The sequence below is a fragment of the Anolis sagrei genome, chromosome 3 (assembly GCF_037176765.1).
Source record: "Anolis sagrei isolate rAnoSag1 chromosome 3, rAnoSag1.mat, whole genome shotgun sequence".
In the NCBI taxonomy this organism is placed as follows: domain Eukaryota; kingdom Metazoa; phylum Chordata; class Lepidosauria; order Squamata; family Dactyloidae; genus Anolis; species Anolis sagrei.
The window spans coordinates 175,933,912-176,058,040 of NC_090023.1; the positions used below are offsets into that span (position 1 = coordinate 175,933,912).

At 42.3% G+C, this 124,129-nt stretch overlaps 3 protein-coding genes across 4 annotated transcripts; 2 read left to right on the forward strand and 1 right to left on the reverse strand.

Annotated features, from left to right (window-relative positions):
- Positions 1 to 4,775: 4,775 nt before the first annotated feature.
- On the forward strand, positions 4,776 to 56,151 carry NPFFR1 (neuropeptide FF receptor 1). The gene is made up of 4 exons (XM_060768835.2): positions 4,776 to 5,686; positions 16,248 to 16,559; positions 47,575 to 47,674; positions 53,646 to 56,151. Exons 1-4 carry the CDS (start codon positions 5,671 to 5,673, stop codon positions 54,535 to 54,537), a joined length of 1,320 nt encoding a protein of 439 aa, XP_060624818.2. The 5' UTR covers positions 4,776 to 5,670; the 3' UTR covers positions 54,538 to 56,151.
- An 11,192-nt stretch (positions 56,152 to 67,343) lies between these two features.
- Positions 67,344 to 108,926, forward strand: PPA1 (inorganic pyrophosphatase 1). Of its 2 annotated transcripts, none has more exons than XM_060768834.2 (11): positions 67,344 to 67,525; positions 84,185 to 84,249; positions 89,103 to 89,156; positions 89,889 to 90,008; positions 91,433 to 91,519; positions 95,856 to 95,982; positions 98,474 to 98,601; positions 99,872 to 99,957; positions 101,596 to 101,665; positions 104,472 to 104,511; positions 108,551 to 108,926. In XM_060768834.2, exons 1-11 carry the CDS (start codon positions 67,462 to 67,464, stop codon positions 108,571 to 108,573), a joined length of 864 nt encoding a protein of 287 aa, XP_060624817.1. In that variant the 5' UTR covers positions 67,344 to 67,461; the 3' UTR covers positions 108,574 to 108,926. The 2 variants fall into 2 exon arrangements, with proteins under 2 accessions (XP_060624817.1, XP_067321799.1); XM_067465698.1 differs by lacking the exon at positions 67,344 to 67,525 and adding an exon at positions 80,694 to 80,754.
- Positions 108,927 to 112,005: 3,079 nt separating this feature from the next.
- LOC132771157 (serine/threonine-protein phosphatase PP1-gamma catalytic subunit A-like) lies at positions 112,006 to 113,169 on the reverse strand. Its single transcript, XM_060768833.2, has one exon. The coding sequence runs from the start codon at positions 113,167 to 113,169 to the stop codon at positions 112,198 to 112,200; it is 972 nt and encodes a 323-aa protein (XP_060624816.2). The 3' UTR covers positions 112,006 to 112,197.
- Positions 113,170 to 124,129: the final 10,960 nt, after the last annotated feature.

The window sequence follows — 124,129 nt, forward strand, 5'->3', positions numbered from 1 at the left end:
CTTCTCTACCTCTTTCCTTCCTTCTTTCCTTCTCTCTTTGCTTCCATTCTTCCGTCTCTTTTTTTCCTTCCCTCCTACTTTCTCTCCTTTCCCTCCTTCCTTCGCTCCCTCTTTCCTTCCTTTCCTTTTTTTCTTTCCTTCTCTCCTTCCTCCCTTCTCTACCTATTTCCTTCTCCCCTTTTTCTTTCCCTCCCTCCCTCCCTCCCTCCCTCTTTCTCTTCTTTCTTTCTTTCTTTCTTTCTTTCTTTCTTTCTTTCTTTCTCCCCTTCTTCCCTCCGTCTTCCTTCCCTTTTTTGTCATTTAGCATCATTTAGTTTGGGTTTTAAAGTCCAAATTTGGTGTCAATTCGTCCAGTGGTTTTTGAGTTATGTTAATCCCACAAACAAACATTATATTTTTATTTATATAGATTTTTTGTGGGGACAATAGAAAAAAACTTTTTCTTCATTATGGGGTGAAAGGAGGAAGAACGGAAGTCAACCTTTTTTTCCTCTCTTTTTCTTTATCTTTTTTTTGTCTTTTTTAATCTTGTTTTCTTTTTCGTATGTGTACTCTGCCGCATTGTGATTTTATGTTACTTGTGTAAAATAAATAAAAATTACTTTAAAAAATAATTCAATAATCTAAATGAAGAACAATGTTAACAAATATAAACGTATTAGTATTTCAATGGGAAATGTGGGCCTGCTTTTGGCTGATGAGAAAGGATAGTTGTTGTTGTGTGCTTTCAAATCATTTCAGATTGAGGTTGACCCTGAGCGAAGGCCAGGTAAATGACCTTGGAGGGCCGTATTCGGCCCCTAGGCCTTAGTTTGAGGACCCTTGCTTTAAGGCAGTGTTTCTCAACCTGGGGGTCGGGACCCCTGGAGGGGTCGCCAGGAGGTGCCACAGGGGTCACTAAAGACCATCAGAAAACACAGTATCTTCTGTTTGTTCATGGGGGCTCTGTGTGGGAGGTTTGACCCAATTCTATCATTGGTGGGGTTCAGAATGCTTTTTGATTGTAGGTGAACTATAAATCCCAGCAATTACAATTCCCAAATGCCAAGGCCTATTTTCCCCACACTCCACCAGTGTTCACATTTAGCATACTGAGTATTCGTGCCAAGTTTGGCCCTGATCCATCATTGTTTGAGTCCATAGTGCTCTCTGTAGGTGAACTACAACTCCCAAACTCAAGGTCAATGCCCACCAAACCCTTCCAGTGTTTTCTGTTGGTCATGGGCATTCTGTGTGCCAAGTTTGGTTCATTTCCATTGTTGGTGAAGTTCAGAATACTCTTTGATTGTAGGTCAACCATAAATCCCAACAACTACAACTCCCAAATTGTTTCATAACAGGAGCAAAATTACAGTTATGAAGTAGCAAAAGAATGTTATGGTTGCGGGTCACCACAACATGAGGAACTGTATTAAGGGGTCGTGGCATTAGGAAGGTTGAGAAACTCTGCTTTAAGGAGTTAAATCTCTCTAACAGCTTCTATGGTTACACAGGTATTAAGGGTTAATCTCCTTGAGCATCATGAAATCTCAAAAACCTCAATTACATCATAAGCCTAATGGGCCATATATATCTAGCATAGCATATATCAGCATGTTTAGGCAGTGTGCTGGAACAAATTCAATCTGTTAGGACTTAATCACAGGAAGCATTCGTAAAATGACTAATCCTTGGGACGGTCGTCCTTGCTATCATACGTTTTCATTCTGCCACAATGGCAGTACTTTGCAGCTCTAGGAGTCCTTCATCTGGATTACCTTTTGGGGAGAAAACTCCACCTTCCCGCAATTCTGTAGCTGGATTTTTTTTCAAAATCCTTTTATAGAAGGAACTTAATTTTTTTTCTGTGAAGTTTTGTTTCAGAAAGTATGCTTCTCCAGTCTGTTTTATTTGATGGTAGTCTATTTTGGGTGACTTGTTGGGTCAACAGATCCGTACTCTTTTCCGATCCAATAATTCACTGGTGCTGTCTCTTTCATTTTCCAAAGGCGGGCTATACTTATTCTTGCGGCCGTAGTAAGAGAAAAGAAAATCTTACCATCATTTTTATCTATTTGAAAATCAACGATTCCGAGTAAAAAATATTTGGCTTAAATTCAAATTTAAGGTGTAAATTTTCTCCCATTTTTTAAAATATATTTGATACCAAAGTTTTTAACTACTTTACATTCCCACCACATCATCAAGTTTGCAGACGACACCAAATTGGGAGGGATAGCCAATACTCCAGAGGACAGGAGCAGGATTCAAAATGATCTTGACAGATTAGAGAGATGGGCCAAAACTAACAAAATGAAGTTCAACAGGGACAAATGCAAGATACTCCACTTAGGCAGAAAAAACAAAATGCAAAGATACAGAATGGGGGACGATGCCTGGCTCGAAAGCAGTACGTGTGAAAAAGATCTTGGAGACCTCGTGGACAAGAAGTTAAACATGAGCCAACAATGTGATGTGGTAGCAAAAAAAGCCAATGGGATTTTGGCCTGCATCAATAGGAGCATAGTGTCTAGATCTAGGAAAGTAATGCTACCCCTCTATTCTGCTTTGGTTAGACCACACCTGGAATATTGTGTCCAATTCTGGGCACCACAATTCAAGAGAGATATTGACAAGCTGGAATGTGTCCAGAGGAGGCCGACTCAAATGATCAAGGGTCTGGAGAACAAGCCCTATGAGGAGCGGCTTAAGGAGCTGGGCATGTTCAGCCTGAAGAGGAGAAGGCTGAGAGGAGATATGATAGCCATGTATAAATATGTGAGAGGAAGCCACAGGGAGGAGGGAGAAAGCTTGTTTTCTGCTGCCCTGGAGACTAGGACGCTGAACAATGGCTTCAAACTACGAGGGAGGAGATTCCATCTGAACATGAGGAAGATCTTCCTGACTGTGAGAGCCATTCAGCAGTGGAACTCTCTGCCCTGGAGTGTGGTGGAAACTTCTTCTTTGGAGGCTTTTAAACAGAGGCTGGATGGCCATCTGTCAGGGGTGCTTTGAATGCAATATTCCTGCTTCTTGGCAGGGGGTTTTCTCAGTAATCTTCGTAATCCTATTTGTGTATTTGACATCAAAATCATGTCATCTGCATATAAAAGAGTATTTACATGTCTGTTACCAATTTTTGGCATGTGAACATCCGAGCTGCTTAGGGAATCTGGCAGGTCATTGATATAAATGTTGAAAAGTAAAGGGGCCAATAAGCAGCCTTGTCTTACACCTTTACAGGAATCTTTACAGGAATCACTCACTTCCTAAGAACATCAGGCAGGCCCCAACTCTGGCAGTCTTTAGAAGGAGTTTGAAGACGTGGTTGTTCCAGTGTGCCTTCCCAGAATAATGATCCCATAGCACTTTGTCCTCCAAAGCACTTTACATATTAGGTCTGCTTGTACGTTTTCCACAAACACCACTTTCACCTTTTCGCCCATGTCCCAGCATCATTTCCAATTTTTAACTTTACATTTGGCCTTCCCACTGTTTTTAATTGTGTATTGTCTTACTGTTAATTTTATTGTCTATGTTTTTTTAAATTTTAATTGCTTGTATTGTTATTATTATTGCTTGTATTGTTGTTTTTGGGCTCGGCCTCATGTAAGCGGCACCGAGTCCCTTACATGCGGCCGGATGTAGCGTGGGTCATGGGGGCTCTGTGTGCTAAGTTTGGTCTTGATCAGTCATTAGATTAGGGTCGCAGTGGTTTCAGTAAGTGAGTGAAGGTACTTGAAGTCCCATCATCCATAGTCCACCCTCCTCCAAACTCGAGCAGGATGTAGCGTGGGTCATGGGGGCTCTGTGTGCTACGTTTGGTCTTGATCAGTCATTGGATTAGGGTCGCAGTGGTTTCAGTAAGTGAGTGAAGGTACTTGAAGTCCCATCATCCATAGTCCACCCTCCTCCAAACTACAGCAGGATGTAGTGTGGGTCTTGGGGGCTCTGTGTGCTAAGTTTGGTCTTGATTGGTCATTGGATGAGGGTCACAGTGGTTTCAGTAAGTGTGTAAAGATACTGCAAGTCACATCATCCATGGTCCATCCCCATCAGGATGTAGAGTGGGCCATGAGTACTCTGTGTGCTAAGTTTGGGCCTGGCCTGTGAATTGTAGGGGCTACAATGTTCTGTGGGAACCGCCCTGAGTCCCCCTTGGGGAGATAGAGCGGTATATAAATAAAGTATTATTATTATTATTATTATTATTATTTGTCAGGGCTCCACTGATTCCCATTCTAACCTGAATATGGTTGTTGGGAGTACAGACATTTGATCAGGAGCAGTAATCTGCGATCTGTTCTGTGGACTGTTAATTTTTGCCAGAGGACTTCTCTATTGATGTTGTCAAAAGCTGCTTTTAAGTCGATGAAAGCAACATATAACCTGCTCTTTCTTTTTAGATGTTTGTTAATTAGGTGATTTAATACAAAACGGTTGTCCATGGTGGATCTTCCTGATCTGAAGCCGGATTAAAACCATAACATTAATTATACAGTCATGTAGCCATTTCCATTATCATAACAATCATATGGTCCAGTTCAATGTCCAAAGTGCCGTTCTCTGGGAAATGGATGGAGGGGAACGTTACATAGAATCAGCTATCAAGGATGAATACTGTCTATGAGTAACAAAATATGAGTGCCGGAAATACATATGCAAAGCAAAAGAAACCTTGATTGCATGTTTCGTGTTGTTTGTTATGCTATCCAAAAAACTATTTGATTTTTCCAGCTTGATATAAGCCAGAAATCTGGAAGGTTGGGCAACTCATCATCCGGCTATTTGCCTATGCATCCACCTGCTGCTGCTCCATCTCCTCCTTTCCAAACCATCATCTCCCTCACTTCACCCCCAATAGGGATAAGAAGAGGCTTCTATTTTGCCTTTGGGGCATGTAGGTGTGTGTGCCAAGGCATCTCAGAAGCAGAGAAGGGAAGAGAGAATGCAAAGTCCTGCGTAGAGCAAAGCTAGTGAACACAGCATCTGCTCCAGGCTTAGCAGCTGGATTGAAAACAAGATCTCCAGCTGCCTGCTGCATTGCTGCAGGTGAGCATGGAGATTCAGTTGCTCTTTATAGGAAAGGTCTGGAATACTGGGAAAGGACTTAGCCCTCTCAGCCACTGCTAGAGAAAACTTGTGCTTAGCTGATGCTTTTAGCAAAAAAACACAACATAGAAGGAGCAAAAAAGCATTCTCGGTGGTGATGGTTCCCTCCAATCTGCAGGATGAAAAATGAATAGAGGTAAATGGCATCTTTGCAAAGTCTCTATAACGCTGTTTTGAACCGAAAGCCTCATTGCTGCTTCCCAAGTAGCTGCTCTTGACAACAGGAGGGGGGAATTAAATATTCCCTGCTTTTATCTTTCTCCTTCCGGAGCTGAAGTAGGCAATCTTGGAGGAAAGTGAAAATAAAGCAAGAAGCGGCATCTTTGTAATAGATGGAAGGCTCTCCAAACTCTGTAGGGCGACAGATTTTTAAGTGTGACTCTTAAGACCAGCTGTTCTTCAAGATAGCATTCTTCACTTCAAATAAAACAGTTGCCCTCTCCATCTCTGGAAGAAGAAGAGAAGAAGCCTAGAGAAAAGAAACATTGAGGAGTGGATCTTATTTCACTGCTCCAAAAAGACTAAATTAACCCCTTTTGCTTCTACGGCTGGAGAAGAAACCAGGAGACTGACAGCAACATGGAAGATGAGACAGGTAAAACCCACATTTTTCCCATTCTTTTTTCTTTCATTTCTTTTTGGTCCATTCCAGGCAGATTGGTTAAAAACCAAGTGGATTTTTTTTCTCATGTAACTTATGCAGAGTCTGCAGAACTGAGCCATTGCATAGGATTAACTAACAATTTGCAGGAATGAAACTTTTGGGGTGAATGGTTCTCATATACAGGTGAGGAAAGAAGTAAGAGAAGAGACATTAGTGCTTTTTCGGTTGCTCCTACATCCCATCTGTTTGAATGCCTTCTAGCTATCTCTTTGCATCAAAGCAGTGAGGCCGTATCTGCTACAAATAGCTAAACAGTTGTTTTCACATGTGTGGTTTCTGATGAGTTCGAAAATCCAAGTTTTATTAAGGTAAAGGTTTTCCCCTGACATTAAGTCCAGTTGTGTCTGACTCTAGAAATGAAGATGTATCTGACTCTGACACATCTTCATTTCTAAGCTGAAGAGCGAGCGTTGTCCGTAGACATCTCCAAGGTCATGTGGCCAGCATGACTTCATGGAGTGCTGTTACCTTCCTATTGTTCTAGTCACATTTGCATGTTTGCCTCATGTAAATCACTCTGAGTCCCGTTTGGGGAGATGGTGGCAGCATATAAATAAAGATTTATTATTATTATTATTATTATTATTATTATTATTATTATTAGCTGTCCCCTGCCACATGTTGCTGTGGCCCAATCTGGTTTTCTGGAAAATAAAGTAATGAGAAAGTGTTGGTTTCTAATATATGTAGTTTCTTGATGCTTGTGGGCAAACAGTATTTTTTCTTGTTTCTTTGTCAGTGTTGATGTAGAGATGGTCTGGTTTGCCTACTCTGGAATATGCGACATATCATAGTCCTTCTTTAGGGGTCCCTTTCAGATCTATGATACCATATCTGTCATATACATATATATGTGTGTGTGTGTGTAAATCAAATATATCTATCTATATCTATGGCTGGATGGCTCTTATCAGGAGGGCTTTGGTTATGTTTTCTTACCCTGGTGAAGAGAGTTGGACTGGATGGCCTTAAGGCAGCATTTCTCAACCCGGGGGTTGGGACCCGGGGGGGGGGGGGGGTGTTGCGAGGGGGGTGTCAGAAGGGTTGCCAAAGACCACCAGAAAACACAATATTTTCTGTTAGTCATGGGAGTTCTGTGTGGAAAGTTTGGTTCAATTTTATCGTTTGTGGGGTTCAGAATGCTTTTTGTAGGTGAACTATAAATCCCAGCAACTACAACTCCCAAATGTCAAGGTCTATCCCCCCCCCCCTCCCAAACTCCATCTGTGATCATATTTGGGCATATTGAGTATGCGTGCCAAGTTTGGTGTAGATCCTCCATTGTTTGAGTCCACAGTGCTCTCTGGATGTAGTTGAATTACAATTCCAAAACTCAAGGTCAATGCCCACCAAACCATTCTAGTGTTTCCTGTTGGTCATTGGAGTTCTGTGTGCCAAGTTTGGTTCAATTCCATCATTGGTGGAGTTCAGAATGCTCTTTGATTGTATATGTACTATAAATCCCAGCAACTACAACTCCCAAAGGACAAAATCAATTTTTTTGAGTAATGGTCACTCCTTGGATTAATAGGTGTCTTGCTACCAAATTTGGCATCAAATCCTCCAGTAGTTTTTGAGTTATGTCAATCCCACAAACGAACATTACATTTTTATTTCTCTACATTATTATTATTATTATTATTATTATTATTCGAACTGCTAGGTTGTCATAAGCTGGAGCTAACAGCAGGAGCTCATGCCACTCCCCGGATTCGAACCTGCGACCTTTCAGTCAGCAAGTTCAGCAGCTCAGCACTTTAACCCACTGCACCACCAGAAGCTCCTTCCAAGATTTATTATTTACAGCTTTATTTTTTCTGTGGGGAGGGGATCTACTGGATTATATTGGATTATATGAGTCTACACTGCCATATAATCCAGTTCAAAGCAAATAATCTGGGATCAGAAACTGGATGATATGGCAGTGTAGATCCAACCTTACGAGTGTATCCAAGACCCCATCTACACTGCATATAGGACAGTTTGAAACTGCATTATATAGTTAGTGTAGACTCATACAATGAAGAAGAAGAAGAACTTTATTTTTAGGTTGTTGTAGGATTTTTCGGGCTATATGGCCATGTTCTAGAGGCATTCTCTCCTGACGTTTCACCTGCATCTATGGCAAGCACCCTCAGAGGTAGTGAGGATGCTTGCCATAGATGCAAGCAAAATGTCAGGAGAGAATGCCTCTAGAACATGGCCATATAGCCCGAAAAAACCTACAACAACCTAGTGATTCCGGCCATGAAAGCCTTTGACAACTTTATTTTTCTACCCCGCCTCCTTCTCCCCAAAGGGACTTGGGGTGGCTTACATGCGGCCAAGCCCAAAAAACATACAATTAAAACAAGGCAAATAAATATTAAAACAGTGCACAGCCAACATCATAAACAATACTAAAACAGATATCGTAGGCAACAACCAGAAATACTTCTAGTCTCATTTTGGGATGGTGTACAAACAAGTTGGAGAACAGGCTGCTCAACAGCACAGGAATAGAGCAGTTATAACAGGATCATTTTAGTCTAAAATACAGTAATCAAATATAGGAGCTGCCATATAATACAGTTTAATGACATTATATAGTCAGTGTCATTGAACAGCATTATATGGGTCTGCACTGATCATATAATGGATTATATGTCAGTTTAGGTGGGGAACTAGACTCTGAACATCCCTTTCTATTGCATTTTTTTCAGTGGACTTTTAAAAGAAGGTAACTGAGCAGTTTTTTCCCCTGTCAGAAGCAACTTAAAAAACTGCAAGTTGCTTCTGGTGTGAGAGAATTGGCCGTCAGCAAGGACGTTGCCCAGGGAATGCCCGGATGTTTGATGTTTTACCATCCTCGTGGGATGCTTCTCTCACGTCCCCACATGGGAAGCTGGAGCTGACAGAGGGAACTCATCCGCGCTCTCCCCGGATTCAAACCTACGACCTGTCTGTTTTCAGTCCTGCTGGCACAAGGGTTTAACCCACTGCGCCACCGGGAGCAGTTACTAAAATGTTTTTATGTTTCGCCTCTTAGTTTTGATGTACGAGGTGTCTTTCCAATAGCGTTTTGAATTGTCTTCAATGATGTCTTTAATTTAATTCTGCTCTGATCTTGGAACTTGTTTGCTTTTTATGCACTTCTACCACAAGCTGCCTCCAGTCCCAGTTTTAGGGAGCAAAGCAAGCTATAAATCAGCATCTAACAATTAATTTGCTGCAATCCATGACAAGTGTCTCTAGTTTGTCACTTTGTGCAGTGGACTGAAGGCAGTCTATTCTGTGTAGCCCACATGCTTTGAAAGTATTAATTGTAGAGACCTCCTGGTAGAAAAAGTAGATCTCAATATGCTGCTCAGCCTGTAACTTCAATCAATCCTACCCAGCATGGACAAAGGTATGGGATGATGGGGACTGTTGACAAAAGCACCTGGGCTCCCCACATTGTAGAGCCTGGAAATCCAACCACTCTACGCCATTCTCATTAAAATTTTCATCATTCAGTTACAGGAGTTCAGAAGGCTCTTTGATTGTAGGTGAACTATAAATCCCAGCAACTACAACTCCCAAATGTCAAAGTCTATTCCCCCCAAACTCCATCTGCGTTCAAAATTGGGCATGTGAAATATTCGTGCCAAGTTTGGTCCAGATCCGTCATTGTTTGAGTCCACAGTGATCTCTGGATGTAGGTGAACTACAACTCCCAAACTCAAAGTCAATGCACACCAAACTCCTCTAGTGTTTTCTGTTGGTCATGGGAGTTCTGTGTGCCTAGATTGGTTCAATTCCATCACTGGTGGAGTTCAGAATGCTCTTTGATTGGAGGTGAACTATAAATCCCAGCAACTACAACTCCCAAAGGACAAAATCAATTTTTTTGAGTGACGGGCACTTCTTGGGTTAGTAGGTGTCTTGTGGCCAAATGTAACGGCAATTCGTCCAGTAGGTTTTGAGTTATGTTAATCCCACAAACGAACGTTACATTTTTATTTACATAGATACTGAATGCTTTTAATTGTATTTATTATGAATGTATGCATCGAATTGTTGCCAATCTGTAACCCGCCTTAAGTTGCCTAGGGCTGAGAAAGACGAGCTAGAAATATCACAAATAAATAAATAAATAGGGACAGTCCAACGACGGATGAGCATGCTGCCCATCACATAATGCCACTGGTCTTGGTAGGACGCTCATCTCCTAACATGGGAGGGCTCCCGTGTTGTGCTGTCTCCAATGGTCCATGTGATGAGGTCATAGTATAGATATATGTTTGTTGTTCATTCGTTCAGTCGTCTCCGACTCTTTGTGACCTCACGGACCAGCCCACGCCAGAGCTCCCTGTCGGCCATCACCACCCCCAGCTCCTTCAAGGTCAGTCCAGTCACTTCAAGGATGTCATCCATCCATCTTGCCCTTGGTCAGCCCCTCTTCATTTTGCCTTCCACTTTCCCCAGCATAATTGTCTTCTCTAGGCTTTGCTGTCTCCTCATGATGTGGCCAAAGTACTTCAACTTTGTCTCTAGTATCCTTCCCTCCAATGAGCAGCCGGGCTTTATATCCTGGAGGATGGTTGGATCTTCTCGCAGTCCAAGGCACTCTCAGAACTTTCCTCCAACACCACAGCTCAAAGGCATCTATCTTCCTTCGCTCAGCCTTTCCTAAGGTCCAGCTCTCACATCCGTAGGTTGTTGTTGTTGTTCATTCGTTCAGTCATCTCCAACTCTTCGTGACCTCATGGACCAGCCCACGCCAGAGCTCCCTGTCGGCTGTTACCACCCCCAGCTCCCTCAAGGTCAGTCCGGTCACTTCAAGGATGTCATCCATCCATCTTGCCCTTGGTCGGCCCCTCTTCCTTTTGCCTTCCACTTTCCCCAGCATAATTGTCTTCCCTAGGCTTTCCTGTCTCCTCATGATGTGGCCAAAGTACTTCAACTTTGTCTCTAGTATCCTTCCCTCCAGTGAGCAGCCGGGCTTTATTTCCTGGAGGATGGACTGGTTGGATCTTCTCGCAGTCCAAGGCACTCTCAGAACTTTCCTCCAACACCACAGCTCAAAAGCATCGATCTTCCTTCGCTCAGCCTTCCCTAAGGTCCAGCTCTCACATCCGTAGGTGACTACAGGGAATACCATGGCTTTGACTAGGCGGATCTTTGTTGCCAGTCTGATGTCTCTACTCTTTACTATTTTATCAAGATTGGACATTGCTCTCCTCCCAAGAAGTAAGCGTCTTCTGATTTCCTGGCCACAGTCTGCATCTGCAGTAATTTTTGCACCTAGAAATACAAAGTCTGTCATGACCTCCACATTTTCTCCCTCTGTTTCCCAGTTGTCAATCATTCTTGTTGCCATAATCTTGGTTTTTTTGATGTTTAGCTGCAGCCCAGCTTTTGCACTTTCTTCTTTCACCTTGATTAGAAGGCTCCTCAGCTCCTCCTCGCTTTCGGCCATCAGAGTGGTATCATCTGCATATCTGAGGTTGTTAATGTTTCTTCCAGCAGTTTTTACCCCAGCTTTGCATTGATCCAGCCCCGCACATCGCATGATGTGTTCTGCATACAAGTTAAAAAGGGTGGGTGAGAGTATGCAACCTTGTCGTACGCCTTTCCCAATCTTGAACCAGTCTGTTGTTCCGTAAATAAATATATGTAGGAGTGTGGATATTTGAAGTCTCAAACACCTTCATTTTTTGGGAGCGAATGTCACTACCAATTGGGTTGTTGCACTCCAGGACAGGAAAAGCCCTCTGACTTTAAACATCACACTGTTGGATGGAAAACAATCCTTTTATTGAAGATAATTAAAAAGCATTAAGGTTAAAAAACACTTTAAAGAAATAGGTAAATCCAATTAGGTAGGAAGATAAGCAGGAACAAAGTAGCCCAGGGTAATAGTCCAGCAAAGTCGATAAAAACAAAGTCAAAACTTCCCCAAGTAAAATGCAGGAAATTGGGAAGCTTGATCCCAAGGCATAAATATAGAGTATAAAATCCAAGAATCAAAATCATGAAACGAAATGGCACTTAAAACATGAATTTCCCAAACAAAACTTCCATGAACAAGAACGAGATCTTGACTTGATTCCAAACGATGCTTCATCTGACTACATATCCTGTACTTGGGACTTTTGTCTCCTCATTAGCTAAGTCTCTAGCATTCAGAAATTGGGTTGTTGTAGTTTTTTCCGGGCTATATGGCCATGTTCTGGAGGCAATTTTTCTCCTGACGTTTCGAGGAGAAAAATTGCCTCCAGAACATGGCCATATAGCCCGGAAAAACCTACAACAACCCAGTGATTTCGGCCATGAAAGCCTTCGACAATACATTCAGAAATTGGTTTTGTTTTAAGTGAGAATTTCTTATCTTTTTCTCTCGGAGCCTAGCAGCCCGCTGAAGCCACTGTTTGGATCTCCTGTTTTGACTAATCTCCTGGGCCAGGTGCCGAGCTGTTTTCATGTTCCCTATCATGGGAAGTCTCTGGTAACAATTCAGAAAGCACACCATCATCCCCACACCCCTCAAGGACATTTTCATGGGAATCTAGACTTTGATCTTCCCATGATAGGGAACATGAAAACAGCTCGGCACCTGGCCCAGCTGCAGAAATTAATGAGATAGACGCGAGGAGATTAGTCAAAAGAGGAGAGCCGAACAGTGGCTTCAGCAGGTTGCTAGGCTCTGAGAGAAAAAGATAAGAAATTCTCTTAATATCACTGACCAAACCATTGTCATCTTGAAACTCATCTTGAAACTCACTGGCATCACTCCCCACATCCAAAGCACCCTGATCCTGGAACACAATCACAAGCTGAGCTCCAACACAGCTTCACTTTCCTCTCGATTTATTTCTTGCATTTTTATCTGCTCTCAATTGATGGATCTACACTGTAAAATTAATGCAGTTTGACTACACTTTAACTGCAATATCTCAGTGCTATGGAATCCTCTGATTTGCAGTTTGGTGAGGCACTGGCACAAATGTCCTTGAAAACGTACAACTCCCATAGCATTGAGGGGTGTCAAATTGCATTAACTCAGCAGTGTAGATGTACCCAACATCTCCATATTGAGCACCCCCATACTTAATTCTATCCAGGGTAGAGCGAAGGGGAAATTGTTTTCTTCTTGTTGCAGAAATGTCCCTTCCTATGACCATTTAATCTATTTTTCTGATGCGACACTCTTCCCATCATTACCCAGCTGTGACAATAGAGCTGGATTCCACTCTGTTTCACATAGCCACAAAACATGATAATTATGGTTTTGTAATTTTGACAGGTTAGGAACAATGGCAGCTTTGTTTTGTTTTTCAGGGTTTGCACTGTGGGAGAGACCGTTTGTGCATGCAAATGGTTTATGTGTGTTGATGGATGGGTGTATACAAGTGTGTTCCAAAGTTAATGGCAAACATAGCGCAGGGCACAACATAACAGCAAAGTGTCCAATCCCAATTTAGTAGGAGACCCCATCTACTGCTAACATGTGACCATTGACATTCTCCAGAACCAGGGAAAATGCCATGACTGAATGAGTACATGTGGCAATATTGGGCATGTGGGTTTGTTGAAGAAATAACATTATTTTTTAATGTCAAATTTGCTGAAAATCCCTTTTCTGTACATTGTACTAGTTTGGCTCCAGAGCTGTGGTGGCACAATGGGTTAAACCCTTGTGCTGGCTGGATTGCTGACCTGAAGGTTGGGTTGCTGATCTGAAGGTTGCCAGTTCGAATCGTGAGACAGAGTGAGCTCCCGTCTGTTAGCTCTAGCTTGCAGGGACATAAGAGAAGCCTCCCAGCAGGATGGGAACACATCTGGGCATCCCCGGAGCTACGTCTCTGTAGATGACCAATTCTCTCACACCAGAAGTGACTTTCAGTATGTTCTCGAGTTGCTTCTGACATGATTTAAAAAAAAGTTTGGCTTCCAGCTAGAAACGACTTCCTAAGTCCTGTTTTATTGTAGATAAATGTAATGAGGAAGTGACTGCCAAGGAGTGCTTCAATAACTATAAGAACAACAATAACTATACTGTATAAGAAAGTGCTTAAGGGGCTCCAGAAAGATCAATACATTTATTATGGCACATTTCTTTATGCATTGGCGTGTGTGTGTGTGTGTGTGTGAGTGTGTGTGTGTTTCTGTGGACACATATTTAATTGTTTGCTGTTGTTAATATTTAGTGATGTCAGAATTTATATAAATAAAAATAAAATGTTAGCATAATTCAAAAATCACTGGACTAATTGACATCAAATTTGGACACCACACCCCTAACATACCAACAAGTGACCATCACTCATACACCCCCCCCCCCAAAAAAAAAAAACAGCAGAAAGGAATTAACAACCCAAAAAAGCTAAATGACAATAGAGAAAAAAGGGAAGGAAGAGGGAGGGAAGGAAGGGGAGAAAGAAAGAAAGAAAGAAAGAAAGAAAGAAAGAAAGAAAGAAAGAAAGAAAGAAAGAAAGAAAGAAGCATGGAAGCAAGGAAGGGGGGAAGGAAAGAGGGAGAGAAGGGAGGAAAGAGAGAAGGAAGGATGGAAGCAAAAAGCAAAGGAAGGAAGGAAGGAAGGAAGGAAGGAAGGAAGGAAGGAAGGAGGTAGAGAAGGAAGAAAGGGGAGAAAGTGGAAGGAAAAGAAAAAGAGAGGGAGGAAAGAGGTAGAGAAGGAAGGAGAGAAGGAAAGAAAAAAGGGAAGGAAAGAGGGAGAGAAGGAAGGAAAGAGAGAAGGAAGGATGGAAGCAAAAAGCGAAGGAAGGAAGTAAGGAAGGAGGTAGAGAAGGAAGAAAGGAGAGAAAGTGGAAGGAAAAGAAAAAGGGAGGGAGGAAAAAGGTAGAGAAGGAAGGAGAGAAGGAAAGAAAAAAGGGAAAGAAGGAAAGAGGGAGAGAAGGAAGGAAAGAGAGAAGGAAGGATGGAAGCAAAAAGCGAAGGAGGGAAGGAAGGAGGTAGAGAAGGAAGAAAGGAGAGAAAGTGGAAGGAAAAGAAAAGGGGAGGGAGGGAGGAAAGAGGTAGAGGAGGAAGAAGAGAAGGAAAGAAGAAAAGGGAAGGAAGGAAAGGGGGGGGCAAAGGAAGGAGGAAAATAAGGAGAGTAAGAGGGAGGGAAGGTTGTCCACAGCAACTTGTGGCAGGTACAGCTAGTTAACTATATTTTTATGAACGGTTCTGAGGTTGAGGTTTTTTGTTTCTATTTTTGTTGGAAATCGTTTTGAATACAAACAGTGGGATATAAACACATGAGTGCTTTGAAAGCAGTCAGAAAGAATGGTTTGGCTGCTGCTTCCCTCTGATCTTCACTGTATTACGACTCTAGGTTTAGTGTTTTAAAGGGGAATATTCATTCATTCTCAATCAAGGAAGCCACATCCCTGAGTCTGCAGGACCTGATGATGGGATGACCTGAAGGTCTCTCATTCATCAGGTTGCCATAATTCCATAACACTCCTGCACCGCTTCCTGTAAAAATCAGGGAAGGGTTTACTGCACGGATGGTAATCATCTGACCCTCTAGATCAACATTTCTCAACCAAGGGGTCGGGACCCCGGGGGGGAGGGGGGCGGTCAGAAGGGGTGTCAGAGGGGTTGCCAAAGACCATCAGAAAACAGTATTTTCTGTTGGTCATGGGGGTTCCTTGTGGGAAGTTTAGCCCAATTCTATCATTGGTGGGGGTCAGAAAGCTCCCTGAGTGTAGGTGAACTATAAAAACCAGCAACTACAACTCCCAAATGTTAAGTCTATTTCCCCTAAACTCCACCAATGTTCACATTTGGGCATATTGAGTATTCCTGCCAAGTTGGGTCAAGATCCATCATTGTTTGAGTCCACAGTGCTCTCTGGATGTAGGTGAGCTACAACTCCAAAATTCAAGGTCAATGCCCACCAAACCCTTCTAGTGTTTTCTGTTGGTCATGGGAGTCCTGTGTACCATGTTTGGTTCAATTCCATCACTGGTGGAGTTTAGAATGCTCTTTGATTGTAGGTGAACTATAAATCCCAGCAACTACAACTCCTAAATTAGAAAATCAATCCCCCCCCCCCCATCTCATCAGTATTCAAATTTGGGCATATCAGGTATCTGTGCCAAATTTGGTCCAGTGAATGAAAATACATTCTGCATATCAGATATTTACTTTATGATTCATAACAGTAGCAAAATTACAGTTATGAAATCGCAACAAAATAATTTTATGGTTGGGGGTCACCACAACATGAAGAATTGGATTAAGGGGTCACGGCATTGGGAAGGTTGGGAACCACTGCTCTAGATGGTATTGGATTGCAGCACAGCCAATGATGAGGGATGCTGGGAGCTGTAGTTTGACCTTCTCTGGAGGCTTTCATCCCTATTTTATTTCTTCCTATTTGTGCTTCTACAAACCAATTCTTAGTGGGGCCAAACAGAGAGTAGATGTATATGTCTCATCTCTCATGGCATTGAGATTCTTATTTGTTTCAGTCTGAATCACATGTTTATTTATCTCTTTTGTTTTTCTTACCTGATCTCAGGGGACAGTTTCTATCCTGTCAACAGCAGCCTACTCTCCCTTAAGAATGAAAGCCACAATCAGATGTTTAGAGGGAACTATACCTTCTCTTCCTACTACCAACACTCTTCTCCTGTGGCTGCCATGTTCATCGTTGCCTACACCCTCATCTTCTTCATGTGCATGGTTGGCAACCTGCTGGTGTGCTTCATTGTGCTGAAGAACCGCCAGATGCGAACCGTCACCAACATATTTATCCTTAATCTGGCCATCAGTGATGTCTTGGTGGGGATCTTCTGCATGCCAACAACCCTAGTGGACAACCTAATTACAGGTGAGTGGAAGAGGAAGGAGTAACACAAAGGTTGTAGACCAGCACTCCTTCACAGTATAACACACGTTTCTGCACGAAGAGATATACAATGGCAACTATTTGCAATATTGTGTAATGTATTGCTGCATTACAGGGATGGGATTAGATGGCCCTTGCGGCCTCTTCCAGTTATGATTGGGTATCATGCAACAAACAATGCACAGCCATAGTGTATATAAAGCAGGAAATTGGAACGTGCTTCCGCGATGCACAATAATATGTCTGTTATACTATAAAGAATAATTCACACTGAGTGCATAGTATGATTTACCAAGGCATAGGCTAGTAATGAGTTACCAACTTCTATGTCAGCGTTTCTCAGTCTGGGAGTTGGGACCCCTGGGGGGGTCGTGAAGAGGTGTCAGAGGGGTCACCAAAGATCATCGGAAAACACAGTATTTCTGTTGGTCATGGGGGTTCTGTGTGGGAAGTCTGTGTGGGAACCTCACCAATTCTATCATTGGTGAGGTTCAAGGAGCTCTTTGATTGTTGGTGAACTATAAATCCCAGCAACTACAACTCCCAAATGTCAATATCTATTTCCCCCAAACTCCACCAGTGTTCACATTTGGGCATATTGAGCAGTCATGTCAAGTTTGGTCCAGATCCATCATTGCTTGAGTCCACAGTGCTCTCTGGATGTATGTAAGTGGTTCTCAACCTGTGGGTCCCCAGGTGTTTTTGGCCTACAACTCCCAGAAATCCCAGCCAGTTTACCAGCTGTTACGATTTCTGGGACTTGAAGGCCAAAACATCTGGGGACCCACAAGTTGAGAGCCACGGATGTAGGTGAACTACAACTCCAAAATTCAAGGTCAATGCCCATCAAGCCCTTCTAATATTTTCTGTTGGTCATGGGAGTTCTGTGTGCCAAGTTTGGTTCAGTTCCATCACTGGTGGAGTTCACAATGCTGTTTGATTGTAGGTTAACTATAAATCCCAGCAACTACAACTCCCAAATGAGAAAATCAATTCCCGCCCCCCAACCCAACCAGTATTCATATTGGGTATCTGTGCCATATTTGGTCCAGTGAATGAAAATAAATCCTGCATATCAGATATTTACATTATGATTCATAACAGTAACAAAATTACAGTTATGAAGTAGCAACGAAAATAACGTTATGGTTGGGGGTCACCACAACATGAGGACCTGTATTGAGGGGTTGCTGCAATAGGAAGGTTGAGAGCCACTGCTCTATGTGGTAGTAATGACAATGTTGAAATTGCAAAGTGTGTCTATGGCAAATTTCAGTTGCAATTTGAATAATACAGTACTGTGTGCAGATATTAATTTTGTGGTCTTCAGAAGTTTTGTTTATTTGTATATTGAAGACAATCTAAAGACAATTAAATATGGTGCCACTTACACATTGACTTGAGCACATATCACTTGTAGCCTGGGTATTCACTAATTCTCATGATAATCCAATAAACAATAGGTTTTTTATGTTTGACTTCCCTACATTTATAGCTCAAGATAGTGGGGACATTAAACAAAGATCTGGAATGTATTTACTACTTATTTACATTTAGTGTTGTCAGTGTTAGCGAGACTAACAAACGTTCTGAACAAAAATAAAATTTGGACCCTGGTATTATAAATGAAGCCTGTTTAAATATGCGAATGGTACCAGATTGTATGCGATCTCAAATGCTAATCAGGGCTAATCCTTGTTAGTCCTTGGATGGAAGACTGCCAATGATTACCAGGTGAGACAGGATATATTTCAGAGGAAATAACTGCCAAAACCACCTCTGAATATTCCTTGTCTAATAAAACCCTATGAAATGCATGGGATTACCATAAATTGACAGGTGACTTCAAGGTACACACACACACACGATAAATGAAAGAATGCATCATATCTTTTTAGCATCTATCTATCTGGCAACACATGGGGTGCAGACCCAAAATTAGTACGAACATCAGCCCTAGCCTTGTCTTACTCAACTGCCGAGTATGCCTGCCCTGTTTGGCATAGGTCTGCCCATGCAAAGCAGGTGGACATAGCATTGAATGAAACAGAATAATCACAGGATGTCTTAAACCTACACCTGTTGATAAACTCTACAAGCTAGCTGGCATTGCCCCCTCTCCCGATGTGTGACGGGAAGATAATAATAATAATAATAATAATCATCATCATCATCATCATCATCATCATCCTTTATTTGTACCCCACTACCATCTCCCGAAGGACTCGGTGCAGCTTACAAGAGGCCGAGCCCAATTACAACAAGTTGCTGCTAAATGTGAGAGAAATAAGGTTGAACACTGCGAAGGCCACCCACTACATGGCTAACAGCCTCCTCAAATCAAGAAAAAGCTTTATGTGAACTACCACCCCTCTGGGCATCCCCCCAGCAACAACAAGAGTATCCCTCTGGGCAGCTAGACCAGGAAATCCCAACTGGATGACCTCCCACGAGGGTCTTCATCCAGGGGCAAACCAAGAATGGGTACCTTGGAAGTCCCTGAACAGACTCAGAAGTGGAGTGGGCAGAACAAAAGACAACCTGGCAGAATGGCACTACCTAAAAGAATCCCACACCTTGTGCGACTGTGGAGCAGAACAGGCAACTCCGCATCTGTATGCTTGTCCACTATGCCCTGCTTCATGTACAGAGGAAGAATTGTTGGAGGCTACAGGCAATGCCATTGCTGTTGCCCATTTTGGTCAAAAGATATTTAGCTACCTGCGCTCCTTCTATTTTTATCAATTTATACTAATTTATGCAATGGTTTTGATATGAAATAATAAGCATTTATCTGGGTTTTAGAAACTCCCAAAAGTTATACAGTTAACATGGTTCAAAATGACTAATCTGACATAAGATCTGAAGAAGACCCATCTATCTGTCTCTCCGCAAATCAATCAATGCAATGCAGGCCAGCATAAAAAAGCACCAGGGATGATGAGCTTGGACTCCTCTAGTTACAAATTTGTCTCTGGCTTCATTTTTGAGCTTCCAGAAGGTTTCACACTTGCATCACCTTGCCATTCCCTGTTACTTCCATCCTGGAAGTTAGAAGAGAGTTACTATCATCCAGATATTGCAACTGGAAGAGTGTGGGGAAAGTGGAAAGTTTAAGATGATGTTATTGTACTTACACTGCAAAATGATGGCATTCTGGTGCAACTTGAATTGTAAACCAGTTAAAGGTGCAAAAGCAGTAGTTCCAAAGATCTGGCCCAGCTAGTAGTTTGAACTTGAGCTTCCAGAATCCTTGAACATTGAACATGTGGACTGCAACTATTCAGAGATGAACTTGAGAAAAAAATCTAGATAACAAAAGGTTGAGAATCACAATATTAAAACTCTTTGGCACAGAATTTAAAATCCCTTACCAGACAACAAATATTAAGATTCCCTAAATTTTGCCACAGCAATTAAGATGGTATCAAACTGCTGTAATTGTATAGTGTGGCTACACCTTGTGACTCTGAATCAGGAACATGTTGAATCATAAATCTTGTAGCTCATATCTGAGAGCTGGTTTATATTTATTCTTTGATTACTTGAGTTGTCCATTGCTTCATGGGAACAATTAGGGCTTGTGGATATGTACAGGTTTGTCATTTGATGCGTGTTACCAAGATACTCCACTTAGGCAGAAAAAATGAAATGCAAATGTACAGAATGGGGGACAATGCCTGGCTCGAGAGAAGTACGTGTGAAAAAGATCTTGGGGTCCTCATGGACAACAAGTTAAACATGAGCCAACAATGTGATGCAGCGGCAAAAAAAGCCAACAGGAGTTTGGCCTGCATCAATAGGAGTCTAGTGTCTAGATCCAGGGAGGTCAAGCTACCCCTCTATTCTGCCTTGGCTAGACCACACCTGGAATATTGTGTCCAATTCTGGGCACCACAATTGAAGAGAGATATTGACAATCTGGAACGTGTCCAGAGGAGGGCAACTAAAATGATCAAGGGTCTGGAGAGGACAGTAGCTTTATAAACAAGCACCTTGGTATCCCTACGGAATCGGATGTCCCGGTCCTCAAACACTCTCTGCTTCATTCGGAAAAAAGCTGCACTCGCAGAGCTCAGGCGGTGTTGTATTTCAGTGTCAATGTTGACTTTTGTGGAGAGATGACTGCCAAGGTAGTGGAAATGATCAACATTATCTAATGTTACACCATTAAGCTGTATTTCTGGCATTGGAGAGGGATTGGCTGGTGACTGCTGGAACAGCACTTTGGTTTTCTCAATGTTGAATGGCAGGCCGATCTTCTGCAAAGGTGTTTAGAGTGGCTTGTAGGTCTTCTTCTAATGCGCACAGACAATGTTGTCATCAGCATACTGAAATTCTATAGTAGATGTTGTTGTAACCTTGGTTTTGGCTTTCAATCTGCTGAGGTTAAATAGCTTGCCATCTGTCCAATAGATGATTTCCACTCCGGTGGGACACTTCCTGTTGATTAGATTTTAGTGGTCTGTTGACTGTATTACCCGACTCTATGTACTTGAGTTTTACTCATGAACCATACAGTTATGTATCTTTTTATATTATGCAGTGTAGTTATGATTATCCCCATTGTTTTGGCTGCCATCCTACAATTCCGGATGAAAATACTGTGCTCAGTATCTCCGAGATAACAGCAAATGTGCAGCAATCAACTGAGTGAGAAAATGCAGGAATGGAAAAGCCCATTTCACAAGTATTAGCATCCTTCTCACATTCACAGAGGAGGTGAGGAAAAGAAAAAGAAAGTGCAAGCTGTCTTTTTCATTTGATGGGTAGAAATAGTCTTTCAAAGTTAGAATCCTGACATTGGGCAATGCAACAAAACACAGATGCTGAGCTTCTGTGGATGGACTATCAGATCCCATCCTCTCCCACTTTTCACAAATAGGCACATCCATTTCAATAGAGAGTGGCAGATCGTAAACTAACGTCATGAGCATTTTATGTCATGGAAATGCAATCTCTATATAGTGTGATGGATGGAAAACATTTGTCAGTGTTCAGACCCCTAGCATGCTGACGCACTCTGTACCCTTCAGATCTCTTGTTCCTTGTCAGCTTTGGAAATTGAGTACCCTTCATTTCTCCACATCAGGTAGCAGATAGCTGGATGGGGGCTGCTTGAGCAAAATCTGAACAATTGGCCACATCATGTATAAGATGAATATGACTGCATCATTTCCAGAAGACTAGTTGTGTTAAATGATTGCTGATATATATATGGAATGGTGTGGATTCTGACAATCACATGTATTATGACAGAAATCTTGTATTTTTAAGTTCAACGGAGGCATGAAGAGCTATCTTATTTATTTATTTATTTACAGCATTTATATTCCGCCCTTCCCACCCCGCAAGGGACTCAGGGCGGATTACAAGGTACACATATATGGCAAACATTCAATGCCAATTTTAACATACAACATATACAGAGGCTATTTTTTCTGGCCGCCAGGGGAGCTGTCACTTTCAACGTCCATCTGCGACACTGATGAAGTACTTCCGCATTCCCCATATGCTTCCCCGCTGGAATGCTCTGCTGGAGTCTTCTTTATGGCCTCATAAATCAGTTAATTTAGCCTCCCCACACTTTAAGGTGGTACCTAATTTTCCTACTTGACAGATGCAACTGTCTTTCGGGTTGCAAAAGTCGACAACAGGCTACACACAATTGGTTGGAAACCCACTCCAACCCGGGCTGGCTTCGAACTCATTACCTTTTGATCAGAGTGATCTTAATGCAGCTGGCACTCAGCCAGCTGCGCCACAATCCCGGTGCTTTGAGTTATAAGACTTATGAGCAGATGCGATATCCACGGTTTCACTTACTCACACTCCAAAAATATCCTCCTCTCCTCCCCAAAGTATTTGTGTACCTCTCTAGGTCTTCCAGTGTGATTCTACAGTATGCTTCTGCCCAAAGTATAGTTGAATTATAGGGTTCACCATTATCCATGGTTTCAGGGTGTGTATGTCTTGGAACCATGGTATTCCCTGTAGTCACCTACGGATGTGAGAGCTGGACCTTAGGGAAGGCTGAGCGAAGGAAGATCGATGCTTTTGAGCTGTGGTGTTGGAGGAAAGTTCTGAGAGTGCCTTGGACTGCAAGAAGATCCAACCAGTCCATCCTCCAGGAAATAAAGCCCGGGTACTCACTGGAGGGAAGGATACTAGAGACAAAGTTGAAGTACTTTGGCCACATCATGAGGAGACAGCAAAGCCTAGAGAAGACAATTATGCTGGGGAAAGTGGAAGGCAAAAGGAAGAGGGGCTGACCAAGGGCAAGATGGATGGATGGCATCCTTGAAGTGACTGGACTGACCTTGAAGGAGCTGGGGATGGTGACGGCCGACAGGGAGCTCTGGCGTGTACTGGTCCATGAGGTCACGAAGAGTCGGAGACCACTGAACGAACGAACAATGTCTTGAAACATATGTTCAATGGATATGAGTGTTGTATTGTATACACTTCTGTTATTAACAGTAAGCTCAAAGGAACATGAAATTAAGAAAGTGCAGATAATGGTGGTTATTAATTACAATGATGTTAGTGTGCTGTTCCATTATCCAAGCGGAGGCCACTTGGGGGTGATAGAAAGACCAGAATAGTCAATTTTATGGGGAAGAGTTGAAGGAGGAAAACAATTTCCCATGTTTTTGATGGTTATTCCCCCTCCCTCCTTCCCATATAATGAATGAGGGTTGTTTCCATGACAGGGACATGGGTGGAGGGATTAACTGGATAACAGGGGGAAATATTTTTCCTCCATCAACCCATCCTCCACCCCCATAAAATGGACTATTCATCTCTCTCTAGTGCCCCCTAGTGGCCCCTGCCCAGATAATGGAACAGTATCAATGTTTGTAACAGCAATTTACCCAAAAAGTGGACATTCTTGCATTGGTAAATTAACACATCCTGTGATATATATCCTGGAAAAGGTGGGTAGTGGTAGGCTCCTTGGCAGCCCCCTTGGTCTTAAGGTCCTGTTGATCAATGCCAGATCCGTTAATGGTAAGACCGCGGCCATCCAGGACTTGATCCTGGATGAGAGGGCGGATCTGGCATGCATTACCAAGACCTGGTTGGACGAGCTGGGGGGTGTAAACCTCTCTCAGCTGTGCCCACCAGGTTTTGGTGTGCATCAGCAGGCCAGACAAGGGGGGCGGGGAGGAGGGGTCGCAGTAGTCTTTCGGCAATCCATCGCCGTGATCAGATGCGCTGTCCCACAGGCTTCTGGGTTTGAGTGTGTCCACTTGAAAGTGGGGAGCCGTGACAGTGTGGGGTTCCTGCTGGTGTACCGCCCACCCCGCGACCCAGTAGTTTCCCTGTCTGAGCTAGCGGAGGTGGTCTCTAATTCGGCCTTGGTCTCCCAGCGCCTGGTGGTGCTGGGAGACTTTAACATCCACGCCGAGACCACCCTTTCTGGTGCAGCTCAGGATTTTATGGCCACCATGACGACCATAGGACTGTCACAAATAATATCTGGTCCCACTCATCAAGCTGGACATACTCTTGACCTTGTTTTCGTGGCGGACAACGAAATGATCAGAGTGGAAGATCAAAACATCCTTCCGGTGTCATGGTCCGATCATTATCTGATCAGTTTCAGACTTGCTGCAACTCTTAACCTCCGCAGGGGTGGAGGACAGATTAAAATGGTCCGCCCTAGGAGACTGATGGATCCGGATGGATTCCTGAGGAATCTTGGGGTTCTTCCTGCCTTGGAGCCTGGCGATTCCATCGACGCCTTGGTGACTCTCTATAATGGGGAGATGTCCAGGGCGTTAGATGCAATCGCACCCGAACGCCCCATCTCGTTGCGTCGCGACAGGCCATCTCCCTGGTTTACCAGGGAGCTGACTGTGATGAAGCATGCGAGAAGGGGGCTAGAGCGCAAATGGAGGAAATCTCGGGTCGTGTCTGATCGAGCACGGACTAAAGCCTCTCTGAAGGCATACTCCGTGGCTATACGGGTGGCCAGGAAATAATTCACGACCACCCGTATAGCGTCTGCAGCAAATAGATCGTCGGAGCTGTTTCGGGTCGTGGGGGAACTCCTCCACCCACCTGTGGTGGAGGAGGTCACTGATGACCCAGCAGCTCGGTGTTGCGATTTCGCACACCATTTTGCAGGTAAAGTCGCTCAGATACGCCTTGAGCTTGACTCCAATTCCATCGCAGTGCCTGAAGAGGTGACGGAGGCATCTGCTTGTCCAATTTTGTGGGATTCTTTTAGGCTTGTTCTTCCTGAGACCGTAGAGGAGGTTCTTGGGGCTGTGAGGGCGACCACCTCACCTCTAGACCCATGCCCATCTTGGCTCATTAAATCAGCCAGGGAGGGGTTAGTTGACTGGTTTGTATTAATTGTTAATGCATCGTTGGAGCAAGGGATTTTTCCATCTGGTTTGAAACAGGCAGTGGTTCGTCCACTCCTCAAAAAAGCTTCCCTTGACTCCACGGTGCTGAATAACTACAGGCCAGTCTCCAACCTCCCTTTTTTGGGTAAGGTGCTGGAGCGGGTGGTCGCCTCGCAGCTCCAGGGCTTCCTAGACGATATCAACTACCTAGATCAGGCACAGTCTGGTTTCAGGCCTGGTCATGGCACCGAGACAGCCTTGGTCGCCTTGGTGGATGACCTCCGCAGAGAGCTGGACAGGGGGAGTGTGACCCTGCTGGTTCTCCTGGATATCTCAGCGGCTTTCGATACCATCGATCATGGTATCCTTCTGGGTCGTCTCTCTGGGATGGGCCTTGGGGGCACGGTTTTGTCGTGGCTCCGGTCCTTCCTGGGGGGACGCACCCAGATGGTGAAGCTGGGAGACACCTGCTCGGACCCCTGGCCTTTGACCTGTGGGGTCCCGCAAGGCTCTATCTTGTCGCCCATGCTCTTCAACATCTACATGAAACCGCTGGGAGAGGTGATCCGGAGTTTTGGAGTTGCATCTTTATGCGGATGACACACAACTCTACTACTCCTTTCCACCTAATTCCAAGGAGGCTCCTCGGGTGCTGGACGAGTGCCTGGCCGCTGTGTCGATCTGGATGAGGAAGAACAAGCTGAAGATCAATCCCGACAAGACAGAGGTTCTCCTGGTCGATCGTAAACCGGATCGGGGTATAGGGTGGCAACCTGTGTTGGACGGGGTTACACTCCCCCTGAAGCCACAGGTCCGCAGTTTGGGTGTCCTCCTGGATTCTTCGCTTACACTTGAGGCTCAGGTGTCGGCGGTATCCGGGAGGGCCTTTGCACAACTGAGACTTGTGCGCCAGCTGCGACCGTACCTCGTGAAGGCGGATCTGGCCGGGGTGGTCCACGCCTTGGTCACCTCTAGAATGGATTACTGCAATGCGCTCTACGTGGGGCTGCCCTTGAAGATGGCTCGGAAACTACAATTGGTCCAGCGGGCAGCGGCCAGGATGCTAACTGGAGCTCATTATCAAGAGAGGTCAACCCTCTTGTTCAAGGAGCTCCACTGGCTGCCATTTATTTTCCGAGCGCAATTCAAGGTGCAGGTGCTCACCTACAAAGCCCTGAACGGTTTGGGACCACCCTACCCGCGTGACCGCATCTCCATCTACGAATCCACACGCTCGCTCTGGTCATCTGGGGAGGCCCTGCTCGTGATCCCGCCCACATCGCAAGCACGCTTGGTGGGGACGCGGGACAGGGCCTTCTCTGTGGCGGCCCCCCGACTTTGGAATGCCCTTCCAAAAGAGCTTCGTCAGGCCCCTACTCTGGCAGTTTTCAGAAGGAACCTAAAAACTTGGCTGTTCCAATGTGCATTCGCAGATTAGGAATCCCCATCCCAAGTCCTAGAAGCACTTTAGCATAACTAATGTTGCTGCACACCGTACTTAATCCTACGTTCCTCCTGCCATCTCAGCACGTTTAACTCTGTACCCCATTGCGCTGGCCGAACCAGTTTTTAATAGTGTCTTGAGGTATTGTCATTGTGGTATTTTGCTTAATTGTTTTGATTTGCTTTGTTTATTGTTGTGTTATGTTTTATTGTATTGTGTTCTGAGGCTTCGGCCCGTGTAAGCCGCATCGAGTCCTGCAGGAGATGCTAGCGGGGTACAAATAAAGTTAATAATAATAATAATAATAAACATTTTAAGTCACACGTGATAATTTTGCATCTCTTAATAAACTAAAGTTCAGCTGCTTTGATATGGAACTTTGGAACAAGTTCTCTTGTTTAATAATTGCCACTCTGATACCATGGTAGAGTGGATTCTCTCTCTGGACACATATACACATACTTCTTGTTCTGAATAGTTCATATGTGATGCAATTAGAGCTAGTATCTGGATTTACTATAGCATCTGGTTCCTGCGTTGTGTGGTTTCTTTAGGCAAAATAGCATTCATAACCTTTTTGAAAAGAAAAAACTCGACCATCAACGGAAATGGTATCGGATTGTGAACTTGACGATGAGACGACTCGGAATTGGCTTGTAGTAATGTTGATGTTTTTGATGAGATGTTTTGATAATGATGTACTGTGGATTATTTTATTATGTTGTATTTTGCACCTGTTTTTCTATGTTGTACACCAGCAATGAGTCGCCATTAGGCTGAGAATTGCGGTATATAAGCGAAGTAAATAAATAAATAAATAAATATCCTTTTGGCAAATGTGAATCTCCATGAACATCTGGAGACCACCTTTTGAAAATCATTAGTCAAGGAAAGGCATGGTCTTGTTAGAAGCCAACCCTTTGAAAAAGTGATGTTCACAAGCGTTCATGTAATGACACACAGGTAAATCAGCTGTTAAACTGATAAACCATGTCTTTGAACTGCCAGGGACAAAGACATGCCACTGCACAAAAAGCATATACTTAGCTAGCAGATTTTCAAAATTTTACTTTGAAGTTGAAATTGCAATTGCAGTTGCCCAAAACATATACTGTCCCTGGAAACCCCTTAGCTTAAAAATATGCACTCAGAGACAAAAAACAAGGTCTTATTTAAAAAGTAACATAACTTGGTTCTTGTGGGTTTTTTCGGGCTATAGGGCCATGTTCCAGGGGCATTTCTCCTGACGTTTCGCCTGCATCTATGGCAAGCATCCTCAGAGGTAGTGAGGTCTGTTGGAATTAGGACAATGGGTTTATAATTCCAACAGACCTCACTACCTCTGAGGATGCTTGCCATAGATGCAGGCGAAACGTCAGGAGAAATGCCTCTGGAACATGGCCCTATAGCCCGAAAAAACCCACAAGAACCTAGTGATTCCAGCCATGAAAGCCTTCGACAATATATTAACATAACTTGTTTACTCATAAATATCTTGCATTAATTCAGCATACAGGCACATTTATAGATAGGATGTAATTTCTCTGTGCTGAGAACACAAGGCATCATTCTTAATCAAACAATAGTCAGAAATCCAGTCTTTAAGTATATATCTTATTAAAGTCCAAACTGTATAACTATACTCACTGCTTCTCAAAGCAAACATATAGTAAACTGTTCTGCATAAGTCCAAATGCAAACTGCATCCATTTAAGTCCAAAAGTCTTGAGTCTGAATGTGAGTGTGAGTGGCATTTCCAGCATTTGTATGATACGTTCTTGTAACACTTTGCTAATTTGCTTGGGGTTATGTACCAACAGTACATCATTTTGTACCAGTTTTCGCGTAGATCTTGAGAGTCTGTATATTTTAGTTTAGTGTTCCATATATTTTTCTGATATTTGTATATTATGACCGATGTTTTGTGCCCATCTCACCATACACCAATCCTTGTTTCCACAATCAGGTAATGTTTACTCTAGATTGGACTGTTGCAATGTGCTCTACGTGGGGCTGCCCTTGAAGACGGCCCAGAAATTCCAATAGGTCCAACGGGTGGCAGCCAGATTATTAACTGGTGTGAATTACAGAGAGCGGTCAACCCTCCTGTTTAAGGAGCTCTACTGGCTGCCGTTTATTTTCCAGGCCCAATTCAAGGTGCAGATTTTGACCTGTAAAGCCCTGAACAGTTTGGAATCCACCTACCTGCGCGACCGCATTTCCATCTACGAACCCACACGATCTCTTCGATCTTCGGGAAAGGCTTTTCTCTTGCTCCCACCTGCATCGCGAGTGCAACTTGTGGGGATGAGAGAGAGGGCCTTCTCTGTGGTGGCCCCCCCGGCTCTGGAACTCACTCCCCAGAGATATTAGGCAAGCCCCCATGCTGGCAATCTTCAGAAGGAATCTGAAAACCTGGTTATTCCAATGTGCCTTCAGTGATTGAATGTAAGATACTCCCTGACCAAACTTTGCACAAAATTTCCTTAGAAGCACTTTATTTTATGGTTCGTGCAATTAAATCCTTCGTCATTCCCGGATCCTTCTTCTTATAATTTACATTGTCCTATCTCCCAGTGTTTTAAAATTTTATCCTTGAATTTGGCCCTACCCAGTGAAATCTTCTTTTTTTAATGTTTGATTTTATATTGTTTCGCTTATTATATTGATTTTGCATTTTATGTATTTATTTATTTTTGGTTCTACTATGTTTTGTGTTATACTGTGTATACTGTATTGATAGGCATGGCCTCATGTAAGCTGCACCAAGTCCCCCTGGGGGAGATGGAGTGTGCCATCTCGCCTGGGGGCTATTATTCTTGATAAAGGAAGGATGGACATGGCATCTTTCCCCCAGGGGATTGCTTCTTGCCCTCCTATAGGAAACTGGAACTCTCAAAAACCCAAAACTCTGTAAATAACTCAAAATATGTTTTATTGATCACAAAGAGTTATTTCTTTAAAGCAATGAGCTGGAAACTTCAGAGGAGTGAAGGAAAATATACGTTACAGTCTCAATTAGTCCTGGGTCCAAGGGGTTTGAAGCTGAGAAGCCTCACCAAGTTTCCTCTTTCCTCAATGGCTGTGAATGCCGGAGCCAACCATAACCCCAGTTCAGATGGCCTATGTTTTGAAGACTCAGGATCTTCCTTTGGTGCCAAAAGAACCGGTTTGAAGGCGCTTGAGACTTCAACGTCGTTCAGGTTGGTCTGAACATGAAGCACAAGTCTCAAGGGTGAAAAACCTCAGAACTGGTGCTGAGAGGTAATTTAAATCAGGAGTCAAATCTCTTACTCACGTCCATATGGTAGGAACTCTGATGGCAGAATGAAAAGAAAAGAAGCACTCCCCTCCTGCAGGAAGAGGTGGAGCCAAAAAGTACTGATTGACTGCTATAGAACTGTTAGTTGCAAGATTTAAACTGTTGTATCATGCTTAATTCTACCCCTTTTGTTACAGTATATGATTTTGTAAGTCTTGACAAGAATCATCTCTTGCTTATATGTGTGTTGAGGAAGAACCACTCCCTGATTAGGATGTATATCAGGTGAAGTTTTCCTGATGCAGGTAGTGGGTGAAATGAAGTAATCAGAGATGGAACTACACTACAAGGTTTGCTGGAAAGAAGCAGATTAATGCATTGTTTAGTAAGTTTTCTTTCTTCTGCGATGGACAATGTGTTTGTCAAGGCTACTGTATTTTTCGTTATAAAATACATGTGTTGACTACTCAAGAGTAAAGACATTTTTCTTATATACTCTGTGTATTTTCAACTTGGTGCCTAGAGCTGGGAAGACTACTGTGTATTTTCAATATAAACTAACAAACCGCAACACCTTTTACCCTGCTTATGTATAGTTGTATGGATTGACAGTAACCAATCCATACAACTATACATAAGCAGGGTAAAAGGGCCAGGATTAAGCATGATACAACAGTTTAAATCTTGCAACTAACAGTTCTATACATAGGTGGCACCACTCGTGCCGTCACATGGAGCGGGTATAAATAAAGTTTTATTTATTTATTTATTTATTTATTTATTTATTATTAATGTTTTCAAAATCCAATTCTCACAGGGACAGAAAGTGCGGTGAAATCTTCTGAACAGGGGGACAGAGAGCACAACAAATGTAAGAGCGGTGTTAACCCTTCCATGTGCTATCCAAAGCTAACACACTTAAAATGTACCTGTCCCAACTTACAAACAAATTCCATTTAATAACAAACCTGCAGAACTGAATATGCTTGTAACTTGGTGACTGCTTGTAGACGCAATAGTGACTTGTAAAAATTGTTGTTGTTCATTCGTTCAGTCGTCTCCGACTCTTCGTGACCTCGTGGACCAGCCCACGCCAGAGCTCCCTGTCGGCCGTCACCACCCCCAGCTCCTTCAAGGTCAGTCCAGTCACTTCAAGGATGCCATCCATCCATCTTGCCCTTGGTCGGCCCCTCTTCCTTTTGCCTTCCACTTTCCCCAGCATAATTGTCTTTTCTAGGCTTTCCTGTCTCCTCATGATGTGGCCAAAGTACTTCAACTTTGTCTCTAGTATCCTTCCCTCCAATGAGCAGTCGGGCTTTATTTCCTGGAGGATGGACTGGTTGGATCTTCTCGCAGTCCAAGGCACTCTCAGCACTTTCCTCCAACACCACAGCTCAAAAGCATCTCTCTTCCTTCGCTCAGCCTTCCCTAAGTTCCAGCTCTCACATCCGTAGGTTACTACAGGGAATACCATGGCTTTGACTAGGCGGATCTTTGTTGTCAGTCTGATGTCTCTACTCTTTACTATTTTATCGAGACTGGACATTGCTCTCCTCCCAAGAAGTAAGCGTCTTCTGATTTCCTTGTAAAAATAGATGTCCGCTATTCAGTCCAAAACCCTTTTGTTGGAAACAAGCCCCAGCTAATATGTCTTAAATGGTATTGTGCATGATATTCCTCAGACCCCCCCTGGGTCATGGAAATGGCAGGGAAAGATAGGCATTGACAGGTGATTTGCCTTTCCCCCTTTTCTTCTCTTTAACCCAGCCCGGAAGTGCAAATATGATAAGGAGAAGTGAAAATGAGAAAATGCGACTTTCAAAGAATAGTAGATAAGATATGGAAATGCCTGGGAAGTTTATGCTAAGCATCAAATATTTTCTCCTTCATTAGCATAATTCTTCATTCCAGGAGAATCGGTTCTTATCACAGCATATTGATTATTCTTTAGACATAGGCAATATACTAACCAATTTTATACTCTGATAACAGGACCACCTCACGGTAAATAACTTTAATCTTCTATTGTGCAAGCGTCTCCCCACATTTCCATGATACTTGACAGTTTGAAGCTCTGAAGAACTTCTAGAAAAGTTCTCTGTTATATTATATGTTTTCTTGCTAGTCTTATTAGTTATTATTTGTTAGTTTTGGTTATTATTTGTTAGTTTTAATTATCTTTCCATCCAAGGATACAAGGCAGAGTCCCTGATTTTCTTCTATCACATTAGCAAGGCAATTTAGGCTGAGGCTGCATCTATACTGTAAAACTAATGCAGTTAACTTTCATTGTGATGGTTCAGTGCAATGGAATCAGGGGAGTTGTAGTTTTAAAAGATCTTTAGCTTTTTCTACCCAAAAGCACTGATGCTTCAGCAATCCCATGATTCCATAGCATTGAGCCATGGCAATTACAGTGGTGCCAAACTGTTGGAAATAGCAACCTTCTCAAGCCTCCACTAGTTGTCATATATATATATATATATATATATATATATATATATATATATATATATATATATTAGGCCTGGGTAACAACGCAAAAATTTGTTTCTAAAATCGATTTGTATTTGGGTTTTTTTTTTTGTTTCGATATTTAAAATAATTACAAAATTTTCCCTTAAAAAAGTTCGGTATTTACGAAATTTCGTTAATATTTACAAAACATTTTGTAAAGATGGCGCCCTTTTTTTTCAATATTTTTTCAATATTTTTTAAATTTAATTATTAATTTAGTAGAATAGGGAGGAGAAATTATTATTAAGGAGGGAAGGCAGGCACTCACTCTGGCGGGCCCTCTCGCTCGCCGCTCGCCCTCTCGCTCGCCCTCTCGCTCGCCGCTCGCCCTCTTGTTCGCCGCTCGCCCTCTCGCTCGCCCTCTCACTCGCCCTCTCGCTCGCCGCTCGCCCTCTCGCTCGCCGCTCGCCCTCTCGCTCGCCGCTCGCCCTCTCGCTCGCCGCTCGCCCTCTCGCTCGCCGCTCGCCCTCTCGCTCGCCCGCCGGTGCCTTCCCCGCCCTCTCCTCCTCCTCCTCCTCCTCCTCTTTCAGGCTCTGCCTCTGACTGGCTAAGAGAGGAGAGAGAGGAGAGCTCCCAGCAAGCATCGCCAGGCCATCTTACGTATTTCCGAAATGGACGGAAATACAAATTTTTTTGGCGCCTGCTGTTTCGATATTTAAAAACACTTCCGGGTTTAAAAATAAGTTTTGTAATCGTTTTGTAATTGCTAAAATTAACGAATATTTAACGAATTACAAAATTAACGAACGAAATCGCCCAGGCCTAATATATATATATATATATATATATATATATATTAGGGCTGGGCGGTTTCGTTTCGTTAATTCGTAATTCGTTAAAAATTCGTTATTTTTTTGTTAACGAAGCGATAACGAACCATTCTGGAGCAACTTAAAAACGAAACGAATTTTTCAATTTGTTTCGTAAATGCTTCGTATTTCGTTATGTATTCGTTTCGTTATTGGTTTGAGGTTGTTTCGTTATTATTTCCGCATGTCTGGGGCAAGTTTTATAGTTGTTTTTTGTTTAATTAGTGAAAAAAAATTATAATATCACACCAACAGTCAACAACAGAGGGAGAGGGAAGCTTCAGAAGTTTTTTTAGCGTATTGCGCGATCGCGGCCGCCATTAACGAATCGATTCGTTATTGTTTCGTTATTGTTTTGTAATTTTTTTACCATTTACGAAATTTCGTAAATATCAAACTTTTTTTAAGGAAAATTTCGGAATTCTTTTAAATATCGAAACTCAAAAAACCCCAAAAAACGAATCGATTTTAGAAACAAATTTTTCCGTTGTTACCCAGGCCTAATATATATATATATATAAATTATTATTTATTACAGGTACTTTTACCCCGCCCTTCTCAACCCCCGAGGGAGGACTCAGGACGGCTTACAAAAAAGGCACTTTACACATAATATACAAAACCATAGTTAAAAACAGTTATCACAATTAAAACAATCCACAACTAGTACATAACACATCATATAAAAACTATTCTCATGCTCAGCATTCCATCTTTCAGAATTCCATAGTTCTAATCCATTAATCATTTCCTAATCATCGTCAAAGTTCTTTCTTCATCTGCCCGATTGTCCGAATGCCTGGTCCCAAATCCATGTTTTCAGTTTTTTTTCTAAAAGAAAGGAGCGATGTTGCAGATCTAATTTCCCCGGAGAGTGAATTCCACAGGTGAGGGGCCACCACCGAAAAGGCCCTGCTCCTCGTCCCCACCAACCTCACTTGTGATAGAGGTGGGGTCGAGAGCAGGGCCTCCCCGGAAGATCTTAGACTCCGGGGTGGGACGTAAAAGGAGATCCGTTCGGACAGATACACTGGGCCGGAACCGTTGCTTATTGTATTATATGTGTGTGTGTTGGTATGCAATTTGACCTTAACTTTTTGTTGTGGGAAGGGCTACAGACCATGTGATCAGGTCTGGGCTTGTTCAGGACTTAGACTCCATCTTAGAAACAGTTGAGTTTCGATTGTCGAAGGCTTTCATGGCTGGAATCACTAGATTATTGTAGGTTTTTCAGGCTACATGACCATGTTCTAGAAGCATTCTCTCCTGACATTTCACCTGCATCTATGGCAAGCAACCTCTGAGGGGGGACTCAGGGCAGCCTCACAAAAGCATCGTAGGATGTCAACATCATAAAAACAATCAGCAATCAGCAATACGTTAAAATATTAAGAACAGTAATTAAACAATTGATTAAAAACATGCCTGTTAAAATTAGAATCCAAAATCCAGAGTCTAAGGTCCAGTCTGGGTCAATTCATTGTCTTAAAACTTCTTTTACTTGCTGTTATTACTGGTCAAACGCTTGGTCCCCTAGTCAGGTCTTAAGTTTCTTTCTGAAAGACAGGAGGGAGGTGGCCAATCTGATGTCCCTGGGGAGGTAGTTCCGCAGACGGGGGCCACTGCAGAGAAGGCCCTGTCCCTCATCCCCACAAGTCGCATTTGTGATAGCGGTGGGATCGAGAGCAGGGCCTCTCCAGATGATCTTAAATTTCCTGATGGTTTGTAACAGGAGATACATTCGGACATGTCTCAATAGGGAATGGCATTTGTGATGGTGGTGGGATCGAGAGCAGGGCCTCTCCAGATGATCTTAAATTTCGTGATGGTTTGTAACAGGAGATACATTTGGACATGTCTCAATAGGGAATGGCATTTGTGATGGTGGTGAGATCAAGAGCAGGGCCTCTCCAGATGATCTTAAATTTCGTGATGGTTTGTAACAGGAGATACATTCGAACATGTCTCAATAGGGAATGGCATTTGTGATGGCGGTGGGATCGAGGGCAGGGCCTCTCCAGATGATCTTAAATTTCGTGATGGTTTGTAACAGGAGATACATTTGGACATGTCTCAATAGGGAATGGCATTTGTGATGGTGGTGAGATCAAGAGCAGGGCCTCTCCAGATGATCTTAAATTTCGTGATGGTTTGTAACAGGAGATACATTCGAACATGTCTCAATAGGGAATGGCATTTGTGATGGCGGTGGGATCGAGGGCAGGGCCTCTCCAGATGATCTTAAATTTCGTGATGGTTTGTAACAGGAGATACATTCGAACATGTCTCAATAGGGAATGGCATTTGTGATGGCGGTGGGATCGAGGGCAGGGCCTCTCCAGATGATCTTAAATTTCGTGATGGTTTGTAACAGGAGGTACATTCGAACATGTCTCAATAGGGAATGGCATTTGTGATGGCGGTGGGATCGAGAGCAGGGCCTCTCCAGATGATCTTAAATTTCGTGATGGTTTGTAACAGGAGATACATTCGAACATGTCTCAATAGGGAATGGCATTTGTGATGGCGGTGGGATCGAGGGCAGGGTCTCTCCAGATGATCTTAAATTTCGTGATGGTTTGTAACAGGAGGTACATTCGAACATGTCTCAATAGGGAATGGCATTTGTGATGGCGGTGGGATCGAGGGCAGGGCCTCTCCAGATGATCTTAAATTTCGTGATGGTTTGTAACAGGAGGTACATTCGAACATGTCTCAATAGGGAATGGCATTTGTGATGGCGGTGGGATCGAGGGCAGGGCCTCTCTAGATGATCTTAAATTTCGTGATGGTTTATAACAGGAGATACATTCGAACATGTCTCAATAGGGAATGGCATTTGTGATGGCGGTGGGATCGAGAGCAGGGCCTCTCCAGATGATCTTAAATTTCATGATGGTTTGTAACAGGAGATACATTTGGACATGTCTCAATAGGGAATGGCATTTGTGATGGTGGTGAGATCAAGAGCAGGGACTCTCCAGATGATCTTAAATTTTGTGATGGTTTGTAACAGGAGATACATTTGGACATGTCTCAATAGGGAATGGCAATCTGGATCAAGCTTTCTGATCAATGCACCACAGACAGAAAAAGAAATGTGCCAGGTATTACTTGTAAAATAAATATGATATATGTGAAAAGTAGCGAATGAAGGAACAGTTCTAAAATCTGCAGTCTGTAGTTCTGATTTAGTAATGACAAGAACTAGAGATGTCATGAAATGTACTGACTCTGACAGCTCAATACAAAAAGAAGATAAAAGGCTGTGGTTATTTTTACACCTTTTGCTCTGTTCAACCCTATCTCTGTTTTTTTCCCCCTCCCTTTGAATGTAATTAAAGTGTATATAAAACCAGATCAAAGTTCTGCCTTATTAATAAGCAAAGCAAGCAGGCGCGTTTCAAGGTGCACTGTGTGTGTGTCTGTATGAAGAGCTGGAAACCCTAATTTGTTAAAATTGCATTTACATTTCTGATCTCCTGTTAGCACTTGAGAGCTACAACACAGAATCCTTTTAATCAACAGAAATGGCGAAGTAGCTGTTACAAGTTCATTAATGATTTGCCCTCTGCAAGAGGTTTGCCAGGTTTCCATCTGAAGTTGTCAGGTGCATTATTTCTCTGGGCCGCATTCAGATTTAAGGGAAGGTATACAAAGAAATTCCCTCTTGAATGTGGTCTAGTTTCAATTACAGAGTATCACTGTGTTTGGTGTTACTTACTTAGGTGATCCCTCATTGTCCGAGTAGGATAGTCTTCCAAGATCAGTGTACTGGTGAGTCCGGAGGTGACTGTGGAGCCCTATTCTTGACCTGCATGTTCTCCCGCAGTAAGGGTATTGGTTTCCACATGGAAGACGGTCTCGGTAGGGTTGGCTTAACATGCCTTCCTTTTGGCATGTTTCTCTCTTTCGCCCTCCATTCGTGCCTCTTCATATTCCACAGCACTGTTGGTCACAGCTGACCTCCAGCTGGAGTGCTCAAGGGCCAGGGCTTCCCAGTTCTCAGTGTCAATGCCAGAGTTTGTAAGGTTGGCTTTGAGCACATCTTTAAATCTCTTTTCCTGTCCACCAACATTTTGTTTTCCGTTCTTGAGTTTGGAATAGAGCAACTGCTTTGGGAGACGGTGGACGGCATTCAGACAACATGGCTGGTCCAGCCAGAGGCGGCCCTAAGTAATTTTCAACAGTAAGCAAAGAGTATTTTGGCACCCCCCCCCCCCAACCAATCACTGATATATATTTTCTGTTTGTCATGGGAGTTCTGTGTGCCATATTTGGTTCAATTCCATCATTGGTGGAGTTCAGAATGCTCTTTGATTGTAGGTGAACTATACATCCCAGTAACTACAACTCGCATATGTCCAGGTCTGTTTTCCCCCAACAGTGCCTCAAGAGCGCCTTGGACAAAATCAACTATACTGCAAATGCTTACTTTGCGTAATAGGTTGAGCTGCCCCTGGGTCCAGTGGAGTTGATGGCGGAGGACCATCGCTTCAATGCTGGTGGTCTTTGCTTCTTCCAGAACTCTGACATTTGTCCGCTTGTCTTCCCAAGAGATTTGCAGGATTTTTCAGAGGCAGTGCTGATGGAATCGTTCCAGGAGTTGCATGTGACATCTGTAGACAGTCCATGTCTCACAGGCGTATAGCAGGGTTGGGAGGACAATAGCTTTATAAACAAGCACCGTAGGGATACAGATGTCCCGGTCCTCAAACACTCTCTGCTTCATTCGGAAGAATGCTGCTTTCACAGAGCTCAGGCGGTGTTGTATTTTAGTGTCAATATTGACTTTTGTGAAGAGGTGGCTGCCAAGGTAGCGGAAATTATCAACATTTTCTAATGTTACACCATTAAGCTGTATTTTTGGCATTGGAGAGGGATTAGCTGGTGCCTGCTGGAAGAGCACTTTAGTTTTCTTGATGTTCAATGACAGGCTGAGCTTCTCATTTCCTTCTGCAAAGGTGTTTAGAGTAGCTTGTAGGTCTTTTCTGAATACACACCGATGATGTTGTCATCAGCATATTATTTATTTATTTACTATACTTGTATATTGGAGTTCTATAACAGATGTTGTATAACCTTGGTTTTGGCTTTTAGTCTGCTGAGGTTAAATAGCTTGCCGTCTGTCCGACAGATGATTTCATAGAATCATAGAATCATAGAGTTGGAAGAGACCTCATGGGCCATCCAGTCCAACCCCCTGCCAAGAAGCAGAATGTTGCATTCAAAGTATCCCTGGCAGATGGCCATCCAGCCTCTGTTTAAAAGCTTCCAAAGAAGGAGCCTCCACTCCGGTGGGAAGCTTCCCATCAACAAGATGAAGTATCATTGCGATGAAGATGGAGAATAAAGTTGGGGCAATAACACATCCCTGTTTGACACCTGATTCCACCTTAAATGGGTCACTTTGGGAGCCATTGCTGTCCAGGACTATTGCCATAATGTCATCATGGAGGAGCTGCAGGATGTTCACAAATTTGATGTCACAGGATCCTTCCACACAGCCATATAACCCAGAATCTCAAGGCAGATGATCCACAATATCTGCTTTGAACTGGGTTATCTGAGTCCACAATGCCATATAATCCAGTTCAATGTAGATTTAATTGTGGGGGGGGGGGCACAGTCATCCACAATTGTGGTGTGGACCTTTGTGGATTTGATTTAAAATGGTTTCCCAAGGAATCTACTGTAGAGGCACAATGCCTTTAATTCTTTGTCCGTGTTCCCAATTAAGTCTAGAAACAAGAGGATTTTTAAGATTATAATAATTTATGCTGCCTGTGCAGTGCAAGCCAGGAAAGTCCCACACAAAGGGGAAAAAATGGCAGCAGCTTTATACATGTTTTGTACACACTCACACTCACATTTTACCCTTCTTTCTTTCTTCAGTTGAAGAGCAGAGGAGATTCTGTTTTACTGTTTGTTGCTTGTGCTTCGGAGGCCGGTGCTTAATGTCACCATTGAGATAGGAAGCTGTTAAATGTGTCTTATCAGTTGTATAAGACTTTATTTTGAAATGTTGAGTGTGTATTTAATGTATCAGTTGTATAATACTTTGTTTGGAAAATGCTGCAAAAGCAATCACTTGGAGGCACCCATTCTTGAGTCTCGATCTACAATGTTCTATATTCCAGGATCAGATCCCAGGTTGTCTTCTTATCCCAGATCATCTGTCGGATCACAGACACCTTAAAGGGCCAGACTCAGAGTTAGTTCCAAAACAGAGTTTATTGAAACAAAGGAAAAGGACACAGAGACACTTAAACGCAATGCCTCTGGTCAAAACTCAAACATAAAAACCAGACCTGGTTCAAAAGGTAAACGGAAATATAATCCAGATTAACCTGATAAAAGAACCGGAAATTCACTCTTGAAAGAATTATCATGGGGAAAATGTGTATCCACAGAAGCTTTATTGCCAATCCTTGTTTCCACAACAAGTAATTTTTTTCAAAATCCAATTATCACTGGGATAGAAAGTACGGTGAAATCTTCTGAACAGGGGCACAGACAGAAAAACAAACACAACAAGGTTGTTAACTCTTCCCTATACTATTCAAAGCTTTTATAGATAGACAGATAGATAGATAGATAGATAGATAGATAGATAGATAGATAGGGCTGGAATTATAATAATAATATAATAATAATAAACTTTATACCCCTCCACCATCTCCCCAAAGGGGACTTACATGAGGCCAAGCCCAACAGTACATTACACTGAAATAAAACCAAAACAACAAAACAAATATCACAATTAAAGAAATAAAAACATAAGAATGCAATAAAACAATACAAAATAATACAATGCAGAATCAATCCCAAAGGGTGGGCCACATGTGCGATAAAGTGATAAAGTTCAGGATGAGATAGGGATGAAAGAAAAAAAATTGTATGGGAGAAGTTCATAGGAGACCAAGTAGTGGAGACAGGCCTTCAAACAGGCGGGGGGATTTGCAATATGGAGCCAAACATTATGGAAGGAGCAACAAAAGGAATTATCTGATAATTCTCCAAAAGCACAATGGAAAAGACGGGTTTTGAGATCCTTCTTGAAGGCTGCTAAGGTGGGGGCTTGTCTAATCACACTGGGCAATGAGCTCCATAGTTGGGGTGGGGGGCACAGCGGAGAAGGCTTTCTCCCTCGTTCTCACAAGTCGGGCCTGTAATAAGGGAAGGGGTGAAAGGAGGGCCTCCCCCAGTGATCGAAGATCAGGCAGGATTGTGGAAGGAGATGCGGTCACGAAGGTAGGCGGGTCCCAAAGAGTTTAGGGCTTTATAGGTAATAACCTGCACCTTAAATTGGGACCGGAAAATAAACGGCAGCCAGTGGAGCTCCTTAAACAGGGGGGTTGATCGCTCCCTGTAATTCGCCCCTGTTTAAGTTACACTTTAAAATATATTCCTGTTCTGACTTACACACAAATTCAACTTAAGTGGGCTAGACAAAGCTACAGTGAGGTGGATCTGTAATTGGTTAAGTGGACGAACCCAGAGGGTGCTCACCAATGCTTCCTCTTCATCCTGGAAAGAAGTGACAAGTGGAGTGCCGCAGGGTTCCGTCCTGGGCCTGGTCCTGCTAAGGATCTTCATTAATGACTTAGATGAAGGGCTAGAAGGCATGACCAACAAGTTTGCAGACGACACCAAATTGGGAGGGATAGCCAATACTCCAGAGGACAGGAGCAGGATTCAAAATGATCTTGACAGATTAGAGAGATGGGCCAAACCTAACAAAATGAAGTTCAACAGTGACAAATGCAAGATACTCCACTTTGGCAGAAAAAACGAAATGCAAAGATACAGAATGGGGGACAATGCCTGGCTCAAGAGCAGTGCGTGTGAAAAAGATCTTGAGAGTCCTCGTGGACAACAAGTTAAACATGAGCCATCAATGTGATGTGGCGGCAAAAAAAGCCAATGGGATTTTGGCCTGCATCAATAGGAGCATAGTGTCTAGGTCCAGGGAAGTAATGCTACCCCTCTATTCTGCTTTGATTAGACCACACCTGGAATATTGTGTCCAATTCTGGGCACCACAATTCAAGAGAGGTATTGACAAGCTGGAATGTGTCCAGAGGAGGGCGACTAAAATGATCAAGGGTCTGGAGAACAAGCCTTATGAGGAGCGGCTTAAGGAGCTGGGCATGTTTAGCCTGAAGAAGAGAAGGCTGAGAGGAGATATGATAGCCATGTACAAATATGTGAGAGGAAGTCACAGGGAGGAGGGAGCAAGCTTGTTTACTACTTCCATGGAGATTAGGACGTGGAACAATGGCTTCACACTACAAGAAAGGAGGTTCCATCTGAACATGAGGAAGAACTTCCTGACTGTGAGAGCCGTTCAGCAGTGGAACTCTCTGCCCCAGAGTGTGGTGGAGGCTCTTTCTTTGGAAGCTTTTAAACAGAGGCTGGATGGCCATCTGTCAGGGGTGATTTGAATGCAATAGTCCTGCTTCTTGGCAGGGGGTTGGACTGGATGGCCCATGAGGTCTCTTCCAACTCTTTGATTCTATGATTCTATGATTCTAAGAACAAACCTACCAAACCTATATTGTGGGGGCTGCCTGTATTTAAACCCTTTGTGACCACAGCTAGCGCAGATCCTTCAACCCAGTAAATCTAAAATCCGTCATTTGCAGAAAGAAACTGGTAGTACATTTTGTGAAGTCTTCATTTCCCATTTCCCCCCACAGTGAATTGTAGATTTTAGTTCTAAGTGTGCCCTTCCTCTCCTTTTTGCTGAGTGACAGTTGTTATTTGGCAATGTAGCCTTCGCCACTCCAAACAGCGAAGCTGAGAAGCAATCAGGAATGAATCAGAAACATTTCAGACCCTCTTTATTGTGACCCAGCAAGTCAAGAGAGAATCTTTCTTGGCTCTTCTAAAAGCAACACAATAGCCAATAGAAGAGGTTTGTTTGCTACTCAAAAGAAATGCACAGGAAGTCGGCAATACAAATAGACAATGCACATATTTTTAAAAGTGTAGCTTGCGTACTTAAAATTCCAAATGTAGTACTTTGCTATTCTGCTTCAGTTGCTTTTGTAATCTACCTATTGTTGTTGTTCTGATTGATGGCAAAACCTATCAGAGGCTTTTCTCGGCAGAATTTGTTCAGAAGGGTTTTGGTTTTCTTTCCTCTGAAGCTGAGAGATTGTGGCTTACCCAGGGTCACCCAGTGGATTTTCATGACTGAGGCGGGATCTACACTGCCCTCTAACCCAGAATTGGACCCCATATTATCTGCTTTGAACTGAATTATATGAGACTACACTGTCAGATAATCTGGGATAAGCTGTTGTAGCCTGGTCAGAGTCTGAGTGCGGCGCAGCTGGCTGAGTGTCAGCTGCATTAAGCTCATTCTGACCAACTCTGGTCATGAGTTCGAAGCCAGCCCGGGTTGGAGTGGGTTTCCAACCAATTGTGTAGCCTGTTGTCGACCTTTGCAACCCGAAAGGCAGTTGCATCTGTCAAGTAGGAAAATTAGGTACCACCTTGTGTGGGGAAGCTAAATTAACTAATTTATGAGGCCATAAAAAAGATTCCAGCAAAGCACTCTAGCAAAAAGCATGCGGGGAATGCAGAAGTACTTCATCAGTGTCACAGATGGACGATGAAAGCGACAGCTCCCCTGGCGGCCAGAAAAAGTTAAATAGCCTCTGTGTATGTCTGTATACGTTGTATGTCAAAATTGGCATTGAATGTTTGCCATATATGTGTACACTGTAATCCGCTCTGAGTCTCCTGCAGGGTGAGAAGGGCGGAATATAAATGCTGTAAATAAGTAATAAATAATAAAATGAGGAAAGGAATGATGGGGTTCAGCCTGGGGGGACTGGGAAGAATGGAAGTGGCTTGGAGGGAATTGTTTTGGATTTACATTGCAGTTCCCAACCAACTGGAGAAAGCGATATCAGTTCTCATGAGAATCTGATGGAGTTACAGGCTGAAACAAATTTGGAAAATGAAGGTTTTTCCAGATCAAGTCATCTTGAACTCTATAGACAAAATGTTAAACAAAGACAGACTAGGCTTTCTCAAGGCCCAGGCATGTAGCTGGGGGGGGGGGGGGGGGGCTTGGGGGGCTTCAGCCCCCCCCCCCCAAATTCCCATGGTGGTTTGCGAAAAGGCCTTACTGGTGCATTATTTAAACTGTTATGTTTATTCATATCACGATCTGATCACCATATTTAATATATCCCATATGCATGGGGATATTGGGGTAACGATACAAAAGGTTTGCTAGGGTAGACCCTCTTTCACTCAGTCTCACCCCCCCCCCCCCTAAACAAACTCAGCGCCCCCCCCCCCCCCGAATCGAAATCCTGGCTACGGGCCTGTCAGGGCCCTTCCCCACAGCCCTATATCCCAGGATATCAAGGCAGAAAATCCCACAATATCTGCTTTGAACTGGGTTATCTGAGTTCACAATCAGATGTGGGATTTCCTGCCTTCATATTCTGGGATATAGTGCTGTGTGGAAGGGCCCTCAATAGCTTAGAGATAAGGAAAAAGAAAGCAGGTATGTGCAAAGTGATGTTATGGGAAGGATTGAGGCCTTTTGAGTGGTTTCTCCTGATACACTCCTTTGTGAGAGCAATGTTGAATTCAAGGGGAAACCAGCCCTTGGTTCCTGCCCCTAGGCTTTGTTTCATGTATCCAAGTTTTCAAGTTTGTTCCTGTTTCTAGTTTCCTGTGTGATTTATACTGCTTGCCTTGGATTGCTGCTATCATGTTTATAGATTCCATATGAAGACTATGTTTTAAATAGATTTTGGGCTTCTGTGATTCCTTTGAAATCGCTTTTTGACCTTTGATGCTTCTTTATAAAGTTACTGATTTTTATATACTCGTCTTTTAATAAACTTTTACTGGAATATTTTAGACATTGTGTGGTGTGTGGTGAAAAGATAGTTTGGGGCTCTAGTGCAACACAAGCATATGATCCTGGGATATAGGGTAGTGTAGATCCAGCCTGAGCTGACTTTGAATATACATTGTGAGACAAGAGGACACCTAATCAGCATATTAAATATTCTATTTATTTATTTATTTATTTCCCAGCTTTCTCCCAGAGCAGGACTCAAAGAGGTGATGATATATATTATTAAAAAAAATGTTATTTGATATTTATTCAGCATTTTTGCAAGACATAATACACCGACATGGGATACCAAATGCCAGAGACTATATTTTAGGAATGAACCGGACAATTTTTTTTTGTTGTGTCAGGAGTGACTCCTGGTGTGAGAGAATTGGCCGTCTGCAAGGACGCCTAGATGATTTTGATGTTTTTATCATCCTTGTGGGAGGCTTCTCTCATGTCCCCGCATGAGGAGCTGGAGCTGATAGAGGGAGCTCATCCGCCTCTCCCCGGATTCGAACCTGCAACCTGTAGGTCTTCAGTCCTGCTGGCACAGGGGTTTAACCCACTGCGCCACCGGGGGCTCCGGTGGACAAATCATCTCTAAGTATTCCTTGCCTAAGAGCCCTTCCACACAGCCATATAACCCAGAATATCAAGACAGATAATCCACAATATCTGCTTTGAATTGGGTTATCTGAATCCACACTGCCATATAATCCAGTTCAAAGCAGGTAATGTGGGATTTTCTACAGTTGTGTGGAAGGGGCTTAAGGGAATCGTGGGGTCACCAATAGTCGACAGGCTATACAATATGCACACAGGGCCTATGAAACATTTTTGGAAAAGCAAAATTTGCACTCTCTTCAAGCAGCATAGCCACCCCTTAACTAAATGGCAAAAAAGATAGTAACAAACTGTTAGTGCTTCTAAGCAAAAACAAAAAAAAAGTAGAGGAAAAGCACCGGAAGAAGTGTATAACCCAAGAATTTTTTTCCACCCAAAGTACCTAAATGGCATAACAGTGCTTTGGAATTCAGCTAGCCAGTGCTAAGCACAAAGATGACCAATTCATCAGAAAAGGAGGAGGATGTGATATTATGGTGGATGGAGACATCTAGAGGCAACTGCAAACATTATAGGTTGAAGAGAGTATACTTACAACTCTGAAAGAACTTTGAGCCGAAGTGATCATTGGTATTGGAAAGCACCCTGATAAGTGAAGTAAAGGCAGATGAGATTTGGCTTCTGATGCTTAAAGTAGTAAATCCAAATTCTCCCTGTCATTATCTAAATATATATATACACATTGTGTATGTATACAAATATTTAGCAGGGGCTCATTCACCATAGAAACTTGTGGTAATTTATTCCACTCCGGGAAACTCAAGAATTCATAAACAATTTCAAATGCCCAGTCCATTAAAGTGGAATTATAGCACTATCATTCTGTAGTGACCATGGTAATCCATGCCTTGGTTACCTCCCGTTTAGACTATAGCAATGCTAGTCAACATCGACACCGAAATACAGCACCGCCTGAGCTCCGGAAAATCCTGCAAATCTCTTGGGAAGACAGGCGGACAAACGTCAGCCTGCTGGAAGAAGCAAAGACCACCAGCATTGAAGCGATGCTCCTCCGCCATCAACTCCACTGGACCGGCCACGTTGTCCGGATGCCCGACCACCGTCTCCCAAAACAGTTGCTCTACTCTGAACTCAAAAACTGAAAATGGAATGTTGGTGGACAGGAAAAGAGATTTAAAGATGGGCTCAAAGCCAACTTTAAAAACTCTGGCATAGACACTGAGAACTGGGAAGCCCTGGCCCTTGAGCGCTCCAGCTGGAGGTCAGCTGTGACCAGCAGTGCTGCAGAATTTGAAGAGGCACGAATGGAGGGTGAAAGAGAGAAACGTGCCAAGAGGAAGGCGCGTCAAGCCACCTTCCACCTGGACCACCTTCCACCTGGAAACCAATGCCCTCACTGCGGAAGAAGATGCAGAGCAAGAATAGGGCTCCACAGCCACATACGGACCCACAAGAACATTGGAAGACAATCATCCTCGGAAAACGAGGGATCGCCTAAATAAGTAAGTAAGTACAGCAATACTCTCTACGCGGGGCTGCCTTTGAAGATAGTTCAGAAGCTCCAACTGGTTCAGAGATCGGCAGCCAGATTACCAACTGGAGTGTCGTACAGGGAGTGAACAACTCCCATGTTACGGCAGCTCCACTGGCTGCCGGTCTGCTTCTGGACTAAATACAAAGTGCTGGTCGTTACCTATAAAGCCCTAAATGGTTCAGGCCCAGGCTATTTGAAAAACCACATCTCCTTGTAAAAACCATTGGTTTTATTGCTTTTGTGATGTCTAATACTATATAATGTTTTTATCTATATTATGTTTTATGTATACTGATTTGTTGGAAACCGCCTTGAGATAAAATCATGAGCACCAGTCTGTGGAGGAGGCCCTGCTCTCAGTCCCACCCCTGTCTCAAGCACGGCTGGTGGGAACGAGAGAGGGGGCCTTCTGGAACTCCCTCTCGAAATAACTAAAATGCCACCCTCTCTCCCCTCCTTTTAAAAAGCTTCTAAAGACTTACTCGTGTAAGCGAGCTTATAGAGAGGAGGAGTAGCATGCTACATACTCCCGCTCTGATAACGGATATTTATCTCTGCTCTCTGATATGTCACACTATATGTTATATTATACTACATTGTGCTTTTAAGGTATTGTATATTAAATGGTATGATTTTTCATGTTTTATGTTCACCAGGTTAATTATTGCTTGATTGTTATAAGTTATATCGAGTTATTTCATTCTATGTTTTGTTTTGATTATCTATTTGGCTTTGACATTGAATGTTTGCCACTTTATTATTCTTGTAAACTGCCCTAAGTCCCTTTGGGGAGAGAAGGTGTGTTTTAAAGTATTATTATGATTATTTTACTGACACAAAAACACAATATGTCACAGCAAATGAGATCTATATGCTGGATTTCGTATGACAAAATCACAAGTTGAACACTTCCCAAGAGTCTAGGACTGTGTGATGTATTTTCGAATGATGCGCACAGATCCAAGTAAGGTGGCCTTTTGCAGTTGACAGATCATGATTTTGTCAATGTTTATTGTTTCTAAATGCCGGGTGAGATCTTTTAGCATGGCACCCAGTGTGCCAATGACCACTGGGACCACCTGTACTGGTTTATGCCAGAGCCTTTGCAGTTCGATTTTGAGGTCCTGATAACGGCTGAGTGTTTCCTGTTGCTTTTCCTCAATGCGACTGTCACCTGGTATGGCGACATCAATAATCCAAACATTTTTTTCCCCACAATTGTGATGTCTGGTGTATTGAGTTTCCAAAACTTTGTCAGTCTGGATCTGAAAGTCCTACAGTATTTTTGCATGTTAATTTCCCACTATCATTACTACTACTACTACTACTACTACTACTACTTTGAATGGGTCCCTGATTGTATGGCTAAGTTAATCTACATTTCAAATAAGATTATTTCCATTTAAATCAGAGCTTGGGTAAGTCACTTTTGGGGTCTTTACCTCTCCAAATCCTGGCTGGAGGATCAATCAAATAAGTCTCACCAATTTTATTGGGCCTACTGTAACTATGGACCCAGCATAATGTCGTCATTTCAGTTTTGGACTCTATTCTTCTCGGTTGGTAACTAGATAAATAAATATGTTGCTGTGGTTCCTTGCATATCATTTCAGGCTGGCCATTTGACGTTGCCATGTGCAAGATGAGTGGGCTTGTCCAAGGGATGTCTGTCTCAGCTTCCGTTTTCACACTGGTGGCCATAGCAGTGGAAAGGTAAGTCTGCATCTCCAGTTTCCTTAAGAAGGAAGGAAGGAAGGAAGGAAGGAAGGAAGGAAGGAAGGAAGGAAGGAAGGAAGGAAGGAGGAAAGGAAAGGAAAGGGAGAAATGAATAAAGAGAGGTAGGAAAAAGAGAGGGAAGGAGGAGGGGAGAAAGAAAGCTACGGTTGCATTATCTGGTCGGAGGCCACAAAGGAGCGCTAGAGAAAGAATGATAGTCCATTTTATGGGGGTGGAGGATGGGTTGAAGGAAGAAAACCATTTCCCCCTGTTTTCCTGTTATTCCTCACCCATGTCCCCATCATAGAAACAACCCTGGTTTATGAAATGGGAAGTGGCAGGCCCGTAGCCAGGATTTTGTTTCGGGGGGAGCTGAGTTTGATTCGGGGGGGGGGGGGCTGAGTCTGAGTGAAAGAGGGTCTACCCTAGCAAACCTTTTGTATCGTTACCCCAATACCCCCATGCATATGGGATATATTGAGCATGGTGATCAGATCATGATATGAATAAACATAACAGTTTCAATAATGTACCAGTAAGGCCTTCTCGCGGACCACCATGAGAATTTCGGGGGGAGGGGGGCTGAAGCCCCCTAAGCCCTCCCCCTGGCTACATACCTGGAAAGTGGGAAGGGGTAATAACCAGCAAAAATGGGAGAAATTGTTTTCCTCCTTCAACTCCCCCGCCCTCCAAATGGACTACCCTTCTCTCTCTAGTGCCCCCTTGTGCCCTCCGTCCAGATAGTGGAACAGTATGGAAAGGAAGAAAAAGAAAGAAAAAGACATAGGAAAAAGATAGGGGGAGGAGGGGATAATAATAATAATAATAATAATAATAATAATAGTCTTTATTTATACCCCGCCACCATCTCCCCAATGGGGACTCGGAGAGGCTTACATGGGGCCAAGCCCGGACAACATGTTACAGCAAAATAAAACCAGAACATAAACAAGCAACATCATCAAAATTACATAGAAAAAAAGTATAAACACAGTAACAAAATAACATTCCAATAAACACACCCACGATAACAGTGGGCAGGCCACATGTGCAGGATAAAATGATTAAAAAATCTAATGAGATAAAAATAGGAGCAGGTTATTTGCAAGGAGCTCATAAAAACACACAGGGTTGTGGAACTAAACTTCCCATTTGGAGGGTGTGTACTCCAGTGGCAGAAGTGTTGAGGGGAGCAATAGTGTCATGATGTGCATCTACTCACCAAAGGCGCAGTGGAAGAGCCAGGTTTTAAGGTTCTTTTTTAACGTTTCTAGAGAAGGGGCTTTCCTGATCTCTCCAGGTAATGAGTTCCAGAGTTGGGAAGCCACAGAGGAGAAGGCTTTCTCGCTTGTGCCCACAAGACAAGCTTGTGAGAAGAAAGAAAGAAAGAAAGAAAGAAAGAGGAAGGAAACAGAGAGGAAAGGAAGAAAAACAAGAAAGGGAGAAAGAAAGTCAGGTAGAATTCAGAAAGCATGGTGTAGTGGTTTGAACCCTGAACTATGGCTCTAAACCCATTGTGTGGCTTTAGGCAAGTCACACTCTCTCAGCCTCAGATGTTGACAAAGTTGACAAGAAAACTTGGTACTGTTCCATTATCCAAGCAGAGACCACCAGAGGGTGCTAGAGAGAGGAGGATAATCCATTGAGGGGAGTTGAAGGAGGAAAACAATTTTCCCCCATTTTTGCTGGTTACTCCTTCTCCCCTCTTCCCATATTATAAACTAGGGTTACATCCACTATGGCAGTGGTTCTCAGCCTGGGGTCCCCAGATGTTTTTGGCCTTCAACTCCCAGAAATCCTAACAGCTGGTAAACGGGCTGGGATTTCTGGGAGTTGTAGGCCAAAAACATCTGGGGACCCCAGGTTGAGAAGCACTGCACTATGGGGACATGGGTGGGGGGAATAACAGGAAAATGGGAGAAAATAGTTTTTCTCCTTCAACCCAACCTCTACCCCATAAAATGGACTATCCTTGTCTTTCTAGTGCCCCCTGGTGGCCTCCTCCTGGATAATGGAGAAGTACCAAAAACTCTGTGATAGGATCATCCTGAAGGCCCACAACAACTATTCTAATTAATCATTAAGTATATCTTACTTGGAAAGTGAGGTGCTAAAAACTATGCAGCCCAAGAAGGTTAGACTATCAAATTTTGGTACCTTATTACTCTCAAGTTGTGCAGGCTTGCTCTAGAACATCATAATCTCCAACTCCGTATTCTCTGTACATAAAAGTGAAGATGTTATTGATTAAAAATGAAAAGGGGGAACTTAATTTATTTTTCGTTTGCTGGTGGTAACAGGTGCAGAGATAGCAGCCATATTTTGTCTTGCGGCTTTGTCAGACCTGTGCCAATTTATAGACAGCTGTGCCACTTTCTGCTTGGCTTCCTATATGGATTGGTTTTCAAACAATCTGGCTATAACAGTTGCCTGAACGCCAGTCTGATCTAAAATGCCTGCATGGGGACAAGAATGCCAAGAATGACAGTTCAAATTGAACTGAAGGGGACGATATTAAATTTTTAATACAGATATATCCAAGTGGCTGTATTATATGAGAATATTCAAAATTTCCCACAGTTTAATTACACAGTGAAAATACATTTGGATGAATCTCCTGAAACAGGTTCATATATATATATATATATATATATATATATATATATATAAATGTAATGAATTGACACCAAATTTGGACAGCATACACCTAACAACCCAATGTATGTCCTTCACTCAAAAAATTGATTTTGTCATTTGGGAGTTGTAGTTGCTGGGATTTATAGCACACCTACAATCAAAGAGCATTCTGAACTCCACCAATGATGGAACTGAACCAATCTTGGGACACAGAACTCCCATGACCAACAGAAAATTCTAGAAGGGTTTGGTGGGCATTGACCTTGAGTTTGGGAGTTGTAGTTCACCTACATCCAGAGAGCACAAACAATAATGGATCTGGACCAAACTTGACACGAATCCTCAATTTGCCCAAATGTGAATACTGGTGGAGTTTGGGGAAAATAGACCCTGACATTTGGGAGTTGTAGTTTCTGGGATTTATAGTTCACGTACAATCAAAGAGCATGCTGAACCCTATCAACGACAGAATTGGGGCAAACCTCCCACACAGAACCACCATACTTACAGCCATCCAGTCCAACTCCCTTCACCAGGGCAAGACAATGTAATCAAAGCCCTCCTGACAAAGAGCCATCCAGTCATAAATATAGATAGATAGATATGATTCACACACACACAGATATAGTATCATCGATTTGAAAGGGACCCCTAAAGAAGGACAATTACATGTTGCATGTTCCAGAGTAGGCAAACCAGACAATCTCCATATCAACACTGACATAGAAACAACAAGGAATACTGTTTACCCACAAGGATAAAGGAATTACATATATTAGAAACTATTACTTTATTTTCCAGATCACCAGACTAGGCCACAGCAACGCGTGGCAGGGGATGGCTAGTGTGTGTATGTGTGTGTGTGTGTGTGTGTGAAGTGTTTATCAGTAGCCTGCAGAGGAAATCAAGTTTAAAAGGTCTGGCAAAGGACTATTTCATTTCCCAGTGAGTACAATGTGGCCGTGCATATTCCTTGCCTTTAGCTATTCCCAGAAACAATCCTACCTATTAGCTATGGAAATTTTTGGAATAGTATTTTTTTTTTAAAGTGAAACACACACACACACACATATATAATACATTTACTTATATATATCTCACATTTACTTATAGCGGGTGTTACGTTCCAGGATCACCCACAAAAACCTATAAAGCCCTAAACAGTTCTGGCCCAATTTACCTGTCCAAATGCATCTCCCCTTATGAACCATCTAGCACTTTAAGATTGTCCGAGGAGGCCCTGCTCTCAATCCCACCTTCATCACAAGTACGTTTGGCAGGGATGAGAGACAGGGCCTTCTCTGTGGTGGCCCCTCGGCTATGGAATGCCCTCCGTAAGTAAATTAGACCAGCTCCCTCACTCCTAACGTTTTGGAGACAAGTTAAGACATGGTTATATGAGCAAGCATTTACAAATGCAGAGTAAATGACATAGGAAATGAAATAACTGATAATGGAATTTGGACAACGTTTTTAATCAGGAGACGCTGATGATAATGATGTTGGTTTTTATTGTGGTATTATATTGCCTTAATGCTTAATCTGTATTTTGCTATTATGTATACTGACTTGTTGTAAACCGCCTTGAGTCGCCAATAGGCTAAGAAAGGAATAAATAAACTACATTATATTTTTCTTCCCCGCCACTCACCCAGACTCAACGTTCAGCCACTCTAGTTCTCTTCAACCTTTGAATGGAGGAGAGCAAGGAGGATTGGAGAAACATCTGACTACGTTCTATAACCCACATGGTGAATGATTATATCATCTACTTAGATCCACAGGATTTCTCTGGAGATCACAATACATAATGCCAGAATTGTGTCTGGTTACAGGATGCTTCTCCAGTTCCTCCTCTTCTCCCCCAGTCATTGCATGGCTGTTGGAGAGGGCTGAAGCAGCTAAACAATGACTTGGGGAGGCTTTGGTCATTGCAGAAGAAGGAAGAGAATACCAATCTCTGCAATGACAAAAAAGACATATGCAGGCATATATTATTGCCAGAATGTCAGTCAATATAAGGGGAGACTATCAAAGGCACCTCAGGATGTGGCTTACAAAAAATCCTTTCAGTATATATATCTCCTTTTGATACATAGCAGATCATGACCTAAATGCTTGTTCCTTGTCCAGTGCTGAATATATGTTCAACATATACATGAAGCCGCTGGGGGAGATCATCCGGAGTTTCGGGGTACGGTGCCATCTGTACGTGGATGACATCCAACTCTGTTACTCCTTCCCACCTGCTACTAAGGAGCCTGTTCAGGTCCTGAACTGGTGTTTGGTTGCTGAGATGATCTGGATGAGGCTAACAAATTGAAATTGAATCCAGACAAGGCAGAGGTACTCCTGGTCAGTCGTAAGGCCGAACAGGGTATAGGGTTACAGCCTGTGTTGGACGGGGTTACACTCCCCCTGAAGACGCAGGTACACAGTCTGGGTGTGATCTTGGACTCATCGCCGAGCCTGGAACCCCAGGTCTCGACGGTGACCAGGGGAGCATTCGCACAATTAAAGCTTGTGCGCCAGCTGCGCCCGTACCTTGGGAAGTCTGACTTGGCCATGGTAGTCTATGCTCTCGTTACATCCCATATAGACTACTGCAACGCTCTCTACGTGGGGTTGCCTTTGAAGACTGTCCGGAAGCTCCAACTGGTCCAACGGACAGCAGCCAGATTGCTAACTGGAGCGGCTCTCAGGGAACATACAACCCCCCTGTTGCGCCAGCTCCACTGGCTGCCAGTTTGGTACCGGGCACAATTCAAAGTGCTGGTTTTAACCTTTAAAGCCCTAAACGGTTCTGGCCCAACTTACCTGTCCGAACGTATCTCCCCTTACGAACCATCTAGAACTTTGAGATCGTCTGGAGAGGCTCTGCTCTCGGTCCCGCCTTCGTCACAGGTACGTTTGGCGGGGACGAGAGACAGGGCTTTCTCAGCAGTGGCCCCCCGGCTATGGAACGCCCTCCCTAGAGAGATCAGATCTGCTCCTTCCCTTTTAACGTTTTGGAAGCAAGTCAAAACGTGGCTGTTTGAGCAAGCATTCACAAACACAAAGTAACGGATATGGATAAATGATATAGGAATTCGATGATTGACGATGGAATTGGACAATGTTTTACAATAAGGAGACGCCAATGATGTTATTTTTATTGCTCTTGTGGTTTATGTAATTGTAATGTTTTTAATTGTGTTGTGATACTATGTATACTGTTTTGTTGGAAACGGCCTTGAGTCGCCGATATGGCTGAGAAAGGCGGTATACAAATACAGTAAATAAATAAATAAATAAATAAATAAATAAATATGGCCCTTTCTTTCTCTTCCAGGTTTCGTTGCATTGTGTACCCATTCAGGCAGAGGTTAACCCTAAAGAAGGCACTAATCACCATTGTAATCATCTGGGTCTTAGCCCTGATAATTATGTGCCCTTCAGCAGTCACCTTGACCGTCACCAGGGTTGACTACCACTTCATGGTAGATGCCTTCAACCATTCCTACCCACTCTACTCCTGCTGGGAAGCCTGGCCAGACCAGGAGATGCGTAAGATCTATACCACTATTCTTTTCTCTCACATTTACCTCGCTCCTTTCACTTCTATTGTTATAATGTACACTCGTGTTGCCTTCAAACTGTTCAAATCATCTGCACCCATATGTGGCTCACAGTCAGAGGACACTGAGGGGAGAAGGATCTCCAAGAGGAAAATCAGAGTGATCAACATGTTGATCATTGTGGCATTGTTCTTCACTCTCTCGTGGTTGCCCCTATGGACTTTAATGCTCCTCACAGACTATGGGAACCTAACGGAGTATCAACTGAACCTCATTACAGTTTATTTTTTCCCCTTTGCTCACTGGCTGGCTTTCTTTAACAGCAGCGTTAACCCAATCATCTATGGGTATTTCAATGAGAACTTCCGGAGAGGATTCCAAGAGGCCTTCAAATTTAAGCTCTGCTTCATGGAGAAGAGGGATAAAGACACCTATTCAGACAGGAACAACAGTGGATTGCTTTTTGGGCCACGTAATCGGATTTTTGTTGAAGTCCAAGGCAGTGACTTGGCACAGCCCTCTGAATCCGGCCAAAGCAGCCTTTTGCAAGCAGGATTATTCCCAAAGAGGAATGGACGGGCAGCTCACCATGGGTTGATGGTTGAGCATTTTGACAGTAAAGGTTGCTCTCCCAAAACTGTTAGTGTCTCAGCTTGGGATATGTAAGGATATCTGACACTCCACCGGGATGATGCTGACTTTACTAGATACCATTGTGTCATTTTTTCAGAGCTTGTGTGAACCAAATGCATTGTAAGATGGATGGTGAAAACCAAATATTTTGCCCTTTGTAAGCTGCGAAGGGACATGGGATTTCCTTATCCTATATAGATGGTTTTTCTCTTCTTCTCACCACAAGTTTTGAAGCTCCAACATTACTTTTATAAAATGTTTCGATTTATAGATGCTTAGTCCTTTCTCAAAACAGGTCTCAGACTGGATTGTGTGGCTCCAGGCTTTCCTTCTGTGTTAGAAGGACAAAAGACACAACATATATTTTGAAGTAGGTTGTGGCTGGTCAACAATGTAATTTATTGGACACTATTGATGTGCTACCTCAATAAGGAAACAACATAGGAAGGCCGAGAAACTGAAGCAAGAAAAGCATCAATTGTCGAAACAATGGGACAAATCAAATATACCGCATCAATCTAATACTCCCGTTAACTTATGTGATACTGTCAGGGCAGAAATTACCATTATGTCATGGTTGTTATTTCTACAGAGAGCTTGGACAAGTTACTTTTGTGGACTACAACTCCCAGAGTCATTTAGTCAACATGGTGAGCAGATATTCCAAACTGTGAACTAGTGACAGGAAGGAAAAAATAATGGTAATGGCATTTCTGTGATCACAGAAAGTTACTTTGTGTAAAGGGCTCAACTTGGTTGTGGTTCCAGTTCTCTTCTGCTTGTACAGAGGTAATTTGCCTGCTAATCCTGGGCAAGTGATTGAAAGCTTGCTACTTTTTCACCCTTCCTCCTTTCTCTGCAGGACGATTGCCCCACCTTTCTCTTGACTTATTTTACAACATATTTGGGATACAAATCAAATGCTCTACTTCTGTGCCTCATACTAGCCAGGGCCGGAGGAACGCATGGGTCTCTAGATGCTGCTGTGGCCTCCATCATCCCTCCATATGGGATATGCAGTCTCTATCAGTTGCACTTCATAGCATCAGCCAGTGCAATATAGGGTTTTTTTCCAAAACAAACAGTGAAAAAAGATTCAGGAATCTATGCACAGAAGAGAGAAAAGGGAGGGAAGGACAGAACATGCAGAAACCCAAGGCATGTTGCTGAGTAGAAAAATTAAAGCATAATAATGCATCACATGCATCATAATATTCTTTTTCCAAATTACAGAGGTGTAAATTGTATTTTTTTTCACCAAAGGCCAAGTTTGGATTATGGTAGCATAGTGCCATGTCACACTTTGCAGTTATACCACTATGATTCTACTCTGAATGACATTTATTTATTTGTGTCAGGGCAACCAGTCAATTATATTACATTTCTAACAGAACAAAATTTTTGAGTTTGGTAGTTGATTAAATGTCCTTTGACCAGTATCTGGCCACTTGGAGTGCTTCTGGTGTTGCTGCAAGAAGGTCCTCCATGGTGCATGTGGCTGGGCTCAGGTTGCATTGCAGCAGGTGGTCAGTGGTTTGCTCCTCTCCACACTCACACGTCGAGGATTCCACTTTGTTGCCCCATTTTTGAAGGTTGGCTCTGCATCTTGTGGTGCCAGAGCGCAGTCTGTTCAGCGCCTTCCAAATCGCCCAGTCCTCTGTGTGCCCAGGGGAGAGTCTCTCATCTGGTATCAGCCATTGGTTGAGGTTCGGGGTTTGAGCCTGCCACTTTTGGACTCTCGCTTGCTGAGGTGTTCCAGCGAGTGTCTCTGTAGATCTTAGAAAATTGTTTCTAGATTTAAGTCGTTGTTTGAATGACATGGCAACATGACATGGAATTCTAGGATAGTTTGATAGTTTGAAGGAGATCCTGGTGGTGCAGTGGGTTAAACCCCTGGGCCGGCAGGACTGAAGACCGACAGGTCGCAAGTCCGAATCTGGGGAGAGTGTGGATGAGCTCCCTCTATCAGCTCCAGCTCCTCATGCGGAGACATGAGAGAAGCCTCCCACAAGGATGGTAAAAACATCAAAACATCCGGGCATCCCCTGGGCAACATCCTTGCAGACAGTCAGTTCTCTCACACCAGAAGCGATTTGCAGTTTCTCAAGTTGCTTCTGGCATGACAAAAAAATCAGGCTAAGAATTTTAGACATCCTTTCCTAAACTGTCAACTCCAGGATACCCCATGAAACAGCCACAGCAGTTAAAGTGGAATCATAGAGCAAGAATTTTGAAGCGTGAAGGGCTGTAAAACTATACACACAGGTCAGCGCTGGGAAGATAAGGCTTTCAGAATTGATTCATTATTGTTGATAGTCAATAATTTGTAATTAACCAGTTAATCTTAACATGATGCAATGTGTTGCAATGACCATAATGTATTACTTTGTTGAACTGACATAAGTTTTTAAAGAAACTATTGGATGTACATAAAATGATTCATTGGGTTGTTCCTGTTGCCCTCTAGTGTTCAGTTCCATTTGTTTACTCAAAAGCATCATATGTAATATTTTCATAATTTTAAATTGCCTTCCTCGTCCTGGCAATTTGCATATATCCCAAATGCACTAGAACTGCCATGTTGGATAAGGCTGTTCTAAAATGTGGAGCAGACATTGGATCACCGATCTGCAAATCTTTCCTTCTTTCCACTTGTATGGATGGCCGACACATCCATACAAGTGGAAAGAAGGAAAGATTGGCAGATCGGTGATCCAATGTCAAGTTGGCTGTGACTTTATGACAACACGATGGACTTCATAGGGTTTTCCTAAACAGGGGATACAGTCAGCCCTCCATATCGGCATCCACAATTCAACCTTCTACCACTTGAAAATACTTTTTTTAAAATCCAAAAGCAAACATTGATTTTGTCATTTGATATAAGGCAATGTTTCTCAACCTGAGGGTCAGGGCCTCTGGGATGGTCAAGAGGGGATGTCAGAAGGATTGCCAAAGACCATCAGAAAACATAGTATTTTCTGTTGGCCATGGGGGTTCTGTGTGGGAAGTTTGGCCCAATTTTATCATTGGTGAGGTTCAGAATTTTCTTTGATTGTAGGTGAGCTATAAATCCCAGCAACAACTCCCAAATTTCAAGGTCTGTTTTCCCCAAGCTCTACAACTGTTCACATTTGGGCATATTGAGTATCCATGCCAAGTTTGGTCCAGATCCACCATTGTTTGAGTCCACAGTGCTCTCTAGACGTAGGTGAACTACAACTCCCAAGTTCAAGGTCAATGCCCACCAAACCCTTCTAGTATTTTCTGTTGGTCATGGGAGTTCTGTGTGCCAATTATGGTCAATTCCATCATTGGTGGAGTTCAGAATGCTATTTGATTGTAGGGGAACTATAAATCTCAGCAACTATAATTCCCAAATTTTATTTATTTATTTATTTATTTGCTTTATTTCTATACCGCATTTTTCCAGCCCTTGACAGGCGACTCAATGCGGTTTACATGGTACAATGACAAAATCAATCCTCCCATCCCAACCCCACCAATATTCAAATTTGGGTGAATCGGGTATTTGTGCCAAATTTGGTCCAGTGAATGAAAATACATCCTACATATCAGATATTTACATTATGATTCATAACAGTAGCAAAATTACAGTTCTGAAGTAGCAAAAAAAAAAATAATGTTATGGTTGGGGTCACCACAACATGAGGGACTATATTAAGGGGTCACGGCATTAGGAAGGTTGTGAACCACTGATATTTTACTATGCCATTGTATGTCATGGAAGTTGAGCATCTGCAGATTTGGTATCCTGGAATCAAACTCCAGTGGAAACCAAGGGCTCGCTGTATTTGTGTCCAGGATTTCTTGACTTGTACTATTTACATTTATTTTACAGTGACTTTTTTCCTTTTCCTTCAAGCAAGTTGCCAGCATGACTAGCTTTTCTTTCATTAAAAAGGACATAACAGTTTCACCTCCTTTCAGAAAGGAATGCGGTTTTGCAGTATGAAGATGCCAACTAATTGTGTGTGTTATTTTGCTCCCGTGCCTTTAACAGCCACTGGATCTGCAGAAGACTATGGCATCATTTACTAATTCTTGCAGATCCTGCTAAAGACACGGGTGTAAAGAGACTACTCGAATGTCATGCCTGCTCTTAACCATTTTTCCTGAATTTAAAAGAATAAAACAGCCCATGATATTAAGTGTGCAGCCAAATCAGGATATGTCCATGAAACTCAAGTGGAGAATTCATCTGCCTAATTAAAGTATTTATTGCCTGCATTGGTGCTTTGTCTTCTAACACACTCATTGTTAAGTAAAAATTATGTCTTGTGTTGTAAACGTGACAATTTTGCTGTTTTTGACAATGTAACAGAAATAAAAGCTACTCTCTGTTGCCATTTTGTTTTGAATCACAAAGATAGACACAATAGGTGGTGCACATTGCTGTGGTTGTCACAAGTGCCAACTCTGCAACCTGCCCTTGCATTTTCCCCATTGATTTATAGTAATAATAGAATACTAGAGTTGGAAGACACCCCAAGGGCCAGCCAGTCCAATCCCCTTCTGCCATACAGGAAGATACAATCAAAGCATCCCCAACAGATGGCCATTCAGCCTCTGCTTAAACACCTCCAGAGAAGACTCCACCAGGCTCTGAAGCAGCATATTCTATTGCCAAACAGCTCTAGTAATGAACAGGAGGAAATGTTTGCCTACATGCCATCTGAAACTTTACCTTGACAGAAGGAAATCTCGGTCCCATCAGACGTGTCAGACTTCATATCCCAGAATCCATAGGTAGAATAATCAGAAATGTTAAGGCCTATAAAGTCGGCCTTTTGCACATGTAGCTTTTACTTTTACTGATTTGATTATTTATGGATTAGATTAATATGGTCTCTCTAGAAAACTCTAGGTCCTCCAACATTACTTACTTACTTACTTAGGTGATCCCTCGTTGGCCGAGTGGAATAGTCTTCCAGGATCAGAATTCTTGTGAATCTGTAGGTGGCTGTGGAACCCTATTCTTGATCTGCATCTTCTTCTGCAGTGAGGGCATTGGTTTCCAGGTGGAAAGTGGTCCTGGTTGGGGTTGGCTTGACACGCCTTCCTCTTGGCACGCTTCTCTCTTTCACCCTCCATTCGTGCCTCTTCAAATTCTGCAGCACTGCTGGTCACAGCTGACCTCCAGCTGGAGTGGTCAAGGGCCAAGGCTTCCCAGTTCTCAGTGTCTATGCCGGAGTTTTTAAGGTTGGTTGTGAGCCCATCTTTAAATCTCTTTTCCTGCCCGCCAACATTTTGTTTTCCGTTCTTGAATTCGGAGTAGAGCAACTGCTTTGGGAGATGGTGGTCGGGCATCCGGACAACGTGGCTGGTCCAGCGGAGTTGATGGCGGAGGACCATCACTTCAATGCTGGTGGTCTTTGCTTCTTCCAGCACGCTGACGTTTGTCCACCTGTCTTCCCAAGAGATTTACAGGATTTTCCGGAGGCAGCGCTGATGGAATCGTTCCAGGAGTTGCATGTGACATAACTCCAACATAACTCTAGTCAACTTCCACTAGACACTGATCACAGTCCTAGAAGGGTGGTCCTTCAGGTTAATTCTGTTTGTTTATTTCTAGTTTTTCCATTAGGCCTGAGTTGAACAGCTTCAAAAGGTTCAAGGACAGGCAAAAATGACCAAATATTTCTTAGATCAAGACTAAGGTTGATTTTAGGATTAGAGAAAAGCAAAAGGAAAACAAAAAAGCAAACTTTTGCTTGTGAAACTTGGTGGTTGCTGTCACAGGACGTCCAACTCTTTGTTTGTCATGCAAGTCAGATGTTACCACCTCAACATCTTTAAACTTACTCGCCCAACGACGCACAGTACTCACATCAACACAATCACCATAAACAGCTTGCATTCTCTGATTAATTTCCTTTGGGGGTGACACCTTCTGCTGTCAAGCATGTTGCTTAAGTCGCATTGACTGACTGACTGCGCAGGGTTCCATACTTCTAACTTTAACAACACAACCATTCAATGCTAAGGCTTCCCACCAAAATGGAACTGTAGAGGAGAGTCTACTGAACAAGCCAGTACCTGCCGCATACTAGTACTGCCATCTGTTGAGGAGTTACGAAGGTGGAGGCATTACTTTTCATTCAACCCTCGTAAGTTGGAAATGACTGGAAGGCATACAACAATAACAGTTCCTTGCTCCACACCAAGCATCATTGTATATGTATCTATCCCACCTCCCCTTCCTTGCAATAACTATACAGAGAATTCCAGGTATATTTGCACCACAAATTTGTACGAGGATTGTATTATAATTGTATTTTTACAATTCTATCCAAGATCATGGGGTGGAAAATGCTCATTCATCCCTTGTACAATTCCTCACCCCTGTTTTAAATGATAATAAATCATGAGGCACCATTACTGCAAAGAGAGGTGGTACTTGTCAGGGATAATTTTCTCCTTAGATGCCTCCCTTGGAGTAAAACTAGGTCAGGGCAAATTACAACATGAAATTACCACTTGCTACTATAGTATGGAGCCCCCAGTGGCACAGTGGGTTAAAGCACTGAGCTGCTGAGTTTGTTGATCGAAAGGTCGCCGGTTCGATTCCAGGGAGCGGCGTGAGCTTCCGCTGTCAGCCCTAGCTTCTGCCAACCTAGCAGTTCGAAAACATGCAAATGTGAGTAGATCAATAGGTACCGCTCCGGCGGGAAGGTAACAGTGCTCCATGCAGTCATGCCAGCCACATGACCTTGGAGGTGTCTACGGACAACGCTGGCTCTTCGGCTCAGAAATGGAGATGAGCACCACACCCCAGAGTCAGACATGACTGGACTTAATGTCAGGGGACTACCTTTACCTTTACTATAGTATATTCATTATAGTCCTAGCTTCACCATAGCAAGTGCTGGACAGTTATTATAACAAAGCAATAGGTTTCTTTTCCTGAATGGAATATAAACGGCACAGGCAATTGATAGGTTGGCTCTAAACTATAAGATTAATGCAGTTTGATGCAACTTTAAGTGTGATGGCTCAAGACTTGTGGGAGTTGTAGTTTGACATAGAGTTTAGCCTTTTCTGCAAAAGAGTGCTGGTGCCTCACCAAACTACAATTCTCACCATTCCAAAGCATTGAGTCAGGGCAGTTAAAGTGATGTCAAACTGCCTTAAAGCTACAGTGTAGAAGTACTTAGGAAAAGGAAATCTCTGTCCATTGCTTTATGATTTCTTTTTTTTTTAAATTGGGAAAGCATAGTAACAACATTTATTTATTTATTTAAAACATATCTATCTATCTATCTATCTATCCATACACAAACACACACGGGAACCCCCAGTGGCGCAGTGGGTTAAAGCGCTGAGCTGCTGAACTTGTTGACTGAAAGGTCGCAGGTTTGATTCCGGGGAGCGGCGTGAGCTTCCGCTGTCAGCCCTAGCTTCTACCAACCTAGCAGTTTGAAAACATGCAAATGTGAGTAGATCAATAGGTACCGCTCCAGCGGGAAGGTAACGACGCTCCATGCAGTCATGCCAGCCACATGACCTTGGAGGTGTCTATAGACAACACCGGCTCTTCGGCTTAGAAATGGAGATGAGCACCAACCCCCCAGAGTCGGACATGACTGGACTTAATGTCAGGGGACAACCTTTACCTTTACCTATATGAGAGGAAGTCTTAGGGAGGAGAGAGCAAGCTTGTTTTCTGCTTTCCTGGAGACTAGGACACAGAACAATGGCTTCAAACTACAAGAAAGGAGATTCCACCTGAACATGAGGAAGAACATCCTGACTGTGAGAGCTGTTCAGCAATGGAACTCTCTGCCCTGGAGTGTAGTAGAGGCGCCTTTTTTGAAAGCTATTAAACAGAGGCTGGATGGCCATCTGTCGGGGGGTGCTTTGAATGCAATTTTCCTGCTTCTTGGCAGGAGGTTGGACTGGTTGGCCCATGAGGTCTCTTCCAACTCTATGATTCTATATTATTTATGTATTTAAAATATTTCTATTCTGCCCTTCTCACCCCAAAGGGGACTCACGGCGGAGCACAGCATATATACGGCAAGCATACAATAACTATAAATATACACAGTTACAGAATCTTAAAACCATCCCCATTGTAGCAACATGCTGGATTATAAATCTCATTTTCCCAGATAGATTATACTGTTTCCCAGAAAGCCTTTTGTAATTTCTCATATATGGTCAGGAACTGAATCATCGCAGTTACATAAATAAACCAGATTCTCTTTCAATTTCACTTTGAAAACAGAGCCAAAACATTGCTCTGTTCCTGTAACCTAAATGAGGTGAAAGCAAAAGTGAAATGATAAAACTACACAGTGATTTCTGCTGTTTTGTTTTTAGGTGGTGGTGAGAGGATGTCACCACAAAAGCACGTCCACACTTTTCTAGCAGATCAGATTCAGAGTGAGCCCTTTTCTTTCACCTGGGTTTGAATCGGCTTTACATGGCAGTGTAGATCCAGCCATACTTCTGACTCTTGTGCGAATCTTGCTCTGTTGCCAGCACAGCTAAATGTCTCTCTGTTTGGCATGTCATCTCATTCTGCCCAGACAACTTGCTAAGTAATCAGGGCATAGCTATAGTTAGGGTGTGAGTAGATGGCTCTAATTGGATTGTGATGCACGTAAAACTGCATTTAAACTAGGCGGGGTGTTCAGTGGCATCCGAATGGCTTCTTGGGTAGCACAGGATTTTGTTCGACTTCAGTTGCATAGTTACCTGAAAGTATTCTGGTAACAGGTTGAAATTCAGGTTCTTTTCCTTTCTTTCTTTCTTTCTTTTGCAATAGTAACCTTTCAGCTTCAATTTCTGAAAGGTGAGTGAACCACAGCCTTCATCCTGCCCTTTGCCTAATTTTGAAAGATCTCTCTCAATTTCCAAGAATTGAGGTGAAAGAGGGAGAAAAGGGCCGAACTTGTCTGCTTTGGGCAATGCCGGCTTCATCTATGATAAGTGGTAGTTGTACAGAGGCAAAAAGGAAGCAGCATTATTAGGCGTGTGCAAATCTTCCTTTTAAAATCATAAGTCATATGTAATTCATCCAATACTTTTTCGTTTGAATTCTATAATTCTCGGAAGTCAGTTTCCATTTTCAGTGCAAGCGAGGTGAAACCAAAAAGGCTGCCATTCCTCTTTAAATAAAAAAGAGATAGGTTGCCTCTCGCCATGAGAGGAAAGCAGCAGGGACAAGCCAAGTTAGCTGGGAAAGAGACTGAGAGAGCACAGAATTCTGGGACGTGTAGTTTGGGAAGGCGAGGAGTCCTATAGTAGAGAATGCAAACGTTCCTGCCCTAAACAACGTTTCCCAGAATTCTGCTCAGCATCAGAAAGCCCCAAACAGGATAAGGAAGAGCTATTTTCCTTCCATAGCAACAGCAAACCAGCCACGCAATTTGAAATTCTGTAAAGCAGAGGATCAACATATTTCAATATTAGTAAGTATATTTGTGCTAGGTTGGAAAAAAAAATCTCTAAATTGAAGTTCTATAGGGATAGCTGCTGTGGTGTCATGATGCCAGGGCTCTGCCATTATTCAGGCAGAGATGAACCAAACAAACAACCAGTTTGTATCAAACAATTCAATTAAAACAGCACTTACTTTCTGGCGGTTTTAATAGTCTAAAATATAAAACATAAAGATAGCACTCAGCCACAGAATAAACAGAAACTGATAGCAAAAGCTACACCGTAGTCAAAAGGTCCAGTGGTCAAATGCGGAGAGTTCAATGAGCAAAGTTCAGGGATGAAGAGTCTATACCATAGTCCAAACCCAGTCCAGAGATTCAAAGTTCCAGGGTTCTAAGAGTTCAGGAGATAGGTCAGGATACTGAAAATTCAGAGACCTGGGGGAAAACCAGCAGCATCTACCACCAAAATAAGATAAATACCATTTATCTACCGGACCCAATTCAAGGTGCAGGTTCTTACCTTCAAAGCCCTGAACGGTTTGGGACCTGCCTACCTGCGTGACCACATCTCTGTATATGAACCCACACGATCTCTTCGTTCATCTGGAGAGGCCCTGCTCTCGATCCCACCAGCATCGCAGGCACGATTGGTGGGGACGAGAGAGAATGCCTTTTCGGTGGTAGCCCCTCGACTCTAGAACTCACTCCCTAAGGACATCAGGCAGGCCCCAACTCTGGCAGTCTCCAGGAGGAGCTTGAAGACGTGGTTGTTCCAGTGTGCCTTCCCAAAATAATTATCCCATAGCACTTTGTCCCTCCAAAGCACTTTATACTTTTAGGTCTGCTCGTATGTCTTCCACAAACGCCACTATCACCTTTTCGTCCATGCCTCAGCACTATTCCAATTTTAATTTTTATATTTGGCCTTCCCACAGTTTTAACTGTATGTTGTCTTATTGATAATGTTATATGTTTATCGTTTATGTTCTATTTTAATTGCTTGTATTGTTGTGATTATTGCCTGTATTGTTGTGTTTGGGCTCGGCCTCATGTAAGCCGCACCGAGTCCCCTGGGGAGATGGTAGCAGGGTACAAATAACGTGTTATTATTATTATTATTATACTTTATTTGGCCAGCTTGGGTGTGATCCTGGACTCATCGCTGAGCCTGGAACCCCAGGTTTCGGTGGTGACCAGGGGAGCATTTGCACAGCGAAAGCTTGTGCGCCAGCTGCGCCCGTACCTTGGGAAGTCTGACTTGGCCACGGCAGTCCACACTCTGGTTATATCCCGTTTAGACTACTGCAACACTCTCTACGTGGGGTTGCCTTTGAAGACGGCTCGGAAGTTTCAACTAGTCCAACGCTCAGCAGCCATGATTCTAACAGGAGCGGAACGCAGGGAGCATACAACCCCCCTGTTGCGCCAACTCCACTGGCTACCGATTTGCTACCGGGCTCAATTCAAAGTGCTGGCGTTGACCTTTAAAGCCCTAAACGGTTCTGGCCCAAGCTACCTATCCGACCGCATCTCTGCCTATGAACCCACTAGGACTTTGAGATCTTCCGGGGAGGCCCTGCTCTCGATCCCGCCTGCCTCACAAGCACGGCTGGCGGGGACAAGAGATAGGGCCTTCTCGGTGGTGGCCCCTCGGCTGTGGAACGCCCTCCTCACGGACATTAGACTAGCCCCATCATTAATGGTATTCCGTAAAAAAGTGAAAACATGGTTGTTTAAGCAGGCGTTCGAATAGTTAGTGCAATGAGTGTAATGAACATAGGAATGGAACAAAGGATGACGGATCTGGATCATGTTTTTAGTGATGAGACGCTAGTGAATGGCTATTGTTAATTGTATATTATTGTATAATGTGTTAGGATGTTAACTGTTTTATTCTGTTAGTGTAGCATTGAATTTTTGCTGTTCTTGTTGTTAACCGCTGTGAGTCGCCTAAGGGCTGAGAACAGTGGTATACAAATAAAGTAAATATAAATAAATAAATAAATAATTAATCTAGTTCCTTCATTAGACTCCATGACAGGTAGATGTAGTCAAAGAAGAAAGTCTGAGGGCCTCATCACAGTAGAGAGAAAAATCCACTTAAAATTCAGTTTCTGCCTCTTGCAGAGTTCTGGGATTTGTAGTTTAGAGAGGAGCCTTTAACAGCCTCAATAAACTACAAACCCCAGAATTCTGCAGGAAGCAGAAACCGGATTTTTTTCTCTGTTGTTGTTCATTCGTTCAGTCGTCTCCGACTCTTCGTGACCTCATGGACCAGTCCACGCCAGAGCTCCCTGTCGGCCGTCACCACCCCCAGCTCCTTCAAAGTCAGTCCAGTCACTTCAAGGATGCCATCCATCCATCTTGCCCTTGGTCGGCCCCTCTTCCTTTTTCCTTCTACTTTCCCCAGCATAATTGTCTTCTCTGGGCTTTCCTGTCTCCTCATGATGTGGCCAAAGTACTTCATCTTAGCCTCTACTATCCTTCCCTCCAATGAGTAGTCGGGCTTTATTTCCTGGAGGATGGACTGTTTGGATCTTCTTGCTGTCCAAGGCACTCTCAGAACTTTCCTCCAACACCACAGCTCAAAAGCACCGATCTTCCTTCGCTCAGCCTTCCCTAAGGTCCAGCTCTCACATCCGTAGGTTACTACAGGGAATACCATGGCTTTGATTATGCGGATCTTTGTTGCTTGTGTGATGTCTCTACTCTTTACTATTTTATCGAGACTGGACATTGCTCTCCTCCCAAGAAGTAATCGCCTTCTGATTTCCTGGCCACAGTCTGCATCTGCAGTAATCTTTGCACCTAGAAATACAAAGTCTGTCACGGCCTCCACGATTTCTCCCTCTATTTTCAAGTAGTCAATCATTCTTGTTGACATAATCTTGGTTTTTTGATGTTTAGCTGCAACCCAGCTTTTGCGCTTTCTTCTTTCACCTTGATTAGAAGGCTCCTCAGCTCCTCCTCGCTTTCGGAGTATTAGCTATCCCTCCCAATTTGGTGTCGTCTGCAAACTTGTAGTCAAATAAGCGAGTCTGAGGGCCTCATCACACTACAGAAAAAAATCCACTTAAAATCCAGTTTCTAAGGTTTGTAGTTTAGGGAGGAGCCTTTAACAGCCTCAATAAACTACAAACCCCAGAATTCTGCAGGAGGCAGAAACCAGATTTTAAGTGGATTTCTTTCTCTAGTGTGATGAGAAACTTAAGACTGGGTAGAAGCAGCAGACTGAGCTAGCCCTGGGGACTTGGAGAAAGGAGGTGGGAATGAATTAAGCCCAAGCACTGTGTTCAGAGTCTGCGCACTGCGCACAAGGCCGGCGTGGCCTCTGGCTGATGAAACCACCGGGAGGGGAAGCGTGCGCCTGCGCAGTGCGGAAGTGGGTGGGGGGAAAGGGGCGGTGTCCGGGCTCATAAGCGGCGGTCGCAAGGGGCGGCTCTGGTTGGCTGCGGCGTGATCCATTCTGTCCTCGCGCTGCCTCTGCTGCTGTCTCGCGCCGCTCTCTGTCTCTAGCCTCTCTTGCGCGCGCGCACTCTCAACCATGGCCAGCTACAGCGTGGAGGAACGCGGCTGCTCCAATAGCCTGGACTACAGGATTTATTTCAGTGAGTCTTTTGCAGGGAAGGAAAGCAAGGAGAGGGGGCTTGGGAAGGGGAAAGGTGCCCACAGCAGACAGGTAGGTCTTTCAATGGTTGCATGAATGAGAGCCAGAGGCTGAGAAAGCTTGCACGCAGACGCCTTGCAAACCAGCACCCTTGAAAGCATCCCTTAGCAGCAATTCCCAAAATACTGGGAGATTGGGGGCTGAGATAGTGACACCTTCACTTTGTGATTCACAAATATTGTTTCATTCACAACATTATTAGAAATACTGTATATACAATGATATTCATTTATGTGTATATAAGGTGTATACTCTCTCTCTCTCCCTCTCTGTCTGTCTGTCTATCTATCTATTTATCTATCTATACTAGCTGTCCCCTGCCACGCGTTGCTGTGGCCCACATGGGGGTTCTTTGTGGGAGGTTTGGCCCAATTCTATCATTGGTGGGGTTTAAAATGCTCTGTGATTGTAGGTGAACTATAAATCCCAGCAACTACAACTCCCAAATGTCAATATCTATTTCCCCCAAACTCCACCAGTGTTCACATTTGGGCATACTGAGTATTCATGCCAAGTTTGGTCCAGATCCATCATTGTTTGAGTCCACAGTGATCTCTGGATGTAGGTGAACTACAACTCCAAAACGAAAGGACACTGCCCACCAAACCCTTCCAGTATTTTCTGTTGGTCATGGGAGAACTGTGTGGCAAGTTTGGTTCAATTCCTTCGTTGGTGGGGTTCAGAATGCTCTTTGATTGTAGGTGAACTATAAATCCCAGCAACTACAACTCCCAAATGTCAAGATTCTATTTCCCCCAAACTCCACCAGTGTTCACATTTGGGCATACTGAGTATTCATGCCAAGTTTGGTCCAGATCCATCATTGTTTGAGTCCACAGTGATCTCTGGATGTAGGTGAACTACAACTCCAAAACGAAAGGACACTGCCCGCCAAACCCTTCCAGTATTTTCTGCTGGTCATGAGAGAACTGTGTGGCAAGTTTGGTTCAATTCCTTCGTTGGTGGGGTTCAGAATGCTCTTTGATTGTAGGTGAACTATAAATCCCAGCAACTACAACTCCCAAATGTCAAGATTCTATTTCCCCCAAACTCCACCAGTGTTCACATTTGGGCATATGGAGTATTCTTTTAGAGTTTGGTCTAGATCCATCGTTGTTTGAGTCCACAGTGATCTCTGGATGTAGGTGAACTACAACTCCAAAACCAAAGGTCAATGCCCACGAAACCCTTCCAGTATGTTCTGTTGGTCATGGGAAAACTGTGTGCCAAGTTTGGTTCAATTCCATCGTTGGTGGCGTTCAGAATGCTCTTTGATTATAGGTGAACTATAAATCCCAGCAGCTACAACTCCCAAATGACAAAATCATAATTTTTTGAGTGATGGTCACTCCTTGTGCTGTGTGATGTTTTGTTGCCAAATTTGGTGTGATTTCATTCATTGGTTGTTTTGTTTTTAAGGTACTCATTATGTACAGTGTGTGTGTGTGTGTGTATATATATATGTTTATATGTATGTTTGATCCACAAAGGCTCCTACATGATTTGATGAAACTAGACCAAACTTGGCTGTTACTGTTCTAGTGTTGGTACGGTTACAACTTGTATAATTTGCAGAGTTTGTTGATTGAGTTGCATTAATTTCAACAAAATAGATATGTTTCTTGTTTTTAAAAGGAAATAATAATAATAATAATAATAATAATCTTTATTTACATCCCGCTACCATTTCTCCAAGGGATTCGGTGCGGCTTAAATGAGGCCGAGCCCACAACACATCAATAGCAAGCAATGCAAAACAATTAAAATAAATCTCACAAACAAAAATAAGCAATAAACATTAACAATAGCACAACAAACATTTATAAACCTATGGCTGGGCCAAATGTAATAATTAAAATTTAAAAAAATAATGCTGGGCATGAATAGGTGTAACTAGGATAGAATATTCAGAGAGGAATGGGGTGTGCAGACAGTCCTAGGTCAGTAATAAAGTGCATTTAGAGGCCATATTGCTGAGAGTTTCCTTATTCTGGGAAGGCACACTGGAACAACCACGTTTTCAGTCTCCTCCTAAAGACTGCCAGAGTTGGGGCCTGCCTGATGTCCTTGGGGAGTGAGTTCCAGAGTCGAGGGGCCACCACCGAGAAGGCCCTCTCCCTCGTCCCCACCAGTCACACCTGCGATGGAGGTGGAAGCAAGCAGGGCCTCTCCAGATGATCGAAGAGATCGTGTAGGTTCGTACACAGAAATGCGGTCATGCAGGTAGGCAGGTCCCAAACCATTCAGGGCTTTGTAGGTAAGAACCTGCACCTTGAATTGGGACCGGAAAATGAACGGCAGCCAATGGAGCTCCTTAAACAGGAGGGTTGACCGCTCCCTGTAAGGAGCACCAGTTAACAACCTGGTTGCCGCCCGTTGAACCAATTGAAATTTCCGGGCCGTTTTCAAGGGCAGCCCCACGTAGAGTGCATTATAGTAATCCAATCTGGAGGTGACTAAGGCATGGGCCACCCTGGCCAGATCTGACTTCACGAGGTCAGGCGTACGAGTCTTAATTTTGCGAAGGCCCTCCTGGCCACCGCCGACGCCTGAGACTCAAGCGTAAGTGATGAGTCCAGGACGACACCCAAAGTGCGGACCTGTAACTTCAGGGGGAGTGCAACCCCGTCCAGCACAGGTTGCCACCTGTGTTGATCATCATGTTTCTGATAGACCACGTAGAGCAGCTGTAGAAGAAACACAAGAATTAACTAGTGTCAAGGAAAATCTTTCAAACCCTATTTGTACAGTAAATGTTATGTGTTTATATATAAAAACTTGGTACCTAGCGAATCCTGGGTTATTTGAAAAAGGCATTGTTTGGTTTTGGATGTTATGAATGGGCCCTTTTGATATTAGTGCAGATCCATGATGGGGTTAACAGTAGTCTCTGGATGTAGGTGAAGGTACTGCAAATCCCATCATCCATGGACCATTCCCCCCCCCCCCAAACTTCACCAGGATGTAAAGTGCATCATGGGGGATCTGTATCCCAAATTTGGTCCACAATTCATGGCGGTCACAGTGATCTGTGGAAGTGGATGTAGGTACTGCAAATCCCATCATAGCTATTTTGCTGAATTTAATGCAATTCAATCAACAATCCGTGGTCCATCCTCCCCCAGATTGATTCAGGGTTTGCCTCTGCCCCATAGGATAAGGTTGGGTGGGGTTAGGCAAGCTACTTTCTCTTTCACAGGGAAAATCTGCAATCCAGGCTGTAGTAGCCTGCTTTTCTCACAGGGTTGCTATCTTAAGGCTCACAACAAGGTAACATACAGGGCAGTAGTTCCCAACCTTTGGGTCTCCAGGTGTTTTGGATTTCAGCTCCAAGATGGCTGGGATTTCTGGGAGTTGAAGTCCAAAACACTTGGAGGGCCAAAAGTTGGGAACCACTGATATAGGGTGTCCCTATATAAATAAACACACACACATATACATACACACACCCACGCACACACACCCTTTAATAGTCAACAGCAGTAGTAATGGGTTGTTGTAGGTTTTTTTGGGCTATATGGCCATGTTCTAGAGGCATTCTCTCCTGACGTTTCGCCTGCATCTACGGCAAGCATCCTCAGAGGTAGTGAGGTACTGCCAAGCCATCAAATGCTAATTAAGGTGGTCAGTTGAAACATTCACACCTAGCTTCAGCAGACAAGAGTCCTTTGTCTCACCCTGGTCATTCCACAGATATATAAACCCATTTTCGTAGTTCCAACAGACCTCACTACCTCTGAGGATGCTTGCCATAGATGCAGGCAAAACGTCAGGAGAGAATGCCTCTAGAACATGGCCATATAGCCCGAAAAAATCTATAACAACCCAGTGATTCAGGCCATGAAAGCCTTCAACAGTAATAGTAGTAATAATAGTAATAATAATATTTATTTATACTCCGCCGCCTTCTCCCCAATGGGGACTTGGGGCAGCTAACATGAGGCTGAGCCTAAAAAGAATACCATGAAATAAGATACAAAACAACAAAAAAGTAAACACAACAAAATACATAATGTAACAAAACAAAATAGACAGTGCAGAATAATATAATAAGATCAATCAGATAAGGCGGGCCAAATGTGCAAGATAAAATGATAAAAACATTAAAAACCTGGATGAGATAGGAAATAGAAAAAGTGTGTTTGTAAAGTAAATATATTCACTTATTGGAAGGCTAAGTGAATATATTTACAGTAGACGCTGTTATCCCGAACTCACGCAGGCAGAACTCTTAAGCAACTGGCAAAATGATTGAACAGAAGTAACACATTAAGTAAAAATTAAAATTAGTTTTAATGGAACTGTGTTTAAGTTAAGCTTGTCTGTATTTGTTTTTAATTACTGTACAGGCAGTCCCCAAGTTAGGAACAAGACAGGTTCTGTAGGTTTGTTCTTGAGTTGAATTTGTATGTAAATCGGAACAGGTACCTTTTTTTTTTTGTATATATGTTTATTTAGAATATAGTGCTCTGAGAAGAGCTGAAAGGAAAGAGGTGTATTAGTGCACTAAGACAATACAAACGGACACAAAAACAGACAAACAAACAAACATACCACTAGATATGTTACGACAGTATGTCAATAACAACACTTACCAACACCAACAATGATTCCCCCAGTGAATTCTAAAATACTTCCAGGATTTGCTGGTCAGTTTCAGGGGAATAAACTATACTTTGACCCCCTTTTCTTTTCTATTACTTATATTGGTATTGGTGTATTCGCCAGTTTCCTTTTGCTATACCTTCAAGTTTCCTTAATACATGGTATTAATATGTACCTCATTATACATCCCTTTCATATATTGTAAAAAGCCCTCCCAGTTGGTCCTAGGGGGTTTTACTATGCTCTGTGACATTTTTTGGGTGAGGATGTCCATATTCATGATGTCCCATATTTTCAGTAACCATTGCTCTACAGTCGGTATCTCCTTAGATTTCCATATTCTAGCTACCACTGTTCTCGCCGCTGTGGTAAAATAGAAAAAAAGTTTTTCTGAGTTCTTGTCCTTGATGGAGTCGACTATTCCCAGCAACATTACCTCCGGTTTAAGTTCTATCTTTTCCTTTAAAATGATCTCGCTTATTTTTTTGACTTCACGCCAGAAGGACTTTACCTTTTTACATTTCCACCACATGTGGATGTAGTTACCTTTTTGTTTTTCGCATCTCCAGCAGACATCTCTAATTCTACCTTTGCTAAACTTAGATATTTTCTCGGGCGTGAGGTACCATCTATAAAAAGACTTAAACCAATTCTCTTTCATCTCCGCTGCGTAGGTGTATTTTATTTTATTGCACCACACTTCCTCCCATTCTGTCATGTGTATTGATCTTCCTACATCTCTTGACCATTGTATCATGACTCCTTTCACCTGTTCCGTCTCCGTGGACCATATTAACAATTGTTGGTATACTTTTTTAATTGTTTTCTTTTCTGATTTCATTATCCTGTCCCAGAATGTTTCTTGGGTTTGAAATCCTTTCTTCGCGTCTATTTTGAAGTTTTCTAATATTTGGTGGTATTGAAACCAAGAAATAGATTGATCTAGATGTTTTAGTTCTTCTTGGGATTTCAGCTTGATCTCGGGTGCATTTATCTTTAGTAGCTGGGCATACGATAGCCAGCGATCTCTAGGAATTTCTCTCAAGTGGAATGCTTCATTAGGTGCAAACCAAAGGGGGGTCTTGCTATATAGCCTGTCTTTGTATCAGGTACCTTTTTAAAGCCGTATATATATATCCATACACACACACACACATTCTTTAGCATTGGATAGCATAGGGAAGGGTTGACACCCTTATTTATTATTTATTTATTTACAACACTTATATGCCGCCCTTCTTACCCCGAAGGGGACTCAGAATGGCTTACAAGATATATATACATACAATATATTATATTATTAGCATAGTACAATATCAGTATTATATATTTCTATATTGCACTATACCATTATATTGTAATATTAGTAATACTGCATGTAATATGAATATATAATTATAATATTGGGGAGTTTGTTTTGCTGTTTGTGTTCCTGTTCAGAAAATTAACCTCACTTTATGTCGCTGTGATCATTGGATTTTGAACAATGTGGTTTGTTGTGGAAACAAGGATTGGCAGTGAAGTTTCAGTGGAGACACCTGTTTCCCATCATAACTCTTCCAAGAGTGAATTTCCCTTCCAAGGGGTAGATTTCTCTCACCTCCTGTTGTCTCACCCCATTCTTAACTATTATTTGCTTGTAAGTCAGGTGTTTGTAACTCGGGGACTGCCTATATTTCAATATTAATATCAATAAGGGTCCCCTCGTGATGCAGCAGGTTAAACTGCTAAGCTGATGAAATTGCTGATTGAAAGGTTGGCAGTTCGAATCCGAGGAGCGGGGTGAGCTCCTGCTGTTAGGCCTGGCTTCTCCCAACCTAGCAGTTGAAAAACATGCAAATGTGAGTAGATCAATAGGTACTTCTCCAGTGGGAAGGTGACGGCAGTCCATGCAGTCATGCTGGCCACATGACCTTGGAGGTGTCTGTGGACAGTGCCAGCTCTTCGGCTTAGAAATTGAGATGAGCACCATCCCCCAGAGTCGGACACAACTGGACTTAATGTCAAGGGGAAACCTTTACCTTGACTATCAAGTCAACACAGAGTTTATGGTATGGGGTATAGTATTATCTCCTGCATATGTCATCAGTTGGGGACCCCTCTCGCAGGTCCAACTACTGCTCTGGGCCAGAGTGAAGAGAGAAGGGAGCAGAAGACAGTACCCGATTGTCTCCTGTGCTATTCTAATAATAGAATATAATGTAATATAATACAATATATTGTATATACATATGATATTTATAGTATTACTAGCTGTCCCTTGCCACGTGTTGCTGAGGCCCAGTCTGGTGATCTGGAAAATAAAGTAATAAGAAAGTGTCAGTTTTTAATATATGTAATTTCTTTATGCTTGTGGGTAAATAGTATTTCTTGTTCTTTCTTTGTCAGTGTTGATGTGGAGTGTCTTATTTGACTACTCTGGAACATGCAACGTATAATGTTGCATGTTAGAGGTCCCTTTCAAATCTATGATACTATATCTGTGTGTGTGTGAATCATATCTATTTATCTATATTTATGACTGGATGGCTCTTTGTCAAGAGGACTTTGATTATATTTTCTTGCCCTGGTGAAGAGAGTATTTTCTGTTTGTCATGGGGGTTCTGTGTGGGAAGTCTGCCCAAATTCTGTTGTTGGTGGGGTTCAAATGCTCTTTGATTGTAGGTGAACTATAAATCCCAGTAACTACAACTCCCAAATGTCAAGGTCTATTTCCCCCAAACTCCATCTGTATTCATATTTGGGCATATGGAGTATTTGTGCCAAGTTTGGTCCAGATCCATCATTGTTTGAGTCCGCAGTGCTCTCTGGATGTAGGTGAACTACAACTCCCAAACTCTAGGTCAATGCCCACCAAGCCCTTCAATGTTTTCTGTTGGTCATGGGAGTCCCGTATGCCACGTTTGGTTCAATTCCATCACTGGTGGAGTTCAGAATGCTCTTTGATTGTAGGGGAACTATAAATCCCAGTAACTACAACTCCCAAATGACAAAATTAAATTTTTTTGAGTGAAGGACATACATAGTGTTGTTAGGTGTAAGCTTTCCAAATTTAGTGTCCATTCGTCCAGTGGTTTTTGAGTTATGTTAATCCCACAAACGAATATTACATTTTTATTTATATAGATAATAGATAATGTAATGCAATATAATACTAATAATAATATTATAATTATAATTATATATTTATACTAGCTGTGCCCTGCCACGCGTTGCTGTGGCCTATAGTAAAACTTATCAAAGTTGAGGTAGATATCTGGACTATTATGAAAGAGAGGTACCTACCTATTCCTTCCCCCTTTTCCTCCCCCTTTCTCTACTTTCTTCCTTCTCTCCCTCTTTCTTTCTTTCCTTCTTTCACTACTTGGTTTCATCCTTCTCTCTTTCCTTCATTCCCTCCCCATTTCTTCCTTTGCCTTTCTTCCCTCCCTCTTTGCTTCCTTCTTTCACTTTTTATTTCCTTTTATTTCACCACCATCATAACAATAACAATGCAATGCATTGCCTCTGGGACCTGACACCTCTCCCATTCCCCCTAAAAGGGTCTCAGAGGAACAATAGCATCATCATAATAATAATAGAAATAACAACCCTTACCCTCCATGTGTTGCTGTGGCCAATCTTCCCTCTTTCTCTCCTTCTTTCCCTCCCTCCCTCCCTCCCTCCCTCCCTCCCTCCTTCCTTCCTTCCTTCCTTCCTTCCTTCCTTCCTTCCCATCTTTCCTTCTCCTCTTCTTTCTCTATCTCTTTCCTTCCTTCCCCCTTTTTCTTTCTCTTCTGCTGTCTCTCTTTTCTTTCCTTCCATCTTTCCTTTTCTTTCCTTTTCTTCTTCCTCTAACTTTCTTTCCTTCCCCCTTTTTCTTTACCTCCCTTTCTCTTTCTTCCTTCTTTCCTTCCTTCCTGTCTTTCCTAGATTTTGACAGGGCGGGAAGGGGCAGGGTGGGGTTTGGAGGTGGCCTGAAGTAAAAGGAGGTAAGATTGGGGCAGGGGAGTGATGGAGCGTGGGGTTGCGTGTGTGTGTGCGGCGGCGGGGGGAGTGATGGAGCCTGGGGTTGCGTGTGTGTGTGCGGCGGCGGGGGGAGTGGGGTTGCGTGTGTGTGCGGTGGTGGGGGGAGTGATGGAGCATGGGGTTGCGTGTGTGTGTGCGGCGGCGGGGGGAGTGATGGAGCGTGGGGTTGCGTGTGTGTGTGCGGCAGGGTGTGTGTGTGTGCGGGAAGCGGCGCGGCGGGGCTTGGAGTGGGCATGGTTTCCGCAGAGGGAACGTTGGCCGGAAGGCCATGTGCGCGCGCGATGGAACTTGCGGCTGGGCGCCAATGCGCATGCTCAGTTGTTTTGCCGTTTTGTGAGTGTGTTGTTGTGTTGTTTTTCATTTTGAGTAGATATGTTTGTACCTTGTGGGTTGTGTTATGGGCACGGGGATTTTAGTTAAGTTTCGTTGGGGGATTTTTGAGTTTTGTTGTTTTGCCGTTTTGTGAGTGTGTTGTTGTGTTGCTTTTCATTTTGAGTAGATATGTTTATACCTTGTGGGTTGTGTTATGGGTACGGGGATTTTGGTTAAGTTTCGTTGGGGGATTTTTGAGTTTTGTTGTTTTGCCGTTTTGTGAGTGTGTTGCTGTGTTGTTTTTCATTTTGAGTAGATATGTTTGTACCTTGTGGGTTGTGTTATGGGCACAGGGATTTTGGTTAAGTTTCGTTGGGGGATTTTTGAGTTTTGTTGTTTTGCCGTTTTGTGAGTGTGTTGTTGTGTTGTTTTTCATTTTGAGTAGATATGTTTGTACCTTGTGGGTTGTGTTATGGGTATGGGAATTTTGGTTAAGTTTCGTTGGGGGGTTTTTGAGTTTTGTTTCCTCGTTGGATGCCCCTAACAAATTTATATATATAGATTACATGTAATATTACTAGTAATATTACAATATAATGATATAGTACAATATAGTAATATTTAATACTGATATTATACTATGCTAATAATATATATTGAATGTCTATATATCTTGAAAGTCACTCCGAGTCTCCTTCGGGGTGAGAAGGGCAACATATAAATGTTGCAAATAAATAAATATTAGCAAGGCCTATTTTAATAGCCATTCTCAAGCAACTAGAAACTACATTTATTTGGTATCTACCAATCCCCATGGATGCCAGTTAACTGAGAGTCTACTGTATGCTGAAGAATGTTTATAATTTAATCAGAGTTACGGATTATATTTTAAATTGCCATTTTATGTAAGCTGTCCGAATTGTCAACTCCATCCAGCTATGCACTGCTCACATTGTTTAAATGCAGAGTTGTAAAGTTTGACCCCCCTGCCATACAGGAAAAGCACAATCAAAGTACCCTTGACAGAAGGCCATCCAGCCTCTGTTTAAAAGCTTCCAAGGAAGGACTTCTAATTTTGTGACAGTTCTTTACTATGGGACTCTTTAACCCTGTTAAGTGTGTATACATTTTTGGGTGACATAATGTATGTGAAGTGTTTGGTGTCCTCTTAAGACACAGTTGTTTTGTCTAGTAGAGAAATGAATGACGTTCTTAAATGGGGAGGGGATACCTAGAAAAAAAGGTAGTTACTTTACATCCTTGTATACATGTAACAAGGGTATTCACAAGTATTGTGAATTTTTTTTTAGAAAAAAAAACACACTTGAAATCTGAAGACCAATGGCAGCTCTACTGCCAAACCCTCCTTCTACCCTTTAACCTAGAGTTTAACATAATAGAGAAAATGGGTTGAGTAACTGATAGCATGATCATGGCCACCCACCCTGTTTCAATAGTTTGTTCCTTTTTGCAATTTAAAAGGTTCTGTGTTTAAGAAGGAAAAGTGATCCTGTGTTTCACCTCAACCAAAGAACTTTATGAGCTGTGAAGGGATCATGTGTTTCTTTTATCTCAACAACAACAACAACAACAACAACAATAATAATAAATGCAGAGCAGAAGAGAAAACTGGCAAAAGAAGGCTTCCCATGGACAGTTCCTGGGAAAAATTTAGAGCAAAATTGACAAGTCAGTTTGGTGGTGTTATCCACTCCTTCTTTATTACATGTATATCCTATGTTTTGGTTAACTTTTAATTAAAAACTGACAAATTATAAATCTGTTCATGTAAAATACCGTATACATTTAAATGATGATGACGACAACAGCAACATTCAAGGTGGCTTATAAAACAATACAGTACAGTGAATGGGAATTTATCACTAAAATCAGTAGTTGAAAATGTCAGATAATAATAATAATAATGATGATGATGATGATGAACATAGATGTGACTCACAAATGGAACACTGAAAAAGGAGATGGAGGGCCTGATTCTGGTAGCTCAAGAACAAGCAATGAGAACAAATACCATCAAAGCCAGAATTGAAAAGTTAATGACAGATTCCAAGTGTAGACTCTGCAAGGAAGCAGTTGAACATTGCGCAGATGGACTACAAGCAGAGGCATAATACTGTTGCTCAGATGATCCACTAGAACTTTTGCCACAAATACCATATGCCTGCGACAGAAAACTGGTGAGAGAAAAAGTTACAGAAAACGAACTGTCAAACTACTCTGACCCTTCTGAATTCAGACTGACAGAGTTTTGGAACACAATACTCCTGACCTCATGGTTGTGGGGGAAAACAAAGTATGGATGATTGATATTGCATTCCCAGGCAACAGCAGAATTGACGAGAAGCAACTGGAAAAACTTACACGATATGAGGATTTAAAGTTTGAACTGCAAAGACTCTGGCACAAGTCAGTAAATGTGGTCCCAGTGGTGATCAGCATACTGGGTGCAGTGCCTAAAGACCTTGGCCTGCACTTAAAAACTATCGGCACTGACAAAATTAACATCTGTCAGCTGCAAAAGGCCACCCTATTTGAATCTGCACTCATTATTCACCAATACATCACATAGTTCTAGACACTTGGGAAGTGTCGGACGTGTGATTGAATACAAAAGCCAGGATAATGATCTTGTTGTGTACTGATCTTGTTGTGTATCTAATAAGAAGAAGAAGAAGAAGAAGAAGAAGACAGAACGCCTGATTCCTGTAGCCCAGGCGCAAGCCATCAGAACAAATGCCATTAAGGCCACGATTGAAAAATCAGCTGATGACCCAAAATGCAGACTGTGCAAGGAAACTGATGACACCATGGACCATATCCTCAGCTGCTGCAAGAAAATCGCACAAACGGACTACAAACAGAGGCACAACTCTGTGGCCCAAATGATTCACTGAAACTTATGTCACAAGTACCACCTACCATTGGTGGGATCATAAACCTGCAAAGGTAATGGAAAATAAAGACGCAAAAATACTGTGGGACTTTTGAATCCAGACTGACAAAGTTTTGGAACACAATACACCAGACATCATGATTGTGGAAAAGAAAAAAGTTTGGAATATTGATGTCGCCATACCAGGTGAAAGTCGCATTGAGGAAAAACAACAGGAGAAACTCAGCTGTTATCAGGACTTCAAAATCAAACTGCAGAGGCTCTGGCATAAACCAGTACAGGTGGTCCCAGTGGTCATTGGCACACTGGGTGCCGTGCCAAAAGATCTCAGCCGGCATTTGGAAACAATAAACATTGACAAAATCATGATCTGTCAACTGCAAAATCCCACCTTACTTGTATCAGCGTGCACCATTCGAAAATACATCACACAGTCCTAGATGCTTGGGAAGTGTTCGACTTGTGATTTTGTGATACGAAATCCAGCATATAGATCTCGTTTGCTGTGACATACTGTGTTTTTGTGTCAGAAATAATAATAATAATAATAATAATTATTATTATTATTATTATTTTGTAGCTTCCGGAATGCAGTGGTTTTGACTTTTCTGGGTTTGATTTTTTTACAGATTTGATTGCAAATGTTCTCTCTGGGAATCTGTAGTTTTCCAATGCACTTCTGTGATCAGTTTCCAGCAGAAATTGACCGGAATCATGCTGGAAGTCTAGAAATAGAGGTGTTCTTCATTCACAATTTTTCACTTCCACTGATGCTCCTAACCCCTGCAGATGTGGATAGCTAGTAGGAATGCTTGACATCTCTCATTGAAAACAACAGGCCAGCATTGACCGAAGAGAGAAAAATGGTGTAATGATTCCGATAGAAGGACTTATAGAGGTGACAAAAGCAGCTAAAAGATTAATGAATCTAGTAAACAGGGGCATCTGTTGCATGTCAGTTTGTTAAGTGTTTCTTTGTCACTGCTCAGAGTTTCTTGTATAGAATTTGCAGTAGCGTTTTTGAAGGAAAAAGGGATAATACTACACTGAGGATCCAACAGGGTTTTTGGTTTTTTGCTCTAAAAAAAAAAACCTTATCTGCTTTCCATGTCTTGTATGACAGGTGAACATCCATTGAGCTGTCTTCTCTATCCCTCCCCCATTGAACAAACAGCAATTGGGTTTAAAGTCTGAGCAGGCTAACAGATAGGGACAGTGAAGGTGGCTATAAAAGCAAAGCCTCCTTCCATGTAATCCTTTAAGGCGATTTTCTTTTCTTCCTGGCATGGCTCTGCCCCGAAACGGTTTCAGTTTTCACTGTGGAGGAAAAGGTGTGGTAAGAAGAATATGCTGTCCAAAGTTTACTTAATTGACGTGTCCTGAGGTTGAGCTTACACTGATTCCTAAAGTGTGAGAAACCCTCAGTTTAAACTATTGTTAGAGACAGTAGAGGTTTGAGCATTGCGCTGTGGCTGGAGACCAGGATTTGAATCCCATTTTGCTCAGCCGTGAAATGGCAAATGGGAATGTTAAAGGCAAAAGGTCCCTAAGACCAAAAGTCAAACAGTTATATAATTGCAATAATGTACATATATTATGTCTTTGCTTAATTGCTACAACATTCGATATATAGGCATCTAGTACAAATTATACTACATACAATTCTCTAAACCCAAAACTATTTTTCTTATGTGGTATAAACAACCAATTCTTACAGCAAAATGTACAGCTGCTTTAAGGTTCTTTTGAAAATAAATTTATCAATAACAATACAAAGTTTGTAAACCTTTTTACAAGTCTCTTAATCCAGAGCTTCTTAATGTAGGTACGCCGCTGATTCCTACAGTTGAATATATCCGTTTGTCGACCATATTTTGCTAAAGTTTGTTCACAGCAACACACAGTTTATCAGTCCTTTTTCAAAATCCACAGTTTGTCAACCGCAACCGGTTTCGACTACATGCAGTCTTCTTCAGGTGGTAGTAGAAATCCAAAATAGTAAGTTTTGTAAAGTAGACAATTCTTCAAGTAAAGTCAATATATGAAGGTAAACAATTATGAGGACCTAAAGGGAACACATTCGGTGGCTAAACATAGTAAGGAAAGCAATTATCAAAAGTAGAATCAAAATACTCACATAGGTTCTCCTACAAAGGTGCTCTGCTTTTTAGTATATTTCTGTGGCAAGCACACAGGAAGCAGATGGAGATTCCAGTATATAAAGAGAAACTAATAGTGTATGAAGAGAATTTTAAAGGGGCCCCGTATAGCTGTCAGAGTGGGTGTGTTCCAGTTTGCAATAGTAAGTTACTCAAAAGAGAAACTTGTTTTAAGAGCCATGTGCTAGCTCACATGAAACACTGAAATGAAATAGAATCATTCACACCCTTAGGATATACAGTTTCAAGAGTGAAAATCCAAAAGGCTTCATGTTGTGGTAGTCTAGTAGATAAATCTATATTTATGGGGGATGTAACCACCTCTAAAATTAGGACCCTAAGTGTTTCTGGACTATGTTTCATGTCATTGAAATGTTTGTATAGGCTTGAATCGACAGCCTGATTTCTAATTTTGCTTTTGCATTCGATTATACGGAGTTTAATTTGTCTGCTGGTTTGTCCAACATACATCAAGCAGTTGGGACAAAAGATGATGTAAATGACACCAGTAGTTGTGCATGTAGCAAAATGACACAGTTGATTGTTACAAACACTTAAATGGGAATGTTTCAATTGGCCACCTTGATTAGCATTGAATGGCCTTGCAGATTCAAAGCCTGGCTACTTCAGACTTGGCTCCAGCAGACAACAACAACAACAACAACAATACTTTTATCTCCCTGGGGGGACTCAGGGTGGTTCCAAGCAACAACATCAAAACATACAGAGTCACAACATGAACAAAAAAATAACAGTGACAGCAACATAAGCATGGAATTGCCCAACAACACATAAATATTAAAAGAAAAAATCCTGCCTGCTCTTCATGTCTATTTGTTAGGGGATGGAAAAGGAATGGGTCAGGACAATTTAAAAGGCTGGGTCAAGACTGATACAAATTGAAATAAAGATGGGACCTACATTTGGGTACAGTACTGCAATAGATAAACGACAGAAGCGGGGACAACCTATTTCCAGGGGCCTGTTAGGAGAATAACCAGTGTAATATATAGCGGGCTAGGTTGTGTCCGGACAGTGTCTAGGCTGAGCTAGCACTGGTCACTCTCGAAGATTTTTGAAACCACCGAGTCTTCAAACTCTTACGAAAAGAGGGGAGGGATGGGTCCTGTCTTCTTTCCCTTGGAAGGGCGTTCCAGAGGCGGGGGGCCACCACCAAGAAGTCCCTCTCTCTCGACCTCACCCTGCACATTCCACAGATATATTACACTACTTGCCTAGCTTCCAACAGACCTCACAACCTCTGAGGATGCCTGACATAGATATGGGCAAAACATCAGAAGGGAATGTTTCTGGAACATGGACACACAACCCAGAACTCTTAAAACTGGATCATTTTTGTAGGTCTTCCCTGTTGAAAGATAGGCAAGCAGGGTTATTGGTCTGAAATATGGGTAAAACCAGCCCCACTCCGCTAGCTGTAGTATTCAAGAAACATGAAAGCTGCAGCCATGCAATACACTAGTTTGGAGAAGTGGTGCTTTATATTGTGGAAGTAATGGGACTGTGCCGTGAACCATCACAGAGATTAAGATCCTCTGGGGAGGCCTGCTTTCCGTCCCGCCATTGTCACAGGCGCAATTGGTGGGGATGGGGCCTTCTTGGTGATTGCTCCCCAGCTATGGAACTCCCTTCCTGGTGAGATCAGGTCAGCCCCCTCCCTCCTGTCCTTTAGAAGGATGGTAAAAACTTGGCTGTGGGACCAAGCTTTCAGGACAGGGCAATAAAGCAGTAATAGGAAAGATGACCAGGCCAATTAGATTTGACGCAGATGACTAGGACGGTTTTGAATTGTGTATTTTAATATTTTGATAAATGTTTTTTAATGTTTATGTATGTGTATGCGAATTTGTGTCCCGGCATTGAATGTTTGCCGTGTGTATGCTGTGCCCCACCCCGAGTCCCCTTTGGGATGAGAAGGGCGGAATATAAATGTTTTAAATAAATGAATAATTGAATATTACCTACATTTAACACGTAGTGCCTTCCATATTATCCAGACAGTGAGACATGCAGTTAATCTTTGGAGTTGTCACAGTGGATGGTCAGAGACTTAGCAGTAGTGTGCACTCTGTTTTGTAATGTTGATTGCTTTGAGAAACTATGGAAGGAAAGAGCTTGTAGGTATACGAAAGCATTAGTCTCAGTTAGAGTTGACCCATTGGATCACTTGCTGAATGGCAAGTCAACATGTATGTACATTGCACTATTTCTAGATACGATTTAGATCTGAAACATTTCCAGTGTTGATTTCAGTGATTCCTTTGGAGCAAAAACCTCTCTCTTTTGGGGGATCATATTGATTTGGCCTTCTTACATATTCAAATGCTTTGGGCAGAATAATATCACGCCAGCATCTTTCTCTTTTCACCTTGTCTCTTGCAGCCTTTTCTATTTCTCAGTCTGTTCTGGAGGATGGTCCACTTTCCATGTGCAGATTCTAAGTGTACATGAGAGAAGGGAAATAACTCTCTTTCTAGGTTGGTGAGAAGAACCAGAGGATGCAGTTTCGTGGAAAAGTATAAACATTACCATTTTACTTCATTATAACTGAAAAAAATCTTACATTTTCTTTGTTTTCCAGAAAATGATCAAGGCGAATATATTTCTCCATTCCATGACATTCCAATACATGGAAATGCCAACAAGGTAATATTGAACATTGTGTTGTGATGCCCTCAGCCCAATCTTGCAAGTTAGAAAAATGGCTTAGTTACTAGATTGTACCTATTTAATTCAACCTAAAGGAAGACAATATTTTTGTATGTATTTTAACAGTTAGACTGTATTCAGTTAGACTGTATTCAGTCTAACTTCTGGTGATACTTAAGAACTAAGAGTAACTTACTACAATGTCACTTAAGTAAAAAATTGCCTTTGTGGTAGGAATAGCCAGAATTCAGCATACTCATGTGAAATGATTTTTTTTTCTTAAGCAGGGCTTTGGGGGGAAAAAATCTATGATTACCATAACTCTCTGTCCATAACTGGCTTCTTTAGACCCAGTTCTACATTTGAGCTTTTCACTATACAATTATCCTCCTAACTTGCAGCAACCTCCAGCTTACAGTGGGAAAAAACATGGAAGTATTTTATTCCTCTGCGATGTTGGGGCTGATGGAGAAAGTAAAGAAGTTGATTTATTGCATTTTACACCCAGATTTTACATTATTGTGGTATTTAAATTGATACTAATTTTTTTAAAAGTTGGTTTTTGTTCCAATAGTAATTTTGGTCTAAATATGTTTTGTCTTCCACTTCTAGCTTAGATTTTTTTTTTTCAGAACCAGGACTGGCAGTCCCCAAGTTACAAACAAGATAGGTTCTGTAGGTTTGTTAAGTTGAATTTGTTTGTCAGCTGGAACAGTAAACAGTTGGCCATCATTGCATGAATGATGCCAATATATACTGGGGAGACTGGTGCCTTGAATTCTTTCAGACCAGAATATTAAAGCAAGAGCTGACTTGGAGCAAATATGTGGTCTTCACTCCAGTAAACTAGAGGAGTACAGGATGCTGATTGTTCTTCAGTCCTCATTAGTTAATCCCGATGCAATTTGTTATCAATGCTGGAGAAGTAATTTTCTGTATAAAATTGGGCTTTATGCTCAATAGGTTACACACCCCTGCCCAGAAGCCAGGTTTCATTGGACTGAACACATTGAATTCGAAGTGGGACATTGCTTTTATCTAGCTCTTATTCTAACATTAGTATGAATTCAGCTAATAGCTTGTGGCATTTTTTTTTTCGTGTCAGGAGCAACTTGAGAAACTGCAAGTCGCTTCTGGTGTGAGAGAATTGGCTGTCTGCAAGGATGCTGCCCGGGGGATGCCAGGATGTTTTATCATCCTGTGGGAGTCTTCTCTTATGTCACTGCACGGGAAACTGGAGCTGACAGAAAGGAGCTCACCCCGCTCCCTGAATTCAAACTGCCGACCTTTCGGTCAGCAGTCCTTCCAGCACAAGGGTTTAACCCATTGCACCACTTGGGCCACCAAGTAGTGCAATGAAGTATAGATAAAATACTGTTAATTTGTCTTCAGAACAAAGAGATTAGTAATATAAAGGCATGAGATGTGTGTTTTTTAAAAAATGAATCAGAATATGGTCAACAAATTCGATTACAAGACTTCAAAAAGCAAGGCACCATTGCAAGGAGTTGATCCAAAATGATAACTGAAAATGTAACTAGTGTTGGATGGAAAGTAAATATGAAAAATTGGTACTTGGCTACATATACATTGATCAATGTATCTGCGGAGCAACTGAAAACTATTATGAGGGGCTGTGGGGCGTAACATTGCACATAACTGAATACGTAATGCCACACCACCTATGTAGTTTTCTGTCGCCACTTTAATACCTGGGACGTACTCTGTTTCTGTCCTGTTACAAGTGCCTTCCTTCTTGACTCATTGAGGGGAAAAAGAATTTCCTTTCTAAATCCCTTTACTGCCTTGTACTGCTGCAGTTTCCTTTTTAAATTGGCTGGGGCTTTCTTGTGAGTTGTTAAACTTTTGTGCTTTATATCACATGCTTGAGACACTCCGGTAAGCAACAAAGTAACAAAGTTTATTTATAGCTTCTGGTTCCAATGCTTTATGGTTACATTTGCGTTTTGTTACAGTCTCGAGTCTTACATTCAGTATCATTCACTCAGTTGACTTTTCTTATGAAACCCTCACTATCTCACATCAACAAATATGTTACTTTCTTCATATACCCTTGGCTGAACTATTTTCTGACTTAGGCCACACTGACGCCTTCTTATTTTTCCTTAAACCTTGAGCTCTATTTTCCCGATTGCTTCTCTCTAACTGAGTTTTCTAACTGCTCCCCACTTCTCTTTTTTAACTGACAAACTCTAACTGCTTCTTTCAAACTTGACTCCACCCCTTTAGAATGTTCAGTTCTGTAACTGCCATTCTAGCTCAGCGGCCTTTTCAAATTCTGGCATAGTCTCATCTGCATACGACCAATCGGCTTCACATATGCAAATTAATCCTGCCTTCACTGTTGCTATCCTATTTGAGCCAATTCTTCCCTATCAGCCATATTGTAACCTAGAGCTACACACCAAAAATACAACATAGATCATAAAATTCACTACAGGGGCACCACAGTTTAACAAATTTCTTTTGAAATCAGATTTGGGTGTATCTTTTGATTATAGTGTCCTCTGTTTAAAATGATATGGTTGTGTTATAAAATGTTCAAATATAGCTTTCATCTTAAGCAGAAAACAATAGCGTTAAGGTCTGTAGGATTAAACCTGTATGGTGAAGATCCTTTTTTGGAGGTGAACCTCTACTGGCTTATCCTAACGGCACATGCAAAGATTTTGTGATCCTGGGAACTATCCAATGCAGATTGTCAGACTTCACTTCTCTTTGTTTTTATTGCAGGGAAACTTCATCTCATGGGTGCTACGCAGCTTCAGTGACAGCACAGTTAGGGAGTCCAGTTCATTTCATTTATATGTTAATTAACCCACCTTTCTCTTGGCGTTGCCAGAGTTTAGGGCAAAAGGTTACATTGCCCAGTCTTGTTCCTAGCTCTTGCTCCTAATCCTGATATTTTTAAGATCTTAAGAGGATTGTAAAGTATCTCACAGTCTGGGGTTGGAGATATTCTCAGTTTATCAAGACCTGAGCTGCTGCTCTTATTGTCTTCTAAATGTGAAATATGTCAGACTAATTTACCTTTCTTTACATAAAGAAATGAACTTGGTGTTTTGTATATTCATTAGAACAGATACAGCCATACAGAAAGTAATATGAGAAGTATATTAACAAGGATTTTTTCTTTCCTTCTCAAAATTTGGTACTTGTTTTATATATTAGAAGTGCTCTAAAATAGCTTTATATCCCAGTTTAAGCATAAACTATTTTGTAGTACGAATACCCTATGAGCTGATATCAGGTGACATGGGGTACATCTATAACTGTAGAATTAATGCAGTTTGACATCAGTTTAACTGCCATGTCTCAGTGTTCTGGATTTCTGGGCATTATTGTTTTAGAGTTAGAAAGCAACTGTTCTCGGACTCTGAGTCATATGTACCCATAGACCAGTGGTTCTCAACCTGTGGGTCCCCAGATGTTTTGGCCTTCAACTTCCAGAAATCCTAACACCTGGTAAACTGGCTGGGAATTTCTAGGAGTTGTAGGCCAAAAATGTTGATTGTTGGTTGATGAGGCGATAAAACCGCTCCGACACACAGCCATAAAGCAATAAACCAATTAGCTTTATTTACAGACTATATACATAGCAGAGTTGCATGGTAGCGTCTGCCTGCGCAAAAGACAACTCAGTAATGGCTACTCTTCTTCTTCACACTCAGTAGAACACGCCTACTTACATTCCATACAAGGCATCATACGTCACATACAGGAAGAAGGAACTAACACACACAAATATACTTTTCTAGGATTCATACATAACTCAGTGGTTCCTTAACACTATTGCTGAACCTTATTACATACAAAGCTCTCTTGTGAGGCTCAACCATCCCATCAGAAGTTTAGCTTTGAAAACATTTTTAAGTAAACTAAATAGTAACTCAACAGTTGGCCATCATTGCATGAAATGTTCTACAAATATATATTATTCTCTCATGTGAGTGTAGTAGTCCATATTCATAATTTGAATGCTTAAGGATAGATTACAGTAGTGTAGTTGAACTATGGTTCCCCTAGCAAAAAAAAGTCCGATCTGTGTCTCATTGACTTCAGAGGGACTTACTTTCAAGTCAATTTACATAAGATTGTCGCCTTAGTCTGTAACTCTAGACCCCTTTGCTCTAGAGTTTAAAGCAGTGAAACACATAACATCTTTGCCCATTACTGAAAGCAATACCATAGTTTTTTGTTTTTTTGAGTTTTTGTCTATGTTTATTGGTGTTGATATGGTGGAAAGGGCAGTCAGAAGCTGGATCATACTATAGTTTAGAAGAGTTACTATTTGGACTAAAACTGCAAGAATCCTCCCGTTTGGTACAACTAATAGCCATGTTGTAACCCTGGAAATTATAATTTAAGAGTGTTCTGGGGAAAATGATTAATTTTAGTAGGACTTTCAGCATTCAAGACTGCTTTTTATTATGTGTTTATATTAGCAACTGCGGTTTGGAGTTTCCACATACTTTTGAGTTTGTTTTGGGATTTTCCCACAGTGAAACTGGTTCTGTTAAAGGCCACCTTTTGTATTTTTCTCAAAGTAATGATCACCCTCCTCTGCCCCAATATATCACCTTGTTGAAAGCATTGCTTCCAACATATACTATTTTTGTTGGGAGATATTCAACTTGAATGTAAAGTTCTCTGCTACTTCCCCTTCTTTAAGGTCTATTATCCAAAGAATTACAAAAGATAACCATTGCTTACCAAGTAGGAAAATTATAAACTGTATAAGTTCATTACACAGATGTTCGCTTCTAATTTTGTCGTGTTGTGCTCTATAGAATTAAGTATATACCTTTCTGGTTTCTTATTCTTTTCAGGATGTATTCAACATGGTTGTGGAAATACCTCGATGGACTAATGCTAAGATGGAGGTAATTTCTTGATGAGAATTAAAATCTATAAGTTACGGCTTGGATGCCTTAACTTCATCTTTGTTGAAACCAATGTATCAGTTTTGGTTTGGGTTGTCAAGTATAGAAAATAATAATAATAATAATAATAATAATAATAATTTTCATTTATATTCTGCTCTATCTCCCTGAGGGGATTCAGAGCAAATTACAGACTACATATGTGGCAAACAGTCTATGCCATTATACAATTAACAAAGACAGATATTACACAGACAGAGGCAAGGCTTTCCTCTGGAGGCTGTGCTCGACTCAGCCATGGGGAGGCACTGTTGTTCCATTTTTCCATGTTGAGGAGCTCATTGTCCGTGGACACCTTCCTGATCTAAATTGCCAGGGGCGCCTTTTACCTCCCCGCAAAGGTGATACCTGTTTATCTACTCAGATTGCTGTTTTCGAACTGCTAGATAAGCAGATGCTAGGGCTGATGGCAGGAGCTCACCTAGACCCACAGCTTGAACTGCCAACCTTCTGGTTGGCAAGATTTTCTGTAGCTGACGATGTAACTTGCTGTGCTAACCTTAGCCTCTATAAGTGTTCTAAAGCTGTAATTCTGTAGATATTTACTTTGGAGAAGTCAAATCCAGATAGATTTTTTTCTATGGAAATATCAATTTGAAGCATCTCTAAACAAAATAACATTTTAGGGTTGTGTTTTTTTTTTTTACTAAGCTAAATGAATTCTGTTTTTAGATTGCAACCAAAGATCCTCTAAATCCGATTAAACAAGATGTGAAGAAAGGAAAGCTGCGTTACGTTGCTAATGTGTTCCCTCACAAGGGATATATCTGGAATTATGGTGCTATTCCACAGGTATTTTACTATATTCTGCTTTTTTTGCTTGTTTGTTTCTTATGGATTCTAGAAGCAACAGTCAAGAACACTAAAGAGGAGGAAAAACATTTGTTTAGAAATAGCATCTGTGTTCAACTGTTCACAATTTTTTGGGGTAAAAATGAAAAATGAAAGTACTGCATATGCTATCAATAAGAAAGCTTCATATGATACAGCCAAAACAGTGGCTTTACGGGACACAACTCATATAATAATAGCATTGTCGTAAAATTATGTAGAATCTTCCTAAAGTTAATGCAGGTTAAAGTGAGCAAAAGATAACTATTGACAAAAATTTAGGTAACATTGTATTTTGGGAAACTAATTTAGCTGTCATCAAAAAAAAGAAGAAAAACTTGTCTGTGGAAGCTGTGATGGTAGTAGACATGTATGTTGGAAATAGCAACCTTCTACAAGCCTCCTATACTAGTTATTTGTTATGTATATAATTCAGATTGCTTACTACATTGTTTATTTTGATACACAGTTTTCCCTTAACTTTATGTTGTTTAGCAAATACTACTTATTTTTGGTCTCTTGAGATCATGGTTTAAAAGCAATATATTTATGGAAGAGTAGATGTTTTGGGGCAATGGAAATAACACTTCTGAAATTCTGCTATATATTTTGTGCATTGGCATATATTTGTTCCTAACAGTCCAGAGAGATAACCAGGTATATCAGTCTAACAATTGAGAAACCTAATCAGTTGGTGTTGGGATTATTAATCTTGGTTCTTTAGCATTGTCTCCAAACGTGTATTTTAACTCAAAGTCTCTGCCATCACAACACCTTTGTAAAACCTGCTTTTTCCTTGTGCATTTCTCTCAATCACACTCACATCCAAGCTTGTATCTTTTGTAGTCCCAGCTGAGCAGAGACAGACAGTGTGAGGAAAGGACAGGCTGTGATAATGAATATGAAAACGTTCTTTGCCAGGTTTTTAATAACCATGCCTTTGACCCGGAAGGAAGTTAGGTCAGTTTCTATTAAAGCAGTCGTAAACTGCAGCTTCCTGCTGGGAAGTATTATCAACACATCCGTATTTCTTTGTAAAAGAAAAAAAGTCTTTTGTTAAAGAGGCTTAAGGGCTACTCTTGTGAATTTATATTCATGTCGACATGGCATCAAGAATAAGTGCATATCAAAATAGGATGAGTATTTCCCTACAGGATTCCTATGCAGAAAGACGTGCTTTATGTATAAGAGATGCATTGGTACCTGGCACAAATTGTCACATATATTCCGCTAGAAAGACCAGACGATCTCCTTCAGTTCTTCTGCTTTTCAGAGACTTGAGAATAAGCCGTAGTCTGACTTGCTGTTCGTAGCTTTAAGTCTACTTATTTCAATATTTATCTTAACTCTGTGCAAAGAATAAAGAGTATTTTGTTCTTTTTTAGACTTGGGAAGATCCAGCACATAAAGATGAAAACACTGGCTGTTGTGGAGATAACGATCCCATTGATGTCTGTGAAATTGGAAGCAAGGTAGCAAAATAATTTTTGAGGTAGAATATGTGTGTTGTAATGTTACCCAAGTCTGTGAACTTCACTGCTGTGTGCATTTTATTTAATTTACTTATTTTGAGTATTTTTACCTCGCCCTTCTCAACACCCTGGGGGAGACTTAAGGCAGCTTCCAGCTGGCAACAATTTGATTATTCCATATCTACATAATAAAATACAAAACAGAAACAATTATGTATACTGTATATACTCAAGTATAAGCCTAGTTTTTCAGCCCCTTTTTTAGGCTGAAAAAGTTCTCCTCGGCTTATACTCGAGTCAAGGTTATTTATTATTTTACTCTGTTATTAGTATTATTTTTATTTCATGTATTATTTTACTCTCTTTATTATTATTATTACATTTACAGTATTTTACCCTATTATTATTATTATTACATTTATTATTTTACACTATTTATTATTATTATTACATTTATTATTTTATTTTATTATTATTGCATTTATTATTTTACTCTATTACATTTATTATTCTCTGTTATTACTGTTATTATTGCATTTCCACTATTTTACTTTATTATTATTATATTTAATATTTTACTCTATTATTGGAAGGATACGTAAGATTACATTGAAGATATGTAATGATTTAACCAGAGTTGGGCAGTCTTATCTCAAATTACAGTTTTATGTAAATATTAAAAAACATTTCACCTCCTGATGCCTCAATTAATGTAATTTTATTGGTATCTATTTTTATTTTGAAATTTACCTGTAGTGGCTGCATTTCCCACCCTCAGCTTATACTTGAGTCAATATGTTTTCCCATTTTTGTGGTAAAATTAGGTGCCTCTGCTTATATTTGGGTCGGCTTATACTCAAGTATATACGGTAGTTAAAAACATTAAGTCAATACAATTAAAATCTACTAAAATATACCAGTCTGGTGGCTGCTATCTACCCAAATTCTGTAGTTGGAGACTCATCAAGCTTATTCATAGTCCATTACCATAGCAATTGTCATCATAGTCATTTTCATAGTCCATATAATTACCCAAAGGTCTGGTCCCACATTCACTTTATTAAAGGTGAGGTGGGATGAAGACAGCCCAATTTCCCCAGAGAGTGAATTCCACAGGTGGGGGGCCACCACTGAGAAGGCCCTGCCCCTCATCCCCGCCAAGCATATTTGTGATAGAGATCGGGGCTGAGAGCAGGGCCTCCCCAGAAGATCTTAAGCTCTTAGGTGGGACGTAGAAGGAGATACGTTTGGACAGTTACACTGGTCCGGAACTGTTTAGGATTGTATAGGTCAAGACCAGCACATTGAATTGTGCTCAGAACTGGATCGGCAGCCAGTGGAGCTGACATAGCAGCGGGGTAATACGCTCCCTATATGACGCCCCAATGAGTAGTCTAGGTAAAGGTAGTCCCCTGACATTAAGTCCAGTCATGTCTGACTCTGGGGTGTGGGGCTCATCTCCATTTCTAAGCCGAAGAGCCAGCGTTGTCCATAGACACCTCCAAGGTCATGTGGCCGGCATGACTGCATGGAGCGCCGTTACCTTCCCGCTGGAGTGGTACCTATTGATCTACTCACATTTGCATGTTTTCGAACTGCTAGGTTGGCAGAAGCTAGGGCTGACAGCGAAGCTCACCCCGCTCCCCGGAATCGAACCTGCGACCTTTCGATCAACAAGCTCAGCAGCTCAGTGCTTTAACCCACTGTGCCACTGGGGGCTGCTGCCCATTGGACTAGTTGCAGTTTCCGAACAGTCTTCAAAGGCAACCCCCATGTAGAGCGCGTTGCAGTAATCAGAGTGTCATGTAGATTTGGACTTTCTAAAGACTAAATACAAAGTTTTTTATAATTGGGTTGCTGTGATTTTTCTAAGCTGTATGGCCATGTTCCAGAAGCATTATCTCCTAACGTTTCTATGGCCAGCATCCTCAGAGGTGGTGAGGTCTGTTGGAAACTAGGCAAATGTGGAATGTCCAGGGTGGGAGAAAGAACTCTTGTCCTATAAAGCTCTATACGGTTCTGGCCCAGCTTACTTGTCTGAACACATCCACCCCTACATCCCACCTCGTAATCTAAGATCATCCGGGGAGGCCCTGCTCTCGCTCCCGTCAACAGCACAGATGCTCCTGGTGGGGACAAGAGACAGGGCCTTCTCGGCTGTGGCCCCCCGCGTATGGAACACACTCCCAAATGAGGTAAGATCCTCCCTCCTGGCTTTTAGAAAAAATTAAAATAATGGTTTTGGGACCAGGCCTACAGGCAGTAGAAGTAAATGTATGCAGCATTTCGGAAAGACAATGACTGGAATGGCGATTTGACGGATTTGTTTTATTGTTTTAATGATTGTTTTATTGCTCATGGATGCATTTTTAAATTTAATTTATGTCTAATTGTAGTGTATAATTGTAATTGTTTGTACTGGCATTGAATTTTTGCCATGACTTGCGTGTAAACAGCTTTGAGTCCCCCTCGGGATGAGAAAAGCGGTATACAAATATTGTAAGTAAATAAATAAGTAAATAAATAAATAAAATCAATTGTCTGTCTGAATGTTGCAATTGGCCACCTTGATTAGCATTGAATGGCCTTGCAGCTTCAAAGCCTAGCTGCTTCCTGCCTGAAAGTCCTTTGTTGGGAAATGTTAGCTGGCCCTGATTGTTTACTGTCTGAAATACCCCTGTTATAGTAATTCGGTATCTATAACATGAAACCCTCACAATTCCATTCAAAACCAATGGTAAGTAGCTTATCTATATATATAAAAATGCCTTGTGCATAATGAATACCTTATAAACAAAAGAACTAATGAACAAAATCACACCAAATTTGGCAACAAAACGTCTCACAACACAAGGAGTAACCATCACTCAAAAAATTATGGTTTTGTCATTTGGGAGTTGTAGTTACTGGGATTTATAGTTTACCTACAATCAAAGAGCATTCTGAACTCCATCAACGATGGAATTGAACCAAACTTGGCACTCAGAACTTCCATGACCAACAGAAAGTACCGGAAGTGTTTGGTGGACATTGACCTTGAGTTTGCGAGTTATAGTTCACCTACATCCAGAGAGCACTGTGGACTCAAACAATGATGGATCTGGACCAAACTTATCATGAATACTCAATATGCCCAGATTTGAACACTGGTGGAGATTGGGGGAAATAGACCTTGACATTTGGGAGTTGTAGTCACTGGGATTAACAGTTCACCTACAATCAAAGAGCATTCTGAACCCCACGAATGACAGAATCGGGGCAAACTTCCCACACAGAACCTCCATGACCAACAGAAAATACTTAAGGCCATCCGATCCAACTCCCTTCATCAGGGCAAGAAAACATAATCAAAGTCCATCCAGCCATAGAGAGAGAGAGAGAGAGATATATATGATTCACACACAGAGAAATTTAGTATCATAGATTTGAAAGAGACCCTTAAAGAAGGACAATGATATGTTGCATGTTCCAGGGTAGGCAAACCAGACACTCTCCACATCAACACTGACAAAGAAACAGCAAGAAATGCTGTTTACCCACAAACATAAAGAAATTACATATATTAGAAACCAACACTTTCTCATTACTTTATTTTCCAGATCAACGTACTGGGCCACAGCAACGCATGGCAGGGGACAGCTAGTTCTTTATGTGCAGCTGATTGACTGCCATCTGTGTTCTAGCTCCTATGCTGAATGCATAGTATTTAGGCCTGGAAAATAGGAGGGAGGATAGTTATAGTCTATGACTGTAAACCTGAATGCGGCCATAAAAGAGCTTGATACCGTGGACTATGTAACGATCATAAAAAGATATTGTTATAAGCATTCGTAGCTGCAGTTCTAAAAGTTTGCATACTGTACAGTTTGCATACTGATGAAATATGAAATCTTCACTTCTTTCCAGAAACTCTTTGACTGTTGTATATTGTTAATAGCTTAGGCAGAATAGCAGTTTAACCATCGTGTTGAATAGTCAGTAGTCACCGTTGGACACCACAATAAGCTATTGTGTGGGTGAAGGTTAGCAAATCATTCCTTTTGCAGATGGGAGTGATTGAAGAAGTCACAGAACAACGTATGTCCATGGTTTATTTGTTTTGTGAATTCTGCCCCCTGCCTTGTCTCTTTTCAAGACTGAGTAGTAATCCTTGTGTCGATATATTTCATTGGTTTGTCTGATAAGAGATATGTAGAGTGCCGGGTTTCGATGTCAAAACAGACAAATCTGACTTACCAAGATATCTAAACCAGGTGGTAATTTTAAGCCTAGCTTATTAGAACTGATATTATTATTATAACTGGCTTGCATTCACAAAGCATTTCTATTCAAACAGGTATGCAGCAGAGGAGAAATAATTCAAGTGAAAGTCCTAGGCACATTGGCACTAATTGACGAGGGTGAAACAGACTGGAAGATTATTGCAATTAATGTTGAAGATCCTGATGCTGCTAAATTTAACAGTAAGTAACACCTAAGTAAGGAGGTATGTGTCTTTAAGTCTTGCTTCTCCCTTTTATTAAGATTCCCAGGATGGTAAAATTCAGTTGGTGTGAAGTAGAGCTGACATAATGTGATTTACGTAATATTGCGGGACATTGCTAGCATGACCCTTGTGAAGGAGCAATTCTTTAAACTCGACTTAGCCTACCTTAAGTGCACAAGTTAACTAAGTCTTGAGCAAAGCAACACTTCCTTTAGATTATTTGTGTCACTGGTAATGGTACAGACAGAGAGAGCTTCGGGCCAAGTGTTTTGATTAGAGTTGTTGGAAAGGCGACCATTTAATTCCAGAAACCAGAGCAGTGGCTGTTCTTGCTCACTAAAGCAAATGCTAGGATTTTTCAACGTAAAGATGGCTTATGATGTGGAAATCGTCTACCAAAAAACCCAGGAAAGTGTTGACTTTTTAGAGATATGGCCTGGGGCTAACTGCAGACGCCTCAATGGTCGCAGATCATGGATATGGGTTGGAGGACCACCAGGTCATGACATCTGCATATTAGGTGGTGCTTTCCTTATAAAATCTGTGTATTTTAATACGTATTTTATAGAAATTCATATATTTATAGAATTTTAATAATGTTTTTGTGTTTTAATTATGCTATATATATTATATGTCTTGCCCACCTCAAGCCACTAGAAGAGGTGGGTAAGACATATAATAATAATAATAATAATAATAATAATAATAATAATAATAATAATATATAAATAAAAATGTAATGTTCGTTTGTGGGATTAACATAACTCAAACCACTGGACGAATTGACATCCAATTTGGACACAATACATCAACTAAACCAATGTATGTCCTTCACTCAAAAAGACCAAAAAAAAATTAACCAGAAAGAACTTAAAACCCCCCAAAACATGTGCAAATATCCCCTGCCCCCCACGCGAAGGAAAACAATGCACCAACTATCAGTTGCAAGCTGGCAATCCCTGCTGGCACCGAGAGACGCTTAGCCATGGGTTCAGGCTGCAGCTCAGACACACAGTAGGACGGATGCAGTTTGGCCCCACTTTTAACTCAATGTGATGGGGTCCTGGGAGCTGTACTTTCATGCGGCCTTGCTGAAGCCATCTTTGCCGAGGAGGACTGGTGCCCCGCCAAACTACAGATCCCAGAATCTCACAGCATTGAGCCGTGTTTTTGGTCCTGCCCTTCTCTGCCACGCCGGGACCTCACGTGGGCCCTCCTAACCTCCCTCCCCGTCTCTGTCCTCTGTTGGCCTCACCAAACAGGGACCCCTCCTCCTTTCTTTTCTCTGGTGAGGCGGGCAAGTGGCTGCTCCACGCGAGCACCATTCGTCAGACTTTGTCTTCTCTTGAAGGGAGCTTTGCAGCCCACAGCCTTGCTGGGCCCAGCAGGGGCGGGAAGCATTTTTCTAGGTGGGCCTTGCTCACCTAGCACTGGCCCCTTCTTTCTGCTGCAGCCGCAGGGCGCCTTTCATGTTACCCCGCCTTCGTGCCCTACCGGCAAACAGGCAGGAAGGCACCCCACAGCCATGGCAGAAAGAAGAAGGGGCTGTGCTGGGTAAGCGAGGCCTCCTTCGAAAAGCACAGCCCGCCTGCCCTGTGCCCAGCCCAGCAAGGCTGAGGGCTGCGAGGCTCCCTTCCTGCCGGTGCCCAGGCAAAAGGTAGAGAAGGGAAAGAGGGAGAGAAGAAAGGAGAGAAAGAAAGAAAGGGGGTGGGAAAGAAAGTAGGAAAGAGAGGATGGAAGCAAAGAGCAAAGGAACGAAGAGAAGGAAGAAAAGAGAGAAGGAAAGGACAAAAGGAAGGAACGAAGGAAAGAGGGAGATAAGGAAGAAAGGTGAGAGAAAAAGAGGGAGGGAAGGTTGGCCACTGCAATGCGTGGCGGGTATAGCTAGCGATAATAATAATAATAATAATAATAATAATAATAGCATTTTGACTTATTCTTTTTTGACTTATTTAGCCTTCCAGCTGATGAAATGTTTGTGGCCGTCTGTGCACAGAGGTTTTAAATTAGCCTCTTGTTTAAAGACTGATTTTGTTTAAGGTTCTCAAGCTTTGCATTGGGTTAACCGAGAAAAGCATTGTATTAAGTAAGTTGTAGATACTGCCTGCCATAACAGAGAAATGAAGCATACATCTCTGTTCTGGTATGTATCTGTTTCTTATAGACAGTTCTCTAGACTTCTATTGCATATTTCATGGAAGCTTTTAGAGCAGTGGTTCTCAACCTGTGGGTCCCTAGGTGTTTTGGCGTACAACTCCCAGAAATCCCAGCCAGTTTTCCAGCTGTTACGATTTCTGGGAGTTGAAGGCCAAAACATGTGGGGACCCATAGGTTGAGAACCACCGATCTAAAGGAAAGGCAGATGTGGTTAGAGTTCTGCCTGCTCGCATTTGTTTGTGTGTTGGTAATATATAGATCAAACTCTGATTAGATTCTGAACAATTTTTTTCTTCTTTTATGTAATTAAGATATTGATGATGTCAGGAAGATTAAACCTGGATACCTGGAGGCTACAGTGGACTGGTTTAGAAAATACAAAGTACCTGATGGGAAGCCGGAAAACCAGTTTGCATTTAATGGAGAATTTAAAGACAGAGTATGTGCTTATCTTTGCTAATAGTTCTCCATGTTTAATATTGTTTATGCATATTTTAAACAATATGAATGGCATATCCTAAGCAATGGGAAGCATAAACAATGTATCTGCTGTTTCCATAATCCCTGCTAATATTGGGGGAAGCCAGAGACATTTATGCTTACTCTGTGGTATCAGTTGCTCAGAGAGAGCATTTTTTGTCTAAATTATTGACCTATTAACTCAATCAAAATGTCCTGATATTCAGTCTACGCTAGGCATAACTAGCTGAAGAAAACATAGGGCGAGGGGCAAATTTTGTCTTTGCATGACAACATGTGACATTGTGTTACTTTTAGTTTTGATTTTGGCATTTATTTATTTATTTATTTCGGGATTTTATATCCCGTCCTATCTTAACCTCCGCAGAGGGACTTAGGACGGCCTTTTTTGTTGTTATTGTTGGTGGGGAGGGGGGAACAACTGCAGTTTGAACCACTATAGCTTGTTTAATGTTGAAAATCATCTCAAAATAAGCCTTGGGCTCATATATCTCCCTGGATTGTGTTAAGTGTCATTAGCTGTAGCCAGCATTGCCATGAGTGAAGAATGCTAGGAGCTGCAGTGCAACTCCTGGATGATCATACGATTCCCATTCTGTCCCCTATATTGATATTTCCATGTGTAAATAAATAGTCCTTTGTATTGTCAAAGGCTTTCATGGCTGGAATCACTGGGTTGTTGTAAGTTTTTCGGGCTGTATGACCATGTTCCAGAAGCATTCTCTTCTGACGTTTTGCCCGCATCTATGGCAGGAATCCTCAGAGGTTGAAGGGTCTGTTGGAAAATAGGAAAATTGGGTTGATACATATGTCCGGGGTGGGAGAAAGAACTCTTGCATGTTAGAGGTAGGTGTGAATGTTTAAATAGTCCTTTGCATGGGTATCATCATGGCTGGAAATGGATCAGTGGGTGAAGTTTGTATTGCTGGCCTTGGATCCTTTGCTCACTTCTAAAGAGGCTTTTGTTTGAAAAGCCAATTGATTGGCAATGCCATTTTAATAGTTAAAGGAGAAAGAGTTTCCACAAGTCAAAGAATATGAAACATAAAATATAGGTAGAGAGTAGATTATTTTAGGGGGAAAAACTGGAATGGGGTAGGCTGTGATCTTCTCTAGATGTGGCCTAGGTTTTAATAAATGAGAAAAATGCATTTTACTAAACACACTGCATGGTTGCAACACAACCACCGAGGACAGGCATTGAACTTGTTTTCCTTTCTCAATGTTAGGACTTTGCCATTGATGTTATCAAAAGCACACATGAATTTTGGAAGGCGCTAGTAACTAAAAACACAGATGGAGGAGAGATTTGCTGGTAAGTTAGCATTGCTTTCAATGCTACTGCTTTCAAAGAAATTGAATCTTTTCTCAATAATAGAAATACAAATATTAGGTATAGTAACACTATACCTATCTATCTAACACTATACCTATCTATCACAACACTGTACCTATTTATCACAACACTATGCCTATCTATCACAACACCTGGTTTGAGAGTGTTATTTCTGTTTAATTGTGCAGTACTTGTATTTTCTGGCGTATAAGACTACCTTTTAACCCAAGAAAACCTTCACAAAAGTCATGGGTCATCTTATACGCCGCGAGCCGTCTTATAGAGTGGATTCTGAAACTTCCAATCCTGATTGGAGAATCTGTGGTTGCCGCATATGGTGGCGGAGCTAAAAATGGCAGTGGCCGCATCCCTGCCGTATGCAGCGACTGTATGAAAGCATTAAGGGTGATGCTTTACAAGTACGGTAGAAGAAAATCCATTCATCAGGATTCGTAGACTTAATGCGGTCCCGATGGTGAGGTGAAGGGGCACCTCACCGGGAAGGTGTAAGTGAAGGGCAGAGCAAGCTGCAGGCGTCCGGGGTGCCCGGGATATGGAAAAAAGAGATAGAGTGGCTCTGGGCCCAGAAAAACACATCTCTTTTACCTGTCTGGCCTGCCCTTGTATCCTATTACCGTACCTCCTCCTCTGCCTCTCAGATCCCGCTCCTGAAGACTGCAGTGAAGAGGTGCAGGTGTGCATGTGTGAGATCTGAGAGGCAGAGAAGGAGGGACAGTAATAGGAAAATTAACATATTGAAATGAAATCTGATGCTTTTTAAATTTTTATTTGGTGTGCGTTGGAAGAAGGGTAGTCTTATGCGGCGAGTATATCCCAAACTCTATATTTTAACTGGAAAAGTTGGTCGTCTTATATGCCAGAAAATCCGGTACTTACTTTGAGGGACCCCTGGTGGCACAGTGGGTTAAACAGCTGAGCTGCTGAACTTGCTGACTGAAAGGTTGGCAGTTTGAATCTGGGAAGCGGGGTGAGCTCCCACTGTTAGGCCCAGCTTCTGCCAACCTAGCAGTTTTAAAGCATGCAAATGTGAGTAGATCAATAGTACAATTTCTCCAGGAAAATAATGGTGCTCCATGCAGTCATGCTGGCCACATGACGTTGGAGGAGTCTATGGACAACGCCGGCTCTTCAGCTTCGAAATAGAGATGAGCACCACCTCCAAGAGTCAGACATGACTAGACTTAATATCAGGGGAAAGAAACCATTATCTTTACTTACTTTGAAAGTAGTTGTTATACTCCAGAAACTTTGTTTTTATGGTTGCCACAAACTTTGTTGAATTGGGTTGAAACTCGATGAGATATTTATTGAAAAACTACAGCAAAATATGCTCCAAGATGTCCTGCAAAAAACACAGTTTTTGCAGTTTAATAAACATCTTCCTTGTTTTATGATATAACTAATTAGGAAATGACATCTATAACTCGGGGACAAAAATTGTGTTACATAATTAATTAATGCAGCATCTGTACCAATTGTGAAGTCAAAGACACACTTATCTAAAATATGTCCATACCAGGGAGTTTCTTAAGATTTTTAGATTCAATGGACTGATGGAAAGCATGGCTCCTTTTGTAACTGAATTTCCTCTTCCAGCACAAATACAACTTTGGCGGACAGCTCCTTCTGTTGCAGTCAAACATCTGCTGCATCAACTGTGACATCGGTAAGCAGATCCAACTAACTCTGTGCCCCTGATACATTGAGTTATTATGGCGCAGTGGGTTAAACCCCTGTGCCAGCAGGACTGAAGACCGACAGGTCGCAGGTTCGAATCCAGGGAGAGGCGAATGAGCTCCCTCTGTCAGCTCCAGCTCCCCAAGTGGGGACATGAGAGAACCCTCCCACAAGGATGATAAAAACATCAAATCATCCGGGCATCCCCTGGGCAACCTCCTTGCAGACGACCAATTCTCTCACACCAGAAGTGACTTGCAGTTTCTGAAATTTATTCTGAAAAGCAGAGCAGTGCACGTTATATGCTTCAAAGGAGGAAAGCCACCAAACATGTTAAGTTCAGAATGTAGCAGTTTCAGAATCATGATTTCGACTTGCTTTTCAAGTTCTCATTCTTGTGAACCATGACAGGGGCAAACATTTAGGACTACAAGGAATATTTTTAAGTAAGGTCCGTTTGAACATAAGTACACAACGAAAGTTTATTTCAAAAAAGTAAATTTATTTTCAGAAAGTACATACTTCACTCTATTTTTCGACATAGTTGCCAAGTTTGTTCAAACACTTACCATACCTCTGAACCAATTTTAAAATACCCTCTTCATAAAAACTTGCTGCCACCAAACGCCACCAAATCGTCTGTAATCAAAGAAGGGTGGCCCTCATCATGGACATTGTCACGGCCATCTTTGAATTGTCGTACCCACTTACGCACTTTGCTTTCACTCATAACAGTATCACCGTGCACTTCACAAATCTGTCAATAAATTTCTGCAGCAGGCAGGTTCCTTGCTGACAAAAACCGTATCACTGAGCGAACCTCACATGCGGCGGGTGAGTTGATAGTCTTAAACATTTTTAAAGCACAGAACAGAATCGTACAGGTTAGCTACAGAGCGGGAACTGAGCACAGTTGTTCCTGAGGCATGCTGGTACATGACGCACATGCTCATTGCGGTATGCGTGCGAACTACTAGTGTCTACAACAAAACGGACCTTACTTAAAAAATACCCCTCGTACTATGTACCCAAATCTTTGGCTTTCAAGGAAATTTCAGGAATTCTGCCTAGCCTCAGAGATTGCCCTTTTACGTAGAATTCATTACCCTTCCTTGGAACAAGTATAAGCAGGGTATATTAGAAAAATAAATAAATCATGTACAATAAGGAAGAACTTATTATAGGTACAGAATTCAACTTCATATTTTATAAATGTAAATGACACACACCCGTACATATTTTTTCTATGCATAAGACTGCTTTAATAAAGTACTTACAAAGAGCTCTCCTTCTGAAATTGTGGCTCACAGCTGAAAAGATATGCAAGTAATATAGGCCATAACTATTAAGTATTATTATTTTCCAGTCCCAAGCTACTATGAGTTAGAGCCGTACAATTTTGTTGACATGACAGGCAGAGCTGTGTTTCATCTTCTCAAGTTACGGTTTGTAACTTTAGAAAGCTTTCCACTTTCACTGTTGCTGGGATGCAAAGCCAACATTGGAAACGGGAAAACCACAAAACAACAACAACAACAACAAAATGGAGAAAACAGCTCTTTATGACATAGATGCTTCAGTAGGACTCTTGTGGTCAACTTCTGGGAGAGTCAACCTAGATCAGTGGTTCTCAACCAGGTGTTGTGGCCTTCAACTCCCAGAAATCCCAGCCAGTTTACCAGCTGTTAGGATTTCTGGGAGTTGAAGACCATAACATCTGGGGACTCACAAGTTGAGAATCACTGGCCTAGATATTCATCTTAAGCCAGTTTGGTGAATGTATCCTGCTCACCCTTTGTACTGATTTGCAATATAGGGACAACCTATATGAATCTTGCATATTCCCTGTTTCTTTGTGCTCCTATAATTCATTCTTTGTCTATTTTTGTGTTAAAGGAAGCACACTATGTTTCACTGTTTTCTACTAACCCTAAGAGAAGCAACCTTTCCTTTGTCATGTATGGAATAATGTGTAAACTGTAACTAGAGCCATATTCTAAAAATCATGGTGAAACCAGAGTGAGAGATTGTTCTGATTTGGCTTGGAATCCATTTACAACAATCCTAGAATATTTATTTATTTACTGCATTTTTATACCACCCCTCTTAGCCGTCCGGCAACTTGAGGCGGTTTACAAGGCAAAATTCAATGCCACAGAAACACAAGTACAGCATAGAAACATTAACATCAATAAAATCATAACAACAGCAATAAAACGTAAATCAATAAATTATCATTAAAAACATTGTCCAGTCCCATCGTGTAGTAGTTCCGATTCCTATGTCCGTTACTCAATATTTGCAAATCCTTGTTCAATTAGCCATGTCTTGAGTTTTTTCCAAAATGTTAGGAGTGAAGAAGCTGATCTGATCTCCCTTGGGAGGGTGTTCCATAGCTGAGGGGCCACCACTGAGAAGGCCCTGTCACTCGTCCCTGCGGACGTACTTGACACAAAGGCAGGACCAAGAGCAGGGCCTTCCCAGATTATCTTAAAGTCTTTGGTGTTTTATAAGGGGAGATGCGTTCGGATATTTTGGGATACTTGGAATTAGTACCAGGAAGCATTCATATTTTGAACTTGTTTCAAAAGCTCCAGGTGAACAGTTCCATATTAAGCATCAGACAATTCTCTTCTTTATGCAGTTAGGAACAACAGGGAGGATAAATGTGTAACAGTCCTAAAATCTAAACTTAATTACCATTTTGTGTTTGGTTGTCAAAGCTTTGATACTGAATAATAATTTTGGGGTTCTGAATTAAATAATAATTCTGTATTAAATGCTCTTCATTTTAGGCACCTGCTTGTGGGCCTGCCAATCCAACACCAGTTGAAGGTAAGGCATGGGAGCATTCTGCATCTTAAGTAGTGTCATTGTTTAAAACAGGGGTCCCCAAACTACGGCCTGCGGGCCACTTCCGGCACGCCAAGGGCACTTATCTGGCCCGCGGAGGAGGAGCGCCCCCCCTCCACCACAGTGCCCCTCCCTTGGCTGGCTCACGCTATCCGTCTGGCCCAATTGGCAGCGTGAGCCAGCCCAGGGAGGCTGCCCCGGCGCTCCATGCAGTCATGCCGGCCACATGACCTTGGAGGTGTCTACGGACAACACCGGCTCTTTGACTTAGAAATGCAGATGAGCACCACACCCCAGAGTCAGACACGACTGGACTTCATGTCAGAGGAAAACCTTTAACTAGGAAAATTGTGGAAGATCCAGGGTGGGAGAAAGAACTCTTGTCTGTTGGAGGTATGTATGAATGTTTCAATTGGCCACCTTGATTACCATTTCATAGCCTGACCGTTTTTAGAGAGAATCCTTTGTTGAGAGGTGATTAGCTGGCCCTGATTGTTTCTTGTCTGGAGTTCCCCTGTGTTTGAGTGTTGTTCTTTATTTACAGTTATAATTTTAGAGTTTTTTTTAATACTGGTAGCCAGATTTTGTTCAGACTAGAAATAGGAAGATTTCCCATTCTCTACTCTTGGAATTACTGCCTAAAGAGGGCTAGAAAGAACCCCCTCTAAGGGCCCTTCCACACAGCAAAATAAGATATGTGCAATGTGCATAGGAATTTTTTTTAAACTATAGTCCAGCCCTCCAACGGTCTGAGGGACAGTGAACTGGCCCCAGATTTAAAAAGTTTGAGGACCCCTGGTTTAAAATGTAAAGTTTGTACTTCGTGTTCCTGGTTTCGTTTTCAAATCTAACTTAGCCCAGGGATGCAGAACCATGCAGTGTTAGAGCTCTTCAACAAGGAGGAGGGAGATGACATCTTAAAGAATAATAATCCATTGTGGCATAATCTTTATGGACTATTACAGTACATAGTTGTTTTCATCCAATCTAAGAAATTGTGTTTTTAATAGTTGGATTCTTGCTTTTTTGGTGTACTTGCCAAAAAAGCAAACATCCATTACAATTACAGGAATTGGCCCCAATATTAATTCTTGCCATTTCTGTTTCATGACTTAAGTTGTTCTGGAATGGCTTCCATGTGTTTTTCCCATCATATTTTTAATAGACAGGATGGGAGTTGTCCTTACAGTGTTGACAATGACGCCTTGTTCAAGTACAAATGATCAGAAGACGGCAGGGGAAAACACAACTGATAAAATCTATGTTCCTCTGGACTTTTACAAAACGGATCAGTAGCCTACTACCATCATCAGATAACTCTCCCTCCACCCACCCCAAGGACCTCATATCACATTTACCATCCCCCAAGAAGGCCCAGGACATTTTTTTACCCTCCCTATTTTATTATTATTATTTTATTATTTACGGCTTTTATATTCCGCCCTTCTCACCCTGCAGGGGACTCAGGGTGGATTACAGTGTGTGGGAAACATTCAATGCCAATTTTTAACATACAAGCATATACAGACATACACAGAGGCTATTTAACTTTTTCTGGCCGCCGGGGGAGCTGTCGCTTTCATCGTCCATCTGCGATGCTGATGAAGCACTTCCGCATTCCCCGCATGCTTCCCCGCTGGAATGCTTTGCTGGAGTCTTCTTTATGGCCTCATAAATCAGTTAATTTAGCCTCCCCACACTTTAAGGTGGTACCTAATTTTCCTACTTGACAGATGCAACTGTCTTTCGGGTTGCAAAGGTCGACAACAGGCTACACACAATTGGTTGGAAACTCACTCCAATCCGGCTGGCTTCGAACTCATGACCTTTTGGTCAGAGTGATCTTAATGCAGCTGACACTCAATCTGTACCTAAATAACTTTGTGTCTGTTGGGATGTGGAGGGAGCAGGGAGGGTACGAAAAGAAGGGCTGAAATGCTATGGAGAGAGAGTTGGGGAGTCGGGGCGGGGGGAGAGAAGAGAAGGGGTCTACATTGTTAATTGCAGCAATATGTTTCATGCTTATGTCTATGTTTGATGTTTTTATAGTTTTAACAGTTACATGTTATTGATTTAGATATGCAATATTTATATATATATATGAGGCATTGAATTTGCCATTTATTATGTTTTAAACTGCTTTGAGTCCTCCCAGGATGAGAAAAGCGGTATAGAAATGTAGTTAATATATAATAAATTTCCGAAGGCTTTCATGGCCGGAATCACTGGGTTGTTGTAGGTTTTTTCAGGCTATATGGCCATGGTCTAGAGCAGAGGTCCTCAAACTAAGGCCCGGGGGCCGGATACGGCCCTCCAAGGTCATATACCCAGCCCTCGCTCAGGATCAACCTTAGTCTGAAACGATTTGAAAGCACACAACAATCTTATCTCATCAGCCAAAAGCAGGCCCACACTTCCCATTGAAATAGTAATAAGTTTATATTTGTTAGAATTGTTCTTAATTTTTATTATTTTATTGTTTTTTGCACTACAAATAAGATATGTGAAATGTGCATAGGAATTCATTTTTTTTTCAAATTATAATCCGGCCCTCCAACAATTTGAGGGACTGGGACCTGGCCCTCTGTTTAAAAAGTTTGAGGACCCCTGGTCTAGAGGCATTCTCTCCTGACATTTCGCCTGCATCTATGGCAAGCATCCTCAGAGGTAGTGAGGTCTGTTGGAACTAGGCAAAAGGGTTTATATATCTGTGGAATGACCAGGGTGAGCCAAAGGACTCTTGTCTGCTGGAGCTAGGTGTGAATGTTTCAACTGATCACCTTGATTAGCATATAATGGCCTGACAATGCCTGGAGCAAACTTTTGTTGAGAGGTGATTAGATGTCCCTGCCTGCTTCCTCTCTGTTGTTGTGCTGTTGCAATTTTTATAGTTTTTTAATACTGGTAGCCAGATTTTGTTCGTTTTGATGGTTTCCTCCTTTCTGTTGAAATTGTCCACATGCTTGTGTATTTCAATGGCTTCTCTGTGTAGTCTGACATGGTGGTTGTGAGAGTGGTCCAGTATTTCTGTGTTCTCAAATGAAATGCTGTGTCCAGGTTGGTTCATCAGGTGCTCTGCTATGGCTGATTTCTCTGGTTGAAGTAGTCTGCACTGCCTTTCATGTTTCTTGATTTGTGTTTGGGCAATGCTGCGTTTGGTGGTCCCTATGTAGACTTGTCCACAGCTGCATGGTACACGGTAGACTCCTGCACAACAACAGAGAGGAAACAATCAAGGACATCTAATCACCTCTCAACAAAAGTTTGCTCCAGGCACTGTCAGGCTATTATATGCTAATCAAGGTGATCAGTTGAAACATTCACACTTAGCTCCAGCAGACAAGAGCCTTTTGGCTCACCCTGGTCATGCCACAGATATATAAACCCTTTTTCCTAGTTCCAACAGATCTCACTACCTCTGAGGATGCTTGCCATAGATGCAGGTGAAACGTCAGGAGAGAATGTCTCTAGACCATGGCCATATAGCCCGAAAAAACCTACAACAACCCAATAAATTTCCATTTATTCTTCTAGTAAATGCCGGTTTACTTGAGACTATAGGGAACACAGCTTTTAAGTGCTGCCTTACTGTTTCAGCAGCAAAACCAGGAATATATTAAACATAATCTATTAAATATATATATATATATATATATATATATATATATATATAACAGCTGAATGATGCAAATGGACATGGATTTAAACTTGGAAGTCAATGATTTTTATAGTTTTAAATTGTTTTAATATGAATTTAATTATGTGATTTAACCTGTTTTAAACTATGTATTTATGTGTGCTCGGTATCTAATTGTTGCCAGTCTGTACACCGCCCTGAGTTGCCTTCAGGCTGAAAAGGGCGGGATAAAAGTGTGGTAAATAATATAAATAAATAAAAACAATACATTGGCCATGAATAAGTTACTTCAAATTATCATGGTAGCAAGCTGTGTTGTGATGAATTTTAGTGCATTATGTAATAATGAAATGTTCTCTGTCTCTCTTTTCTTTCAAACCCAAGTGGACAAATGGTTTTACTGCTAGAAGTAGTGAATCCGAATAAAATGCAGAGATGCTGCAGTAGCTGCTGTGTTGATCACCAGGAAACGCCTATGGAGAAATAGACGAAAACCTGGGAACACCCGTTGCCAGAAGAATCCTGTTTTCAAATTAGTAAATGACCTATTTTGACAGATTTTACAGACTTGCCCATAATGTGTGCTCAAAACCTATAAAGAGCATACATAATCTGAGCATTTCTTGTGTGAAATACCAGTTTACCAGTCTTCAAATATACTTGTATATCATGGCATTCACTGTTATGTAAGGAAATTGTGCATAGACAGTCTTATTTTGTGGCTTCCTGGGTAAAAGAAACATTTTTGCTGCAAAACTCATTCAAGTGTCTCGGTGTTCTTCATTTTAAAATCCAAATATTCTCATTCAGCTAAAAAACAAACAACAACAAAAGAATCATTGAGAGGTGAGGGGGAAACAGAGCCAGAACCTTGTGGTCATAATCATTATTGTCCTCTTTACCTTTTGTGTTGGATCCCCCGGTGGCGCAGTGGGTTGAACCCCTGTGCCAACAGAACTGAAGACCGACAGGCCGCAGGTTCGAATCCGGGGAGAGGCGGATGAGCTCCCTCTATCAGCTCCAGCTCCTCATGTGGGGACATGAGAGAAGCCTCCCACAAGGATGATAAAAACATCAAAATCATCCAGGCGTCCCCTGGGCAATGTCTTTGCAGACGGCAAATTCTCTCACACCAGAAGTAATTTGCAGTTTCTAAAGTCACTCCTGACACGACAAAAAGTTTAAAAATTTGAACTATTTGACAAAATCAACACAAATCGTAATATCATTATGGTAGGGCTGATAATTGGGGCTGCAATGGTGCAACGGGTTAAACCACTGAGCTGCGGAACTTGCTGATCAAAAGGTTGGCGGTTCAAATCTGCGGAGTGGGGTGAGCTTCCGTAATTAGCCCCAGCTTCTGCAAATCTAGCAGTTTGAAAAAACGCAAATGTGATTAGATGAATATGTACCTCTCCAGTGGGAAGGTAAAGTGCTCCATGCAGTCATGCTGGCCACATAACCTAGGAAATGTCTACAGACAACACCAGCTCTTCAGCTTCGAAATTGAGATGATCCCCCCGAGTTGGATTCAACTAGACTTAATGTCAAAGAGAAACCTTTACCTTTTCCAGTTTAAGGCTGATAATTAAATGCAGTACACCACTGGACTACAACTCCTGTACTCTCCATCATTAGACATTAGGACTAGAGATGATGGGAGTTTGGATAGAGTAACATCTGAAAGGTTGCAGTTTGCTCTGCGTAGCTAAGATAATAAATAATAATAATAATTAATAATAATAATAACTTTATTTATATACTGCCTTATCTCCCCTAAGGGGACTCAGAGCGGTTTCCTCATATGCAAAATAATACAAAAACATACAATATAAAATGAAAACATAGTCATAAACTGTTAACAACATATACATTAAAATCAATTTAAAACCGTTCTGCTCTCTTCTTCATGCAAGGTAAACTGCCAGGAGCAAAGATTTCAATAAAGGGCCTGGACTATTTGGAACGGGCTGGGCCAAGGCTAGTGGCCATCTGTCAGGGGTGATTTGAATGCAATATTCCTGCTTCTTGGCAGGGGGTTGGACTGGATGGCCCATGAGGTCTCTTCCAACTCTGATTCTATGATTCTAGTGCAAGGAGAAGGGGAAAATGGGGCTGGCTGAATGCTACAGTGCAAGGATCGGTCTCAGCAATGGCCCTACTAGGGGACTGGGGCCACTCAAGGATGGTACAGAATCTCCTTGCTAGTAGTATAAGGAAATGGAAGTATACTGAAAACCTCTAAAAGAAGATGACCTACTGGTCTGTCTATGCCAAATCTCTCACTTCAATATCTTAACGTGGCTTGTGTAATCGACCCATTGCCTTGCTTCAAACTGTTCACAGGAGCACCCTGCAGATCCTTCCACAAACTAATGGCAAAAGCAAATACAGTTGTGGCATACTGAATATCCTTCCAGATCGAGGTTTCCCGAGAAAGATCTGAAACCTCAAAGAGGTTCTCTAAGATCACTTCCTTGATCATGTCATGCCAGGAAAACCTGTTAAAGTCAAAGACGCTAAGGTGGGGCTTCCTGTCAGCCAGCTCTTCATATGGCACAGGAAACCGAAAGGACTGAGGTGGGACTAAGAGTTTTCCTATGTACATGTGTTTGGAACTTGCGCCCCTCCAAGATCATTTACTCGGCCCTCACTCAGGGTCAACCTAAGTTTGAAACGACTTGAAAGCACACAACAACAACAACAATCTTATCGTATCAGCCAAAAGCAAGCCCACACTTCCCACTGAAATACGAATAAGTTTATATTTGTTAAAATTGTTCTTCATTTTAATTATTGTATTGTTTTTATGTTTTCTTTGCACTAAAAAAAGATATGTGCAGTGTGCATAAGAATTCATTCATATTTTTTTCAAATTATAATCCAGCCCTCTAACACTTTTACGGACTATGACCTGGCCCTCTGTTTAAAAAGTTTGAGGACCCCTGGAGTAGTTCATTGTCTTCTAAGGTCACCCATTCTTGAAATGTCCTTTAACCTTTTCCCAACCTTAGAGCCACAAGTGCTGTTGAGCTGCAATTCCCATTATCCCCAGCCTGCATGGCAGATAATCAAAACTTAAGGGAGTCATCGTTCAATAACATCTGGGGACTCAAATTGGGTAAAAATAAGAGCACCAACCACTATGTAAAAAATATATAGTTGTAACTGTATCCCTGGATTCTCCATCCATGGATTCAATGACCCTTTGAAGGAAACCATAAGGTTAATGTGGTCCTTAATGAAAATGGGTTTGACACTCCTGGCCTTATGTATGTATGTATGTATGTATGTATGTATGTATGTATGTATGTATTTTACAGTATTTATATTCTGCCCTTCTCACCCCGCAGGGGACTCAGGGTGAATTACAATGTACATATTCATGGCAAACATTCAATGTCATACACACACAACATATATTTTAAAATAATGGCTTTAATTGTCATTTTAAAGTATATGGGAGGAAAAGTGTGCTCCCAATAAAATATACATCATACCAGTGAGGCTGGCAAAAGGTTGAAGGTAATCTCAAAGGTTTGACAACACCATGTGTACATGACAAGGAGGGAAAAAAGCAATCCCTTTGAAACTCAACAAAAAAGAAAAAGGAAAGACATTCACAGTGGTCTCTACAAACAATATTAACCTGACAGCAATACGTTTCCTAGCCTTGTCGTGTGAGGTCCTAAAAAGAAAAGCAGGCATCGCACTCCACCCGGCGTCATTGGTACAGATACCCCAAATGGCAGGAGAAGGGGCTGTGGAGTCTAGAGCTGGGACATAGAGAAGGAAAAGGGTCACACCATTGCTCTCCAAACAAATAGTTTTTTTAAATAACTCTTTTCGAGAAGCGAGAGCCTCCTTTGCTGTGACAACCAGCCAAAGTCATCCATTAAAATGAACAGAAAAACCACAAACACATTTAAATCTAGTCTTAGCAAGCTGACCAATACATGTTACCGTTTCTTTTCAAAAAATTGAGATTATATACTATAGTATAAGTCCCAACTAGGCCGGGCCAGGAGTGATTATTTCTTTGCTTGTTTTGGGATCATCCCCCGGGGGGGTGTTACGGGTCGGCTAGCGTTGGTCTTCTTCTTCTCGGCAGGCTTCAAGATCTGAAAGGAGCACATCAAAGTCTCATCCACACTCATCATGGCGCCTGCATTGTCAAACTCCCCGCAGTAATTGGGGGCAGAGAACAGGGTGACCAACTGCCTTTTTGCAAAGAACTCATAGCCATCTTCAACCACCTGATGAGCTCTGCATATCAGATCCAAATCATGTTTGTGTAGGAACTTTGCGACAACTTCAGCTCCAAAGGTGAAAGACACCCCTCTGTCATTTTCACCCCATCCAAGCACGTCCTTATCTGGATCAGACCACAGCAGATCACAGAGAAGGCCTTGATCAGGCACATCAGTAGGGCGCATAATGCGCCGAATCTGTTCCATGGACTGGAGGTCTGGTGATAGGCCTCCATGGCAGCAAAATATTTTCTCATCCACAATGGCTGCAATTGGCAAACAATTAAAGCAGTCTGTGAAGGTTTTCCACAGCTTGATGTTGTATCTTCTTTTACATTCATCATAAAAGCCATAAATTCTATTAATGCTAGCGCATTCATGATTCCCTCTGAGGAGGAAAAAATTTTCAGGGTATTTTATCTTGTAGGCCATCAAGAGGCAAATGGTTTCCAAGGACTGGTTCCCTCGATCGACATAATCACCAAGAAACAGGTAATTGCTTTCTGGTGGAAATCCCCCATATTCAAAGAGCCGAAGTAAGTCATAGTACTGTCCGTGGATGTCACCACATATTTTCAGCGGTGCTTCAAGCTCCAACAGAATGGGCTGACTGAGGAAGATCTCTCGAGACTTCAAGCACAGCCCTCTGATTTCGTTTTCTTGAAGTTGGACATTTTTGCCAGGTTTCGATCCTCTCACCTCCAGTAGCCGTTGGATGATGCTCTCTAAGTTGAGCTTGTCGATATCTGCCATCGCCGAGAGAGTCTCTTAGGCTCAAACTCCACTGCTTTCCCTTCCTTTCCCAAGACGGGCCTTTTCCTCACTCCTTCTCTCCGCCACCCGCCCTGCTTATAAAGGGCTTCCGGCAGCAGCAGCAGTGGCAGACAAGATGGCTGCCTTCCCTCCTCCTCCCCCCTCCCTTCCCTGAGTTCACTCCTTTTCACACAACATATATAGACAGATACTCAGAGGCAATTTAACATTCCTGCTTTTCTTGAGGGTATTCTGGTCACCAGGGGAGCTATCGTTTCACCATCCATTTGTGACACTGATGAAGTACTTCCTCATTCTTTGCATACTACTCATTTCCACCTAATTCCAAGGAGGCCCCTCGAGTGCTGGACGAGTGCCTGGCCGCTGTGCCTATCTGGATGAGGGAGAACAAGCTGAAGATCAATCCCGACAAGACAGAGGTCCTCCTGGTCAATCGTAAACCGGATCGGGGTATAGGGTGGCAACCTGTGCTGGATGGGGTTACACTCTCCCTGAAGTCACAGGTCCGCAGCTTGGGAGTCCTTTTGGACTCATCGCTTACGCTTGAGCCTCAGGCATCGGCGGTGTCCGGGAGGGCTTTTGCACAACTAAGACTTGTGCGCCAGCTGCGACTGTACCTCGCAAAGGCTGATCTGGCCGGGGTGTCCATGCCTAGTCACCTCTAGGTTGGATTACTGTAATGAGCTTTACATGGGGCTGCCCTTGAAAACGGCTCGGAAATTCCAACTGGTTCAACAGGTGGCGGCCAGGATGTTAACTGGCACCCCTTACAGAGAGAGGTCAACCCTCCTGTTTAAGGAGCTCCATTGGCTGCCATTTACCTACCGAGCCCAATTCAAGGTGCAGGTGCTTACCTACAAAGCCCTAAACGGTTTGGGACCTGCCTACCTGCGTGACCGCATCTCCGTATATGAACCCACGCGCTCCCTCCGTTCATCCGGAGAGGCCCTGCTCACGATTCCACCTGCGTCGCAGGCTCGTTTGGTGGGGACGAGGGACAGAGCCTTCTCTGTGGTTGCCCCCCGACGTTGGAACACCCTCCCCAAAGACATTAGACTAGCACCCACGTTGGCAGTCTTTAGGAAGAACTTGAAGACCTGGCTATTCCGATGTGCCTTTCCTGAATAGGATAACCTCCAGCACTACATCCCAGAAGCACTTTATTAGAGCTTAAGACTCTCTGCACATTGCACTTGCCCAGAATCCCAACATATCACCTCTTACACCCAGCACTTTTTTATCCTGTACCCTTCATTGGCCCGGCCCTGGTTTTATTGCGTAATAGTGTAATGTTTTGTTGTTTATTTATTTGTCATGTCAGAGGAACCAGTCCATTATATTACATTTCTAACAGAACAAAGCAAACAAACAGAAAAATACACAACTTGTGAGTTTGGTAATTGGTTAAATGTCCTTTGACCAGTATCTGGCCACTTGGAGTGCCTCTGGTGTTGCTGCAAGAAGGTCCTCCATTGTGCATGTGGTAGGGCTCAGGGTGCATTGCAGCAGGTGGTCAGTGGTTTGTTCTTCTCCGCACTCGCATGCCGTGGATTCCACTTTGTAGCCCCATTTCTTAAGTTTGGCTCTGCATCTCATGGTGCCAGAGCGCAGTCTGTTCAGTGCCTTCCAAGTCGCCCAGTCTTCTGTGTGCCCAGGGGGGAGTCTCTCATCTGGTATCACCCACGGATTGAGGTGCTGGGTTTGGACCTGCCACTTTTGGACTCTCGCTTGCTGAGGTGTTCCAGCGAGTGTCTCTGTAAATCTAAGAAAACTATGTCTAGATTTAAGTTGTTGACGTGCTGGCTGATACCCAAACAGGGGATGAGCTGGAGATGTCTCTGCCTTGGTACTTTCACTATTGGCTGCTACTTCCCGGCGGATGTCAGGTGGTGCAATACCGGCTAAGCAGTGTAATTTCTCCAGTGGTGTAGGGCACAGACACCCCGTGATAATGCGGCATGTCTCATTAAGAGCCACATCTACTGTTTTAGTGTGGTGAGATGTGTTCCACACTGGGCATGCGTACTCAGCAGCAGAGTAGCACAGCGCAAGGGCAGATGTCTTCACTGTGTCTGGTTGTGATCCCCAAGATGTGCCAGTCAGCTTTCGTATGATGTTGTTTCTAGCGCCCACTTTTTGCTTGATGTTCAGGCAGTGCTTCTTGTAGGTCAGATCACGGTCCAAAGTGACTCCCAGGTATTTGTGTGTGTTGCAATGCTCCAATGGGATTCCTTCCCAGGTAATCCTCAGAGCTTGACAGATGCAACTGTCTTTCGGGCTGCAAAGGTTGACAGCAAGCTACACAAAATTGGTCGGAAGCTCACTCTGACTGGCTTCAAACTCATGACATTTCAGTTAGTAGTGATCTTAATGCAGCTGACTCCCAGCCAGCTGCGCACACTGTACTGCATTCCTGGAGGCCAAAAGAATATGAATTCAATACAAAATAAACAAAACAAATTAATTATTTAATACTTTAAAAATACATCTCACACTCTATTAGCTACTTCAGACTCTTAGACACACCACTAATTAATTCCTAAACCTGACTGGCTGATTCTCCCAACCCTAATCCTCAGTTCGCTCATTCCCCCACCCACGGTCTTAACACTCTGATGATCTCATCCCAACAACTTAAATCAAGAAATCGTTTTCTAAGATCTACAGAGACACTCGCTGGAACACCCCAGCAAGTGAGAGTCCAAAAGTGGCAGGCTCAAACCCAGAACCTCAATCAATGGCTGATATCAAATGAGAGACTCCCCCCTGGGCACACAGAAAACTGGGCGACTTGGAAGGTGCTGAACAGACTGCGCTCTGGCACCACGAAATGCAGAGCCAACCATAAGAAATGGGGCCACAAAGTAGAATCCACGACATGCGAGTGTGGAAAAGAGCAAACAACTGACCACCTGCTGCAATTCAACCTGAGCCCTGCTACATGCACAGTGGAGGACCTTCTTGCGACAACACCAGAGGCACTCCAAGTGGCCAGATACTGGTCAAAGGACATTTAATCAACTACCAAGCTTGCAAACTTTGTGTTTTGTCTGTCTGTTTGTTTTGTTAAAAATGTAATACAACTGTCTGGTTGCTCCTGACACGATAAATAAAATCCCAACGGTCATTCAACAAATTTATTCAAATCCCCTTATATATTCCAGAAATCACCACTCATTCTCAACATCCCATTCTCTCTCCCCTTCCCGAGAACTCTGCCTAAACAAATTTGACAGCATTTAGTCCCTGAAGTCCATCAGAATTATGTTTTCTCCTTCCCATCCATTCAGAAGGTTGCAACCCTTTTGTTTGGGATTAGAAACCATCAACTTGATTACTGCAGGTCTTGATCAATGGAGCTGTCATTGATCATTGCTCAAGATGGGTGTGGATTCAGATCTTGAGAAACCAGGGCAAACCAGTTTGGCCTGGAAGTGCCGCCACTTAGTGGATTGCAGACAGATAGCTTGCTTGTAGTGGAATTACCCATGCGTCTGGCCCTGTACTCTTTACATATGAATTATTCTCTGTCCAAAGTAATGAGGGAAACATTGCAATTCAGAGGATGGTGTCCATAAAGGCATAGACAATAGGGCAGGAGTTCTGCAATGTTTCCCGTAAAATCAGGAGGCACAACAGTAGCAATGCCGAACAAAGCCTCCGTCCCACACTTCCGTTCTTGGCTGAGATTACTACGAAAAAGGCATGGCTTTCCAACTCCTATTTCTTTGTTGAGGAATGTTTGTCTAACGTTTATCGATTTCTTGACTGAGTTAGTTAGAATCAACCATTTTAATCAACTGGGCTGCCAAGATTGTAAACAACAATGTTGTCTAGTATGTAGGTCATAATCAGTATTCTGCTTAAGATTCTCTTAAGCTTTCATCTCCTAGGAAATTTATTTCAGAGGAGAAATAATATGAGAAAATGTATGGATAAGTATAAATATGAGATCCAGTGTGGTATAGTAGAATCCTGGGTTGAAATCGCTGCCCTTGTATGTAACCCGAGTCTCTTACCCTAAACCTCAGAAAACCCTGTAATAATTTTTCCTTAGGGTTGCTCTAAGTAGGTAACAACGACAACATAAAAATGCAGCTTTGTAATTTGTATTTTTGTTATAAAACTAGCTTACGCAGCTACATCCTATTGCAGGCATTTTCGGTCTCGGCAGATTCTCTTATAAAACATTTTTTAGGGTGCAAACTTTTTAAAACTTCACATACAGTAAGCATAGTGCTTTCTTCGACATTTCATGGTCTAGACATCTTGTGTATATTGTGTCTTATAATAAACATTGCAGTGGTAGACAACATCAGCTTATATGCCATGTTTCTATTATAGGAGCATCACACACCTCACATCGCATCTGTTGAAAGAAACTGCACATTTTAGACAAGCATTTCAATACATTTCATCATTTGATCTTTCAGCACTTAAATTCATTGCATTGATAGCATGGTATTGTTCACGAGTAAACAATGTTAAGGTGGCATCTATATAAATAAAAATGTAATGTTTGTTTGTGGGATTAACAGAACTCAAAAAACACTGGACGAATTGACACCAAATTTGGACATAAGACACCTAACAACCCAATGTATGCCCTTCACTAAAAAAATGATTTTGTCATTTGGGAGTTGTAGTTGCTGGGATTTATAGTTCACCTGCAATCAAAGAGCATTCTGAACCCCACCAACGATGGAATTGAACCAAACTTGGCACGCAGTTCTCCCATGTTGTTGTTCATTCGTTCAGTCGTCTCTGACTCTTCGTGACCTCATGGACCAGCCCACGCCAGAACTCCCTGTCGGCCGTCACCACCCCCAGCTCCTTCAAGGTCAGTCCAGTCACTTCAAGGATGCAGTTCTCCCATGACCAACAGAAAGTACTGGAAGGGTTTGGTGCGCAGTATCCTTTGGTTTTGGAGTTGTAGTTCACCTACATCCAGAGATCAATGTATACTCAATATGCCCAAATGTGAACACTGGTGGAGTTTGGGGAAAATAGGCCTTGACATTTGGGAGTTATAGTTGCTGGGATTTATAGTTCACCTACAATCATAGAGCATTCTGAACCCCGCCAACGTTAGAATTGGGCCAAACCTCCCACACAGAACCCCCATGTGGACCACAGCAATACGTGGCAGGGGACAGCTAGTTTTATCATAAATAAAATACCCTCACCCATTTGGAGGTAGTGTACAGACATATATCTTCTGCCTTTGGCTCACTCATAAGTTAACTGGCCCCAAGTTGCTTTTGCTCCACTTACATGGAGCTGGCAAACTGTTTACAGTTCCTCATTCAAAGAGTTTGCTGGGACTCATATTGCTCTGTTTTAGAGATACACTTTGTCCTATTTAGTTTCCTAACAGAGCTTACTTATACGGCAGCTATTACATAAGAAGCTAAGTGTGAGGAGCAAATGTTGGCTTTGTTTTCCAGGTACATGGAGTCTGACAATGTCCTTTATCATGTTTACTTTTAGCTGGCTATTTCATAGAATCATAGAATCAAAGAGTTGGAAGAGACCTCATGGGCCAACCAGTCCAACCCCCTGCCAAGAAGCAGGAATATTGCATTCAAATCACCCCTGACAAATGGCCATCCAGCCTCTGCTTAAAAGCTTCGAAAGAAGGAGCCTCCACCACACTCCAGGGCAGAGAGTTCCACTGCTGAACGGCTCTCACAGTCAGGAAGTTTAGATGGAATCTCCTCTCTTGTAGTTTGAAGCCATTGTTCCGCGTCCTAGTCTCCAAGGAGGCAGAAAACAAGCTTGCTCCCTCCTCCCTGTGGCTTCCTCTCACATATTTATACATGGCTATCATATCTCCTCTCAGCCTTCTCTTCTTCAGGCTAAACATGCCCAGTTCCCTAAGCCGCTCCTCATAGGGCTTGTTCTCCAGACCCTTGATCATTTTAGTCGCCCTCCTCTGGACACATTCCAGCTTGTCAATATCTCTCTTGAATTGTGGTGCCCAGAATTGGACACAATATTCCAGATGTGGTCTAACCAAAGCAGAATAGAGGGGTAGCATTACTTCCTTAGATCTAGACACTATGCTCCTATTGATGCAGGCCAAAATCCCATTGGCTTCTTTTGCCGCCACATCACATTGTTGGCTCATGTTTAACTTGTTGTCCACGAGGACTCCAAGATCTTTTCCACACGTACTGCTCTCGATATATATGTACTGTTCCCATATATTTCAGTACTGCAATTTGTCAGCAGACATCCCCCCCTTTGCCATTGCATATTTTACATATGCATACTCCATATCTCTTTATTTCTTACACATTTTAGCTCTTAAGTTAAACATGCATAGCATGTGACTGCAAAATCATTATACAGCCAGCCCTCCACATTCACTAGTCCTCTGTGAAAATGAAAAACCACAAATAAAGAAATTGCTATTTTTTTTTACCTGAGAGAATACTTCTCTAGGCAAATGTCTAAGTCTTCCAGCATGCCTCTGTGGCCAACTTCTGCTGGAAACCGACCCAGAGAATTACACTGGATGTCCTAGAGCAGAGCTTTCCAAACGTTTGTGTGTCAGCTGAAGTGTGTCCGTGTATTGTGCAAATGTAACGAGAAATGACAAAAATCTTGTAAATTGATGTTATCCTACAAATCATATATTTTAAAAAATATAAATGAAAGGGTTTCCCAAGATATGTTGGGTTCCCATATATTTCATTACTGCAATGTATGTATGTGCCTTATAAGGGGTTAGTTTAACCTCTGGTTTGCTAGTAAAACTGAAATACTTTGTCGCAACATGATGCATGCTCATATCTATGAAGTGTGTCACCAACATGAAATGTTTGTAAAGCTCTGACCAAGCGATTCCTAGAGAGTGTACTTTCTAGAAATCTCTAGGTCTTGCAGCATGTCTGAAGGCACTTGACCATAGAGACATATTGGAGGACCTAGAGATTCTTCGGACCTTATCACATTATACTATAATCCATTTATATCTGTATGCATCCCATATTTTTTTAGGGCTGGATGCATACTGTATTGAGATGGGACACATACTCTAATCACACCTGATTATTACAATTCTGGAGATCTTTCCCCTTTGACTCCCAAAACAGAAATGGCAGCCTCTTCCATCATGAAAAGTCTGTGGTCATGAGACTTTGTCCACGGATGACAAGAAGTATAGTTGTTGATGGGATGCACACAGATTTTCCTATCACTCACAAAAACAGCAATGCTTCAGCAATGGAAGAATCTGTAGCATTTCAAGAAACACAATTAGAATCCCATCTGCAAATAATCCATTTCTGTGATGCTTTGCAAACACCCTCCGACGAAATACAATCTCAGAAATGGATTATTTCCTAATGTGATAAGGTTCTTAGAGATAACATTTTAAATCAGATACCTGAATAATCAAATCTGCAAAAGTCAAATCCACAAATGTGGAGAAACGACTCTAGTTGACATAATTCTTATCACACTCTATTAAATAGGCAAAGCCCCCGGTGGTGCAGTGGGTTAAACCCCTGTGCCGGCAGAACTGAGGACCGACAGGTCGCAGGTTCGAATCCGGGGAGAGGCGGATGAGCTCCCTCTATCAACTCCAGCTCCTCATGCGGGGACATGAGAGAAGCCTCCCACAAGGATGATAAAAACATCAAATCATCCGGGCGTCCCCTGGGCAACGTCCCTGCAGACGACCAATTCTCTCACACCAGAAGCGACTTGCAGTTTCTCAAGTCGCTCCTGACACGACCAAAAAAACAAAAACAAACTAGAAATAGGCAGGAGCACTAGCTTTATTCACATCATACAGACTATAGCCTCCACCACACACACCTTTGGACATGCCTACTATAAACAGTAGTGAATATCTGAGTATGTGGTGGAGTTAGGTGTAAACATAAAAGGAACTTGTAAAATGATGTAATTGTCTGCCTTTAAGTCATTGCCAACTAGGTAGTTATAGGCGATCACGCATGGCCTAATATGGTTGCCTTTCAAAAGTAGAGTCATGGCGGTGAATCTGTAAATGTCTCTGAAGACGTATTCTGGATCCATGTGGTCTTTCAAATTGAGGAGATAGTTTTCCAGATAGAAGGCAGTCCCGAGGATTTGCTTGACATGCCTTCACCTTGGCACATTTCTCCCTTTTGCGCTCTATTCCTGCCTCTTCAAAATTCACAGCACCATTGATAACAGCTGACTTCCAGTTACGTTTGAGGGCCAGGGTTTCCCAGTTCTCTGTGTTTATTTCTGGAGTGGAAATCATCTATCGGACAGATGGCAAGCTGTTCAACCTCAGCAGACTGAAAGCCAAAACCAAAGTTACAACAACATCTGTTATGGAACTCCAGTATGCTGATGACAATGTTGTCTGTGCGCATTCAGAAGAAGATCTACAAGCCACTCTCAACACCTTTGCAGAAGCATACACGAAGCTTGGCCTGCCACTGAACATCGAGAAAACCAAAGTGCTGTTCCAGCAGTCACCAGCCATCCCCTCTCCAATGCCAGAGATACAGCTTAATGGTGTAACATTAGAAAATGTTGACCATTTCCGCTACCTTGGCAGCCACCTCTCCACCAAAGTCAACATCGATGCCGAAATACAACACCTCCTGAGCTTGGCAAGTGCAGTATTTTCCTGAATGAAGCAGAGAGTGTTTGAGGACCGGGACATCCGTAGGGATACCAAGGTGCTTGTGTATAAAGCTATTGTCCTCCCAACCCTGCTATATGCCTGCAAAACGTGGACTGTCTACAGACGTCACATGCAGCTCCTGGAACAATTCCATCAGCGCTGCCTCCGGAAAATCCTGCAAATCTCCTGGGAAGACAAGCGGACAAACGTCAGTGTGCTGGAAGAAGCAAAGACCACCAGCATTGAAGCGATGGTCCTCCAACATCAACTCCGCTGGACCGGCCACGTTGTCCGGATGCCCAACCACCGTCTCCCAAAGCAGTTGCTCTACTCTGAACTTAAGAATGGAAAATGGAACGTTGGTGGACAGGAAAAGAGATTTAAAGATGGGCTCAAAACCAACCTTATAAACTGTGGCATAGACACTGAGAACTGGGAAGCCCTGGCTCTTGGAGGTCAGCTGTGACCAGCAGTGCTGCAGAATTCGAGGAGGCACGAGTGGAGGGCGAAAGAGAGAAACGTTCCAGGAGGAAGGCGCGTCAAGCCAACCCCAACCGGGACCGCCTTCCACCTGGAAACCAATGCCCTCACGGCCGAAGAAGATGCAGAGCAAGAATAGGGCTCCACAGCCACATACAGACACACAAGGAAACCCATGATGGAAGACCATCTTACTCGTCCAACGAGGGATTGCCTAAGTAAGTAAGTAAGTGTTTATACCACATTTTAAGGTTAGCTTTAAAGCTATCATTAAATCTTTTTTGCTGTCCACCGATGTTCCGTTTTTCATTTTTGGGCTGAGAATAAAGTAACTGCTTTGGGAGATGGTGATTGAGCATTCGGACAACGTGTCCGGTCCAGTGAAGTTAATGATGGAGAATCATTGCTTCAGTGCTCATAGTTTTTGCTTCTTCCAGAACAAGAGATTGTTCTGGAAGAAGCAAGAGATTTGCAGGATGTTTCAAAGCCAATGCTGAAACTGTTCCAGAAGTCAAGAGTGAATTTTGTAGATGGTCCATGTTTTATGGACCCCTGGTTTAGAGTGACTCCCAGGTATTTGGGTGTGCTGCAATTTATTTATCGTGTCATCAGCAACCATACCATTGTATTACAATTCTAACAGAGGAAAACAAACACACAGATTAAAAAGAAAAAGAAAAAAACACACACACAGATTTTGCAAATTTGGTAGTTGGTTAAATGTCCTTTGACCAGTATCTGGCCACTTGGAGTGCCTCTGGTGTTGCCGCAAGAAGGTCCTCCATTGTGCATGTGGCAGGGCTCAGGGTGCATTGCAGCAGGGGGTCAGTGGTTTGTTCTTCTCCGCACTCGCATGCTGTGGATTCCACCCTGTAGCCCCATTTCTTAAGACTGGCTCTGCATCTCGTGGTGCCAGAGCGGTCTGTTCAGCGCCTTCCAAGTCGCCCAGTCTTCTGAGTGCTCAGGGGGGAGTCTCTTATTTGGTATCAGCCATTGATTTGGTATCACACCACTGGAGAAATTACACTGCTTAGCCGGTATTGCACCACCTGACATCCTCCGGTAAGTAGCAGCCAATAGTGAAAGGACCAAGGCAGTGACATCTCCAGCTCATCCCGTTTGGGTATCAGCCAGCACGTCAACGACTTAAATCTAGACATAGTTTTCTAAGATCTACAGAGACACTCACTGGAACACCTCAGCCCAAACCCAGCACCTCAATCCATGGGTGATACCAGATGAGAGATTCCCCCCTGGGCACACAGAGGACTGGGCGACTTGGAAGGTGCTGAACAGACTGCGCTTTGGCACCACAAGATGCAGAGCCAATCTTAAGAAATGGGGCTACAGGGTGGAATCCTCGGCATGCGAGTGCGGAGAAGAGCAAACCACTGACCACCTGCTGCAATGCACCCTGAGCCCTGCCACATGCACAATGGAGGACCTTCTTGCGGCAACACCAGAGGTACTCCAAGTGGCCAGATACTGGTCAAAGGACATTTAACCAACTACCAAGTTTGCAAAATCTGTGGGTTTTTTTAAATCTCTGTGTTTGTTTTGTTCTGTTAGAAATGTAATACAATGGTATGGTTGCTGATGACACAATAAATAAATAAGCCATTGATTGAGGCTCTGGGTTTGAGCCTGCCACTTTTGGACTCTCGCTTGCTGAGGTGTTTCAGCGAGTATCTCTGTAGATCTAAAAAAACTATGTCTTGATTTAAGTCATTGATGTGCTGGCTGATACCCAAACAGGGGATGAGCTGGAGATGTCTCTGCCTTGGTCCTTTCACTATTGGCTGCTACTTCCCGGCGCATGTCAGGTGT

Excerpts from the sequence above, each read along its gene's own strand:
- NPFFR1 (XM_060768835.2), top strand. Across the intron at positions 16,560-47,574 it reads AGTGGACAACCTAATTACAG|GCTGGCCATTTGACGTTGCC; the intron begins GTGAGTGGAAGA and ends ATATCATTTCAG. Across the intron at positions 47,675-53,645 it reads GTGGCCATAGCAGTGGAAAG|GTTTCGTTGCATTGTGTACC; the intron begins GTAAGTCTGCAT and ends TTTCTCTTCCAG.
- PPA1 (XM_060768834.2), top strand. The coding sequence starts at position 67,462 with ATGGCCAGCTACAGCGTGGAGGAACGCGGCTGCTCCAATAGCCTGGAC. Across the intron at positions 95,983-98,473 it reads TGATGCTGCTAAATTTAACA|ATATTGATGATGTCAGGAAG; the intron begins GTAAGTAACACC and ends TATGTAATTAAG. Across the intron at positions 101,666-104,471 it reads CTGCATCAACTGTGACATCG|GCACCTGCTTGTGGGCCTGC; the intron begins GTAAGCAGATCC and ends TCTTCATTTTAG.
- LOC132771157 (XM_060768833.2), bottom strand. The coding sequence starts at position 113,169 with ATGGCAGATATCGACAAGCTCAACTTAGAGAGCATCATCCAACGGCTA.